This window comes from Natrix helvetica, assembly GCF_964273705.1.
Source record: "Natrix helvetica genome assembly, chromosome: 1".
In the NCBI taxonomy this organism is placed as follows: Eukaryota; Metazoa; Chordata; class Lepidosauria; order Squamata; family Natricidae; genus Natrix; species Natrix helvetica.
Window position 1 is genome coordinate 300,070,269 of NC_138548.1, and position 113,061 is coordinate 300,183,329.

The 113,061-nt window shown below is 39.8% G+C and overlaps 3 protein-coding genes across 6 annotated transcripts; 1 reads left to right on the forward strand and 2 right to left on the reverse strand.

Moving 5' to 3' along the window:
- Positions 1 to 20,823: 20,823 nt before the first annotated feature.
- On the reverse strand, positions 20,824 to 50,224 carry GLYCTK (glycerate kinase). Of its 3 annotated transcripts, none has more exons than XM_081949386.1 (5): positions 50,113 to 50,224; positions 34,393 to 34,806; positions 33,849 to 34,000; positions 24,742 to 24,917; positions 20,824 to 22,129 (listed from the first exon to the last, which is right to left on the reverse strand). In XM_081949386.1, exons 2-5 carry the CDS (start codon positions 34,767 to 34,769, stop codon positions 21,224 to 21,226), a joined length of 1,611 nt encoding a protein of 536 aa, XP_081805512.1. In that variant the 5' UTR covers positions 34,770 to 34,806; positions 50,113 to 50,224; the 3' UTR covers positions 20,824 to 21,223. The 3 variants fall into 3 exon arrangements, with proteins under 3 accessions (XP_081805512.1, XP_081805513.1, XP_081805514.1); XM_081949387.1 differs by having other exon boundaries at positions 50,109 to 50,163; XM_081949388.1 differs by lacking the exon at positions 50,113 to 50,224 and adding an exon at positions 34,920 to 34,938.
- Positions 50,225 to 50,362: 138 nt separating this feature from the next.
- Positions 50,363 to 69,113, forward strand: WDR82 (WD repeat domain 82). Of its 2 annotated transcripts, none has more exons than XM_081949428.1 (9): positions 50,363 to 50,655; positions 55,958 to 56,055; positions 60,013 to 60,079; positions 60,605 to 60,704; positions 62,099 to 62,215; positions 62,510 to 62,695; positions 64,178 to 64,247; positions 64,454 to 64,596; positions 66,899 to 69,113. In XM_081949428.1, the coding sequence occupies exons 1-9, from the start codon at positions 50,495 to 50,497 to the stop codon at positions 66,926 to 66,928; spliced, it is 972 nt and encodes a 323-aa protein (XP_081805554.1). In that variant the 5' UTR covers positions 50,363 to 50,494; the 3' UTR covers positions 66,929 to 69,113. The 2 variants fall into 2 exon arrangements, with proteins under 2 accessions (XP_081805554.1, XP_081805555.1); XM_081949429.1 differs by having other exon boundaries at positions 62,510 to 62,665.
- PPM1M (protein phosphatase, Mg2+/Mn2+ dependent 1M) lies at positions 67,269 to 94,322 on the reverse strand. Its single transcript, XM_081949418.1, has 10 exons — positions 93,953 to 94,322; positions 85,448 to 85,577; positions 82,583 to 82,837; positions 81,850 to 81,962; positions 81,090 to 81,174; positions 80,449 to 80,567; positions 79,567 to 79,630; positions 76,730 to 76,837; positions 75,329 to 75,477; positions 67,269 to 73,656 (listed from the first exon to the last, which is right to left on the reverse strand). The coding sequence occupies exons 1-10, from the start codon at positions 94,204 to 94,206 to the stop codon at positions 73,512 to 73,514; spliced, it is 1,422 nt and encodes a 473-aa protein (XP_081805544.1). The 5' UTR covers positions 94,207 to 94,322; the 3' UTR covers positions 67,269 to 73,511.
- Between the last annotated feature and the right edge of the window lie 18,739 nt (positions 94,323 to 113,061).

Here is a 113,061-nt window from a genome sequence, read left to right on the forward strand (position 1 = left end):
GATTTTTATATTGGATCCTTCAAATTATACTCTTGTTATTTAAGTACTATAGAAAGACTTGCTTATATCATCTTTCTTTTCTTGAATGCAATAAGCGCATGTCTTCTTAACATTAGTAATGTGGCACATTTCCCAAGATCGTAATTGCAGAACTGATAGAACTTATTTTCACTTTTTAAAAAATGGTTTTTCTACTCCTGGGTCATTCATAGAAAAGATTAAAGCCAGGCCTAAACAAGCAATTGAATGCGGAAGAAAGCTGATGCAGCAAACTGAATTTGGAGATGTCATTTTTCAGTGCTTCCTGTGTAATATGTAATATGGATGGATCTGTTCTGTGCAAGAACAAATTAGTATAAATTAAGTAATTTTTACTCATCTCAGTGATTGTACCAAAAAGATATGGCTGATTAATGGTTCTAAATTAGAATATCAAAGTTCTGAGGAGTTTATTTCTTTTTTTTAAAAAAAAAGTGTGGCCTCAGAGAGTACTTTTGAAGGATTCCTTCATGTCCTCAATATCTTCTTTTGAAAATTTGTCTTAAAGAGAGTCTCCCTTCATGATTTGTTTTTGAATTACACGGCCAAGTAACCCTTCACACACACACACCATTGCCAGGTGATCATATTTTTGGCACTTGGCAAGTAGCTGATCTTTATTGACATTTGCAGTATCCCGCAGTCATATGACCTTGATTCACGATGGTTTTTGTCAGTTTCCATGTTTACTTCTGGTTTCTGTCAAAAAACACCCATTAGGGAAATGGACTCCCTTAACAACCATAGAATTTGCTTAACGGCTATTACGTTCACTTAACAACTGTCATAAAATGGACATGACTTCAAGTCCAATCCCAGAATGTCAGGGTTCCCTGTCCAATGACTTAGGACCATAATTTCAGGCTCAATTACAATCATAAGTCAAAGGCTACCTGTAATCTTTAGAGATGCCGCTATCTACATGAGGAAACTATTCTATTCCAACAGACATTTTAAATGCATTTATGATAGGTCAGTGTGAAAGAATAATGCATTATTTGCCTTATTGCCCAGTGACACCCTTGGGAACTCAAAAATGGCATTTGAGAACTCCAGACTAGTGATCTTGGGAACAACTCTGAACTTTGTGATCATCAAGATAACCATAGGGCTCAAAACTATCAATTTAATGCATGAGGGAGATCATACTTAGTACTGAAATCTTTACCTTAGTGTTTCTTTCTCTCTCTCCCTCTCCCTCTCCCTCTCCCTCTCCCTCTCCCTCTGCTGTTGAAGCCAGAATGTCCCCTTGGCTTTTGGAGCATCTTATGATGCTAAAATAGTCTGTCAAATGGCATACTTTAAAGATGAAGGCCACTGAGCATAAGTGAGAGCACTAGCTGTGCCTATTATGGAGCTGTGGAAGAGGCAAAATAATTTATTTTATCTTTTTTATTGCATTCTTGAGGTCTATCCATCAGAATCATTTTAATTGGTTAAGGGACTCCTGGGCGATGGGCCAGTAATGATAGCTCCTGAACATTTAGACATTCATTGTTTTTAACGTGCTAAGTGCATTGGATGAAACCAGGCATGTCTGCAGGGAGATTTTTTTTAAAAAAAGTCGAGGTGGTAACTGCAACTGCTAAATCAAAGCCCCATCCCTCTTTTTTTTTACATGCATGCAAAGTGTGCCCTTCATAATAAAAAGGAGCAGTTTTTACCCAACCACCTATAAGCCCCCCCCCCCGGGCGAAACTGCTTTTATCTAAGTGGATCTTCACATCATAATTGCAACAATAACTGGGGAGATCATTCTTTGGGATTTATTGTTAGTTTCTTTGGATATAGACAGTTGCGTCTCTTCAACTGTAGTATTGATCCTAGCCCTGCTTGGAAATTAACGTATAGCTAGTCCTCAGTTAGTGACTCCAGTTTGGACTGGCAACTTGATCATTATGCAAAGCTGTCATTAAGTGAAACCCTGACGGTGCTTATGATCTTCCTTCAGCTTTACGTGGCTTTACAAATCTGCAACGCTCATACTTTTGAGGGATCGGTTGCAAAATTACTTTTTCATCAATGGTATAAACTGAAGAATTATTGCTAAACGAGGCAGTCGCTAAATTAGAACTGCCTGTATAATAGGAGAAAGTAATAGAGCAGAATCAGGGAATTGTTTATGCCTAATTAAATCAATATGCTCTGCTTTTGCGCCTCTTAGTAAAGAGGACATCCCTGAAAAACAGTTTCTCTGTTATAAAGAACACCTTTGGAGGAACGGTACTTAAAAGATTTCTAATTCCTCAGCTTTGGGTGCTTTAAGAAATTGCAAATTATCTGTGTCTTCCATTTGAATGTCAAGTCTGGTTGCTTGACAGTTCTCCCGTCTTTCCCCTAAGGCAGCTCAAATACACTCCTGTTGATCTTCCTAGAGTCCTCAGCAACTGTCAATAATGCACATCTGCTTTATGAACTATTCTGTTACTGGAAAAGGAGGCAATGGGCTTCTCCCTCAACACCAGAGAATGGATTTAGGTATTTTTTGTTAGCCGGTAGCCTGCCAGGCAGTGTGGGTTCCCACAAGGATCCATTCTGTTTCCCTTGGTTTTTAACCTCTATCTGAAGCCACCGAGTGATGGGATGGGAGAATCCAACCAGCATGCAGATTAAATTAACTATATATTTCTTCCGGTGGGCTCCAAAAATTTCAGCAACGGGTTCTCTGCCTGGTTGCTGGGTGGGCCTGGCCATGGTGGGTGTGGCCTAGTCAGTCTCTTGCACCTTGGCGGGGGGAGCGTTTTCACCTTCCCCAGGTTCTCAACGCTTTCCTCAAGCCTCTGGGAGGGTGAAAACTGCCTCGCTGGGCTACGGCAGGCCCATTTTTCCCCTCCCCAAGCCTCTGTGCAGGCTCAGTATTTACCTTGCATCCAAAACAGGCCGCATAGAGACTCCTGGGAGGGGAGAGGCGGGGTGGGCGGGGCCAACCAGGAGTGGATTTGGAGGTTCTCCAAACCGGCCATAATATTAGCTACGGGTTCTCCTCAACTCAGGCAAACTCTTAGCAGCCGACCCCTGCACTTGTTGTCCTTCATATAAGATGAGGTGGTACAGAAATTAAATCAGAGTTTGAATGCTGTAAAGGACTGAGGGCGATTCGCAACTCATAGGTCCAGAAATTAATCCTGAAAAAGTTGAGGTCCTGGGTGACCTGAAACGCATTCTGCCCACTGTCCCTGATGTACCAGCTGCAACTATTATTGGTTAAGGATGGCCAGGTGATAGTAGTCTATACTGTGGTAAAATCCCACTTGGATTAATGTAGTGCACACTATGTAGTCTGCCCTTGAATATGACCAAGAGGAAACTATCGTCACTAAAGTTTAATTTAGACCAGCATATTAGTAATTTCTTTGGAAGTTAGGATTATACTAGACAGTATAGCTGAAGTGACAGATACTGGAATGAAACCAAATTTTCAGAAGAAGTTTGTATGAAGGTGTTGAAAGATATGTGTAAATATAGGTGCCACTTGCACTTTATGGATTGATTTTTCTACCTAAAAGGCAGTGGTGAAATTCAGCCGGTTCTAACTGGTTCGGGTGAACTGGTAGGCTCTACCCACCCTGTCCGGACATCATTACATCCCATTTTTGACACTCTGCATAAGCACAGAAGTCCTGTGCATGTGCGGAGGTGGCATGTGCGCTCACATTTGCAAACCGGTAGCGAAGGTACGTTGATTTCACCCCTGCTTAAACGGTGGACTATCCCCACACAGCAACTTGCTTCCCTACTACTGACTGGAGAGTAAGACTGGAGAGACGTGGCAAAAGAAAAGACAAGACAAGACAATCCATGCTTGTCAGCATTTGCATTCAGGCAGACGGGGAGAGATGAGCACTAGCCTGTACAAATCAAGCTGGGTAAATTTGCAAAATGAGCAACAGCAGGCTTACGGAACAGCTCGCCTTTCAAAGAGGCCAACACAAAGCTATGAATGCCTAAGAAAGAAAAAAGACCAACTTATGATGTCTCTGCTAAGGAAAGAAGGCCCATCGCATGTTTTCAGACTGCATGGGACCACCTGCCCTTGGGCACGTATGCATGGATTTCTGCATGACACATCCGTGCTTTTACGCAAGCTTCTCCTTCTCAAAATAAGCAGTCCTGCAAGTAGTCATCAAACAAAGGCTAACAGAGCGATAGATCCCATATTTCATTCCTCCCACACTCCTTCTTAACAGAATATCTCTGTTCGCTCCGTTGTCTGGCTTCCTGTCAAGATATCCTGCAGTCAGCCTAGAGCAGCCTCTAATGGGCTGCCAGGGGATTTAGTCTGTTAGGCGTGTAGACCAGGTGCTGACAGCTTGCTGGAACAGCTCGCTCTACTTGCCTGATTGGAAATTGGTCTCTCATTTTCACTCTGTCATAGTGGTAGATAGCAGACGGAAGGAAGGGATGCTCTCTTTCTGCAGTCTTTCACTGCTGCAAGAGGTGGGGCACCGACAGCTTTTTCTGCCTGAAGATGCCTGGCTGGAGCCTGTTTTCACACCACCTTCACTCTTGTTATATAATGGCCAGGCTCCGGTTAGCGTTATCAGCGAGCACCACATGAAGTGGTGCCCCTTTGGCAGCAGATCCACTTGTCTTGCAGGTGCTATTTCCCCCCCATCCATTGTCTGTCCCTGTCACTAAAAAAAAATAAAGGAGGCGGGGGGAGTTCCTTTGTATGCACAAGTGTGATTTCCACATATCTGGGTATGGAGAAGAACAGCAGGAGACGGACTATAAAATTAAAACATGACTGAGAAACATTTGCATCGGCTTCTAAGTGGTCAGTAGAAGAATAAAATTTTCACAAACTTTTTGACCCAGACTAATTTATTGTTTTATTTTATTTGCCTATTTTAATATATTCATTGCATTTCTATATTTTTCAACGGAACAGAGCTGTTCTCTGGTTGGTTTACAATTTAAAATGTTAGCATAATGAAAAATAAATCCTAAAAGTGATGTGGAATAAATTTTACAGCAACCTAAAAACACAAGCACTTTTTAAAAACATGGAAGGACTTTTTTTTTTAAAGCCTCACAGGGAAGGGAAAAAATGTTTCTCCAGCCTCCAAAGACTATCTAATTGATACCAGGCATATTTTTTTCCCTATGGAGGGCATTCTATGACTGCTGGACAAACTTTCCCTTTAATAGCCTCTTGCCCCAACTCATTTTGGCCAGGGCACTCAAGGGACAGCTTTGGAAGATGATTTTCAAATCCAAGCAGGGCAGTATAATATACAGAATCTTTCGGACAATCTCACCCCAATCTCTTGAGGTTTTTAAAGTTTCACACTATTTCTTTTATTTGGGTCCTGAAAAGCAGTGCAGATTACAAAGGAACAATATGATAAGATTTATTGACATATCACTGTTCACAATCTTTCAGCTCTGTTTTTTTTTTAAATTAAAGTCCTAAAACAATTTAAAGGCTGCCCCACACCAGGCAAAAGCAATTCAAACAACAAGCTATCAAACGTGAATAACTAACTTGCCTACCTCTATCCAGATACAACACTAATTGTAACAGATTGATTGATAAGAACTTCTCCATATCTCAGAGCTCACTCATCTGCTCAGTTCCAGTAATTCGTTTAAGAACAAGCCTGGAATATAAACTTGATTCTTAGAGTACAATCTTCTCATAAGCAGATTGAATAATACTCAGTTAGTAGGTAAACCACTGTATCTCATCTGAGTTTCCATTTTTGTCGCTCAGTGCATTGCACCTGCTGCCTTCTTTGTGTTTAATGGAAAGAAGAGAAAGAATTAAATGCATTCGCTTCTTATTGGTAGCACCCTGACCTTTTTAAGATAGGCTCATCTGACCTATGGATATCAATGGTATGATTGCCAAGAACAAAGCAGTTATACTATAGCACCACCTCCTGGTATCAAACACCCAACCAGAACTGGACTTGTACAATACAGTCCTTCAACACCAAGTCCCCCAATCCAGATAGCAAAAAAGGTTTTTGTAGGCTATAAAGAGGAAGCCTCCTGCAAATGCCTTCAGTCAAGGAATGGTTGGGTCCAGAAGAAGAGACGTCTCTGCTGTGACTCCTGTCCTTTGGAACATTTTGCCTCTCCTCCCCCCACTCCCCAAAGTGAAATCTGCTCCCACCCTCCTGACCTTCTCTAAGGACCTAAAAACATGGCTTGGGGCTCCAATGAGGGAGTGCCACCCTGGGGATGGATGATGGACTAATAGCAGATCCTACCTCAACCCCTATACACCTTGTTCTCTCCATCTTTTTATCATAACTTATGTATTTACGTACACACACATACACATATATGTGTGTGTGTGTGTGTGTATGTACACATATATAGATATATGTGTGTGTGTGTGTGTGTTGTATTTGTGCTGATAAATAAATAAAGGGAGACTTTATTTGGGCATACCAGGGGTTGTAGCATACATACATACATACATACATACATACATACATACATACATACATCTTTATCAGCTATATATTAGCTGATAAAGGAGGAGAGCCTGTGGCTTAGTGGCTAATACATCTGCCTAATATGTAATACAGCCCAGGTTCGATTCCCAGTAAGGGTATGGCTAGCTGATGAGAGCTAAATAGCTTGAAATAGATCTATACTAGTCTCCCTTTATTTATTTATCAGCACAAATGCAACACAAATGTAACAAAGGCAAAGCTCATACCAGGGGTTGTGACACAATACACACACACACACACACACACACACACACACACACACAAAATAATAACAAGGTTATATATAACCTTATTATTAATCTTTTAAGCCATCCAGAATCACCTTGTGACTAGATGGGCAGCAAATAAATTTAATAAATTGATAAAAATATATAAAATAAATAAATTGTAGTTAAAATCACAGATGGTCCCAAGAGAATCAAAAGGCTCATGACCATTCAGTTCCTGCTTGCAAAGGGTCCTCCTATGGCTACTGTGTCTTGTGTCCTGCATCTGGTTTCCTAACATTCATTTTGCTACCCTCACAACATGTTGTGGAGGACAGACCCAAAATGCTTTTATTAGGGGATAGGGGTTCAAAGAGTGAACTGGGTATCTGGAGTCAGAGCCATACTTGAGGCATACCTTTTGCTTCCTAAACCTATTAAACTTAATTTCAAATCGGCCAAAATAATATAATATAGGGTTTCCTGCTTGAGCAGGGGGTTGGCCTAGAAGACCTCCAAGATCCCTTCCAACTCTATTATTCTGTTAATCCCTTATATCAGGGGTGTCAAACTGGCAGCCCGCAGGCCAGATGCGCCATGCACAGGCCACGCCCACCCCAACTCTGTGAAGGGGGAAAACATTATGAAACATCACATGATGGCAACATGATGCAGTGAGTTTGACAGCTGTGTCTTATATGGTGTCGTCATAATCAGTCATGCCCCTGTGGTTTTTGAAAGCCAAAATAATGATCAAGGAGGTTGCCTCAGGTGTAAAATATCAGCTGCTGAACTAGCTTATTATCTTGTGCTTGTAGTTACTTTCTTGGTAAGATATTTTTAACCTCTAGTACCAGCAAGACTCCTTCTCCATATTAGCTGTAATACACAATGTAGCATGAACATCATAGATGGACTACAGGTAGTCCTCAATCTACAGTCATTCATTTAGAGACTTTTTAAAGTTACAACAGCATTGAAAACATGACTTGTGACTGATTTTCACCCAACCGTTGCGGCATCCCCATGGTCATGTTATCAAAATTCAGACACTTGGCAAGTGACTCATATTAATGACAGTTGCAGTGTCCTGGGGTCATGTAATCACCTTTTGTATCTTTGACAATCAACGTTAATGGGGAAGCCTGATTCACTTAACAACCATGTTACTAAATTAATATCCGTAATGATTCACTTAACAAATGTGGCAAGAAAGGTCTTGAAATGGGGCAAGATTCACTTAACCAATGTCTTACTTAACAACAGCAATTTTGGTCTCAGTTGTGGTCATTCATCGAGACTAACTGTACTAAATTATTCCTTGTCGAAGCCTGCATCCTTGAGACTTTAACGGTCCAAAGTAGTGTAATAAAACTAGAGTCGTCTACATTTTTCCTATTTCTGCTCATAGATTTATGGATTGGTTTATATGATTTATAGAACTCTCATTTCACACAAGTGACTTTGGGGCAGCTTATAAGGACAGAAAAACACAGAAAAATATACAACACATAACCCCGAGCACCCAAGAACAAAGTATAACTCTACTCACAGGGGAAAATAAGAAAAACAACCATAGTTGTGTAGAATGTATCCAACTGTTTGATTGAAATGCCTTTGGAAACAACTATGCTTTCAATACATATCAGCTTTATCAGGTAGAGAAGACTTAGAAAATGACATCATGCAGATGTAAGAGTACTTTTGTTAGTACAGGTATAGAAACAGTTTCTTGCACATTTGAATGTGCTACCTTCTTGTATCTTCATGAGAATTGGAGTGTGTGTGGGATATATGAGGTGGTTTAAAAAATAGTTTTCTTAGCTGGGCTCAAGTTCTGTTTAGCTGGTTGTTGCTGTCTTGGGCCTTGGATCTTCAGGCTTGTCACATTTAGTACTGTGGGAAACTGGGAGGGGAGATTGCGTGAAGCTGGGGAGATACGTAGTCAAAATAACATTCCTTTCTATGAGAGGCAAGGCCACTCTTCCCTGCACCTTGAGGGGTGTGACTGGGGAGTATCTTCAATTAAGATCTCCAGTTATCTCCAGTGCATTAATTGGACCATGTGATGGACCTGTGGGTGTTGGGGCAGGGACCCGGACTTTCTTTTGGGTGGGGAAAACCTGGAAGCTTTCAGATTTGGGTTTTCCCAGGTGTGCCAATATGACATCTCTAATAAAATGGATCTTTGAAGAACTTCAAGACTCTGAGTCTTCTTTTGTTGGGGGGTGTTACTTGGAACCCTGATAGTTGCCTTGGTAGCAGATCTTCCCTCTGACCTTCAAGGCCATCTTGTTTACTTATTACATTGGGACCATCCAAATCTTGGGTGGATGCATGAGTGAGAATGCTATTCCATAGGACAGGTGCTGCCACTGAGAAGGCAAGATTTGGGGATCTGACAGGATGTCATTGTTTAACAGAAATTGCCTTGATCTGGTGTGATGAGCAGAAACAGTCTGCATTAATTGTGGAGCCCAAATCATAGGGTGACAATATATTTAAAACATTTCACAAATTTGTTACAGCCATCTACCAAGACATTTAAAAAAAGAATCAGATTGCAGCAGATCCAAACTGCTAGAAATCGAGAAGATGGAATAATAATGAAAAATAAAGCTCTTTCTGCTGGCATCATGATTAAAGAGCTTAATAATTAATTGAAACAGGCCAGTTTTGATGCAATTTTTTCACCAGTGTCTTTCCTCTCGCTCCATTGCCCCAGGATCAGGTATATTTTAAAAACCTGCCTGAATTCTGTTCAGAGGAAACAGGTTTTTGAGCATGATAATATTAACTGTCTGAGAATTCAGAATTGTACATTGACATTCAGTTAGTATCCATTGGTCATTTCATACCAAACCATAGTCATGAACAGCCTTCTAAGGTTCAATTCAGCAGGAACAATAATAATAACAACAATAACAAACAAAATAGTTCTGCAAATTCAGTTTTCTGTAGATGTAAATATATCACATATTGCTTACATGTACTGGAAATGAGATAACCAAGTGTGTGAGTGCACACACGTATACACTGCTCGCCTTTGGTAAAACTGCAGCAAAAAATATGCCTTTTTCATTGTCAATAATTCTGAATAAAATGGTAGAGTAGATCATAGACAAAGCTTATGAATTCCATATCCCTGAAATTAAAATATTTTCAGGATGGGAAGGTCCCACAAAAATGAATTTGAATGTGTTTGCTCTAATGTCTTCTAGAATACCTCTGAAGGACACAAAAATATTCTTTGATTTAAAAACATCGTTGCTAAGTTTTTTCCTCTAAGTATATTTAGCATTAAGAGTTGTTACTCCAGACTGTTGTCAGCACAAGATTTTATAGCTAAGTTTAAAGATGGCTCAAATAAAACTGCATAAATTTACACAGCAGTATATGGTGGTATGAGTGAGAGAGAGTGAGAAATAATGGATAAAGATCTTATAAATAATTGGGTCTTTATTGGTATACTAATGCCTGCTTATTTTTCAAAAAAAACAAGGAACTAACTCCTGCACCTTGTAATAGAGAACAGAGAAAAAAAATTTTTTATCAGATAATAAGGTCTTGCTTTCATTTGGCAAGCCAATTTATACTGAATGATTAGTTCTTTTCAGATGATAAGAGATTTGGAATTACAATTCCAAGATGGTATGTAACGTATGTGTTTCTTATCAGGTCTTGCTGAGGTGTTTACTCATCAAACCATTTTTATATCTTTGCAATTTCTCATAGCTTCGTGAATACTGTCAACAAGCTCCAGAGGGTAACGAACAGTGGTGCAACAGACAGGTGAGCATTTTTAAATGAACTCTTTGCCAATTTGAAAGTGTTAGTTAGATTATATTTTGTATAATTCCCAACTAATGTTTTTTGTATAACTCCCAACTACTATTGACTTGATTATAGCCCAGTGAAATTAATATTGTAATGTATTAATGTGCTAACGTGTAGCAGATTAAGGAAGGAAGGAAGTATTGGCATCAATGTTTGCAAAGACTCCACTTGGTCTGGAAACACAGCATGATTAGGGTTCTCATCTCTATTAGCATTCTACTCATATTCTAGAATATATCAGTCGTAGCTCCCATTGATGTTTGTAATTCATGCTGGCAAGATCAGAAATTAAGAGACCAATGCCAATGTTCATAAGAGCATCAGGGGTGAGATGTAGACACTCTTTGCAAAAACACCACTTTCGTCTGCTTTGTACAGATTTAATAACTATGACACACGAAAGACAAAGTAAAGCTTTGCACCAGTTTAGTAACTAAAGTATGTTTAACAACATACATTTATCTGTAATAGACCAAACATAGTATATATTTTTGTCCCAGAAATTTAGGTATATAGTATATCAAAACAGTTATTTGAAATACTATTTTGATATAGTATATCAAAATCCACAATTATTTCATAAGTTTATACGAGTGATTCCAAGGGCCATGAAAACACTGCCTGGACTATATTTTTGAAAGAATGCTTTTCCCAAAGGTGGTTGTATAACCTCCAAAAGAATGACCAAAGAACAATGAAAATATAAAGATTAATGGCATAAATAAATATCCATAGCTTGCTGGCAGGAATAAAAACACAGAAACAAGTTTGTTTCCATTTTCATGTCTTATTCACTTCTTTTCCACTTCTTCTTTATCCAAGCTCAACATAACACATTTCCCTCCTTGTCTTTCTCTTCTTTAACGCAACTCGTCACTCGTCCTAGGACACTTAATGACCGGTTCAGCCTAAACCTTGGGCTGTTTTTTTAAAACTCTGAACAACGAAGGCTGTGGCCTGAAAATGCATTTGGGGAAAAGAAGAATAGAGAGAGGCAGTGCAGAAGAATTTACAACAAATTTGCTAAGCAGGATATATGGATACACCATTATCCCATTGTCTTCTATGGCTTTTTATTCCTATGTGATTATATTGCTAATTTCATATAGGGATTGAAGCCATGCAATACATTGGGGACTTGCAACAGAGGATGTCTTTAAATGCCTTGTTCAGTGGAGAGAACTCAGTTCTTCATAAACGGGAAAGAATTGTCTCCATTAATCTTTATCAAGTGTGGTTGCTACATCCAGCTTTTATCTGCTCTGCTACATCAGTGACCATTTTTCCTTCTCTTTCCCCACTGCAAGCAAAGCCTCCTGCTAAACAAGGATATTGGCAGGATGGGTTTTTTTTTTTAGCAATCTGACTCTTCACGTAACATGCAGAATTGACTGGATGTCATTGCATATGGCTGGCTTCTTTTCTGTTGTGGGGTTATGTGGAAACCATGCACCACAGAGTACAGATTTGTAAACTATGAGAGACTCAGGGACGTGCGGTCAGGGGAGGCAGTGGAGGCAGAGCCTCACCGCTCTCATCATGAAAAGAAAAAAAAGGGAAAAGGGAAAAGGCACACGTAGTCCGATTCCCTGCCTTCCTGAGTCAACATGAAGGGGACCGTGCAGCGCGTTCTGCGGTCCCGCGGCTCGCGCTCCACGGTCCCCTTCATGTTGACTCAGGAAGGCGGAGAATGGGATCACGTGTGCAGGAGGCTGAGGCTGCCTCAGCCTCCTGCACACGTGGTCCCATTCCCCGCCTTCCTGATGACGTCACCAGCCTCACCAGCCATAAACCTCACCGCACGTCACTGGAGAGACTGAACTTATTTTAAGGGGTATTGCTTGCTCTTACCAGGCTGTTCAGATCCTGGCAAAGGAGGCTCAGTTGGGAGGGAATGGGGAACGCCAAGCACATTGGTTGCTCCTAGGGAAAGATGGGAAGGAAGTACTGGGAAACCTGAACATGCTAATGGGAGGTGATACACAGACAGGCTGGCTTCTCCTGTTGGGGACATTGTAGAAGGAGAAGGGCAGAGCCAGGGGCTACAGCTGAACAGAAGGAGGGAAAGGAAAAAGCTGAGAAAATTGGGGGTGGCTAGGCAGAGTGAGATGCTGCACTGTGTCAGCAGCTGGAAGGGCAGTGGAGGAGAAGATGGGACCAGTTGGAGAGTAAGGGGGGGCAGACTGATGCAACATGTTATGTTGCATTGGCAGCTGGAAATGGGGTGATATATTAGAGCTTTGCTGACTTCCTGCCAGATTTTGTTTCTGCGTCTGATTGAAATACAGAAGTACAGAAACACGGGAGTTTCTACTGACTTTAAAGGGTGTTGTGCTCACCTCTGCTACTTAGATATATGATATATGGCAGTAAAATAAGAATGTCATCAATCTGAACTGAGCTTTTAGTATGTCCTTCAGAAGAAAAGTTGAGGCGTTTCTGTTGTAGCAGTTTAAAAACAAAGAAAAAAACCGATGTTGATGAAAATGTTTTTCAGATTGAGATCTTTAAATACATGGATGTAAGAATTATTTCTCAGTAAATTACTTGCCCTGTCATTTTAAGACCAAGAAGAAACCAGATACCACTAATAATTATCCAGATCTGATGGGTACATGGGATCTTTTGCTATGTGTTAGCCCTTCCTTCCTTCCTTCCTTCCTTCCTTCCTTCCTTCCTTCCTTCCTTCCTTCCTTCCTTCCTTCCTTCCTTCCTTCCTTCCTTCCCCAAACTCTATTTTATCCAGGGATTCTCATGTGTGACCATCTACAGTGGTATCTTATGCAGTTCATCCTTAACTACAGAAAACATGCCTAGAGCAGTATTTTCAAGCACCTGCATCTAAGCAGCTTTCTGAAGTGGTTCTCCACCATCATTTGAAGAGAAGCACAAACAATGGAAGAAATACTTTCAAGAGTCTGTTTTATTTATATATATATGTATGCATTTATACGTGTTTAAAATGTGTATGCCACTTCCTGTGTTAAAATATCTCAGAGCTGTTTGCAGCTACAGTACATCTGGAGAAGAATGATTATGCTTTTTCACTCCACCCTTTCGTGTCTGCTTGTGTTCAACAGTGAGCCAAGTTGCTTTTCCTCTGAAAAGCTGAGCCCAAAGCGCTCCTTCTGAAGGGGGACTCTTCCCTTTATCACAGGGTGAAGACACATCCTGCCACTGATCCTGCCTGGTTAAGATGTGATGGACAAATATTTTTTTATCTGCAGCCAAGAGGCACCCTTGGCTTTTTGTGAGTTCAGGAAGTGGAAATCTGAAAACGATGCTGTGGCAGAAGTATTACCGCAGTTATATAATTTGTCCAAAACTTTCTGAGGCATCATCAGGGGCTTTTATAAAGAATGTGTTAAATCTGTCACATTAGTGAAAATGGCAAAATTAGTTTGTGAAAGAGATTATTGGAGGACTCCTTCTGCTCACTTCATAAAGCACCCATTAACACCTTGTGAAACATTAGCCATTAATCAGAATCTGGGCAGAATAAACTACCCACACATATCATTATCTGATCCTTAATGAAGCGATAATAAGAATGCTGGGGAGAAGGGATATTAATGTCTCCTAAGAGTCCAGAGCAGCGGAAAGGCTAGAAGCCAAGGTTTTTAATTTAGTGCCAAAAGCTTCCACTGTTAATAAGGTAGTTACTTATCCTCAGCCATTAGCACTGTTTGGCCACAAGTGTTCCACTTACGTAAATGAGCTCAGCCCTGAGAAAGTGCCAGCTGTTGGGCTGTTGATCCTCTTCCCATCTGCCTCTACTCTGCCTGGTGGAATCGGTGTCTAATTCATCCTACCCAACTGACGGTGCCATTCAAGCCATGGTTTTGTTTTCTTGATTGGTCATGATGGCGGTATAGGATCCATCCTTCCAAAGAGGGAATACTTTGAGAACATAAACTGTCAGCCTCGGTGCCACACTTGACTTGACCTGTTTCACCTAACAACTATCAAAGTCTAGCAAAAATACAGTAGTCTTTAACCGTTTTTCTTTTAAAAAAAACACCCATTCCATATTTTGAAAGGATACAATCAACTTTAGAAGAGTGTTCTTCCTCCTAGGGCATTTTTAACAGCGTGAAGATTTTGGTCAAAGACTGAAGGACCACAAGTGTTTCCCCGAAAATAAGATATGGTCTTATTTTCTTTTGACACACACACACACACACCGAAATAGGCACTTGGCCTTATTTTCAGGGAGGTCTTATTATTTTTGAGGTGTAGCAAGGCTGTTGCTGTGTTGCAATATTTTTGGGGAGGGCTTATTATCTGGGGAGGTATTATTTTTGGGGAAACAGTGTAGAAGGGAGTAATGCAATTGTTCTCCAGTCAAAATATTTTTGCAGATTTTGGAACTTTTACAAAGCACAGCCTGAATGACATGTGAAATAGACTTACATATAAAAAAACTTCCTACAATGGACCCAGAATCCTGGAAATTCTGTCAATATATCTATGGAACATAGTTGGCAGCAATAGAGGCACGACTGGCACAGCTTTCTTCCTAAATGTTTTCTCAGCTTGCTCAGTCTTGCTCTGGGCATTTCTACCAAACACTAAGCAGGTGCCATTCTGCTTTGGGATCAATCAATGACAGGTAAACATAGATCTATCAAAGTGATTCTCAGCCTGAGGCTCTCTAGATGCACCAGATTTCAATTAATAGAATACCCACCTGGGTTTAGGAAGATGCTACATCACATTGCTCCCATTTCTGGGAAAAAATGGGGAAATGTTGCAAGAATATTTTAGAATGCCAAACACCAGAACCATCTAAGATATGCCACTCTTTTACTATTTTCCTTCTTTCCTTTTATTTTTCTTTCTTGTAGAAACTGACCCAAGAGACTTGCCTATCCTTCCTCTACCTTGGCTATTTTAGAACAAGGTAGATTTTAATGTGTAGACCTATTTATGGACGTATATCCTATTTAGATGAAGAAACGCTCATAGGGTCATTGACACAAAAGAAGGTACATAAATAATAGAATCTTCTGGTACTCTATTTTTCTTTCTCCGACACTTGCCTTCCTTACTATTTTTCTAAGTCGCTACTACTGCAGATGGTAAATAAAAATTAAACCGCTAACACTTTACTATTGGATTAGTATTTATAGAGTTCCTGTGGTGCTGGCAGAACCAGTTTCTAGCAAAGCCATTAGTACCAAAATGAAAGGAAATGATTAATTCACATGTCTCCTTCTTCTTTTCACATAGAGCAAAATCACCAGGTACCAACGAGTATTCTGTTGGATATGACAATGACTTATGTGCCTTCAGTACAATAATTAAACTAATGACTTCCCATGACTTCACTCCCAGCCAGAAACTACCGAATGATGATATATGGTGTTGTGAATTCAAAAAAATATGAAACTTGGCATGGGTGTTAGTAGAGCAGACTTTCACTTTCATTGTGCAAATATCATAGTTCATAAATTGCATTTGTAAGTCTCCCCCTTTGGTCACTTTTATTTGCAAAGGAACCCATAGAAGATATGATAGAAAACTTACATGGAAACTTTTAATCAGCGGCATCAGAAGAATGGAAAGGATTAGTGGTGGAGTCTAGCTTTATCCCCCTGCCATCCCTCTTACACACAGCCCTTCCTATGACTCTTCTACCATAGAAACAAGAGAATACCCGGATTTGCTTACATCCTGTATGTTTTTCTTTCTCTATCTACAATAACAATAAGGATTGCAAAACATGTACATCACGTTTCGAAAATGCATTCTTATAGTTTTGTTGTCCTTGACCAACTTTCCCCATTTTCCAGAGCAAGGGACAGGAGGCTCCAGTGGATGGTATTAAACACGCCCAATTGGCCACGAGACTGGGATGAAGCTAAAGCCACGCTTCTGTGCTCCACCCTTTCCTTTCCAGTTCATCTCAGTCTGGCCAAAGAACGAGACATAATTTTTTTTTCTCCTGATCATTATCATCTACTGGTGCCTCTTGACTCTGCAGTCTCTGGATAGAAGCTCCCTCCTCTTACCAATGAGTATCTCTGCGTGGTTCCTATTTCGGGCCACCAGAGAGATTGCTTTTAACTGCTGGGGACAGGAGAGCCCGGTCGCTGCGGCGGCAGCCATCTGGCTCCACTGAACACATGGCGGTGGTCCCCAGGGTGATCGGAAAACTTGCGGGCTCAGGATTTCCAGCCCCACAGCCTCCCATTGCTCTACCTTGCTGGCTGGAGTCTTCAGCAGCTGGATTTGAGCCATGGTGATCCCAGAGCACTTGCAAGTGTGCAAAGGGGCTTTTGGAAGCTGCGAGCACCCCGCGGAGCGGCAAGAGGACACATGGGTGTCCAGAGCCGAGGCAAACCTCAGAAGCAGCCCCCAGGTACGCCGTTCTTGGCGTTGATGCAGGGGCTGCCTAGAGGGGGAAGAAACCAATTTTCTATTTGATGCAGCTGATGCGGCTTTTGGGTGCAGGGTGCTACAGTAGGTCATTGCAGATCATTAGTTCCCCGCCCATGGGACTTAGCTTTGATAGGTCCCATCCACTGAAGCCTCCTGTCCCTCGCTCTGGAAAATGGCAGTTGGTCTTACCTGAACTGCTATTTTCAGGGCTGGGACAGGAGGCTCCAGTTCCCGCCCTAGGCAGTAGTCTAGCTGGGGTGGTGGGAGTTCTCCTTTGTGCCTTGTTTTCAGGTCTCGGGGGAGCTCACTTCGATGAACTAGAAAGGAAAGGGTGGAGCACAGAGGCATGGCTTCAGCTTCATCCCAGTCTCCTGGCCAATTGGGCGTGTTAATACCATCCACTGGAGCCTCCTGTCCCAGCCCTGAAAATAGCAGTTCAGGTAAGACCAACTGCCATTTCTAGTTTCACCTCATTAAAGGAAAGGAGAGTGGGAAATAAAGATATTCAGAGAGGAGAAAAGCCAAGAGAACGCAGCTGTGAAGTGTGCTTCAAGCAACAACGTCCTTTCATCTGTTTTCATCAGCTTTTCCTTTTTGAAAAAGGTATTTAGTTTAATAATCAGTGAAATGTTCATTTTAAACACACACATACCCACAACTTTAAGAGCAATGGGATTACCCTGAAGAAGTAGCTGCTGCCAAGGCTTTGCGAATGAGCCTGAAATCACGCATGAACAGCATCTCCAAGGATTAACAAAGAACTCTGCTGATGTAAAGAAACTGTTTAGGTGTGGGGGTTTGTTTTTTTAAAAAAAAAAGCTCTCCTGAAGCTGTTGCTGTGAGGGATACAGAAAACACGAGGACACAAAATTGGTTCAAACCAGTGCAGGAAAGCAGAAATAAGTAGGCTTTCACCCTTGAGTAGTTTTAGCAATACAAGCCTTAATTCCTGGTCCTCTAACACAAAGATTTTCACTGAAACTTTGGCAAAAAAAGCATCTCATTTGCCATTAACCCTTCAGATGCCATTAAGTGCTTGAAGTGCACTATATTCATTGGACGCAAAATGCAGTACAGTAATATAAAAAACAAGGGAAGCTGCTTTGTAGTGCTGCAAATGTAGCAAGTACCTGTTAGGAATACTCTGTGTTGTATTAGGTAACCTGATGAGAGACCAAGTAACAAATACTCAGCATCCCACATACCCTAAGCCTCCGCATCCAATTGAAAAGAGTTTGCTTATCTACCCTAACCTTCTAATGATATAGTTTTAGCATTATCTTGTAAATAACAAGTTAGAAGTTGATGCTTTAATCTTACATCTCTTGGTCAAAATGCAAACATGCAATATTTAGAGAAGATATAACAATTAACCCTCAGACTATTTCTAGACTGTCTTTAAAGACCAAAATGTCCAAAGGAATATGTTTCATTTTTAATTGGTTTTCTACATCTTGTTGGATTTTAAATTACATAATTTAATTGTGGAGGGTGATTTACTCTTAAGAACGAGACGGATCAGCTTTCAAATGTTGCCAGCTAGATGGAAGATATTTGCTCATGAACAGCTCTCAAATATTTGGGAAATGATTTTAGCCACCAACTCGTGAGCAAAGCCTGATTACGTGGATCTATTTCCCAAATGGCTGCTTTCTAAGCTAAGCAGCCTCTAGTCTCAGATGCATGGTTTCCATTATAGCTAAATGATCAGCTAAAGGGCATTTGAGTCATGCAATAATCACTGCAATCTCTAATTTATTTACTACAGCTTTTTTTTAAAAATGGTCCTAATAGGTGTTTCAGCAGGAGATAGCAGGCAAACATTTGCAGAATTGTTTTTATTTTAACTTCTCTGCCTTTGCCCCCAGCCTTTGGAGCATTCTGCTCCCCAAAGGTGAGGAAGGCCTCCACAATTTTGGCCTTCTGGAAATGTCTGAATGATGCCCAGAGACACATATGCAGCCATGGGGCTGGTGACTGCCTTGAAGGCCCGCCACACTTTTAAATTTAATTTTGGATTTTAATGAGCCTGTTCTTGTTTAAACTGCCGCCTATTATAATATTTATATATAGCTTTTAGGGTTTTATGTCTCATTTGCACATTGTCCAGAGTCATTCTGTGAGGGAGATTTTTTAAATGTGATATATAAATACAGTAAATGCTGAAGGAGAAAAGCTTAGGTTTTTTTCCTAAGCATTTCACATTGTGCACTCAATTTCAGTGAAAGAAAAAGATCTGCTGGCAGCAGATTTCCAAACACTTAATATACCAGGAAAAAGGACTGCATCCAGCTACATGGAATAAATCTTCGGCTTGTCTAAATGTTATTGATGGAAATCTGATGGAGACCTGGGGAGACTTAGGGTCCAGCAAATCTTTGAATATTTTCCAAGTTTAGGGATTTTGATTACGGAAGACACCAATGTAGAGTCAGTGGGAGAATTGAACCAAATATAAATGTCCCCCTTTTTATTTAAATGGGGGCAGATTTGAGTTCCCAAGGACCATAAGATTGCGCTCTGTGTGTATGTTAAAAAAGAGGGTACCAGACGGACACCATTTTAGTTTGTTGCAAAGTAAGGGTAGAATATTGTAGTAACAAAAACTAAGTTGTAGTTAATTTATGGAATATTCAATTTACTATTCTCATTAAAGTAGCACAAGCCTCATTGGTATTCTAATTCAGCCATTTTGCTGAACGGAATCAGCAAATATTCAAATGAATCACAATGGGTGACTTTCGTGAAAGTCAATTACGTTACACGTATGATCAAAAACTGATGTTTTGTTCAGCTTATCCAAGTGACCAGATGAACTTGGTGATGTTACTCCAATAATCGACTGCATTGTGCAATGCAGCAATTTGGCAACAGTTGCCTGTGTGGGTCTTTCTTGTCTTTGTTCTCTGGGATTAGAGGAGTTAATCAAAGCGACAGTGACTTCGGGCTTGATATAGTTAGAAAGGTCACAAACCTGAGGCTCCATTGTTTCCCAGTCAATGGTAAACTGATACATAAAATGCTCGCAGCTTCCATTCTGCACAATGCATTCCCCCATGAAATTATCAATCAGCAAGAAAAAGCCATTATGAAAGTTGTGAGCAAGGTCAAGGTTACATTAGTTTCAGCACATCTAGCCCATTTTTCAAACTCTTCTTCCAATAACAGGTAGTAATACTGAAATGGAGCAGGTGTTAAAACATGCATATCCTGCCTGGATTTGATGGAAATTTGATTCTCAGTTCCAACCTCATTTGATGTGGACTCTCCAGCTGAACAAAGGAAACTTGGAGCTCTCAGTTTCCACCAGGATGAGTTAACATACAATGACAAGCTGATTTTTCATGTTGGGAAACCATAAGTACAGAGCTAATGCGAACCTGAGATCACGGATCTGAAGCTTTTTCTGTTATTACTTTTCAGTTATGGTGGGGAAATTGTTTCATATATGAATTTAGGCTGCATGTCCCACGGCAGGGGATAATAAACAATTCTTGAAGAAAAGGCTTTATTTTGCAGTGATACACAAAAGGTTCAGTGACACTGTATTAGCTTCAGAAACTGCTTCAGCAAATCCACGGGGGAAAGCGTTAGTACAGTATTGCTTCCATATGAAGCCATTCCTCCCAATGTCATGTGGCTCTGTCTACACATCTACAAGTCTGAATGGCAGGAAATTGTCCCACGTGCATGCATGAAGAATCCCAAGTGAGCAAGCATCTTAGTGACCAAGTACCTTGGTCACTATCTCGGTTCCTGCTTGCGTGGGTGAACAAGGCTACACAAGCAAACCCTCCCCACTATCTACATACATGCACCGTGTACTTCTAGATGGCTGGAAAAAAATATCGCATGCATGAAAGCTGGGGGGAGGAAAGCAAGCTCCATACGAGACAAACTCCTGTTTAATATCTGAGAAGGCTAGAGTTATAAAATACTGTGAGCCAACCTTAGACGAAAAAAGATTTACAAAACTAAGGTGCCCTCTGGATGCCATCCTCATGACTAAATAGAGTTTTGTTAGCTCCTCTTTTTCGGCCTGCCCCATTCAGAATGACCAGAAGAATTCTTCATACTACTGAATAAAGTTGCTATAAAAATCTAATTGTGATTTAAAAGTTTCAAGCAGCTGTTTCCATGATCTAATTAGAACAACAAAGTGTCCCTCACTTGTTTATCAATATCCGTCCATTAGGTCCTTGTTATTAACAGCCTGTACAGAGACATTCCACTTGGGTTGACCACAGATTCCTTCATAATCAAAACAACTCAGTGTCTGTGACATCACTAAGTTCTTCGGGTTCTGATTAAAACAGTATGAATGTCCATGACATTTGTGCCTGTCAGGCCTGTCATCAAAAGGTGGTGTCCATTTTGGAACTTGGTGAAAAATGTGTATGAATCATTATTGCTCAATGTGCTTCCCACGTCAAAGCCTTTCTGCTCGGCCTCCTCCACCAGATCCTGGCTGCAGAAGGCCCCAGCAGCCTCTGTTGGCCCATCTTGTCCATCAGTTCCACCACTCAAAAACATGACTTCGTATTTATTAAGACAGCTTCCCTCCATAGTGGATTTAGCTCTGTGCAGTTCCAAGGCCACTCGCAGAGCCAGTTCCTGGTTCCTTCCACCCTTCCCACTTCCCTGAACCTGCACGGTGGTTTCTCCACCTGCCAGAAGACATATGGGGTTTTCTGCATGAGTTTCTTTCATTGTTGTTAGATGGTCTATCAAGCTCGAGACTGGAATCTCCAGCTGTTCTGCAACGACCGTAAGCATCTCTTTCACAGAGTCTCTTAAAGGTCTATTTCCAGCATCTTTTAGAATGCTCAAGCACACAAACTGAATCAATAGGCTATAGAAATGGGCAACAGTGCTGACCTCCCCACCCACAGCATCACTCAAAAGAATAGTCCGGTAACCCAACTGTTCTGCCTGGCATTTGGCTCCCTCCAAAGCTAGCCTGTTGGATCCAATCACAACATTGTAGACGTGGGAATAGTCCTGCTGGGTGCTGTGCTTTGTGACAGAGCTAGAGAGGACTGTCAACACAGACTTTGGCAAAGCATTCAATACATTGTATTTGGCCAGTATCTGAAAGCAGTCCTGCATGCTGTGAGAACTGGCAACGGTCGGGCCACTTGCTATAATGTCCAATGGGTCTCCAATGACATCAGAGAGGATGAGGCTCAAAACCTGAAATAAATAAGCAATAGTGAAACATTTTTCATGTTGTATTGGAATTTGGTCTTATTTTAAACTATGCCTACCCTGAATTTTTTGAAAAAAATATATATGTGAATTTTAATATGCTGATAATACTTAAAATAAATTGCTTTCGGGTATGACTTATACAACAAATGACATTCTACCATTCCTTATAAAACAACATTTCTATACTTTGGATTGTTACAGAATGGATTTTTATCAGATACTTTTCAGAAACCAGATCTCATCTTTCCATCTATCCTTTGAAATATTATCCCAATAATTCCATTGTTTAACAATGACTGTGTGTGTAGGCAAATAAAGAACTGAACTCTGGCTGAATTGCTCTTCATTATTCTTGGGTTTAACCTGACAAAAACTAACTTGAAGGCAACCCCCCCCCCCAAAAAAAAGCTCACCCTACCACAAATCCTGTCTGGAAACAATAGATTGCAATTGGAGGCATTTTAGAAGCTCAGTTATAAACCTACGCCAATTTTATCATAAGATTGATAGACTAAAATAAAATAATTACATTAATGCTGTAAGAGGCTTTAGTTGATTAACTACTTGGAATCGTACACGAAATAACATATATATATATATTTGAATCTGCACTGAAAGGGATTTGGAGAAATCCTACATAAGTGAAATGGAAAGGAAAGAGAGCCTCCTTCACATTTCCTGCCTGCTGAAAAACTGATGTAGCTAATCGATGTCTTTATATACTGTATGATTCCTGCTCTAAAAAAGAACAGCCTCAATGTATTACTAAATAGACAGAACTGTGTTTGACATATAAAGTATGAATCATTCTTCAATTTCTTCCCTACTGCTCTGACAAAATTATTTATTGTCTTTCGCTTTTATGAAAAATAGGGTCACATTTCATAGCTTATACAGGCAGTACTAGACTTATGACCACAATCGGGACCAGAATTTCTGTCATACATTGTTGCGCTTGTTGAATTTAATTTTATGATTATTTTTTACAAGAGTTGTTAAGTGAATCACTCTAGTCATTAAGCGAATCCACAATCTTCCCAATCGGCAGATTTTTGCTGGAAACTGGCAAAATAAGTTACAAATCATGAGCATGTGGACATGTGACCATGGTGGTGATGTAACAGTTGTAAGTGGGCATAAATGTGAGGACCAGGCCTTTTTTTTTCCCCAGCACCATTGTAACTTCAAACATGTTAAACAATTAGTTGTAAGTCAAAGGCTGCCTGTACATTTGACAATTAAGTTCTTAATTGTTAAATGAACATGCAATATCTGCAAAACAGAAAAGGTTTTTTACAAGTCAAATCCCTCAACCCAAATTATTTACAAATTGTGTAAAAGAAAAAATAAGCAACAAGGCACTGTTTTTACTTACGCTGATTCATAGTCTTCATTACAGCTGAACAATCAGACTTTTCGATGGCATGCTTTGGCAGTTTTAGCACAGAACTTTAGGCCCACTGCTCAAATATTCTATTCACTCAAAGAGTAGAATTGATCACATTTAATTAAAAAAACAACAACCCTGAGCCCTTATGATCATGCAAAGGAAATAAAAGTATGCAAGGACTTCTGGAAGGGCTTTAGATGAAAAGGGTCTTCCAGATTTGTAGCAAATTAGCCTGTGTTGCAATGATTTTTACAAACAAACCACTGTTATTGCATATTTCACTCTGGGGGCATGAATTTGCATTTACTGCATTGTTCTGTATGCACATTCTCTAGCTCAGCCTAGCTCACACATGCCACAGGTGGCATGCAGAGCCCTCTTTGCGGGCGGGCACACTGTCGCCAGCTGCTCTTCTGGGTTTCGGTGCTCTGGCGCGCTCCAGTTTCGGCACTCAGTGCCAAAAAGGTTAACTATCACTGGTTAGAGCTAGAGCTAAAAGATTTCTTCAAGAATACTAAAAATATGTTTAGAACCAATCACAACCACTTCCCTACATTCCAAATGTTTTCTCCAAATGTTTAAGCATCAGAGCTAATGATATAACAATAATGAGGCAATAATAATAATAATAATAATAATAATAATAATAATAATAATAATAATAATAATAATAATAATAATAATAATAATAATAATAATATAATGTCCCTGATATTGATGAGGATTAAAATTATCCTGACCTTTGGCACCAAACTATCCATCTCTCAACCACAGTTTAGAGCAGTGATGGTGAACCTTTTCAGCACCGAGTGCCAAAAAGGGAGCATGAATGCTCCTCGGGGCCGCAACCCAGAAGAGGAGCTGCCCAGGGGGCATGCACACGCTGGAAAATGAACTTCTGGTTTCCGGTGCGGATGCGTGCACGGCGATCAGCTGGGGGGCACACATGCTCACACCAGAAGATAGAATACCAGCTCTTCTAGCTTCCGGCACTGCTGCACACACGGCCAGCTGATCATTGCGTGCACATATGCGCCAGAAACCCGGAAGAGGAATGGACAATGCTGCACGTGCCAGGCGATATGGCTCAATGTGCCACTTCGGGCACCTGTTGCCTTAGGTTTACCATCACAGGTCTAGCATCTACAACTGGCTTTAAAAAAAAAAAGAGTAATTGGGCCAAGACAGCTTTCAATGGCCTTACCTGTGCAGGATGAGCCACCCGGGCCAGCCCCCCACCTTTTGACAAAGAGAGAGCCTTTCGAACGGTATTCAGCTCTTGAATGGTGGCTCCTTTTGAAGCAAGTAACCTGGTGATGGTGGCCTTGTCTTCGAGGGTGGCAGGAGGGATAGGCGCAGGCAAAAGGGCAGATCCACCTCCTAAAAGGCAGAAAAGTATGCTTTTAGGCAACATGAGCCACAGTGGCGCAGTGGTTACAGTGCAGTACTGCAGGCTACTTCTGCTGATGACCGGCTGCCAGCAGTTTGGCAGATGGAATCTCACCAGACTCAAGGTTGACTCAGCCTTCCATCCTTCCGAGGTGGGTAAAATGAGGACCCAGATTGTTGGGGGAAATAGGCTGACTCTGTAAACTGCTTAGAGAGGGCTGTAAACTTGGGTTGTAAACCATGAAGCGGTATATAAGTCTAAGTGCTAAGGCTCCTTTCTTGCCAAAGTTAGCCTCTATCAGAAGACAACAGACACACACACACACACACACACCCAAAGAAGGGCCTATCAAGGCAGTATTTTCCTCTTTCCATCCTTTGCAAATTTTCTCCTCCTGCTTTTCAGTGATTATTTTACAGAATGACAACCGGGGTTACTTTCCTATCAAGTGATTAAAACAGAGATTCATATATAAACTCCTTCTAAAAGGGTAAGGTAGCTTTCCTCACATGTCTATTAATGCGAGCCAATTTGGTGCAGTGGTTAAGGCATCAGACTAAAAACCAGAGACCTTGAGTTCTAATCCTGCCTTAAGGCATTAAGACATCCAGGTGACCTTGGGCAGTCACTCCCAGCCCCAGGAAGAAGTAAAGGACAAACCTCTTCTGAAATACCTTGCCAAGAAAACTACAGGTGGGCTGTGTTAATATCCTACAAAATTCATCTTTGCAAGTACAAGATAGAAAATCTGGAAACGATGATGATGATGTGACAGCAATGGCAGCGCAGGAAGGTTAACTACATATCATTGTGTATGATGGATTGTGTTTATGAAGGGGGTTGGACTGCAGTGAAGGGGCACTATCTCAGAAAGAAGAAAGAATATTCCAAGGAGGGGAGCAAGACAAGAGGCACCACAACCCGAAGGTGGATCAAGAAGAAAGCTAGGATAGCCACTCCCTAGAATCTAGTTAGGGTGAGAGTAGTATAGGTTTAGTCTGGCAAGATTCTGTCTATATGATGTGAGCAACTAAATAACTGAATGTTGGCTGTATTGTTTTATCTCATTCTTAGGCTGGACGTGACCATGAGATATAATAGGGATCATTCACTTCCTAAACACTCCTCCCCACCCCAAATCTACAATATTGAGAAATGCCTCTGAACTCACATGATTGCAACCTATCTCTGCTAGCGATTAAAGCTCCCCGCCTGAAAAAAAGATGGTTATGGTTTAAGGAATCTACAGATTTAAGTTAACGTGTCTCTTCAAACAGTGGCATTTTTTTTCATATAAAGAAAGGTGAACGAATAGCTGAGAAGGATTGAGCTCACACAAAATCCAACACACTTCTTAAGAATTATTTTCAGAACACACAGCTCTCAAAATTAGACACCCAATAATCCAGTGAATTGAAAGTTTCATCCTGAAATCCATTCAGGTGTACTTATGTAAAGAATGCCATAGATGCACAGGGTGGAATCACATGTACAGATGATAATACATCTTACAGTGCTTGTTATTTCTGCATAAAAAGAACTCTAAATACAAGGCCAGTTTAAGAAAAATAGAGAAGGGAAATGAACTGCAACTGAACATTTCAGCTGGGTGTCAGGGATGGATGGATTAGAGGGAGACAATCCATTAAAAAGCAGTATCTTAAGCACCAGACAGACCACCTGAGCAATGGGTGCACAATCACAACTAACAGAAAGTCCATGGAAATAGACCAAGAAAGTAGCCTCAAGGTCAACTCTATGTCAATGTCAGTTCAAAAGCTGCCATGAAATACAAAATAGGCTGAAGTTTGAGGCACAATATCTTGCAAAATAATACCCCTGAAAAAACATTATATAGGGATTTTTAACCAACTGTTAGAAATGTACTCATGGCAACATTAACCAGAAAGGGAATTCTTCTCATATGAGAGCAGTGGCTTCCAAAAACCTAAGGACAGCAGGCAGTGGCATATGATAAGGATGTCTTTTCAAAGAATTGCCTGTATAAATATGAGTAGACTTTCCTTCAAACAGCAGTATCATACTGATCACTCTTCCTGGGATGGTAGATTCTCTTTGTATTTATCTCATTAAGTTCATCTATCTTCTATCTCATTGCCAGCAGATCTTTACTCAAATTGTAGGAAATGTCTCCACCCTAGATTCAAGAATAATTACTCTCATTCATATGTCAGAATCAGATCCCGCTATGTCTCCTTGTGTTTTGATGTGACAGATGAGGTTCTATTCATACAGCAGGTTATTAACAACTTCTTTAGTAGATTAAGACAAACTATACGTACCCTTGACCCTTGTCTTCTCTATCTGAGGAAACCAAGGAAGTTCCAGTCAGCTAGATGACCAATCCTTCATTGAACATCCAGCCTTGGGGGGGGGGGGCGCTAGTATGAAACATCTAATTAAAAAGGTCCTTTCTAGTTCCCTATCCTGTTAGATAATTTTCCAATTTGCTATTCTTGAACAAGGTGGTTAACCATAGAATGGCACCTAAGATTCAGGAGTTCCTGGATGAAACAAGTTGCTTAGACTCATTTTAGCTTGAGAACTGGGAATGAGGCTGGAAAAAACTTTGGTTGCCTTGGTAAATAATCCACCGTGAAATCAAGACAGGGGGATGGTGTCCCTGTCATTCTGCAGGACCTCTCAGTGGCATGTAGCTCCACTTCTCTTTTTTCTCTACTGCTAGGGATTGTGTGGGTTCTAAATTGGGTTCTAGTAATACCAATAGGTGAGGCAAATGGGTTAGATGTCTGAAGGCACTATATACCCCAGTCCTATAACAATTGCAAACAATTACCTATTTATTTTGGGGCACAATTCAAAGCACTGAGAGTAATTTTGAAAATCATTACAGGCTTAGGGTCCAAGATACCTCAGGTACTGCCTTCTTAATACCGTATCTTTTGGAGTATAAGATGCACCGGAGTATAAGACACATCAAGATTTTGAAGAGGCAATTTTTTTTAAAAAAAGTGTTTGCACTCTGCAGACCTCCCCAAAACAGCCTGTTTTTTTGCGAAAACGGGCTGGATTTTTTTTTCAAAGAAAGAGCATGAATAGCCTTTAGGAGGCTTGTAGAGTGCTTCTGGGGGGGGCAAAAATAAGCAAAAAACAGCCCATTTTTCATGAAAACTGGCCCGTTTTTTGGTCCAAAAAAAGGGCATGCATAGCCTTTAGGAGGCTTATAGAGTGCTCCTGGGGGCGGGGGGGGGGGGCAAAAGTTTCTGCCCTCCCCAGCCCCAGCACTTTGGAAGCCTCATAAAGGCTATACACCACCATTTTGGTGAAGGGGGCAGAGTTTCGGGAGGCACAAAATACTGTATTCAGTGTATAAGATGCACCCAGATCTTCAGCCTCTTTTTTGAGGGGAAAAGTTATATCTTATATTCCAAAAAATACGGTAGCTTTCAAAGCCTGGAATCATCTTCTTGGGAGTCTAGACGTCGCCCTATTGGATAATGTTTTGCAAATAGGCAAAGCCTTTCTATTTTAGGAAGGCATTCAATATCCAGTTCAGTTTTAGAAGACATGATTATTCCTATTAGATGTCTTTGTACGCTTTTCCAAATGGTGCCAAAATTTAAATCTTGCACTTATTTCAAGTGTTTTAAGGTGCCCCGTGTGATGCATATGCATTAAAGGTCAGAAGCACAGTGTGCATATACATATAAAAATAAAATCAGTAGCCATGCTGATTAATTTCTGCCTCCCTGATCTGGAATTCCTTCTTCCCGCAGCCTATGTTTTTACGTTTTAAAAATGTAAATGTAACACATCTAAAATGCAAGACCTAAAAAAGGATTGATTGTGGCCAGTGGTGGAGGATAAGTGAGGAGTAAGCGTGAATGTATTTTTAAAAGATCTGCCTGAAAGTTCCCACATAGCCGATATTGCCCCTGAATAAAGAACATGCTACCCAAGCTTGCAGAATTGTGCCAATTTAAGCGGAAAGGCATTGTGAGTGAAACACAAGCAAGCTGACCCCTGCTCCAGACTTCTTTTGTCTCAGCTTCATCCCTGATCCAACCATGTCCATACCATGAATCAGTTTTGCATGACGGTTATCTTACAACCGAGTAAATAGCAATGCTTCTGGAAATGACGCCAGGATCGTAGGCTTTTGTGTCCTACAGTGACACACACTGTAGCTTGATACGCCCAATAATCCATGCATGTTTTAACATTCTTTAATATGCAAAAAAGAGACAAAATGGGTGAAATTAAAAAAAAAACATATAGAGATAAAAAGGGGGAAAAAATAAATCACAGAACATATCAAACCAATATTTAAATTCATCTTTGCATCTTGACAACACTAATTAATATTGACCCATCTTTCCATTACATCAAGAGAGATCCCATTCATAAACAGAAAGAAAATACATATCGGTAATCTCCAAATTATAAACCTGGGACCATACCATCATTCCACCATTGAAGGATAATCTTCGTACAGAGATTACCGTATTTTTCAGAGTATAAAACGCACGTTCCCCCATAATTTAAGTGTGTCTTATAGACCAAATACAGGTGTTTTTGGCCTCCCAAACCCTCCATGCATCGTGTTTTCACTCTTCCCGGCCCCCAAAAGCGCTCAGCAGTGCTCAGCATGTCCCGTTTTCATCAAAAACAGACCCATTTTTGGGTTCCCAAGCCCTCCATGTGTCCCATTTTTGCCCACCCAGGCCCCCCAGAAGCACGATGAAGACTAGTTTTTGGCAAAAACAAGCCAGGTTTTTTTTTGCAAAAACAGGCCCATTTTTGGTGAAAACTGGCTGTGTCAACTCAAGGCTCAGAAGTTAATTAGGGCATTTTTCAGAAACCTGACATGGAGTGCTTCTGTGGATCTGGGAGGGTGAAAACAGGATGCACAGAGGGCTTGGGAGGCCCACAGTGGGCCTGTTTTTTGCTAAAACGGGCCATGCAAAGCACTGCAGAGTGCTTCTGGGAGCCCAGGAGGGCGAAAACACGACACAGGGAGACTAAAAGCTATTTTTTTCTTGTTTTCCTCCTGTAAATTTAGGTGTGTCTTATAGAAAGTGTGTCTTATAGTCCAAAAAATATGGTATTTCCAATTTGTGTGATGGTGGTAGTGGTCAATAATTAAAAGTACATTCACATCTTTAAATTGTATTAAAGTTTGTAGTACCACACTAATACGTTTATGAGTATAAAACCATTAACTGGGTAATGTGGATCAAGTCACATAAAAGAACACATAAGTGTTCCTTCATCCTTTTTATACATGCTACAGGTGACTGACATCCAAGCATTTTAAAATATTATTTGGTGTGTTTAGCATATGTTAAAAGTGCTTTTATTAAATTAATGTCATATTAAAATCAGAAGAAACATACTACTCTTAGAAACTTTTAACCATTCATTTTTAATGAAATGCTTCAATTCTTTATTCAATTCTTCTTCCAAATAACAGACCTCCACAGACTTGCTTTGATGAGCACGGGGCAACTGACGGTAGTTTGCATAGTTTGAGGTGAAGTCGCCAAAGCCCCCGTCGCCACCGGAATAACTGCTGCTGCCTCCTCCTCCAACAGCACTGCTGGATTGCCGGAGCCCTGGCAAAGGTGAAGTGGCGAGGAGGAACCTGATGGTGCCGCCATCGCGGAGCCAGTAGGAAGGGGGCGGAGGGGGCGGGAGCAGGAAAAATAAGGCTTCATGGCTCCTCAAACGCACAGTGGCGGAGGAGGAGGCGGCAGGGATAACGTGGGGCCTAGCTCAGGTGCTCCGAGCGGAGGGGGAGGCACTGCCACTGCTGCCACAGGCGGGCGTGCCGGCGGGAGCTTTAGCGGCTTCACCGCAGCTGCAGCGCCAGGCAGCAAATGCGGTGGTGCTGTTGGTGGAGGAGGCGGCAGCAGTTATTCTGGTGGCGGCGGGGGCTCGTCGGCATCTTCAGCAGCGGCCCTGGCCCCGGTGAAAAAACCGAAGATGGAGCAGATCCAAGCTGATGACGTCGCCACAGCTGCCAGGTCTGGACGGAGGTAGCCAGAGCGGCGCCGAGGCGAAAGAGCAACATGACTAGAGGAGGAATTCTGGGAGTTGTAGTCCACAAGTCTTAAAAGCTGTCAAGTTTGAACACCCCTGGAGTTTTTTTTTCTAATGGGTTAGGGGTGCAAAGGTCTTGTAACTTGACAGCTTTAAGACTTGCGCACTTCAAATGGCAGAGTTTCTGAGCCAACATTTTGGTTGCTAAGCAGGAGCATTGTTAAGTGATACTGATATTATATAATACTTTTAATTAAGCAGGTACTTTGAATAAACATAACTTTGAGTTTCAAATAATACTGATTTTGTTGTTGTCTTAGGTGACATCTGTGAAAAAAATCAGGTGCTCAGGCATGAAAATGTGCCGCTCAAATACTACACTTTTCTGCTCACACTGAAAAAAAATTAGAGGGAACATTGGTGGTATCTGTTACTTCTTAGATAAAAGCAGCTTGATCATGGGTAATCTTCAGAAGAGCTATATTATGAATAAGATCTTAATTTTTCTTTACTTATGTTTGGCTTAGCATTACACAACTGAAACTAACATTTTAAAATTGCTTCACTTACTCAAAATAATTATGTATATATATTTACCCTATCATACTGTGCAATTACTAGCTGGCTCAGTATCTTTGTTTCATATAATTCAATGAATATTCTGTTTCAAGCTAATAAAGGGAATTAAGTTCCTGTTTAAGAACTCCCCATAACATTTTCATGTAGGCTGCTCAAGAGTTTCTTAAATTTATTAAAGATGTTTTATGTATTTGTTTATTCATTCATTCATTCAATTTCTACAGCTGCCCATCTCAGTCAATGACTCTGGGCTGCTTACAATTCAAATATATTTACAAGTAAAGTTTTTTCTTCTTTTAAAGAGAGATTCTGCAAATATTTGGGTTTCCTAGACTGCCTTTAGGGCATACTGATGTAGTCATACGATTGTTTATGCCTCGAACAAAAAGAAAAACTATATTTTTCGGAGTATAAGATGCACTTTTCCCCCTTAAAAGAGGGTGGAAATTTGGGTGCATCTTACCCACGAATGTAGTCCCGCCCACCCATCGGCCCCCACCCTTTGGCCTCTGCCTCCCAGAAATTTGTCTCCTTGCAGCAAACAGCCTGTTTCAGCTTCAGCACAGCTTGATTAGCACAAACAGCTGATTGTCAGCTGGATTGGCCTCCCGACCATCAGCTGTGCCCCCATTTTCTGCCCATTCTGATCCCCGCCTCCCAGAACAGACGGAAAATGGGGAGCGCAGAGGCCAAAAACTGGGCGTGGAGGCTAAAAACGGGTTGCGCGGAGGCGGCAATAGGCTATGGCAATCCCTGCAGCCAGAAACAGCTGATCATCAGGAGGCCGATCCAACCGACAATCAGCTGCTTGTGCTAATCAGGCTATGCTGAAATTGAAACACACTGTTTGCTGCAAAGAAGCAAATTACTGGGAGGCAGATGCAGATTTCCCCCCCCCCCCCTTGTGCTAATCAGGCTTTAAACTGAAACTGAAACAGGCTGTTTGCTGTTTGCTACAAGGAGACAAATTGCTTGGAGACAGAGACAGATTTTTTTTTCTTGTTTTCCTCCCCAAAAGCTAGGTGTGTCTTATACTTTGGAGCATCTTATACTCCAAAAGATACGGTAGTTGACAGTTAAGAAAATAGTGGAAAGAGCAATCTGTGCAATAATAGCACCAACATAACTGATACCAAGAGCATCAAGATGAAATGAATGCTATGATGTATACCTCTAACACATGACTACTTAGAATGTCCTATTCAGTTCTTCCTAGCCCTTCAGACCAAACAAATTTGTCAACTCTTTGGCACACTTGACTCTTCCATGGACAACAGGGTCAACCTATTCTCTAAAGCACCTGGGGATGGGACAAGGAGTAATGGGTAAAAGATTATTAAAGAGAGATGCAACCTAGTATTAAGGAGAAATTTCCTTAAATGAGAACAATTAGTCAGTGAAACAGCTTGCCTTCAGAAGCTGTGCGTGTTCCAACAGTGGAAGTTTTCAAGAAGAGACCGGACAACCATTTGTCTAAAATGGTTTAGGGTCTCCTGCTCAAGCAGGGGGTTGGACTTGAAGACCTCCAAGGTCCCTTCCAACTCTGTTATTCTATATTCTATGTTCATGCTACTTCTCAGCTTACTGTATTTTTCAATATTACATGGTATATTCTGATTCTGGACTGCCACCTCCTGGACAAAAAAAAACCTAGCAGTGTTGAAATTTCTAAGCAAGAAAAACTAGAGGTTGCATTGGACTGGAAAGCTCAATAGAACAACAGAATCTGTTTTAGAGATTAGTTGCAAATTAAGAGCCAGAGCATACATACATCTTATTTTTCAGTAAAGCTGAATTAGATGGAGAAAGAGAAAAAAATATGCATCAGGCAGACACAGAACGCCTCTGTGTGAATCATGGAAACTATATACAACTGACTCATATGAAATTACCACATTTATTTTAGCAAGCTACAAAAAAAAACACCATTTATGCAAAACTATTAGTATTAGATTTCCTTCCATTGCAGAAGATCCCACTTTCCCTGTGGTGGAACAGCAGCAAAAGCTAAGGGCAGGTTATGGAGGCGGCTACCAGGGCCAGCAAGAATATGATTTCCAAAGCCCACTGACACAAGAAAGAACAAGAGTGCTTCAAGGGCCAGTCAGCATCACCCAGGGTAAAGTCATATTGAAAACCACCCCGAGTCACCTCCCCATGCCATCTGCTTTTCTTCTTTGTCACAGCAGACAACTCTATCTAGTTGCCAACCTCACTTGCAGAACATGCAAAAATATAACAAGGTTAGAAAATGGGAATTTCAAAAGCATCTGGAGGTGACAAAAGCCTCTCTGCCCTTTTGGGCTCTTAAGCCTCACCTGAAATCAGTACCAGGAGAAGGTCATCTGCTGTGAGACTCTTGGCTAATTCTAAGATGGCCCTGGCCGCCTCCAAAGCTTCTTTATCAGGAAGGTTGTTTCTCGCTCCTTCCAGGACTTGGATTCGGCTGTGCGGCTTCAGCAACATTTCCCTGCAGCATTTTTTTTTTTTTTGGCAAAAAAGAGTCATTTATTAGCTGAGCTTTGTACTGCTGAAACCCATGATATTCAAAACTTCTTAAACAGATAGCCAGCCAGGATAATTAATGTGATAATGAAAGGAAAACAACAGAATATTGATCACCTAAAATTCTAAGGAGCAACTCAAAACATGAGGCTTCTTTTTTTCCCCCCTCAGGGTAAGTAAAAATAGGAAGTATCTCCATAAACCTGTCCAAGTAGCTAGTACTTGAAGTAGGAAAGCAGATCACAACTGAGATTTAAGATACACCAAGCCAAGAAGGACTCAAGATAGGATTCGTGAAGCTGGCTTCCAAGACAGATTTTGTATGTCATCTCCATAAAATATGGCCGTCTTCCTTACCTCATTCCTGCATGTCGCAGAGTTTCTTGGATGCCTCGAGGAACACTGATTATTCCCTGAGTGAGGTAGCCTCCGAGGACGTCCTCAGCCACTGCTGCCATGCCCAGAACAGCCTTTCCAAAGCCAACCAGGTAGAGATTTCTCCTCAGTTCAAAAGGACGGCCATGTAGCAAAAGTCTGGGGCACCCACCTGGTTCCAGCACCAAGGCCCTTTTCAGCATCGGCCCCGGCAGGACTGTATCCACAGCACTGCGGAAGAAATGTAGCCCATGGTCCTTGAGAGTCATTTTGAGAGAGGATTTCTCACTGGTGAAACTAAAATTGGGCCTCCAACAGATTTTACCAGTGATTGGCAAGCTTTTGAAAAGAGAAACCATGCCCTGAATCCACCAGGAATAAGCGATGATTAATATCCTGAAAAAAGTGGATAAGTTAGTGATTAAGGATATCTGGCGAGTTGCTTTTCACTCCCAGAATATAAGTTTTATAGAAACTTTGCTTGCAATAAGCCTTCTCTTTTTCCTCACTTTCCTGTGTTTTTGTTCTCTTGGGAAGGTCCAAAGGCCTTTTTATACACCCAATTTGTTAGATCAAATGGGAAAGTTAATAATTTCCCAGCAAGTATTTCTTTAAAACAATCTATCTGGCATTTAGGGAATGGGGAAAAAAAACCCTGTGTGAGTTAAGCAACATAATTTGAAAAAGAAACATATACGACATATTTTCTTTTCCTCCCTCCCCAAAAACGTACAATACAAATAAATTACTGATTATAAAACAATAAAATTTCAAGCATGGGTATTTGTGAAGCTAAGGTAACAAAATTAGTGTCAGCGAAAAAGTTTGCTAACTTGGGAGAGGGGGAAGGAGAGGCAGGGAGAGGGAGAGGAAGGGAGGGAGGAAGGGGAAGGGAGGGAGGGAGGGAGAGAGGGAGAGAGAGAGAGAGAGAGATTGCTCTATTGCTTAACAGAGGATAAAAACCAGGAGACTGAGAGTTCTAGTCCTGTCTTTTACATGAAAGCCATCTGGGTGACTTTAGGCAGTCACTTTCCCTCAGCCTAACTCACCTCGCAGGGGTGTATTGTGTGCGAGTTATATATATATATATATATATATATATATATATATATATATATATATATATATATATATATATATATATATATATATATATATATATATATATATATATATATATATATATATATATATATATATATATATATATATATATATATATACACATACATACATACATACATACATACATACATACATACATACATATATATATATATATATATATATATATATATATATATATATAAGATGGAATATAAATAAATAAGAGAATGAATTTTTCTCTCTCCATTTGTGAATTACCTCACCCGTAAGGACTTTCTATGGAGTCATGCAATAGTGTCAATAAGAACATCAGATAGTGAGAAAGGTCTTAACCCAAAAGTGAGAGATATTGATGGTGATGAAACAATGAATGTACTAATTTCTCATTACATATTAAACATGAAAGAAAAATCTCCAACTCTTAAGAATCAACCTAATAATCAAGAAAGAAATTCAGCCTCATGACTCATTATCTGATCACTGACTCAGAAGACAAAACATTGGGAGATATTACTTTGCATTCAAGTCTTGTAGCATATGGAATCCAAATTTCTAGACTGTCCTTCAAATGAGTGTCAAGTTTAAGACATCCTGAATTCTGTGGTATTTGGAACCATCTCATTGGCTTCCCAGGGGCCCTAATAAGACTCCCAAGAGTCTTTGCAAAACGGATCTTCCAACCACACATATGTGTGTGTGCATGAACACTGAGACTCTGAAAAGTGCAGAGAAGAGCAACTAAGATGATTAGGGGGCCGGAAGCTAAAACATATGAAGAACAGTTGCAGGAACTGGGTATGTCTAGTCTAGTAAAAAAAGGGGGGCTAGGGGACATATGATACGAGGCTGTCGAAGTGATGTCCCGGTGTTTGGAAGCCGTCGGGGTCTGGATGGGGGACAACAGACTCAAACTCAACCCCTCCAAGACTGAGTGGCTGTGGCTACCGGCACCTCGGTTCAGCCAGCTGACTCCATCGCTGGCCATAGGGGAGGAGCAATTGCCCCCTGTGGAACGGGCGCGCAATTTGGGCGTCCTCCTAGATGCCCGGCTGTCAATGGATGACCATGTGGCAGCCGTGGCAAGGGGGGCGTTCCACCAGGTTCGCCTGGTGCGCCAATTGCGCCCCCTACTGGACCGGGATGCCCTACGCACAGTCACTCATGCGCTGGTGACGTCTCGCCTAGACTACTGTAACGCTCTCTACATGGGGCTTCCCTTGGGACGCGCCCGGAGACTGCAGCTAGTCCAGAACGCAGCCGCGCGGGTTGTCATGGGGAGTTCCAGATACTCCCACGTAACACCACTCCTGCGCGAGCTGCACTGGCTGCCTGTGGTTTTTCGGGTGCGTTTCAAGGTTCTGATTACCATCTTTAAAGCGCTCCATGGCATAAGACCTAGTTACTTGCGGGATCGCATCCTCCCACATACATCCCTGCGGCCAATCCGCTCTCACAGGGAGGGGCTTCTCCAGGTGCCGTCCACTAGGCAATGCCAGCGGGCGGCGCCAAGGAATAGGGCCTTCTCTGTGATGGGCCCAACCCTCTGGAATGACCTCCCCCCCGATATTAGAACCACCACAGACTTCCGCTCCTTCCGACAAAAATTGAAGACTCACCTGTTTCGATTAGCTGGCCTGGCATAATTATAACTGTTACAACTGTTACCTCCTGGAAATATATTCTCAACTGGTATTTTAAGGGTATTGTTTTAAATCTAATTGATTTTAGGGCTTTTAGAGCCATATTCATATTCTTCTGTACAGTTCTTTTAATTTTTAACCTCCTCCATATGTATATTTATATTTATATCTATATTTGTATTTATTATCTGTTATTTGCTGTGTGGACTGTACACCGCCCCGAGTCCTTTTTGGGAGAGGGGGCGGTCTAGAAGTGCGAAGAATAAATAAATGATAACAGTGTTCCAGTATTCGAGGGGCAGCCACAAAGATGGGGGTGGGGGGAACTATTTTCCAAAGCACCAGCAGACAAGACAAAAACCAATGGATGGAAACTAATCAAGGAGAAAAACAAGCTAGAACCAAGGAGAAATTTCCTAACAGTGAGAACAATGAACCAGTGGAATGACTTGCCTTCAGTAGTTGTGAATGCCCCATCACTGGAGGCATTCAAGAAACTGAACATCCATTTGTCTAAAACAGTTTAGACTTTCCTGTTTGAGCAGGGGGTTGGAGTAGATGACCTCCAAGGTCCCTTCCAACTCTGTTGTTCTATTAATTGGTTATTATATTATTATATTCTCACATCAAGCAATGTGCTGGGATTATTTTTTTTACTGTCAAAGGAGACACTTCAATTGAAATTTTATAGACTTCTGATTTTAGGATTAGATTTCTAGTTTTATGTAACAATTTTATTAAACATTATGTCCCTTCGGGGAGAGGGGGCAGTCTAGAAATCAAATCAAATAAATAAAATAATGTTAATCAGAATGTTAATAACTGATTTGAGAATTGGTCTGATGATGTAGATTCTTATGTTGAAATGACAGAAATAAAAGGCTGGCCTCAGCAGGCCTCCAGCAGGCCTCCAGCCTCATGAAGATCTTGTGAAAGCATCATGAAAACTTTGTAAAAGAAACTACAGAGCTTGATAATGAGCACGTCAGGATGTGTGTGAATTTCTTGTCTTATCTACTATGAGTTGTTTCCTGCTTATGTAACCAAATAAAACTAAGAAATCTATATAAACTTGCACTTGAGGTTCATTCAGTCTTAGGGGGGGACCCACCTTCCTCCAGGCCAGAATAAATATGTGACAGAAAGAGAATTTGGATTCTACTTCTTAGTTCGTGTCAAGCCACACCTGATTCCCTGCATAACAATTATAGTTAAAAAGATAAAATCTAACCTAAACTAAAGAAAAAAGAAAAAAACAAAGTACAGGGGGAAAAACAATAGAAAAAGCATAACAATATAGTAAAGAAAATAGAAGAAATATATAAAGCAGTGGCTTCTCCCTTCACCACAAGTATAAACAATTTTCATAACTTCTCTTAAAATATAACAAATGATCTACTTTCCCATATCTTATCTCTTATCTATAAACAAAACCTTGTCATCCAATTCTGGTCAGCAAGTTACCAGAGATAACAATCTATTTTAACTTTGACCAAAAAAACCAAGTTTATATTCCTTCCTTTTTCTTTTAACAATCTTTAATCCCTTCAAATACTGGGCAAAAACTTGATTTGTTCCCTTATTTCTCATTGTCCCTTCTTACAAAAATTTTCAAACTTTAAGAAATTTGTTTTGTAAAACTAATATAGGAAAGTTATACAGGTCACTCTTTTGATTTGTTATTTGTATATCCCTTTTAATTATTAAGACACCAGCTGGTTTATTTGTATATCCAGTGGAGCATCTTTCTCCATATCATTCTGTTGCAAAGGTTGGTAATAGCTAAAAAGTAATTAAGAAGCAATTTCTGAAAGTGATTAAGAAATGACTCTCAGCAACCTTATGTCCATATAGGCCGCATTACAGCAGTGAGCTTGAGTGAAATCCCTCAAACCCAGCCGTTCAACTCATGAACTGAGAACCAAAATCTCAATTCCTCAGTCTTCTCACAACGAGCAGCTACCCAGAGTACAAGTAAACAAATTTCATGATTTCTCCTTTTTCTAGAGAGACTTCACTGGCCAGAATTCACATCTCTGTTTAACACTATTCCTGGTCCTTTAGGGATGTTTAGTTTGCCATAAATCCTCATCAGAAATCCCATTTTAGGACTAGATTGTATACACTGTGGGTAAGCTGTATTTGAGTTTGTTTGGTTTGATTTAGCAAATTGTGTGAAGCAAGCCATTCCAGTCTGCAGAGCATGTGAACCTTGCCAAATGTTCAAGGATTTAAACAAAGATAATCTACCAATTTCATGAAGCAGATATACAGTATTTCTCTTTCTCTGAAAATTATTCTGCTTCAAAAGTGGACATTTTTAGATAACCTATTATTGAACAATTGATATGCAAAGATATGGTAAATTGCTCTTATGGGGAAAAAGCTGCTGATAAAACTTGAATAGTGACTTCTCAGAGGGATAACATTTGCATTAGAACTGGGAAAATCTGATGCTAACAATAATAATTTTTCTTTTAAATTTATTGGTATAAGTATGGTGAAATTTTGAGATACATTGTTCTGTGCAGTTTTCTTGCATTCTTGTCTCTTGACTTACAAAGTACAGATAATCCTCAACCTACAACCACAATTGAGCCCAACATTTCTGTTGTTAAATGAGCAGTGACGTGCGGTCACTAGAGGCAGGGGAGGCAGGGCCTCACCTCTCTTCATGGAATAATAGTATATAATATTATATACTATATATAATATTATATACATCCGTCCGGCCGCGCCCGGGAGACGCGGAGGGAGCAATGTTGTCGGCGCCTCCGGATGACGAACCAGTCGCTTGCTTTCGTCATCGGGAGGCCGACAACATTTCTGCCTCCACGTCTCCCGGGCGCCGAAGCAGTCCGGCGACCGAGCGAGCGAGGCAGCGAGATCTTCGGTCACTCGTCCACCGGACTGCTTCCGCATCTCCCGGGCGCGGATGGACGAAGGGAGCCAGAATGGCGCCGAAGCAGTCCGGCGAGTGAGGCAGCGAGATCTTCGGTCACTCGTCCACCGGACTGTCTTGGCGCCATTCTGGCTACCTTCGTCCATCCGCGCCCGGGAGATGCGGAAGCAGTCCGGTGGACGAGTGACCGAAGATCTCGCTGCCTCGCTCGCTCGCTCGCCGGACTGCTTCGGCGCCATTCTGGCTCCCTTCGTCCATCCGCGCCCGGGAGATGCGGAAGCAGTCCGGTGGACGAGTGACCGAAGATCTCGCTGCCTCGCTCGCTCGCTCGCCGGACTGCTTCGGCGCCATTCTGGCTCCCTTCGTCCATCCGCGCCCGGGAGATGCGGAAGCAGTCCGGTGGACGAGTGACCGAAGATCTCGCTGCCTCGCTCGCTCGCTCGCCGGACTGCTTCGGCGCCATTCTGGCTCCCTTCGTCCATCCGCGCCCGGGAGATGCGGAAGCAGTCCGGTGGACGAGTGACCGAAGATCTCGCTGCCTCGCTCGCTCGCCGGACTGCTTCGGCGCCATTCTGGCTCCCTTCGTCCATCCGCGCCCGGGAGATGCGGAAGCAGTCCGGTGGACGAGTGACCGAAGATCTCGCTGCCTCGCTCGCTCGCTCGCCGGACTGCTTCGGCGCCATTCTGGCTCCCTTCGTCCATCCGCGCCCGGGAGACATGGAGGCAGAAATGTTATCGGCCTCCCGATGACGAAAGCAAGCAACTGGTTCGTCATCTGGAGGCGCCGACAACATTTCTCCCTCCGCGTCTCCCGGGCGCGGATGGACGAAGGGAGCCAGAATGGCGCCGAAGCAGTCCGGCGAGCGAGCAAGTGAGGCAGCGAGCGAGGCAGCGAGCGAGGCAGCGAGCGAGGCAGCGAGATCTTCGGTCACTCGTCCACCGGACTGCTTCCGCATCTCCCGGGTGCGGATGGACGAAGGTAGCCAGAATGGCGCCGAAGCAGTCCGGCGAGCGAGCGAGCGACGCAGCCTGATCTTCGGTTGCTTCCAGAGCCGGAGCGGGATGGAGCAGCCATCGCCTTGGAAGTGAGTCGCGCGGACGGAGCTTTGGGGCTGAGGAGAGAGGCAGGGACGGAGGGAGTGGGGGGAGAGGAGCCGCCCCCCTCAACCCCCAGGCAATGGGGAAAGCTTTCCCGAAATGGGGGGAGGTGTCACGGGAAATAAAAAGGGCGCACGCTGGGGGGGGACGAAGGAGGCTTTGGCGTGCCTTAGAGGCGGGCGGGCAAGCAACGAAAGGAGCAGTGAGGGCGGGCGGTGGCTGCAGGCGGCAAGGCTTGAGCGGGGTGAAAGGGACTGGTGCCGGTAGAGGAAGTAATGCTACGCCGCGGTCCCCTTAATGTTCACTCAGGAAGGCGGAGAACGAGACCACGTGGTCTGCACACGTGGTCCCATTCCCCGCCTTCCTGATGACGTCACCAGCCTCCCCAGCCATAACCCTCACCGCACGTCACTGTAAATGAGATATTTATTAAGTGAGTTTTACGACCTGTTTTGCCACAGTTGTTAAGTGAATCACTGCAATTGATAAGTTAGTAACCCAGTTGTTAAGTGAATTTGAGTTACCCATTGACTTGCTTGCCAGAAGGTCACAAAAGGTGATCACATGACCTTAGGAGATAGCAGTGGTCATAAGTATGAGTCAGTTGCCAAGCATCTAAATTTTGTCCAAAGGACCATGAGGATGCTACAAAGGTTGTAAGTGTGAAAAATTATTATTATTATTATTATTATTATTATTATTAGTAGTAGTAGTAGTAGTAGTAGTAGTAGTAGTAGTAGTAGTAGTAGTAATCCAATTTATAGGCCGCTCCCTCTCCACCAAGGGACTCGGGGCGGCGTACAATTCATTACACAACAAATAAATAAATAAATGGTCACAAGTCACGTTTTTCAGTGCCGTTGTAACTTTGAATGGTCACTAAATGAATTGCTGTAAGTCAAGGACTATCTGTATTAAGAGTGAAAAATAAAATAAAATCCTAAAATCATTTAATTTCTACATAATGTCTTCTCATAAATGTGGCTAACCTGGGGTAATAAATCTCCTTTTCTACTCTTTTCTGCTATTACTGATCAAGGGCTGGCGATAGTACAATAATCAAATGCCATCCAGCTATATATGCAGCTGAAGAAAATAAATCCTCCGCTCCGCTTAAAAGTTTTGTCTATGTTCTTGAGTTGTTTTGTCTACTTTAATCTGCCGCATTTTGGCCAAGAGCCTGATGTTTTCATTCCCACTGACAAGCAAGGTCACAAGCGTATCAGGGATGGCACTAAGATCTCAGAGCCACAACAGCTTCCCTGCCGCCTTCTCACTTCTGAACAACAGAACAGACCAAAAGGGGAATAATTTATTCTCTACACTGAAATTGGGACTTTGAGGCAAGAGTTATGGCTAGCTAGATCGAAATGAAATTTCTTTTTCTTGTTCTTTTTTTTTTTTCACTTGATCGTAGCAGCTGCTCAGAAAGTGATCCAGAAGCCATCATTAATCTTGGCAGATCAGCTGAGAATTGCATCTTCTATGACAGCATTGCTCTGGGACTGCGAAGAGCTTAGATTAATCTCTTTTAAATGAAAACTTCATAAGATGTCATTAATGAAAACTGGTCCTAATCTGCATATTAATTTGAATAAATCATCCCAACATGTTCCTCTGATGGTTCCTTGTGACTTCTTGTTTAGTTTCACTATATAAAAATGGAAGTAACTTTTAATTTCTTATTAATTCCACAGAGTGATATACCAAAAACATTCTAAAATAAATAACTGAATCAGAGAATAAATAATAACATATACTATACTTGAAATAGATATAACATTACAAGAATAAAATTTTTAAAAATGAATTAATCAAGGTGGTCTACAAAATCACTGAATAATGACATCATTTAATACCAACCTCTACAAAGAAAGGCGATTAAGGCGGGAGTTGGGGCAGGGGAGAGGAGAGAGAATAACTATATGAAATCAGGCAGTTGTGAGTCATAACCAAACAACAATGGGAACAACAGCAACACACTCTAGCAACCTAGGAAATATGGATTTTTAGAAGCAACCTAGAACTAAGGAGAAATTTCCTGACAGAAAAATTAGTCAGTGGAACAACTTGCCTCCAGAAATTGTGAATGCTCCAACACTGGAAGTTTTTAAGAAGATGTTGGCTAACCATTTGTCTGAAGTAGTGTAGGGTTTCCTGCCTAAGCAGGGGGTTGGACTAGAAGACCTTCCAACTCTGTTATTCTATTCTATTCTAGACATTTTACATCCCTTTGGATAGTCATGCGTGATCTTTTGGTTGTTATAAATAATACATTGTAATTAGAAAACAAAAAACTAAGAGCACCCATTGTTATGCATATGCCTGATCAATTGCTTCCTAATATCTTTTCACAACGACATACACTGTGGCCTTGTATGCCCCTCAATCCAGGCACTGAAGCTGCACTTCTTCTTTGCTCTTCTCATTACCTAGTTTGGGTAATGAAACATTTGTGATAAAACAACCAAGACCCCTTGTAGTTTGTCCTGTTGGAAATCATCACTTTCTGGCACATAAGCTCATTACAGGCAGTTCCTGACACTCAACTCATCAGGCAGTGGAGAGAGAGAAAAGGAAAGGAAGAGGAGAAAGCTTGGCAACTACTTTGAAATGGTGCTTCCTGAAGAAGAAGCAACCACTTCCCCCTATGTCAGTGCTTCTCAAATAGTGGGGCGGGCCCCCCAGGGGGGGCGCGAGGCTCCGTAAAGGGGGGCTCAGCTCAAATTATTTTATATATTTTTGTTTTGCAGGTTAAAGTTTTTTTTAATATTGTGTTCCTTTAAATCCTGTGCTCCTTTAAATCTTTTCTGCTACAGTTAATAAAGCTATTCTTTGTTGTAAATTGATCCACATTTCTTTCTTTTTTTATTCTCTTATACATTAATACGGATACAGTGTTATGCAGAGGTGTACTTATAACAATTTTATAGACAAATGATACTATTTACAGTCGCGCGGGGGGCGCGAAATGTTTTCTTCTTCCTAGGGGGGGCATGACAGAAAATAATTGAGAAGCACTGCCCTATGTGAAGGATTACCCTGGCTTTGGAAGGGTAAGTGTATAGACACAGGTAGTGCAATTATGGGCATAAACTGTGGGTTTACAAATAGAGGAGGGGTGTATAAAATATCCATGCAAGAAGACTTCATGTCAACAGTGGAACTCTCCCCCTCATCCTCTGTTGGCCTTCAACAAATGAGCCTCAAGCTAATTAAGGCACCCAAATATTCCTTGTTGTCCTTGCATCAACTCAGACATCAGCTGCTGCCATTTTGGGGCAAACCATGATTAAGCACACAGATTCCTCAGCTCCCATTGACATTTGTCCATTAATAATCTGAATCTGAAGAAATACACTTCCACTAAACAGCATTGAATTGTGTTGGATTTTTTCCTTATTAACAAAATAATAATATACAGTTCTAAAAACCACTGTAGTTCCAGTTAGCTGTTCTCAGGTAAGGCAAACACTGAGATGCATTGTGCAGACTGCTGATTACATTTCTTGCTTAAACTTCAACTCTTAATTTGGCTTCACCGAGAAATAATTTAGGACAAATGCATAGAGACATGCGACCTAACACAACTGAAACCTCATTAATTTGTTATTGGAAGTTGTGACCATGCATTATTCCAGTATTTACAACTAAGATCAAGATCAAGACAATTTTAGAATTTATCAGTTTCATTCTTTTGGAATCAATACATGAATTCCTTAGTAGCTGCATGTTTTTAAATGTTGTGATGTAATTCTCTGAGAAAAAGAGCATATGCAGGTATATTTGGATTAATGAACAGGAATGCATAAAGTAGAACAAAATAGTAATATCTCGACATAAAATGTATTAGATCGGGTAATGGAAAGGCACACTCAGGCTAAAGGCAACAGCAGCTCTTTATTGTAACAGAACAAGTATGTACAATCCAGTGAAGGTTCAGTCTGACAGTAGCCCTTTTATAGGGAGCTGTCAGACCCTTCGACCAATGGGATTAAACCTCTGTTCCCGCCGGAACAGAGGACCTTGGTGGAAACCATTATGACAGTTGCTAGTATCTAACAGAATGTATATTCCAATATCCCTGGAAGGCACCCATTTTTAAAAGGCTGGATTAAATATTCAATGAAAAAACAGTCAAATGCAATACCAGTTAGGAACAGATTTTCTTGGACGCCTGCAACACAGACCAATCAGAGATCAGTTTGCCAGGTTGAAAAAAACCCACAAGAGTCCAGTCAGCCTAGTTCAGTTGCTTGTGAGTTGCTGAAAACTACACCATAAAGCAGCTCACTCTCTCTGAAGATGCCAGCTGAAAACACCAGATGCTGGCCAGACAAAAGAAATCTGGACTACAGCAATTCAGCTCAGACGTTCATTGATACCAGCCATTGAAGTTTACATCAGTATATTAAACACAATTTCTCTTCAGGAACAGGTTATTCTGTTAACTCACCACTACACTAAAAAAATCCTTACAATGTTCCAGCTGTCAGAATAAGATACATAAAAAGGAGATTTTGCAAATTATACATAAGAGAAAAATGAGTTTAAGTTCAGAAATGGAAGCACTGAGACCTTTCCCGGGGTTTGTTCACCTGCCCGTAACCTTTCCAACCTATCATTTAAAATCAAGAGAGGCAATATTTTCCTAGCTGCACCTTATTTGATTGTATTTTTAAGTAATTTTCCCATCTATTTTGGAACTTTTAATACAGACAGGGTAAGAGAAAAGATCTTAGAGGGAGAAAAACAACACAAAGAACCGGACTGGAGCAGGGTAAAAAATTAAACATCTCTTCTATCAATTTAGAGTCAGCTTGTAGAGATGGACAGCATAGAAATTAAACAAGCAAATAAATTTATGCCAACATTACTCTGCTTCCGAAAATGACCCCCCCACTCCCTGAAAACTCATGGCAGTTTCCTATTGTTTTGTAAAATATAATTGTCATATAAACCTTAGAAAAAGAATGATTTAAGTCATGCTCGATTCTTGCTGGCTACATGAACAAATCTGTGGCAGCAATACAGAAGTGATTTGTCACTTGCCTGGGATTTCATTTTTGCTTTTCAGTCTACTAGCCTACAGCCCTAGTATTCTCTGGAGGTCTGCCATCTAAGTAGTAATTCAGGCCAAATATTTTCTTTTCTGAGATCAAGCAAGACTGACAAAGTGCTGTCGTCTGCTGTAGGCACCAAATAAGGACATTAAAAAAAAACACTTCTGGACAAAGACAGAGGAAAGAAAGAAAGAAAAAGCTTCAGCCACAGTGCAGGTGTGTAGCTATCAGTTACCAAATATTTTTGCTTTCTCCCTCCTTGTTATATACCAGTCTTTCCAAGTCTCCTCTACTTCTAGTAGTGAGAAGTGAATAATCCCTATTATTCAACTCCAACATTTCATTATCAGCATCCCTATTATGGAGATTTATGGTGGATAAATGAAGGAAGGCAAGACAATGGAAAGAAGAAGGGAAGGCAGTGGGCCAGCCGAAAATACAACACTAGGACTTATTCTAGCTTAGAAGCCTTTCAAATAGTAAAAAAAAGAAAAAAGAAATCTACAAAGGTTAAATTATCGCAAATTACAGGTAGAACAACTGTTCATTTGGTGACCGTTCAAAGTTACAACAGCACTGAAACAGGTGACTTATGACAGTTCTTCATACTTAGGATTGTTGCAGCATCTTCATGAGTATGTGATCAAAATTTGGATGCTTGCCAACTGATTCATATTTATAATGGTTGCAGTGTCCCAGGGTCATGTGATCACCTTTTGTGATCACCTTCTGAAAAGCAAAGTCCATGGGAAAGCCAGATTCACTTTACGACCATGTTGCTAACTTAACTGTAGTGATTCACTTAGCAACTGTGACAAGAAAGGTTATAAAATGGGGCAAAGTCACTTAATAACTGTCTTGCTTAGCAACAGAATTTTGGGGCTCAATTGTGATCATTAAGCCAAGGACTACCATTATTAGCCACATCTAAAAAGAAAACTTAGATGGACACTGAATGGCATTGTTGAGGGGATCAGAGTCAAAAAAGGCTACTGCAATTATGTTCCGCTTTCCAGCAATTCAATATTTGTTTAATTACTATGAAAACTAGCACCACTGTTCTGACAGCTGTAGCAACTGGACCTGGAAATGGAAGATAAACATTTTGTGATATTATTACTTGAAAAGAGAACAATTCATTTATGGAACCATGCCAGATTGAGACTAGATCTAAAAACAGTCCCAAACTACAAATTAGGTCCTCCAAAAGAAGACAAATGACACATCGGAGCAGATGGACTGACCAGATAATTTACCAACAGCAAGTGAAAAAAAATGCTTTTGTGCACAATGCTCAGTGCACAACAATGAATTTCTTACTATTTCTTACAAAGTACACTTCAGAACTGGAAAGTCATAGCCTAGTATTGTGAAAACTAGGAGTAATCTCAAGCCTCTCCTTTAGAAGATAGGTAATGTAATTTGAAGCATTTTAATTTAGGAAAAAAATGACCATGGGGAATTCCATTAAAGTTTAGGTTTAGGTTTATTGGAATTATATGCCGCCCTTCTCCCAAAGGACTCAGGGCGGCGTACAACATAAAAACACATATTACAAAAGTTAAAAGAAAGATTAAATAGAATATCCAAAAAACCCAATAGACATTTACAATGAGATTTAGACATTAAATTAAAATTAACAATTAAAATTAATAATTTATTTTATTCAGGCCAGGCCAGCTTTCTGGAAAAGCCAACTTTTTAGGGTGCGCCAGAAGGACCGGAGGTTGGGAATTATGCGAAGCTCCGGGGGCAGCTCAAAGTGACGCATGCAAAAGAGTCATTTGACTATTATGGGGTATGTTTCATAAATAAACAAAATATAGTCAGATGCTATATTTACTCTTCTAATATTAGAATCTGTGGATCATCCAAGGAGGTTTAGAAAGTAGAACCACAGAACTTTTGATAACTTAAGATTTTCATTGCCTATGAACGATGGGTTTCAGGAGACTCAACTGAGGCATTCCCATACTGGTTAGTCTAAATCAGCGCCCCCCCCCCCACCTTTTGGGCACCAGGGATTGGTTCTGTGGAGAGGTTTTTTTCCTGCAAACCTAGGGGACGTACTTTTGCGTACTCCTGCATCCCTCGGGAGGAGTTTTACTTGTTTGCACAGACCAGTTTCTGGAATGCCGCAGCCTAGTGCCAGTACAAGGACCGGAGGTAAGAGCTACTTGTACTTAACCCTTAGAAAATTGTTGTATGCATAGACTTTGCTTAACTGTGTTTAATATTTACTATTTATGACCTTCCATTCACTAAACAGAGTGTTAACATTGGGAATTTAAGATTTTTTTTAAAGGCAACATTTTTGCATGGTATACAAAGCTTTTTATAGTTTTAAATATTTTTAACAATTACATAGTGGTTTTATATAACTATTTTATATTTATTTTAGTGGACTGTATACTGCCCAGAGCAATTTTCCATGAGATGGGCGGTCATAAATATTTGATAAATTGATTTTTGTGTACAGCCCAATTCTACACATAAGGTTAGTATCAATGTTCAACGTACAAAAGCAGTCGGAATCTTCTCTCCATATAGCGCTTGGAAAGGCATACCTTCTCTAGTGTTTATCAAATTTGACAAACTTTCTTGATCAGGGTAAAAGAAAAGAGTGCAAAGGTTGTCTTGAAACTCAGCCTTTAAAAACTAAGATCATGGCATCTAGCCCCATCACTCCCTGCCAAATAGAAGGGGAAGAAATGGAAACAGTAACAGATTTTATTTTCTTGGCTTCCAAGATCTCTGCGGCCATGATACCTCTAGCTATGAAATTAAAGCACACTTGCTCCTTGGGAGGAAAGCTATAGCAAACCTAGACAGCATAATAAAAAGCAGACACACCACCTTGCCAATAAATGTCCATAGAGTCAAAGTTATGGTTTTCCCAGATGTAGTGAGAGTTGAACCATAAGGAAAGCTGAGCACCAAAAGAACTGACACTTTTGAATTGTGGTGCTTAGACTTCAAGAAGATCAAAATCAGTCAATGTTAAAAGAAACCAACCAATTGTCCTTTGGAAGGACAAATACATAAGTTGTAGCTCAAATACTTTGGCCATCAGATGAGAAGAGAGAACTCATTGGAAAAAGACCCCAACGTTAAGGAAGATTGAAAGCAAAAGGAGAAGACAGCAGAGGATGAGATGGCTTAGACCAGGGGTGTCCAAACTTGGGAACTTTAAGACTTGTGGACTTCAATTCTCAGAATTCCCCAGCCAGCCGCTGGCTGGGGAATTCTGGGAGTTGAAGTCCACAAGTCTTAAAGTTCCCAAGTTTGGACACCCCTGGCTTAGACAGTGTCACGGACTCAACGAACATGAATTTGGGGAAACTTTGAATTTGGGGAAAAATTGGGAACCCTGAAAACATGAATTTGGGAAGACAGTGGAGGACAGGGAGGCCTTGTATGCTGTGGTCCATGGGGTCACGATGAGTTGGATACAACATCGAGTGAAGGTGGGTGTGCCGACTTCAACACCCAGCCAGTTTTTCAAATCCAAACATCTTTAAAAATTGCCAAATTTGAGGGACATGGCAACGCATAGCAGGCCTTGCAGAGACTCAATCTCTCCAAAACGAGAAGAGCGGGACAAGGTTTCCAACCCTATATGGGGATGGGCGGCAATCACCACAACAATAGTCCCGCCTAGTAGTAGTAGCAGTAGTAGCAGCAGCGGTCCCCAAACTTGGCAACTTTAAGACTAGCTGGCTGGAGAATTCTGGGAGTTGAAGTCCACAAGTCTTAAAGTTGCTAAGTTTGAAGACCTCTGTAGTAGTGGGTCGTTAGACCCCATAATCGGTTGCGCGCGCTTTCAGCCTCCCCACACCCCCCACCCTTGCGCGCGCTAAAACACTCCTCGCGGGCCGCGGGCCTCACTCGCCTATCCCAGCATGCACCAGACCGGTAGCGTCTCCGTTGCTGCTCCTTTTCGTCGCTTCTATTTCCTCCGGTGGCCCACAATCCCACGCGGTCCGCCACCGCCGCCGCCACCCACCCCCCTCTCCCCGCCGCCCCAAAGCCGCAAAATGGCGGACACAATGAGCCAGAATTGCCACCGCCTCCTTCCCGCCGCCTGAGGTGAAATCCCGCCCGAGGACACAATCGCTTCGGTCCTTCGCCGGCCCGGCTTTCTCCTCCCGCCTTTCCCCTTCTCCTCCCGCCCGTAGGCTTAGTATAGCCCTGCCCGACTCCGCTTTCCGTCACTTTGGCAGGCCCCGCCGGCTCCCTTTCCCCGCGGAGGAGGAGGCGGCGGCGGCGGCGGCATGAAGCTGACGGACAACGTGCTGCGGAGCTTCCGCGTGGCCAAAGTGTTCCGCGAGAACTCGGACAAGATCAACTGCTTCGACTTCAGTCCGAATGGCGAGACCGTCATCTCCAGCAGCGACGACGACTCCATCGTGCTCTACGACTGCCAGGAGGGAAAGTGAGTGGCGATGTGGGGGGTGCGAGGAGTTTTTCGCGGGAAAAAGAGGCCCTTCATACCAGGCCTTTCTCTGGTTAGGGAAGGCGGGATAAGGACCCGAAGGAAGGAAGCGGCTTTTCTTTTCATCCAAAGAACGGCTCTTTTGAGCTTTTTTTAGTTTTATTTTAAAAGCTTTATTAAATAGATTTCAACATTAAACATATAGTTCCAATCATTACAGAGTTTCTGTATCAGTGTCACTCGCACTAACATAGTTGCTAACTATATAAATTACTATACTATGTATTATATATGCAATTAAATTATAGCTATATTTACATACATATACGTTTCTCTTTCTTTTTGATATATATCTTACATATTCTTTGTGCATTAGCTTTATGGCTGTCTTCCAACCAAATGTACCGTATATTCGAGATTTTGTAGAATCCCGGTTCTTCTCTCTCCTTTAACTCCATGGTTAACCTATCCGTCTGCACATTCAAGTACCTTTCTTATTATCATTTGCTCGGGGGGGGGGGGGGCTCTTTTGAGCTTTTAAATGGTTGGGGGGGGAGATGTTGCTTTTTTAGGTGGATGCTCAGGTGCATCTCTGAGTCTGCGTTGTAGGAACAACGTCTGAAAGTAGAAGAAACCAGGGACATTTTTTATCTCACTCTGGAAAAAGGTGTGTGATAAGCCTGTCAGGGGTTGGCGATCTTAAACACTCAAAGAGCCATTTGGACCTATTTCCCACAGAAAAGAAAACACCAGGAGCCACAAAATCCTTCCCGTGCCTGACTTTTTTCTGAGCGGCCACAAAACTAGTATATGTAGTTGAATTAAACATTCTGTTTTCTTCTAAAACCTTTCTTTTCTTGGATTTAAGCATGGTTGGCCTATTGGGGGTTGAAAAGCTCAATAAATCATGTGCCAGCGGGTATCACACATTGGTGGTTGTGAAGCATATTTTGAGTAACGGGGAGCCACAGCAGAGGGATGAAAGAGCCACATCAGGGTTGCTGACCCTTGGCCTAAATTAAATATATGCTTTTAAAACTTTGTTCGTGTTCGTATTCCGCTAAACTATGATTCTAACAATTCCCATTCTAACCCAGAATGTATATTTTTAAATATATGAAAGGCACCTCTGTTTAAAGCTCCTGTCACAAACTGTAGAATAGAATAGAATGAATGAGCTGGAAGGGACCTTGGAAGTCTTCTAGTCCAGCCCCCTGCTCAAGAAGGAGAACTATTGTTAAGTCAAGGACTACAACATAAGAAATAAGTTTTAAAAGCCACAATATTATGGGTAGAGGTGGGATCTTCTTCCTAGTTCACTAACCATCTCCAACATGGGATACCTCCATCTTCACCATTCATAATTTTAAAAATGGTCAAGGATAGAGGCTACCCCATAACATTAACGTGATACCAGAAAGGTGATATGTAATCATGTAAATAATGCAATGATGTCATGGCTGCCAAATGTTTTGTTCACCATCCTATATGTTATCTTTAAAGTCCATAAATATGTAATTTGAGTCTAGGGGCCATCGGAAAGCAGAAATGGGGGGGGGGGGAGAAATGAGATCTATTTGCAGGGGCTTTTATCGAGTCTTTCGGTTGTGTAGACTTGTAAATAAATAAAACGCTATAAAGTATCAATAAGTCTCCTGTGGCAGTAGTCCAAAATCTCAAATCTAGGTTAGTACTGTACTCTTAAATTTCACACCATTTCAAGAAGTGCTATTTATTCTGTATTTGTTTGTAAACTGCCTACTTAGTATAATGGACAGTGTACACATTTCATCATCAAATGTAGGCTGTGTCGGACAGTATTATACTGGAGGAGAACTCAGGTAACAGTTTGCAAGAATATTTGTGGGTTTAGTGTGAATAGTTTGAGACATTATTCAATAATCTATTTACTTTAGGATTAAAAGTAAAATATGAAGTAGGCTTAACTATGAGAGATGCTTGGTGCTCTCTGAGCTTGGTTGTTTTCTTACAGAAATTTCATTACCCAAAGTAAGTAAAATCATCGGTGCTAATAAGGAATGAGGTTTGCTCTGAATTTATATTCTAGTGCCTTGCCTTGTCAGTGTTACTGGGAATGATCTTGGTGATTCTTTGTTTGGGATGTTTATTGTTAGCTTTTTGATAGTTCCTTGATTGGAGTATTGTTTACTTGATTGGAGGTCTGGTATTAAACTTGGTATTAATCTATGCTCATGTGGGTGTTGGTTACTGGTGAGGTTCTGTTCTGGTCTTTATGTTTCCTTTTTGGCTTGTCTCTTTTGAACAGTTTGTAGATATTGTTTATTTTTATGTGCCTGTTGATGGCCAATTTGTCAAAAAGGCAGGCTTCCAGGAACACTCTGGCTTTTTTGACTTGGGATGGTTTAGGTCCTAAACTTTAGGACCTGAAATGTCTCTTGATTTAAATCATATTGTAAAAAGCACCCAAAGAAGAAGAAAGGGCAACATCAGTAAAAAAAAAAAAAACCCACCCACCCCTCACCTGTTTTTGGAAATGGTTCAAGAGGGAACACACACACACACAAAAGAGAGAGAGAGAGAGCGCAAAGATGAGAGAGATGAGATAAAAAGAGATAGAGAGGGAGAGAGATGAAAGAAAGAGAAACTGAGACAGAGGGAAAGAGAGAGTGGGAGAGAGAGATACCAGTTTTCCCACAGAAAAGAAAACCCCAGGAGCCACAAAACCTGGGTAGGCATGGCTGGAGGGGTCATGTGACTGGGTGGGAGTGAATGACATGGAGATGGCCAAACCCACCCAGGTTTTGTGGCTCCCATTGTTTTCTATGGGAAATTGGTCCAAATGGCTCTTTGAGTGTTTAAGGTTCTAGGCACCTGGTCTAGGATGGTCGCAGTTGAAACTGTGGTTTTCCAGTTGAACCTGTGGTTAAGTCTGTTCATAGGTTGTAAAATGATGGAGTTCTCATTATATCTTCTGACAGCTAATGGGTGTTCATGGATACGTTCTGCTAGTCTTTTGGTATCCTAGTTTGGGTAAGGAAATGTCTGCAAAAAAACAGCCAAACTCAGAAGCACCAAGAACTCATTTCAACTCTGAGCTACAAATATCCTTTATGACCTTACCTAATTTAGTAATCACACCAGGCAATTACTTATTTGCTAAGTGACCATACTTTCACTACTGTGAACCAATAGAAATGAAATTGTAGTTGTGCATACTTCAAGAACTGTCCTGTATTTATTTTTCTGTATAGTTGGAACTCAATGATTTGGGGATCATTATTGCAAATGCAGTTTCATATCAGTGGATTTCAATGAAGTGGGTAGTGAAGTTGGAGATAGATATTGTCTGTTGTTGTTTTTTTGTAATTAGGCATGCCGTTTATATGTAAACTATCAGTGTTATGTTGTCTCAAATCCAAAAGTTTATCTGTCAGTAAAGTATTTGACCTTCACACTTGCCAAGCATTCTTTAATTTTTAAGCATGAGGCTGACCTTCTCAGTTCCTTAAGTAACTATAAGCAAATTTGTTAAATCTTCAAACTGGTAATGAATTGCTAATTCTTATTTAGATAGGTACTGTATGTCTCAAGTTATTGTCAATTACTGTAGTTTGAATGCAGTTTAACATATAAAACAAAAAGGAGACCGATATCAGGGAAAATATCCAGAAATCTTTTATTGGTTAACTTTCAAGATTTCATGACCCTTTTACTAACTTAGATGACTTAAAATCTAAAACAGTGGGAATGGTGGGATGTGAGCGTTGTTTTTGCTGCACCAGCTTATACTCTTAAATGGGGTTTTGGATAGCTTGCAGAGAAACGATGTGTTTTTCACTTTTCAGCCAAGAAAAATAGCTTTACTTCAGCTACTTTTCTGGTAACAGGAACAAATATTTCTTGCCAGGCACTAACATCCACACAGTTCCTATCACTTTGATCTTCCAAAAAGCTTTAAAGAACTGGCTTTTCTCCCAAGCATTGGGATGGGATAAGGCTGGAGCCCAGTGATTCTGACTGTTTATGTATTAGGGAGTGTTGCTTAGAGCGCCAGGAGTTGTTTTGTGGGGGCTGGTTTTCATTGCTTCTTTTTATTGCTGTTGGAATGAGTTGCCCACAGTTATTGCTGTTGGGAGAAGCAGGCATACGCCTCATAAATACATAAATATCATCTTAGAACTGAAACCTTGTGCACAACAGTATCAATACTAACCACATTGTTATTACTCTCCATTGTCACTGTTAAAATTGCAACATAGGTTATAATTCCATAATAGCACTACCAATATGTTTAGAAATAAAATACAATTAGTCCTGGATTTTATTTCAAATTTAAAAGTTTACTTAAATGTTATCATTAAGGTGGCCAGCATTTTCCAAGTTAGACTATATCAAAGAGCTTGTTATAGTCCCCTAAATATTTGGATTAAAAGAGGGCTCTTCTTCTAATATGCTGAAAGCTAATCATAAAAAACAACAGACTATTTTCATTTTGTTTCTGTAACACCTCCATTCCTTGCAAGGTATTACATCTAGACTTAGAGATTTTGACATGAAAGAACTACATTTAAATTTTAAAAAATGTTAACAGTCATCTTGCAAAATTACAATACTGCTATTAACTGAAGTCTTGTTCAAACTGACTAAAGAATGCACATATATTTATATATTTGGTAATGTATGATTTGACTTGGTCTCCTAATGTTTTAATGGTTTTCTTTTTATATCTATATTAACCAAAAAGTAGTCTTGCTGTGGAAACTAAATATCACTAAATGTAAACATATCTTAGTTGTACATAGTAGAAATATAATGAAAATTCTGGTTGTCAACACACACACACACACACATACATTGATTATAATTATTCTGTCTTATGAGTTAACATTGTGTACAAGTAGTCCTTCACTTACAATCATTTGCTTAATGATCGACTATTTGAAGTTACAATAGCACTGAAGAAATGACCATATTTCTCATTTATAACTATCACAGCATCCCCACTGTCACATGATCAAAATTCAGACGCTTAGCAACTAGCATGTATTTATGACTGCTGTTCAGTCCTGTGGTCACCATTTGTAACCTTCCCAGCCAAGTTCCAACAACAAAGTCAGTGGGGAAAGCCAGATTAATTTAATGACCACATGCTTCACTTCAAAACTGCACTAACAAAAAAAGCCATAAATAGGGCAAAATTCATTTAACAACTGCCTTGATTAGCAATGGAAATTTGGGGCTCAATTATGGTCACTAAGTCAAGAACTATCTGTATGGCAAAACGGAATTTCTCTATAATATTTTTTTTTCTCCTTGGCAGGCCCAAGAGAACACTTTATAGTAAAAAATATGGAGTTGATCTCATCAGATACACTCATGCTGCCAACACGGTTGTATACAGTTCCAATAAAATAGATGGTAAGTGACCCATTCTTCCTGATAGTTGCCTATGCATATTGGATGCTTAACAATACTTTAATAAGTATTGAAGATTTGAGAAGACTGATTTTGACTGAAAATAATAGTGTATTCGTTGAAGCTGTTAATTGATAATGTAATTTTTCTTCATTTTAAATCCTAATTTTAAAGCACTTGTTTTAAGGTAGTTTCCTGATCTGCTTTGAGTCAGAAATAAATCAGAATGAAGTGCAAGCATACAGTAGCAATTTAATATCAGTTTTTAAGAAGTTTCTCTGTTTGAACAATTAACAAAGTTTTTGTCAAGGAATAACTTGTACATTTAATGGGATGGCTTTTATTGTTTTAACTTGCAAACAAGAGAAACGGGCTACTTCTCTTTCCCGCTTCCTCCATTAGATGACAGTAAATTTTATACTTTATTGGAACAGTGCACATCAGTAAAAATGCAAATCATTGTCCTTTATCAAAGCAATAAAATATCCTGTTAAACATATCAATCCCCATAGACCCTCTTATCCATTTAAGCAACAGTTTTTCACTTACTTTTATCCTTTCAAAGTTTCCCTTAAAAAGGTTTGGGTTTCTGCAAGTTATTTTGCCTAATTCAGAAATGTCCTAAATGAGACTCTGGAGACTGTGTATGCCTTTCTTAGCAACCATAAACAACATACAAATGTCACTAAGGCCTAAAATCTGTTACCTGTTCCTATAAAGTCTGAAATCGCACAAAGTAAAAATTTTAACTTGAAAATCTCTGCATTTTGAAAATTTACATCTAGTTGGCATGTCTTTTTCTTCCAGGGCCTCCTTTTCATACGTTTCCTCTTGATTCTTTGATAACAACCAGTTTTCCATGTCTTTTGTTTTTTCTAATTCTTTCAGAGACAGCAGTTTTTACCTCTGGTTTATTGCTATCCTTAACTAATAAAATATTTGTTGGATTATTATTATTGAACCAATTTGTATCCTGCTACAGTCATAAAACTGAGTGGCTTACAAAATACAGGGAGTTATAAAATAAACATAGGCCAATTGAACCCAGACCTAATTCATAATTCAGAGGGCCCAAAGACCCTCTGTTAAAAAAAACTTCATTTTTTTGGAAGATGGAAAAAGCTCTATATAGAGGTCTTTTCAGAGGGCCAGTCCTCTGGAAAAACAAAGCTTCTGGGTTTCTTTCCCTAACTTAGGCGAGAGAAACAGCTGCTTCTGGCATGATTGGAAGTGCTGAGACCACCTGCAAGTCCTGCAAGTAACTAGATGTCAATGGATAAATGGCTTTATAGGTTCAAACTAACACTTTAAATTGTACCTGATAGCTAATTGGAAACCAGTTAGAGACCTAAAAAAACAGGTATAAGTGGTCTACTCCTGTAGGCACCTAAGTCACTTTATTATGCATCAGTTGAAGCTTCCAAATTATCTGCAAAGGCGGCCCTATGTAGGATGCAATGCAGCAGTCTAATAAGAGCGGTAATGAGATCCTGTGCTGTTGTAATCAGGTCTTTCTGTGCCATGTAAAGTCACAACTGCTGTACCAGCCAAAGATGGGCAAAGATCCTCTTGGCTGCAGTTTCCACCTGTGGATTAAACAAAAGAAAACAAATCCAGGAAGATCTCTTGCAGGGGCAATGCAACTCCATCCAGAGACAAAGAGTGTGGGTTGGAGTCCTAGAATATAAATAATATTGTAGCTCCATCTTGCTAGCATTTATTTAAATCTGTTCTCACTCATGTAGACCTACCCCCGCTTCCAGGCACTGGAACAGAACTTTAACAATGTCTCCAGCCTGTCTCAGGATTGTGATGTATGCAAGTAGACATCATTGGTGTATTCTCGTGTCAGAAATGCAGGAATTAGAAAAGGAAATTATTTAATGTTTTAAAAATTAAAAACTTTAATAATTATATAGTTCTAGCCCAGTAACCAGGCCATGTTAATGACAGAGAAATTTCTGACCAGCAAGTCGGTCCCAGCAGACACTGTAGAAGATGTATCATATCCAATGTATCACATTAACAGTGAATGTGTATTGAAGATGCCATATGGATTGGGTGGAGCATTTTAATGCATTTTTGTATGTAACTCATTATTGTGCTTAATCTACATGGAGCAGTTTAATGGAGCATTTTAATGCATTTTTGTATGTAACTCATTATTGTGCTTAATCTACATTATTTACTCTATGTTACTATTAGTTTCCTGTTTGTATCACAAATTTGTGAGATTGAGATCCAATCTGGGTCGGTCCTGAGACCAGAGGTTTTGTCTTCTGAGCTTTTGGACCTGTGCTGGAGCCCATCTTGAGGAAACCTCTCTCTAGCTAGAGAGAGGTTTCCTGAAGATGGGCTCCAGCACAGCTTCGGAAGATTAAAATTCTGGTACTGGTGACCTACCAAAACTGGATCCTGCAACGTTATACCAGGACACGTATATTCACCTTCATTCCCTGAGAATCAATTTCATATGCTGCAAGATAATACAGGTGGAATAATCCTGATCAAATTCTTTCTTTGCTTTCCAAATTTTTGATGTTAAAAAAAGTATTTTAGAAGAACACCGTTATGTATGGTATGGTGTGGTGTGGTATGTGTGATATGGTATGGTATGTTACTGTATTTAATACATAGTAATGGAAGACACAGATAAATTAATTTTCTTTTTTTCCTGCTAGAAATTAGTGTGTCTGATTTATATCTTGAATGTGAACTATTCATATCATCCTGTATGAAGAATTCTTGATTTTTTAGCTTTTCTTCTGCTTACTGCACATTGCCTGGTTCCAGGCTGAGGTAGTAGTTTGTACAGTTTGAGGGTCTATGATACCACCCGGTACAGGAGATAACTGTACAGGCCACTGCCTTGCCTGGGGCAGAGCTTGACGACTACAAGAAGAGATTTACTGCCCATGTTTGTTTGGTGCCAGGTAACCGTTGTTCTCTGGAAAGCACCAGCTTGTCTCAAATGCTTGCATATGTTGCGGATTTCCTTGTAGCTCTTTTGTTTAGTGGAGAGTCAGCTCTTCAAACTTTTAGGTCTAATCTTGTTCATTCATGTTTCTCTGTAAAAACTATGCCTTGGAATAAATGCTTGCTGGTTCATCAGAAAATCCTGGAGCGGATTATTTCCACAAAATAGAAAAACTGCAGAAATATGATCTTGCAGGCATAAATTGATATCATTTAGTTTATCTCTGAAGAATGGAAAACTGACTTATTATCGTGTAGGAAACATATACTTAACCTGTTGTACCAGCTGACTTACATATACTTTGAGACTTGATTACCTACAGGTAAATTATTTTTTAAGAAAGTCCTATAATTTACCAACCTTCCAATGCATTCAACCTGTATTTAACAATTATCTACATTTAAATTAGTTAAGAAATGCTGCAATAAAATATTACACAATTCTCTTGATTTCAAAGTCATGGTTTATATATGCTACTAAAGTATCTCCTTTTACGTGGTTTATCTGCTTTATAATATAAGGTGTAATCAGTACATCAATACACATTTTTTAGCCATTACTGAGCTAGAGATGGATTCTGGTTCTATATCTGTGACTATAGAAATACTGTATCTTTTTGAGCCAGATTCTTACAAAATGTTACACTGACCGTATTGTTTACACCCACAATAGCTGATTGGATTTACATATTTTGTTATGCCATGGTTTATTTTCACTGTGATTTTAATTGTGTTTAGTTCATATAAAATACCAAACCATATGCCTGAATTCATACACAGCACTAAATCTTTGTATGTGTGGATGAACTAGGAACTGTGGTTCATGGCTGAATGTGCGTGAACTTAAAACGGTAGTTAATTCCATTATTAAAATGTGAGATGTGCAAGTCGGCTAATATTATTAACAAAAGTCTTACTCTAATAAGCAAGCTGCATTAGAGAGTACTTTTATATAATGTTTGCCTTGTTGATGTTTCCATACAGATACTATCAGATACCTTTCTCTTCATGACAATAAATACATTAGATACTTTCCAGGACATAGCAAGAGGTAAGATGAGTTGAGTATAGCTTGTAATGTTATATTGCTTTGACTCAGTGATGGGTTGCAGGCAGTACGCCCCGGTATGGGCGTACTGGAGCCTGCCCAGAGCACTGGGTACCATTCCGGTACGGTGCTCCGGAGAGCCCGCCCGCCCGTGCTCCTTACCTGTCTTTAAACTCTTCGGCGCTTACATGCACAGCGCATACAGCACCTGTGTGATGCTCTGCCAAGCAACTGGAGCGTCACGGAGGCATCACTGGACAGTAACACGCATGCGCTGCCCGCGTTCATGTGGAGGATGCCGGGCCCCGTTGCAACCGTACCGGTTGCAAAGGGATCCGGAACCCACCACTGCTTTGACTATAGGAAGAATTAAACACCTAAGAGTCATTATAACTAATCCACAATAGATTTTGTTCTGTTTTTACTTATGTTGCCTAAATTTTCACCTTTTTTTGAAAAATAAAATATATATGGCATATATGATGCAGACTGCTTTGGCTGTATTTTTCTTTTTCCTCTTCATTTCAGAGTTGTTGCTTTATCTATGTCTCCAGTGGATGATACCTTTATATCTGGCTCACTTGATAAGACTATCAGACTTTGGGATCTTCGGTCACCAAATTGTCAGGTAAACTTCTAAAGTCCACATGAAGTATGTTAATTTATTTCAAGTGTTGTGTAGATTATAGACTTTGTTTCCAGTGTAGTAGTAGATATGAACAATGCACACACATTCACAGAACCTCAAGCCTAACCCTGGCATGTTAAAAAGTGCACTTTCTCTTAGGTGATTCTTAAGAAAAATAAACAGTTTTGAATAATAATAGTAATAACAAAAATTAAAAGGATTCAAACCAATGGCCAAAGTAAAGTGCAACAAGTAACAATTAATGGCTAGAGGAAAAAGGGAGGGCCTACCAAAATATCAATTGATCTATTCCTTTTAATTGATTTTTGAAATTTCATTGACTAAGCATATGTGTATTTATGTTTATACTTTTGAATTTTTTTGCCTGAATTTTTTAATTACCTAATAAAAAGAAACCCAAACATTTCAGTACATTTCTAGATCACATCCTTTTCAACAAAAAGCCGTATTTCAGAAATGATTGTTTTGCATTTCTGTTTGAGATGCTATCACTTTATTTAAATAGATCACTGTGTTTTGATAAAAAGCAGTTGAATGTATTAATTCAGCCTGAGATTTATTTTAATTGCATGGGTGTTGACTTTTCAATCGTGAAAATGAACACGTAAGCAAAAGACTTCTTTTTCAACATTGGAAATACAAACATATGGCTCTAACTATTTTAGCAGTTTGGAGAATTAATATACTGTAGATCCACCATGGATGCTTCTAACAAATCATGACTTTAATTAATCATTGTTATTATTTAAATTCGCACCCTGCCCAACTCCCAATGACTGGGCAGCCCACAAGTACAACTATTCAAAACACAAAATACAGCCAGAGACAAGAATAAAAGATGACAAGGATGACAAGCACCCAAAAGAAATGAAAGTGACACAGACCTATACAACTCAAAGGCTCAGATGTACAGCACAGTCTTCAAATTCCTTTGAAACACATTTCATTTCATCATTCATTTTCATTTATTCGCTTTATAAACCGCCCCCTCTCCCCGAGGGGACTTATATTGAAACACCAATAGGTGGGATCAGATTTTAGTGGGAAACTCATTCCAGAGGACATGTGCTGCAGCTGAGAAATGCTGCTCCCAGAGTCCCAGTAGCTCATATTGCTTAATAGTCAACGGAACCTGGAGATTGAATAAGCCAAGTAAATAACTATAGAAGACAGACAGTAAGGTAATTTGGCCCAACACCAAAAAGAGCTTTATAGATCAGTGCCTTGAAGTAAACAGGCAACTAGTGCAGCCAGAAAGGTATGTGTATGCGTGTGTTGTGTGTGTGTGTATGTGTTACAACATTTATATAGCTGCTTATCTTATATTGAATTCTGGATGGCTATATATGTATGTGTATGTATTCAAAATCTAGGGTCTGATGCATCCACAAGGAAAACCTGTATGCTCATTTGATCCAGAGGGGCTGATTTTTGCAGCTGGGGTCAATTCTGAAATGGTGAAACTTTATGATCTTCGCTCCTTTGATAAAGTAAGTAGTATGTAATGTTTAAGTGCATTCTAAATATGGTATCTTTTCTGAGATGAAATTCCTAGTATCGTAGAGTTAATATTCAGACATATAAAAGCAAAACATTAAACTTGGGATTTCTAGGAATTGAAGCATAAATGATTTTTAGGTATACTTGGCAAGTTTTGTGGCCTAAGAAATTGAAATTCCTTCCCAAGTCAGACACGGTCTGCCTGGTAAGGTATTTTTTGAAAAATGTTCTGAACATCTGGAATAATTTTGCTGCATGCCAACACCTGTCTTTCTTTTTTGAAGGGTCCATTTGCTACCTTTAAGATGCAATATGACCGAACCTGTGAGTGGACTGGCCTGAAGTTCAGCAATGATGGAAAACTTGTTCTTCTTTCAACTAATGGAGGGATCATACGACTCATTGATGCCTTTAAAGGAGCGGTTCTTCATACATTTACAGTGAGGGCCATTTCTATATCTCCACATAGGGTATTTGTTTGGGATGTTCTTTAGAATTAAGACATGATTTATGGAATATTGAGTTAGCATTGCAGTAGAAGACACTTTTATAGCTGAAAATAAGGATATTTAATTCATCAGGTTATTTTTGCCAAACCCCTTTTTATTAAGTGAAAATTGAAGTTTGATGGTGCATCCCTTATGTAAAACTGAGCCATTAAGCTGGAATATCTGAGAGTAACTTCTTTACTGAAAGAGACTACTGGAATAAAGAGTTGAAAAGATAACTGATAAAGGAAAAAGCACTTTATAAGATCACACGTTAGATTATGACAGCATCCTCTTATACTCTTTTCAGTCCATGGAGTTAAAAAATATATTATTCTAAATTTCACAATCATTCATAGCTACAAGTATACTCATTTAATCATGACAAGAAGAAAAATCTCCTGTTCTGTGGTCCATTCTGGATTTTTAAATAGTCCAGAGATGGTAATAATTTTTCAGCTCTTCGATTTTTATATTTTCCTGGGGGAAATTATAGATTTCCCCCAGGAAACTAAACTAAACTAAACTATAGATGGTGTCCTTGTAATGCTATTCAGATTTTTTCCATCATTAAAGACTTAATTTGAGAGATAGTTTGGCATAGTAGTTAAGGCACTTGGCCTAGAAACCAATAGAATATGAGTTCTAGGCCTCCCTTAGACATGAAAGCCAGCTGTATGACTTTGGACCAGTCATTGTCTCTCCCATCCAGCCCACCTCACAGGACTGTTGCTGTGGGAAAAATAGGAGGCAAGAGTATTATGAATGCTTGCTGCCTTCAGTTGATCAGTACAGAAAAATGGGCAATATAAAATGGTGGTGATGAGCTCCTGAGTGATGCCTTTTTCATTCTGTTGTCAGCCCTAACCTCTTACACAAAGTTTCCATAGAGCCAGATCTTTCCAAGACTAATCGTAAATTTAGATTAACGGGATAGCAATTGATTTTAAATAAATGTGCTTGATATTGTATACCGCCTTTGTGAGGAAGATGGGCAGTTAAGAAATATTTTGTGACTGTTTTGTGCTAAGGCTGTTGAAGAATTAAATCTTCTAGAATAGGATAACCTTGTGATAGCATGGTTGCGTGTAGTATTTTAAGGAAAAGTTTGGTTGATGGGCTCCATTATTGAATGGGCAGAGCGTGGTTTTCTCCTTCACTGGTGGTGAGCATTTTCCTTGGAGTAAACCTTTTTAAAAGCTTTCAGCAGACTTTTTATCTGCTTCTCTCCTGAAATGGCAAGGACAATGGCTGGAAAGGGCTTGGGCACGCTGACATTGCAAACCATTTTTTGTTTGAATTACCTTAACTTTTGTGTTATAGTTTATGGTCACACTGTTTTATATTATTGTTGTTCAGACGCTAAATTGTGTCCGACTCTATGCTAGAGCCCCCCCCCCCCCCCAATCCTCTACTGTCTTTCAGAGTTTGCTCAAATTTATGTTCATCTTATTCTTTTTACAGGGATATAATAATAGCAAAGCTGTTACATTGGAAGCTTCCTTCACTCCAGATTCTCAGTTTATAATGATTGGTAAGAGTTTTATTTCTTATGTATATATCAATGCAGCACCAATTACATAAAATAATTTCTGGGACACTTCCATAAAGCATCCAAGTGGTTTGTATCTTTTGAGAAGGATTTTTTATACGGTGCTTCATTTTTGCTACAATGTATTATTTATTGCTATTTACTTGAGTTGCTTGATGAATCAGTCCTGATTCTGGTTGAAACTGCAGGATCAGAGGATGGGAAGATTCATATCTGGAACGGAGAGACTGGAATGAAGGTAGCAGTGCTTGATGGGAAACACACAGGACCCATTACCTGTTTGCAATTCAATCCCAAGTTTATGACATTTGCCAGTGCATGCTCCAATATGGTAAGGAAACTTAAGTTGATTCACATGTCTAAGCAAATCAAGTCCTCCTGGATTGAGGGGACCTTGGTGTTTTCTGAGCTTTGACTGTTTTCTTGCAGATGTTTCATTACCCCACATCTGCAAGGAAACAACCAAGCTCAGAGAGCACCAAGGATCCCTCCTTTTAGACTTGACCTACAATTATTCTCTTTTATTGGTACCGTCAGGAATGATTGTACTTAACTTAAAAAGATAAAGAGATTATTATCAATAATATATCACTACTTTTGTAATTCTTGTTAATTTTCTACATTATCTTGAAATTTTGAGATCATATTATTAATGATCTCACAAAATGGCTACCATGGAGAGCTTGTCTGTTTGTAAAAAAAAGCTTCCAAATTAAAAACAATGAAACAACAGCTTCCAGAGCAGGTATGGTTATTTCCAAAATATCTTTTTACCAGGAAGCAATCAGTTTTCCAGTAGTCTGTACACTCTTTAGCATGAGGCATCTAAGAGACAAGATAGTAATCATCAAATATCTGAAATAATGCTGAGGAAGGAATGGGTTAATTCTATATTGACCCAGAAGGAAGGACCAGATCCAACAGGTTAAAACTAAAAGAAAGAACTGTGTGTAAGCTAAATGACAGGAAGGACTTTCTGATTGCACATGGTAGCCAGTGAAACAGGCAAACACATAATATGGTGAGATCTCCTTTGCTCAAGGTTTTCTGTACAAAGTTTGTCAGGGAACCTCTAACAGATCTGTGCTGGACAGGGGTTGGAATAGATGATCTCTGTTGTCACATACAACCATATAATTCCATGGGTTATAATGGTATGGGCAACCATGAGATAGTGGAAAAGTGTAGAAAACTATGGAGTCAGCATCCATTTTTGAAAGCCCAGATACACTGCCCGTATTCCACTTAATAGCCCTAATCTTTTTTCTAGGCAGACATTTTCAAACAAAGCCACTAGGCCGCAGTCATTTTTATTTTCTGAAAATTCCTGTTAGGCATACGTGCTGGTTGAAGTCATTACTGCAACTAGAAGTGGATCTGGAGAAGTGGCAAAATGGTGCTCATGGGATATCATTCTGCTACTTAGTTTTACATATGTTACCAAAATGCTGTTTCTCCAATATTTAAAAAAGAAGCAATACTATAGCTCCATATTTCTATCACAAATGAATGTGTTATTTCTGTAAGGAAGACACACACCCACACCCAAGTCATACCCAGGTCAGGCAATAGAAAATTATTTCTGTATACTTGGATGACTCTCTGGGTAGGCAGAAAAATATTTATTTTTGTATTTAAGTAAATATTTTTAAAGAGTGGTAAAACATACTTCAGATGATGACTATTCAGAGGCACAGTCTTCCTTTAGTGCTATTTAAAAGCCCTGGTTATATCGAAGGGTATCATTTTAAGAATCCCATTGGCCTATGCCAGTCAGGTAATGTGGATTGGAATAATGTTTGGCACTCAGATTGATTTAAATAAACACCTTGCATTTTATCCTACATATATGCATTCCGGTTTCTGTATTATACAAATTGGTATACTGAATTTGATTTTGTGTTGATCTTCTCCCAACACTTATTTAATAAAAACCAAAATAATTTATTTTAAAATATATTTCAGTTATATTAATGGATCACTTACATTCATAGTGGTGTTAATGATAAAGACACTGTTTTTTATATATATGCATAACATTCTTCTAGCCTGTTTTTCCTCTGCCAAAAAGTTGCTTACAAATATACATTTACGAATATTCTGCGTTACAGTAGTAGTAGTAGTAGTAGTAGTAGTAGTAGTAGTAGTAGTAGTAGTAGCAGCAGCAGCAGCAGCTGAAAAATGTGTAGTGCATTGTTTTAATCTTGTAGCATCACATTAAATCAATCACATTGTAGTATCAGAAATGTCAAAGTGTTAAAGACAGTCAGTGTTACTTGGGAACATATGAAGGTTCTGACAAAGTAAAAACTGAGTATCACAGTTTAGAAACTGAATTTCTAAAGGGCAATGAATGCTGGTTGCCCACCGCTGTACACTCCTACAGCCTTGCCTGCAGGAAGTACTAGCAACTTGGGTTAGCTCTCTGATGCTACTTCCCTATTACTAGTCGAGTAGAAAAATATTGTCTCTGCATAGCTGCTGCATAATCATTTGGATAACTGTTAAATAAAGGGCATAGGTGGCCATCACAATATAGCCAGGATTGCCTGCTGATGCAGTATGTCAGTTTTTGGCATTGTTTTAAGACAAACCTTCTTGAACATTAATATTATCCTCTGTTTTTTATTCAGGCCTTTTGGTTGCCAACTATAGATGACTAATCTGAATTCATCACTTCCAGCGGACAGTTTCCATACTGTATTGAAAGCAATGCAGTATTTATAAAGACAACAGTGAAAGTATTGGAATTGGGTCAGTTGGAGATGAATATTCCCACCAAGCACATTCTCCCTGTATCTCCTTTTGTCAAGCTCTTTCCTGCACCTCCTACAAAGGATTTCTTCACATGGCTATGCAGTTCCTTTTCTGACCATCTCTTCCAACATCAAATTGAAGCAGAACTATTACAGCTGAAATCAACTAGCAGCTTTGCTTCGGAAAGAATTTTGCCAGTCCTTTCATCTTTGTAGCTGACAGGATTTTGGACTTGGTTAAAAGTATACTTTCTAACATATTCTGTCCCGTTTGAAATGTCAGCAGTATCCATGCTGTGTGCTCTTGTGCTATATAAATACCTTTGTGCCATACATACATACACACACAAATTTATACAGAGAGAGACAGATCAATATCAATTGCTAGGAGGACATTGTTTTACGATGTTTAGCCTTAAGTGCTCCAACAGGTTCTGAATCTTTAGGAAACTATACTGATCCTCTTTGTCATGGGCAGCTTCTAACATGAACAGGTAATTGGGGTATTTGGGTAGAAAGCCAAGCAATACAGAAGTCTCTGCTGGGCTGGATGGAAATGCACTTCCTGTATCTCTTTTTTCAGATTTTTATAAATAACAGGGAAGGGTAAGGAGAATGTGAAAGGGTCACTATTGTTTTTTTACTAGCAGGTATTAAAAAAATAGTAATATTGGACCAACACAGTATTCTGGAATGAGTGTTAGTGTACTTGTCTTTCTGAGAGCATTCCAAGTTTCTATTCTTCCAAGTACATACTTACATTCCACTCTTCACAATGCAAGTAGTACAACTCCTCCCTCCGCCTACACAGGGGATCTCCATTCATTAAGCACTGGGATATTCTGTACATGGAAATTAGTATTTTTCATTAGTGGGTTGGATAAAATTGTATAATTACCAGCTGATCTCATTTTTATTTCTGCTGGTAATTATACAATTTCATCTAAGCCCATTTTTTTACCCCTGCAGTAGAATGAAGGGGCCCGTTTTAACTTTCTCTAAGCATCCTTTCCAAGGCAGCAGGAAATTTAAATTCATGTTCTTTTAACTTCCTATGATTTTGATTTTATAATATTGAATCCCATACATGTTAATGGTGCTGTATCAGCTACCATAAACTTCAGCACCCGATAACAATCTGTACACTTTAAAAACTGCATTTCATAGAAGCATAATTTCAATGCTTCATGCTCTAGTTTTCTTAATATTAAGATGCTGCCGTCTTTTCCATCCATCAGAACATTTGGATAATATTAGCACCCTTCTTTAGTACATTTGGCTTTGTTCAGAAGTGTTCCTATTCTATGGAGATGTTTGCATTATTGGTATTGTACTAAACCCTCCATGGAGTTGAGAGGCATGAGTCAGCCTGAGCAATATAATCAGGGAAGTTTGTTTTGGTGAATAACAGAAGGGAATAACAGAATAACAGAAGACTTAATCTCCTACCTGACATTAAGTTGACACTTGGATTCAAATTTAAACTGGGGTTTGTGTTTATGCTCAACACCTTATATCCCACAGTAAGATTTTTTCCTTAGCTAGCATCTAATAATACAGATAACACCAGTTAAGGGAATTACTGTAGATACATCAATGTTCTACCTCTTGGCTTCTTTGTGAAAGATTTTGCAGGCCAATGAGCAGCAATTTTGGGACACAGGGCAGGATTGTTGTTCACAGTGCCCTTTATGACAATTAATTGCACAATACACTATAAATTATATGTTCTTTTTTATGGCCAGTTTTTACTAGATATCATTTAATCAACTTTAGACCTGTTCATAATTTAGCATCGTTTCTTCAGTAACACAAATCAATAGAAACGCCTTTTTAAGAAATGAATACACTTTTGAATACACTGCCCTTGACCTTGAACTGTTTTTTTTAACTGAGTAAAAGTTAATTTTTTACTGGGAATTGACTGTGGGATCATTCTTTTTTCTTTAGAAATATTATCATTTGCAATGTATTCTGATTTCTTACATTATGCCTTCTAATAACATACTGCATTTTTACATCTGTATTTGCAGCTTGAATATTTTTTATAAATATTTTCACTCAAGAATAAATTACAGTATTAGGTACAAGACAGGATTGCTCTCCTGTATAAATTGGGTTTTTAATTCCTTTTTAATTTCATCTCTAAGCACATCCTTATGTCAAAATACATTGGTTGGCTATTTTATTACTATTTTAAAAGCATAAATAAAATCTGAAGCAGCTCAAGATAGTAAGATAAATATGTAATTGCATCCAACCCATTTTCATATAATTGTAAACCATTTGGATGTTGAAAATGCAGTGTCATATTTTGACTAGCTTACATATTTCCTTCTGTCTTAAATGTTTTTGGACAAAGTACCACTTTGGATTTTTTTAGATGTCAATTTAGTATTAAGGAATTTAGCTAATATACTTCCCAATTCCTCATATATTCCCTGAAGTAAGTCTAGTGTAATTCTCTCTGCAGATTGCTCTAGTGATCCTCTCCTCCCTCTGCTGTTTTGCCACTTTTCTGGTGGCTGTAATTGTAATATACTGTGTCTCCATTGCAAGGGAGAAAGTAAAAGAAAAGCTGATCTCTTTTTTTCTTTTATCCTCCAATGCCCTTCCCAATTTGTTCAAAAGCATTTTCACAAAATAATCAAATAGCTTATCTTAAATTTACTTACATTAGTTCTGTTGTTTTTTACAAAAAGTTTTTAAAAACTTTTCCCTTTTGTAATTCAATACAATTGATTCACCAAGTCGAATTCTCTTATCCTGCTGCTCCAAAAATCTCTAACTGTAAATTAATTACATCCAAAAGTGTTTAAGAAATTCATCCCAGTTCCTTCAAGGATAGTTAGTCTGTCATGAATTTCTCATAGCAAGAAGCATCAAGTCACCAAAATGGACTTTGTGCAAATGACCAAATTAAAGGAATTAGCATTGCAAGTAAAAATTATTGAATGTATTTGTCAATGACGACTATAATTTCCAATGCAACAAGAGTCTTCAGCTTAGCAGTTAATTTCAAAAAGTCCACCATAGTTTGCATTTATACACTCCATAGACAAAAATATTTCCGATTTCTTAGATGTTCCCCTTCAAATCTTAGGTAATTAGGAATTAGCATATCAAATAATTGAAGCTATTCCATAATGATTATAGCCCTATTTGGAGTTTTAAAAGAAGACAAGATTTATGTAAACATTTTGAGTCACACAGCAGCAGTAAAGTAGTGGCGCCCAAAATTTATTTCAAACCCTCTTAAAAAAATAAAATGTTGACAAAATTCTAATTGGCAGAAACAAGCTTTATTCTGTTTTAAATCAACATATACCACCATAAAAACATGCTGCCAAAAAATGGGACATCTCTTTATAATATAGTAAACAGCCCAGCTGGCATGAACCATTCCTTAAATTCCACCAAACAATGGTCTGAAAATGCTCAATTCTGGAATAAGTCTTTTCTCCCCAATAGATTGAATTAAGAATTTCAATAATTACCCAAATAATATGCTGAATTTGGAGGATGAATTTATTTCAAAATTTATTCTCTACACATTTCCGTTCTTAACACTGTTGAGAGCCAATTTAGTCTAATGATTAAGGCACCAGGCTAGAGAAAGCATGAGACCATGAATTCAAATCCCCTCCACTGCCATAGCTGGGGGACCTGGGTGCAGTCACTCACTCTCTTAGCCCAACTCACCACCTAGGGTTGCTGTTGTGGGGAAAATGGGAGGAAGATGATATGTTGGATATGTTCGCTGCCTTGAGTTATTGGTAAAAATAATGAAGATGGGCTACAAAAAAACATACTTGAAATGTATTGTGACAAGTCTGCCACAGGACTAAAAGAAACCGGAACTTAAGAGAAAAGGGAACAATTGGGTGTTTAGTTATTTAAAAATAAATATTAAAATTAAAGATATTTGCCAATCCCTATGACAGCATCAAGGATTTTTATCAGTATTAATAAAGGAATTATATCTTCAACTTCTACATCAGTGGAATCAAGCTCCTTTATACAGTAACTTATCAACATTCTGAGATGCTGAAGAAACTGACAGTCAAAGGGAACATTCTTTCATCTTTAGTGGGAATGCAATAAATTATTGGCATTTTGGAAGACTGTTTAAAGAAATATGTAACTACGCAAAAGATTCTATTGCTATGCATATTTGATGGCCAGATTAAGAAACCACAGAGTAAAAACCATTACATTGCATTTTTACCTATAGCAAATTGGTTAGATAAACATTGGGAATACCTAGAAAATATTTCGATGGAAAGATGAAAAGATAATATCTGATCTATACCTTTATTTGAAAAAGTATTTGACAAAATCATTTTTGTGACAAGCCAAAGTAATGAAACATTTTATAATGAATCATGGAATGTCACTATTTACATAAAACAATCATTTTGAAAATAGCATAGATCAAACACTCGGTATATTAAAATGTACCAGTACTGTGTAATATTTTAAAACTGCACTTAAAGCTAATAAAATAAAAAATAAATATGAAATGACGTTGCTATTTCAAATAAATGAGACAAATTCTGCTGGTACGAATTTTATTGAAAATAAAGTTATTTTAAAATATTAAATATATATTCTTTATGTTTGATATTAAATCCATGCTTATACTATTACAATTTAATATGCAGGTAAGTTTTATGTATAAATACAGTCACACATATAAAATACAAAGATAACCTGAGCTACAATAAAAATCGTTCTCAAAAGCCCAAATCAGTGTGCTGTCTTGACAGATTCAGCCTGAAGTCATAACAATGAAGGTAGTAACAACAATAATATTTAATAGGAAATTAATCCTTCATTTCCTTTAGTTCAAATTTTTGAGCAACTTTAAGAGATCTTTGCTAATGGCTTTGTATAGCAGTATGTTTTACTACTATTTTTAATATATTTTGTATTGCTAAGAAACACTGGATCTTGCATAAAGTTTTAGGCCGCAATATAAAAATTGTCTCTTACAAAATAGATGTTACGTTCCTATTAAATTCTTCATCTTAATAAAAATATTAAATTAGCATTTATAGTAAGTTAGCAACTTGTAAAACCAAGGAAAATATAAGATTAGTGTGAAACAAAGTCAATGATCTTTTCTGAGTTAGCATCACCACCAGATGGGATTCATAACTGGCTGATCAACCACACCCAATATGTAGTCCACAATGGAACTGCATCTACATGGGGGAAGTATGCAGTGGGGTACCCCAAGGCCCTGTCTTAGGCCCAGTACTCTTCAATATCTTCTTCAATGATTCAGATGAGGGCATACAAGGGGTACTCATCAAATTTGCAGAGGACGCCAAGCTAGCAGAAATAGCCAACGCTCCAGAAGGTGGGCTCAAGATACAGAAGGATCTCAACATCTTTTGACATCCTATCTAACATAATAAAATTCATTGTTGAGAAAAGTAAGGTTCTACACTTAGGCAAGAAAAACCAAATGCCCATGTATATAATAAATGGTACCTGGTTCAATAGTAGTAACTGCAAGAGGGATCTTAGAGTCACTTAAATATGAGCCAGCAGTGTGCTGCAACTGCCAAAAAAACCAACACGGTCCTAGGCTGCATTAACAGAAAGATAAAGTCAAGACCACATGAGTGCTAATAGTACTTTATAATGCCTTGGTAATACCACACTTGGAATATTGCATTCAGTTATAAATAAGATATTGAGACTCTAGAAAGTGCAGAGAAAGATGATTAGGTTCAGAGGCAAAAACATGAATAACAGGAATTGGGTATGTCTAGTTAATGAAAAGAAAGACAAAGGGTGACATGAGAGCAGGGTTCCAAAATCTCACTCTTCACAAAGAAGAGTGAATCAACCTATTCTCCAAGCACCTGAAGGCAGGACAAGTACCAATGGATGGAAACTTATCAAGGAGAAAACCAACCTAGAAGTAAGGAGAAATTTCCTGACAGAACAATCAATGGAACAACTGCCCTTCAGAAGTTGTGGGTGCTACAACACTGGGAAGTTTTTAAAAAGAGATTGGACAATCATTTGTCTGGCTTTCCTGCTTGAGTTGGGGGTTGGACTAGAACAGTGATGGCTAACCTTTTCTGGACTGAGTGCCCAAAGCATACACCCGAACCCCCAAAATACAATGCGCAGGGGGGCGTGCATGCACCCCCCATGCATGTGTTCCTGCCCCCCCTCGCCCTCCATGCATGCGCGGCAGAGACCTGAAGACCAGCTGGGCGGTGGGAGGTGCACGCACATGTGGCGGAGCTGAACTGGGGCGACAGCTTGCATGCCCACAGAGGGCGCTGCGTGCCGCTTCTGGCAAGTGTGCCATAGGTTCACCGTCACAGGACTAGAAGTCTCCAAGGTCCCTTTCAATTCTGTTATTCTGCTTTCAAAGTCTGCATTTGCATTTCTCAGCAACTGTATGTTTTGATACAGTTCCATTACCATCTGAAGAGCAGTTGTGCCTCCTTTAGCAGCATATTGTTTAGTATTCATTCTTGTTATACAATGGAATTGCAAATACAGAAATGTCATCATAAGAAGCAGGCTCTTTACTGTCCTTGATCCAGTAATAGCCATCCTCCTTCCCTCTTGCTTTCTGCACAAGCAGTTTGGCCAATTCTGAAAACCTGTGAATAATAATAATGGATTTTATGCAGTGCAGTTATAAATAATCCTAAAGCAACAGCTAAAAATGAAGTGGCAAAATATCCATGAATGGTATAAATATTGTACAATATATTCTACAAACTAACCATTTTGACTGAAATTCAGAAAACGAATTCAGGTTTGAGACAAAAACATTCTAAATGCTGTGACTGGCTTTTCTTAACATACATACATTCTATTTCTCTTGGAACAGACAAGGTAAGTAGGAAAGTGAAAGTGAAACTACAGCTATTTACAAGGGGCCTTAAGCTTAGTGAGCAACCATTTTTGTCTTTCACAAAGGGGGACAGCAGGCTGTGTGAATTATCCAAGTGTCCAGAAATGCTTTTGAAGCTCTGCTCTATATTTAGATACGAAAATTGGGCTGATTACTTCAGCTTTAATGTGTGTTCTTTGTGCATGTGCTTGGTAATAAATGTTCAGGTTGCCTTATGAATGGAAAAAATATATAGTTTTCTAAACACTGTGGTCTTACAGCTGCCAATACAAAAATATGCATCATACTTATGCATTGCGACTACTTAACCCAAACACCTGAAAACACATTTTTGCTGTTATATTATTGATGGATTGTACTAAGCTGTGTTGTTCTTTACTAACAAAGACTGAAAATAATGTGTAACCAACCACACAAAAATGAGCCATGGCAGCAGTAATCCCCACTGCCTAGAACAGCTGATCGGCAGTATTCTAGGAGGCAAATCCAATTGCCAATTAGCTGCTCAGCTCCAGTGCTCCCCAGCAGTGGCAGCACCTCAGGGGAGTTGACCGGTGGAGGGCGCAACGGAGCGGAGCCCTGACAAACCACGTGCTGGGGCTGCGATAACGTGCTGAGGTTGACCAGACTGTTTGCTATTTGCTGCAAGGATACTAGCCAGATAAATATTGAATGGATGCTGGGAGGCAGAGGCAGATTTTTTTTTCTTCTTTTCCTCCTTCCTACAGCTAATGTGCACCTTATAGTTTGGAAAATATGGTAGTATTTATTGTAGCAGCAAAGAAGGGCAAAATATTGTTTAAACCTGAACAAGTTAAAATAACAAAAAACAAAACAAAACACCCCAACACTTTTACTAATTGTTTTTTCTCATCTTTATAAAAAGTAGTTTAGGGATAAAAAAAAAATTAAAGATCTCTTTATTAAGAAATGGATTAAACTTTATCTCCCTACATCCTAGCCAATTTAGGGAGGTATTTTGCCAGCTGTAAAGAATTATAAAGAGAAAAAAATCATATATCATGTTGGGATAGAAGATACAGTTGTCTAAAAGCTAAAGAGGTAAATTAAAAAGCGAAGATCAAATGTCTTCCAGAATAAATTCTCAAGCTATCACATATGAAACATTCATCCAAAGGTGGGGTTTTTTACCTCTATACCGTATTTTTCGGAGTATAAGACACACTGGAGTATAAGACACACCAAGGTTTTGAAGAGGCAAATTAAAAAAAAGTTTTTACACTCTGCAAACCTCCCCAAAAGGGCCTATTTTTCATGAATAGCCCTTAGGAGTCTTGTAGAGTATTCCGGGGAGGGGGGGGGGCAAAAATGAGCAAAAAACGCCTGTTCTATAAAGTTCCACGGAGAGAGAATAACCTTGATATTCCCATAGTTTTTGCAACCTCTAATTATACCTGTAAGGATCTGTTGTATTGTTCTGGAGAAAATTTCTGACAATTTGAGCTACATCTTCATTGGACAAAACATCCCAAAGGCCATCTGTTGCCATGATGAGGACATCATCTTCATTAACATTTTCTGACGTTAAGTCAAACACTTCCACCTAGTCAAAAATAATGAAATGATAAAAACTTTTTCAGTTGAGATTTCTAAATGTCTCGGTGCAAAAATTTTATAAACCTGTGCACTGAAAAGCTGCACCCTATATACAACCCATTCAATATATTTTTCTGTTTTAGAAGCACTGAAGATTGCGCTACCAAAATATAAATCAAAAATTGAAGGTGCAATTTGTAATCAATTTTTGAAGGAAAAAAAAAATCTAAATTTTGTATAGGTTTGCAATTATGTGATAGCAATAGCAATAGCAATAGCGCTTAGACTTATATACTCTTTCATAGTGCTTTACAGCCCTCTCTGAGTGGTTTACAGAGTCAGCCTATTGCCCCCAACAATCTGGGTCCTCATTTTACCGACCTTGTAAGGATGGGAGGCTGAGTCAACCTTGAGCCTGGTGAGATTCGATCTGCCAGAGGACAGCCGGTGATCAGCAGAAATAGCCTGCAGTATTGCACTGTAACCACTGCACCACCGTGACTCAAATCCCTGGCAGTACTTAGTTACTATGGCATATGGTCACTGAAAAAAATCTGAATTAAAAAGTGCATTTTCTGGTACCAAGAATCTTGGTTCTGCATTTAGGAAGACTCATCGAGTTACATTAATTACACTGCTCAATTAGTTGAATTCCCAGTTTCAAGATTCCTTCTACAGGATACATGGGCTGGGTATATACAATACTTAATCTAAATCATAGTTATCCACTTGGATGAGTAAATCATGCCCTTACAACTTTAGGAGTGTAGCAAATCTCTATGAAGGCATTTGAGTTGATTAAAATATAGGAACACTTGTAAGGAAGTGGGCTATGTACATCAACAGTCTTGCCCTCAACATCTTATATGCCACTTCATTTCTCAAATCTTCATGTTAAGGTGAAAAATCTGCAAGCGGAGACTACTTGAAAATCAGAAGAACCTTTCCTGTGATTTGGGACCTCATTATCTTGAGGCTTCTCATGTTTAATTTAACCAATGCAAAAGATTGTGGCAGACTTCCCTACAGTATTCAATCCAGGAAGATCTTGGCAATGCTATCTATTTTTTATATAAATATAAACACCCACACAGTACTTACGTACACAGCCTATCCAGACATAACACTTGTAACATTGTTGTAGTTTCTTTGAAATAAAGCCACTGCTCTAGGCAAAAGAATGACTAGGCTGAATATAGAGAATGGGAAGTATCTGAAATAGAGGCTGCTACTATCAATGTAACATAGTACTTTCTTACCTTAGGGATGCAGGAGAGGAAAGGCTTAATTTCAATATTCGTTTCAAATACTTTTAACTGATGATCTCCCAGGCCTCGAGATACAGCCAGGATGCCTAGTAAACGAGCCTGAAAGAGATGAGAATAGATTCCATAACTTAAGGCATGGGAGAAAATGTCACCAAGAGTTAAACTATGCAGTAATATATAAGTAATTAACAGTCTATTTATATCCAAATATTTATTTTGCACATCAGCATAGTCAACAGTATAATTATCATGTAAAACGTAGCATTTTCTCACAGCATAAGGAGCATGCCATAAGAGGACAAGATTGTTCCTACCTAGAAATTAAGAATCAAAATGGGGATGGAATAGCATGGGGCAGAGTTTTAATCTCTTAGTAACTGTGCTTTTAGCCAACAGTTCTACCCTGTTTCCCTGAAAATAAGACCTCCCCAGATAATAAGCCCAATCGTGCTTTTGCGCGCGTGCACTAAAATAAGTCCTACCCTGGAAATAAGCCCTCCCTTAAAATATTGCGACACAGCAGCAGCCATAAGGTGACCACGCTCGCTGCCTCCTGCACCTCAAAAATAATAAGACCTCCCTGAAAATAAGGCCAAGCGCTTATTTCGTGAGTCAAAAAGAAATAAGACCCTGTCTTATTTTCGGGAAAACACGGTACTTTAGAAGCAAGGAGGACCCAGTATCCAATAAGATAATCAATAAACTGGTTGCTTTGATTTTTTTTAAATATCCAGAAGAGTAAACTAGTCTTCTCCCATCTGGTGTCCTCCAGATTGTGTTGAAATTGCAACTTCCAACCCACATAGCTGACAACTTTTTATGCTAGAATTCTAAACTTAACACAACCACGGAACATATGAGTATTGAAGGTTATTTAGGTTTTAACATACACATTACATTCTCACAATTAAGTTTCTCTGAATTACTTCTCCTGAAATAGTTCATTTACTTCCTAGTACACGATCATAAAAAAATAGCCAAAAATATTGAAAATGTTGAAACATGCACCCACACAGCAGCCAGAGAAGCTCCTCCTTTTGGTCTAACCTGCTCTGGAGAGCACTCATGACAAAACATGTCCCTTAGCTTTTCAAGTGGCAAGGCTTTATAGCAGTGTTTCTCAAACTTGGTGACTTTAAGTCCTGTGGACTTCAACTCCCAGAATTCCCCAGCCAGCTATGCTGGCTGGGGGATTCTGGGAGTTGAAGTCCACAGGACTTAAAGTCGCCAAGTTTGAGAAACACTGCTTTATAGCTATATTTTTTCTTCTACACTTTGTTTCTTTAATCAGTGTACTGTGATTGTTAGAATCAGAGGATTCATGGCCAAAAAAACCACAGACAGCAGCTTCCTGTCTGTGGACATGTCAGAGGATTTCTCTGACTGTTGGGGCCAAATAAGAAAGCTGTCCCTGGTGCTGTTGCCATGAACACCAATAAAGTGCTACCAACACCCCAACTGCATTTGTCATCACATCTCAGGTGAGCCGGGATAGCTGGGATAGCAAAGGACAGAAGTTGACAGGGCTAGATGTCCTATTCCCTCACTTCTGTTCACCTAAGAATTTGTAGCAGTGGAATAACTTTCCATCCACAAAGTCCCTGCATTCCACTCATCAGAGCTCCCAGGGTGACCACGGGATCCTCAGTTGTCCCATTGTCAAAACAGCCCTCTCCATTGACTGTGCCATATGAGAGAAGAGAAGCAAAGAGAGGGATAGAAAAAATGGTGCCAATTCTCTTCCTCCGTCCTCCTCTTCCTCAGGTTTCCTGTCTAATTCCCAATGACCCAGTGAAGACTAGGCTAACACCAGAATGAAGGGATAGGCTATTCAACAAGTGAGACATGCCCTAATTCATTAGTTTATGTGACATAGATGCGTCCCCTCAGGACTTCTCAGATGGAGAGGAATAGGGAATTGTCCCTAGATGACAAAGAGGAGTAACAGCCAGGTCTCAAATCTACCAGATTTTTCTAGGAAATAAAATAAAATTTCCACAAACCACAAGTCTCAAGGCCTGCAAGTACCACACTCTTGGTCAGAGGTAGTTCCCTCAGTTACTAAGTGTAGGTTTTCTGTTTCCCAAAATAGTTCCAAAAATGCTTTTTCAAGAGGCAACTGGGCTTTCTTTTTTTACTTTCTTTTTGAAAGAAAAACCAGAAAGTCCAGTTGCCTCTTGAAAAAGCACCTTTGCGATAACCATGACCTGGATAACTGAAAATCTACATAGATGTTTCCCAAGATAGTTAATAATTACACTCAATTATTAATATAAAGCTCAGGTTAGTGAAGGTGTCCTTGATTGTCATACTTCTTTCTTCAGCCAGTGTTAGATCACCTTGTGACCTCTTCCCCCAGTGTGCATTCTGTGGTAGCTCTTACCTTGAACTCTTTGTTAACATAGTGGAAGCATAAATCATCCAGAGGACAGGCAGAAGGAAATTTTATACCTCAGGGCTCATGAGGCTACATCCAGATTTACCTCATAAATGCTAGCCTATCGAGCTTTGTGTTCCAGGTAAAAGCATGGAAGCCAACATGGCCAAAATCCAAATTTATTCCTCATACTGACCACATTCAAGAATGACAAACTATTTGGAAAAGGCCTGAGATTAAGGTCAAAAAGAAAGACTCTTAAAAAATGAAAAAGGGAAGGCAACAGGACATGATAATGACTTTTCCAATGAGACCACAAAATGATCTGCCCATATCCCAAAAGCCATTTAGAGAAGAATTGGTCATCAAATTCTACAAGAACAGAACAAAAGAATTCACAGTTTCAGTACAATCCAAGCTATGAAAGTGGGATGCCCGAGAGACATCATACCTGTTTCCCATGTCCATGAATCAGAGGGTATTTGAGATCCTCTTTCATTACTGTCTTGTATCCCCTGAAACAAACCAGACAAGTGAGTCGTCATTTTATTTGTCATTACATTGCAGTGTCTACAAGTTAACATGGATGTTTGAACCACCTAATCTTAATGGATGCTTAATTCTGTGTTGAAATTTTTAGAATGCCCTATACAGAAAAATTGTGTTCTTTTCTCTAAATGATTGAGAAACACTAATTGAAAAATACAAATCTAAATGATTTGCGAAGAGGTCAACATCTGAATGACACCATACATGAATACATTGCATGAAATGCAATAGAAGCAGCAGTTCAAAAGCAATTTCAGTGAACTGGCCTGTAGAAGTCCACTTTAACAAATGTCAAAATATGTTTTATTAGCAAACCTATTTCATTCTCCCCCATCAGTTATTGTTCACCATTATTAATACTAAATTTAAGAAATTTGATCCCGAGGACTCTTAATTTTCATTTCCACTTTTAAGGAAAGTAAGTAACAATTAAAGATCATTGGAGCACGGCATATTTATCAGGATATAGAAAGAAATAAAAAATTCCCTTTATGTTTTACAAACATTCCCTCCTTCTGTAGATCAGAATCCATTCCAATATGGCTGTAGGCAAACTGACCCCTGCAATGCTACTTGGGATTCTCTTAGCCTAAGTGGTTTAATTTGGAGCAACAATTACAAACATGAAGAGAGGAAAGAACAAAAGAAGGTGGGACAAACGGATGCAAACCATAACCAAGACGAGGTTGTTAAGAAGCAACCTAAGGAAAAAAGGAAGGAAACAGAAAGCCCTAAAAGATTACTCATACAAAACACCTAAAACCAGGCCATTCAAGAAACTCACCAGCCTTCCATTGAGTAATCTCTGTAGAGGACCTTCTGGCCTACATCATCTCCTTTCAATCTCCTTGGAAACTCAAACCGTGTGAACTCATCTGCTAGGAGTTTTGGATAGAGGAAAGCCTGGGGGGGGGGATGAAAATGGGGAACAATATTGTTCTCAGAATACAATGAGCCTTAAGAAGTAGAAGCTGAAGATAAGAACTGGCCCTTATATTTACAGATTTTAGGGAAGTCACTCAATTTTCCCCATGAGGATTTTTTTACAGGTATTTTTCCTCATAAAAAAAGATAAAAGGTTTGGATTTCTTCACTGGGCAAATTTGTTATTCTAATTGATAAGAGCATCAATTTAATGTACTCTTTGTCTAGTTATATGCAAATGCCAGAAATCTGCAACCAGCATGGCAGATGGGCTAAAAATGTAGAGAGCTGAAGTTATCGGAAAGGTATCAAATTGGGGAAGACTGTACTAAGCACAGCTCAGTGTAATACTGAAAATATTACAGAAGAGATACAACCTGCAGTGTTCAGAAAAATCATAACATTTCTTTACTCTGGACCATTCTGGAAACAAGCTTACCAGACACAAGTAAAATGTTTTGGCTCTTTTAAAAAAAAATATTAGAAAAAGATTACTCTTACCAGGTGCTGGATTCTCTTCCTGTCTGTTTCAGGGGTAGATTCAGTACTCAAGGGAACGATGCTCTGTTTTCGAACAAGAAGTACCCTGAAAAACAGTATTTTTTCTTTCAAAGAGAGTTTTGCCACTTTTAATGGTTGTCTCTCGTTTCATGTTTAAGATGGAAGAATAATTACATGCCAAGGGAAGATTCTTTTTTGGTTAGTCCAAGAGCTCAATTCCTTCAATTTAAGCCTATTTTCTTTTGTATAAGGCACCTTACTATGTAGCTTGCAATTAAAACACCCATTTTCAACAACTTAGCAGCAGTTGGGAATGGGATTTTCGGAGGGAAACCAACATCGGTAGGATTAAAATGAGGCCATCTTTCTTGAACATCCAACCTGGAAAAATATCTTCTGGTAGGGTTTTGAAAGATTGTGTTTGCTCCACATACCACATTCCAAATCAGGGCCATATGAAGCTGTATTGTTTTTTTAAATACCCACTTTAACTACCTTGTTTAAAAATAAAAGATTATGATATAACTCTGTTAGAAGGGGGGGGGGAAACTCTGACATAGTAATTTCTAAGGGCTTTTGCTTTGCAAGTATGTGTGTTGTTATTCTTTCAAAATACTCAATATTAGGCTTAATAAAATGTAGATACTTAGATTACTGTAGAAATTTATTTAGATAAAATAAAATGCTAAACGTCTTCCATATCCATATTAAAGGAACATGTTGGATCTTATCCAGTGATGTTCCAGGGTTTTGAACTCACCTGCTATCACCTGCATTTGCTACATAGAGCCTTCCTTGCAGATAAAAAGCAGCCAGTGCAGTGCAGCCTGCTGATTGGTTGCTTGCTTTCAACTCTTGACCTATCATTTTATCCTGTTGGTAAAAACAATATTTAATGATGTAAGACAGATATCAGATTTCCCAGCACTGAAGCCTAATTTCATCACCATTGTTCCCCACTGGTGGTGGATGAAAACAGGTAATTGCCAGTTAATGTTTCAAGTATGCTTAATTGCAAATAAACTGTAAGTAGAAACGTTTATTGTATTCTTGTGCACATGATATATATTCTTTATTGGTTTAAGAATTGATAGCACAATATAAAACAAACAAGTATCCAGAAAAGATGTAGGCGAAAGATAGGCAATCAAAAAGTATTCACAATTCCTTACCATCAGCCATACTGGCGTGATGGTTGAGAACTGAAATACAAGCCACCAGGGAAACATAGTTTGCTTTATCCTTATCTAGCAGCTGTCCTTCCAGAATTGGAAACAGTAAAATTAACTCCATCAGCCATCTACAAAATATGACTGATACAAACTGCAATGACACAAACAAACTGCATTCTCTCATAGCTATGTCCAAACGTTGGTTGCAAATATGTTTATGTTACAACATCATTTGCATTCCAAGTTTTGTTCCTTTCCCACAGTGCACAACATAATTCAATTCTTGGGACAATAAAAAAAAAAGAAAGTAGGATCACTCACACATTCCTGAAAGGCGCTCTCCAAAGCTCCAATGATCACATTTTCCTGATGAATTTTCTTTTCTTCCACAAACAGTGGATCATTCTGGCAAATGCATTGCCCACTGAGGTGCATCGGAGGATTATCTTCAGTGATGCCTTCTATCACATCCTCTAGTTTCTGCTTGATGCAACAGTGTAGGTAATTGGAGGCCATAATTGAAGCTTCTGAACCACCATGGCCATCAAACAGTGCCCAGTAATAGCCTGTCAGATACTGAAAACCAAACTACTGTGAGGATCATCATATGGGACTTGCCTTCATGTTATAGCGAGGACATTTGTGAGACAGAATGTTTGATGTGGACATGGGAGACCCAGATTAAATTATCTGCTTGGGCATGAATCTCAATGAGAAGTCTTGACAAGTCAACAAGGTTTCAGCTTTAACTTCATCATAGTAAGAGATGTGCTTCATACAAGTATGGATGTCTGCAAGCTATTATTAGTTATCATCAAGTCCCATCCCTTTAAAAATATCATCTCATGAAACCCAGGCAACAGGATTTCTTGGCTGCTGTGCCTATCTCATGGAATAGCACTTCCCCAAGATCTGGATGTCTCCAACCCTGCCTGGTTTTTGTAAAGCTGTGAAGACCTGCTTTTCCCCCCCGAGGAGTTTGATCCCATTCAATAGAACTGTGTGTTTTTTGAATTGCCTTGACAAAATTGTAGGGTTAATTTTATCCTATGTTGTATTTCATTATATCTTCTTTTTATTTTCCTTTTTAACTGTAAACTGCCCTATTGTTTTAAGTGTGTGGCTATGCGTGTGTGTGCATAGTGTGTTTGTGTGTGTGTGTGCACGCGCGCGCGCACACACACACACAAATGCATTGGATTTATTAGGTAGAAAATGTAAAGGTAGTTGTAATTGAAAGTAGTTGTAATTGGAAAGGCAAGAAGTGAAAAAGGATAAGAGAATGATACTAATCAACCCTGCCTGCTAATCTCAGAAACGGGAGCCTCAGAAAAATGAGGCTCATGCAGTAATTAAAATTTATTTAAAACTTTACTTTTTCCAATTTCTCAAGGATTTTGTTACAATTTTATTAGCGAACCCTAACTAGGAACTGCCTATTTTTGCTATCTTAGTTTCAAATGCTAATGCCAATTCACTTCTTGCAAATAAACTTAATGACAAATCAAGTGGGTACATGCTTGTCCATTCTACTCCTGCTTCATACAACTGACAAACCATCTCACATGAGCACTCGTTACATACATGGTGCATAATTTAGAGGTGGCAAATCAAGCTTGTGAAAACAAAGCACCTTCTGTGCAAGAGATCCTCCCCACCCCACCCAATCCAAGTTTTATTCTTCCCAAAATACCTGAATAAAATTAAAGACAAAATGGCTGATAGCCACAACTTGGAGGGAAAGCAGCTATTTCTTTGTACAGGAATATGAAAGAGCTCACACTTGCTTCTTAGGCAATTCACACCACGAGGATGGCAATCTCTTGTTTACTGTAAGACAGGGGTGTCCAAATTTGGGAACTTTAAGACTTGTGGACTTCAACTCCCAGAATTCCCCAGCCAGCATGAGTGGTTGGGGAATTCTGGGAGTTGAAGTCCACAAGTCTTAAAGTTCCCAAATTTGGACACCCCTGCTGTACAATGTCAAAATAATCAAGAGGAAGCCGCAGAATCTAAAGCAGGGGTTTGGTTTGCTTCATAAGGACCTCGGCTGCCCACCTTGGAAAGTATGAACCTCCTTCTACTTCAGACTTTATTCCGGACATAATTATTTTGATTTAGATTTAATTAGAAAACTGTAAAGCTTATTAATTCAAAGCTCATGCCTTTTGCAGGGGGTTCATAATGGTTTACTAAGAACCAAACAAGTCATTCATAATTGCCAGCATGAAGCTGCTATACAAATACTCTAATTGTTTGCAGAACAATGCATTCTATATTAGCAAGGGGTTTTTTTCCCTTCCCACACAATTACCAAACTGAAATGAACAGCCCATTGAAAAAAAATCTGGCAGTGACAAACAGGCGGTTCCAGTTCCACAAGATAAATATTGAAAGGTTCTTAAAGAAAATCTTGGAACGGATCATGGCAGCTGGTAATTGCAATTCTATCTGGTTCTTTTCTCTGACCTTAAAGAAGATCAAATTCCAGAATAAGACATACCCAGGTGTCCAACATTATCATTCAGTTTCTTCCTCCTTATCCTAAAACAGTGGACTATCTTGTTGTGGCCTGCCAGCAGCCAGCAGAGCTGGCAACAGATTCAGACAGTAAGGAGGTTGGGGAGGAACACAGGCCACTCCTGGAGTCTGAGGAAGGCTCTGATGAGGGCTCTGTGTTGGAGGCAGAGAGGGGGCCAGAGCCGTATGCCAGTTATCAGCTGCCTTCAGGGTCAGACATCAGTGAGACAGATGAACAGCTGGAGCCTGTTCCGAGTGTGAACATGCACAGTTGCCAGACGAAAAGACAAGCTAAGGAACAGGGGTCGACTTGGGAGGAAGGCCACAGGTGGACGATGAATGGCCCCTACCAGAGGAAATAAAAGAGGAGCGAAAGGGGAGTGGAGTTTGCAGGAGAAAATTAGATCACTTGATTGATTCGTGACTCTCCAAGACTCCTTGCCAAGTTTTGCAGATATCGGCCTGTCAGTTCTCCAACCCAGATAAAGTCTGTGACTGTAAATCCTCCTTTGAAAGACTTTGCTGGATGTGAAAGAGCAGAATTCACAGTAAATTAATAAAAGGGTTTTTTGTCAGGACAAGGAGTTTGCTTCATGCTCTTGGGAAGCCTAGGTCAGAATATATCTTAATGAAAACAGCATGTTTAGTTTTGATATCTGAACTCACCTCAGTAGAACACAAAATTAGCCATTCCTGATCCTCCTCTTCGCCACGCCCAAATGGTCTCTTCCTGATAGAAATCTGGCAACATGTTGCTTGGTCTTCATTAAATTCTGATTTTTCTGCATTGACAGTTCTGATGAAACAAATGATGATTGTTCAAAACAGTTCGGCTAACTGAAGCATGTCTCAGCTAAAAATAAGCTCAATTAATTTCTGTATAGGAACTGAATGGGGCCTAATATATCATTAGTATATCTTTACACTGTAGTCCTATATTTACTTCCACATCCAATAAACCTGGTTGGATTTGCTTTAGGTAGAGATGCTAATAATTATTTCAAATGACAAATATGGAAGCACAGTACAAAAGCTTGGTCTGCAATGTAAAAAAAAGTATCAGTGGAATTGGGGTCCTAAATATTTCTGCTTAATATTCATACTGTCTTCCTGAGCTTCAGACAGGAGGTGATTTTTATTCCATTTTTCTTTTTCCTTTATTCATTATCAGATTCTCTGTGCCCCTTAAGAACTGCATGAAAATCCTCTTCAGTGATTTATCCCACTGATATTAAAACACCTGTGCAATTCTGCAAGAATCTTATCCATTTCCTAACTCCTCTCTTCAGGGAGTGGCTGTTTCTGTCTAAAATAGTGCTCCTATTCTTGAACAATTCCAGTCACTAGGCTAGGGCCTTCTTCAAGTTTTATCTATTTGCCACCCATTTTTAATTGGATGACAATGTCAGACTCCTAGCAATGGGTTCTAGATTTACTGTTATGTAACAAGAAATAATAATAGGTGTATAAGAAGAGCCACGAGAATTGTCAACTTTGTTATCTTTGGAATCTGTCTTTTTCTGGTCCTTTCATTTATGCCTCATTATATAATTAGCTATTCACTTACTTCACACAATATAATTCATGCAAGTCAGCTGCCTGGTTTAAAGCTTCCACCTCTATACAGGATATGAAACAATTTTCTGATCTCACAGCTTCTCTAGCTGTTGTAAGCTTAACTGCTTTGATATTACAAGATTTTGTAAGCTAAAGTAAGGCTAAAATAAAATAAGCTGATTAAGTCGAATAACGTGTGAATCCTAGATCTACAAGACGTCCCTTAGTTCAACTAATACATCATCAAGTTTCAGACAATGCCAATGCATTAAGCAGTCTTACATCTTAACAGAGAAATACAATCACAATTTTTCAGGCCCCAAATCTGATAGGGGAGGGGCACATTTAAATCTCCACTACTGGGCATGAACTTAAGTCCAATTTACAGACTCTCATAACATGTGATTATGTGAATACAACCAACATATATTATCAATGACATGGAAAGTCTGCCTCTGAATGTATGCAAGAATATCAGAGTACAACCTTTATGTTTCTTGGTACAGTGGGACCTCAGGTGCTGACCGTAATCCGTTCCAGGGCTTCAGTTGGCACCCGATTTGGTCATGACCAGAAGCAAGACAAACTGTGCATGTGCACACAGACAAAAACAAATTGGCGTGGAAGGGGAAATCACCGCGGCAGGGAAAATTGCTGCGGCTGTGTTTATTCGACACTCGAGGAATGTGTTCGTGACGTGAGTGAAACATTTAGATTTTTCAGTCGGCACCTGAATTGTTCGTCGTCTGAGCCTTTTGGGACCTGAGGTCCCTCAACCAAGTATTAAACAGGCTTAATCTTTCTTAGCTTCTGAAATCAGATAAGGTAGCAATGAAACAAGGTAACAGAGACTTCTCAGGAATAATCAAAACGTGAACCAATTGGCTTCCTATATATCTCATTGTACATATATCTCATTGTACATATGCAATACCTTTCAGATGCATTCAAACTACAAGACCAGAACATCCACCCACCTCTAGATATACTGACAATTCTGGGAGTTATAACCTAAACCTCATGAGGTGAAGGGAGGGTAGAGTCTTTCCTCACCTTTGTGTCCCTTTAAATGACCTCACATAGGAGATTTTTCCTCCAATATGAACTAGCCATAAATCTCCAACAAATCATATACCCAACCTGGGATAGTCATCCTCTTCCACCTGGCAAGCAGCATCATCAAACATGCATGGAGCAATGAAGGAGGAAGGGGACACCTGCCTACTCAACCAGATCAGCCAAATCAACCCTGGCAATCAGTGGGGTGACAGATGTGTTGCAGCCCAATCGCCCTCACATCCATCCAACTTCCTATAAATCAGTTTCACTGCGCTAAAGTTTCATAAACACAGGAAGTAGCTGACATGCGAAATGTCCTTTTCTTCCTAATCAGCACGCACGCACAGTGTACTCTATTTCAAAAGACAGACATCTGCTATATTTTTGATTCAATGTTTATGTCATGACAAAACTGGTGATGTGAATCCTTGGTCATAAAAGTGTAGCAACTCTAGCTAGAGAGGAAGATAGTCATGCGGGAAAGAAATATAAAAGCACAGACGTGAAGGATGAACAATACGACAATTTCTTAAGAAATCTCTCCCTGCCAGTAACACAAAGTGATGTGATGGATTAGATCATTGATTTTCAAACACAAACAGAAAGGAACTAGTGTTGTTTCTTTCTTTCAAGGTTATCAGCAAAGATGAATCTCAAATCAACTTTGTCCAAGAAAGAATATTTTATCTTCAACCAGGAGTGGGTTATCTGGCAGGCACTACTGCCGGTTTGCTCGTGGGGGCGCTGCGCGCATGCTTTGTGCACGTGCTTGATGCGCGCTGTGTGTACTTGCAGGGTCATAAAAATTGTTCTGCACATGCACAGAACCGAAAAACAAGATGGCGGCGCCTATGACACCACCTGGAGAACCAGTTCGGCCAAACCAGTCTGAATCGGTAGGAACCCACCACTGTCTTCAACATTTTAGTTAGATAGGTTCGACTTGATATGGTTCAACTAAGTAATTATATGGCCAAATGGTCTCCCATTTCACTTGACTGCAGCAACAATCTACAGCTCCTCTTGGGATGCCCAAGGTGTTTTTTTCCAAAGGCAACTGGCCTTTCTTGGGTTTTTTTCTGGAATTTGAAAACGTTTTGCTTCTCATCCAAGAGGCTTCTTCAGTTCTTCAGCTTCTTGGATGAAAAGTAAAACGTTTTCAAAGAAAAGATCAAGAAAGTTTAGTTGCCTTTTGGGGAAAAAGCACCTTTGGGACAACCATGACTTGTATAACCCCCTCCCCACCCAAGACAGCAGAGTTGCCAACGAAGTAGCAATCTTGAAACAGGCATCAGAGGAGATATGTGCTTTGGAAGCTAACCACCCCCCCCCCCAAAAAAAAAGCAGTTGAATAAAAGAAGCATTTTCCTTCAAAGGGAATGGATGGTCCAAAGGAAGGGGAGGAAAGGCAAAGCAAAGCATCATGTAGAAAGGTGCAAGTGCTCTATTATGCGGGCCCATTAATAGAGAAAGAAAGACAAAACGGAAGAAATTCCAAAGAGAGGAATTAAAACAGGAGGGAGAACAAGATTTGCAAGAAGAAAACATTGCTACATAATAGTACTATTATAGAGTGTAGTTTAGTAATAGTAAGAGGAAATGTTGTAATAACAATAGAACTGTTATACTCTAAGGTACAGTATAGAGGGAATATAATAGTAATTGAATAGTACAATAGAGTATTTTGTTATAGTAATAATAATTAGCATAGTAATATAGAAATAATACTAATAGAATACAGGATAGAGACAATAGAAAACACTCACATAGAGATTTCTAAGTTTCGTATTTCATCTTTATGTCTTGTTTTTTTTTTCTTCAGCAGAACTTAGATGAGAAGAAAAAAGTCTTCAAAAATCAGAAAGTCCAGTTGCCTCTTGAAAAAAAGCACCTTCAGGACATTCATACAGTAAGTTAAGATTTTAATGTAATTACTTGCATTATAATGTTGTTTCTTTTTTACATTGGCATATCACCTACTGGATTATATTTATGAGAAAAGTAGAAAAAAAAGTACCCAACTTTGTTACTGATGCTGGGTCAAGCACCCTTTGTATATTAGTAGAATTCACATGAAGTTCTGATAACAACCATGGGCAAAGTGAGATAAATGTTCAGTGGCAAAGAAATGCAAAAGTTCAGAAAACCTAAAAAGGAGGAAAAATTTCACAGAACTAAACTACCAAAAGGAAATCTTTACTGTAATTATTGTTGTCAATATCCTTCATTATCACATCTTAATTTATAATCAAATATTGCATCTCCCTTGCATTCACCTGACTTTTCAAGCATACTACTCAATATACTTCTATTTTCTTGGGCTCAATCTTCCATTTTCATTTACTTGCCATAAACTTTGAATTGTCATGTTTAGTTGTTAAACTAGAGTTGAGGTCAATCATGTATCTACTCAAACTTTACCTTTAATAACTTAGAGGGCAATTAAATTTGGACTTATAAATAGCAGCATCTTCTAACAGGATGGTTCCAGATAATTTTAAGAGGCAAGAGTTACATCATTTTTAGGAGGAACTCTACCTTAGTTCTACTGTACTACATAATTTCTGACTGATCTTAAATTTTCCATTCTTGTTCCTCAATGGCCTACAGTGGAAAGTGAACAGAGTGATTTATTTATCACCTTTAGAGACCACTCATCTTCTCCACAGAGCTACTCTGGGCAAATTATGTCACCGTTGGGTTTAAAAGCTTTCAACACTGTCAAGTATGATATTTTTTTATTATCCTCCCTAAATGGGATTTCGAAGAGCACAACACAGTGTTTTTATCACTTTCTGGAATGAGTTGGAGTGTGCTCAATCTTGATAATATCTCAGTAAAATCCTATGGAAGCTACCATGCGGGATTTGGAGGCAAAACTATAATTTTTATTTAATTTTAGTAGGTCTATTAAATCCTGAATAATGTGAGATAGTATGGACTAGATGAGGCACAAAACTGAAAGTAATATTCAACTAGTTTGTCATTACAGCAATTGCAACCTGGATGCATATTCCTTTTTACTGTGTGTGTGTGTTTGTGTGTGTGTATTAAATTACATATGATAAATACACACAGACATGTGTGTGTATCGAGAATCTGCAATCTTCTACAGCAAGTTTTCTCATTCTCACAGGAATCAACAGAAATGCTTAACAGAAATTATAACCAATCATTGCCCACGTTGAATGGGGCTTCTGGGAATTACAGTTTGTAATTTCTAGCGGGAAGATTGTTCTAAGGAATCTTAAATGTTTATATCTTGTTTTGTTGCCTTACGAAATGAATCTTGGTTAAGGCTGTAGGAGAGCCTTTCTCAATCCTTTATTATTTTAGATTTTTCCTATGCATTGTACGCATCTCAAAACAGAAATGAATCTTCAACTAATATTCAGATCCAGTTCAGGAGGAAAGAGTAGGGCAAAAAACCCATTTCTACAAACACACAAGGCTCAACTCAAATTACTGAAAATTCGGCTTTTGACTATCATGCATGCATGTCATTTTTCTCACATTGAAATGATCCTCTGGACTTGTTTTCAGGTTTAGTTAACCCACTGAATACAGTTTATCTAAAGGCATTATCTCAAGGAAAGGTTAAGTTTTAGTGCAAAATTTTCAGTCCAAGGTGGAGAGAAAAAGGGTCCCAGATTTTCCATGTTAGACAGAAATTTAGTTTAGCTTTTCTAGTTGCAAAATATCATGCTCTCTGCTGAAAATAATGGTTTTATAAGAATATAAAATGTGATAATATTTCAGTCTATCATCCTATCAAAGTGATGCATTCTCCTATCAACATGGTTACCAACAGTTACCTTGCTTATTATGTATGGCTTTTTGTATTTTACCTTTCTATTCACTTAAATGCTTGAGACATTAGTAGTTAAAATATAAAATACAATAGAGATGACATCATGGCAATGAGCCACAGAAACCCTGCTTGAATAAATACTTAGATGAAGATATTCAAGATAATTGTATACCTTATTTTAAATGGCAATGAAGATCTATTTAATCATACAGAAATGCAGCATATTTGTGTCACTATGGATTGCTGCACTTTAGATCAAAGTCACTCGCTTGTTGGAACAGAGAAAATCTGTTTCGTGGAAGCAATGTATTATTTTCCCCCTTTAAAATGTAGTTTTCAAGGTAAGCGTTCAATTTATTGCAGTATACTTGCCAATTCATGTTTTAAAGGCATGAACAACCTAAAGGCACGCATCCACTTCTTCACCACTTTATTCTTTTTAAATCTAATTCCTTTGTAATTGTTTGTTGTCCTCTGCAATGATGAAATAGCTGAAGCAACAAAAAATGTCCTTACTCTTTGAAAACCCTTCCTCATCTTTTGCCCTGGGAAAGAGTAATATTTTCAGTCCCTTACGCTAACTGATTGGCAGATTTACATATTGGGTCCAGCAGTTTTACTGGCAATGAATATAGCAGTGTGACTTCCCACCTCACGTAACTATTGAATAGCAGCAATTAGCTAGTTGCAATATCCAACCCATCTTCAAGAGTAACTCCATGGAGAATAGGGGTCTATCTGTAATGATGCTGTAAGTATTGCATGGACAGGAAAACAGAATATAAATTTAGCTGGAATCATATATGTTGGAATCATCCCACTGAGAAGTTTCAAAGGTCGAGATACTGAGGTCATAGTGGTTCAAAGAAGGTAGCAGATGGCACACCAGGCAAAGCTGAACATAACACTGCCTCTAAAACTCCAGAAAGAGGTTTAAATTATGGTCTAAGAATAAGATTTCAAATGCAACTAATGAAGTTATTGACAATACAAATGGGGAAGTCGAAACTCCTGTTTTGTTTCTTGTCTCCCCTACCAGTGGTCATAAAATATCCTTGCAGAAAAGGAACTCACAACAAACCTAGACTAACGCCATTAATTTAACAACTGACAACTGTGTAATAAAGCAAATGTAGTTCCAGGGAAGCAGTAACACACATTTTCTTTAGGCAAATGCAAGATAGGAATTTTCACTAGTACAAATACAACTGGTGAAATTACGAGTTAATTTCATAAAAAGTTATTGCAAAACTCTCATACAACTGGAAATTCTCCTCATGCTAATTTTCTGCACATAAGACCCCAGATATTCTATGGACTGTCACTGCGTTAAATTGTTTGCTAGCCTGAACTGAATAGCTGAACTGAAAGAGTTACTGCGCAGGTCATAAGGTCTTATCAGCAATGATGTACTGCGCCTGCTCTTCACACATTCCAGAGACTTCTTTCCTTTTGATCTTTTGTCCGTCTGCCAGGAAGCTGGTAGACAAACTGTTTCTGCCAAAATGTAACAATTAGATAGATTTGTTTTATTTTCTATTTCTTATTTTTGTATTAAAAGTTTTGTTTCTCATTAGAATATGGTTTCCGGGATTTTATTTTCATTCTTCGCACCTTAAAGAAAATGCTGTTTGGAAAAGCCGCGATCTAAAGCCTCATCTAGTTCAGGGTGAAATATCTTCCCCTGACATGGACACTATGGCATAATATCATTGGGAATAACTATTATGTGCATGTATGTCTTTGTATATGTGTGTATTTGGATGTTTATGTGTTTGCACATATGTTTTATGTTTTATATGTTTTATTGTACGCCGCTCCGAGTCCTGTGTGGAGAGGGAGCGGCTAATAAATTCAAATTTATTATTATTATTATTATTATTATTATTATTATTATTATTATTATTATTATTATTATTATTATTATTATTATGTTTTGCCAATGCCTACCTGATTACTGTATAAAAGATGCTATCATAATGCAGTTTTGGTTTTGAATTGCTCCTAAATACAAATACTCCTTGGCAGCAGTTACTGATAGATATTAATATGATCCCAGGTACTGTAGTGCTTTCTGTCCCTAGTTTTAACATTAATATATTTTAGAATTTCAAGGTAATGTCTAAGTTCTAAAGTTGCGAAAAACTAAGGCTGAGGAAGTCTATGTTAACCAAAGCTTGTTAGCCCATTCCAATATAAACTAACTTTGATAATTTTCCAGACTCGTGATTAGGAAAATTGCTGAAAAACAATGAGACATTTTCCTTTCCCACCTTGGCACTATTCATATATGGATGTTTTTTAGCTCTATGTTCATACCCCAAAGCCAACATTTGTTTGTTTTTGTCTTATTCTTGTCTTACTTTTATTTGTTCTTATTTTCAACACAGTTGCTGAAAGCTACAAAAAGTTACTAAAAACATCCCGGGTACAGACTGGAACGTTGTAATAACAGACTTATTAAACTGAAATATTTTATAGGACTTTCCACCACTTTAACAAGTTTGCTTTTCAGCAGAACACCAGCAAGGGCACGTTTCAAAGTGCCATAAGATGCATTGCTGCTTTTTGCGCAGTCCTACACACACACCATTTAGTTTATAGCCTTCCCAAAGAAAACTTGGCACCCGAGAGAGGCCACCAAGCCCAGAGGCAGCCTTCTCACGGGGGCACCTCCTCATCCCCCGCCTTAACTGTTTCTGTCAAGCAGCCTTCTTCTACCTTAGGGTGCCCGGGATACTCACTCGGCATAGCCCGTGTTCCACTGGAGAGGCCTGTCCCGGGAGGGGCAAAAGATGGCTCGCTTCCTAGGCAACTTCTCCGCGCAAACAGCTCCACGCAGGAATTTGGGCCGCCTGTATTGCAAAGGAGCTGGCGGCGGCTTCGGCTGCTGCGAGCCTCCCACCTCTGCTGGTTGTTGCTGCTGCTGATCAGCAGCGCCTTTTCCGCGCTTCGTCTCGCCGTTCAAGAAGCACTTCTTAAACCAGCTTGAAGACATTAAATGAAGTGAGCGATCCGATCCCCTGTCGTCTTCTTCTTCTTCCACTTCTTCCTACGAACTGAGCGGATTGCTAACTAAGGCAGCGCCCAACCGCGAGCGAGCAACAGCAGGGGCGGAGAAGAGGCGTTCTTGCAACCAATGACTTCAGCGGCGGGATAGGAGTTCAAAAGGGCTGAACGTCTGTCGGTCCTGGGTGGGCGTGGACCGACCAGAGGTCCCTTTTAAAATAAATGGGGTATCGGTGCAATAACTTTCCCCCCATTGATCCACATCAGTAACTGGAATTTTGAGATACTCTCCTTCTCCTCTATGAATTTATCTAACTTTCCTCCATTTTGTACACCAGTGGTTTAAGTGTCCAAAACCCCAATGGCAACTGCACCTGTGCTAGCTTTAGTTGCACGCAACAACCTTGCCTTACCTGAATTTTGGCTTGCATTAAACATGGCCTGGTATTTATAGTTCGCGCTAAATCAGATACTCCACTATTGAACTTGTAGTAACTGTGACCTAACATAGCAATTCTTAGATGAGAAGCGAAACGTCTTCAAAGGAAAACCAGAAAGTCCAGTTGCCTCTTGAAAAAAAGCATCTTTGGGACATTCATACAGTAAGTTAAGATTTGACTGTAATTACTTACATTATATTGTCATTTCTTTTTTACATTGGCATATTATTTATTGGATTATATTTATGAGAAAAATGAAAAAGTACCTAACTTTGTTATTGTTGGATCAAGCATCCAGATAAAATGCAATGCATCAGTCACTGCATATTTTTGTTCCTGTATACAGTTGCTAATTGTCCCAAACTTAGATTTTGGCACTGTCATGACAATTGTTAAGTGAAATGATTGCTGTGCAAATATGTAACTGAAAGAGAGGCTGTGAAGATTGCTGATTGCTGTCATCGCATCCTAATACGTTAGAAACATAGAACTGTATCTGACTCATTCCTTCCCCATTTTGTTCCTTTTCAGGATGGAGACATTTGCATAAATAAGGTATTTCTGAGCTATTTTTCTCAGCAGCACCAAGCATCTCTAAAAAGTGCTAATCACAAGTTAACAAATTCACCTCTGGCCTTAATTAGTTGATATGAACCCTCCCTGAACTGCCTGAAACTGACCAGACCATAATCAGTTTCACACGTAAACTTTTATAGCTGTAAATGTGCACACTGGTGGGAAATTACTTTAAAGATTTTATTTATTTAATCAATTTATAATTGATTGTCGACTCAACACAATTCAGACTGGTCTACATCAAATTTCATAAACTACATAATAGAAAAGCATATATATATAATAAACAAATGAGCATGAAAACATGAAGACATGAAATACTGGGGGGGGGGGACATCTTTTGATATTTTAAGCAGTCCAACTCTTTGGCTCCCTTGCTGTTTCTTGTTTTGCTGTTTCTGCTGTACATAGCTTTTTAAAATGGTTTTAATGGTTTGTTACTTTTCAGATTCATGTCTGCATCCTTTATAATCTGCTTTGCATTTGTTTTGCCCAAGTACATGTTTCTTTTTATAGTCTCATGAGTAAGTAGTGCTTCTCTTTTCTGAAGAAACCTTTCCTTCCTCTTACATCTTCTTTGATTCAGCTTCTTATTCGTATTATTTCTCTGCTTGGGTGAGTTCATACCAATCCCGAGTTGCAATAGGCCAGTGATGACTAACCTTTTTGTTGTTGCGTGGTGAAGGCACATGCATGCGTGTGCGACAGCCTGCCCGTGCGCCCACACCCATAATGCAATGTGCGCGCAACACCACCCCAGGCCCCCGCGCATGCATGCATGACCCCCCCGCCCCCGTTTTGGGCCTAGTAGGTCTCCTTGCAGCCTCCCGGGAACCAAAAATGGGCCACGGTGGGGGGGGCTGCACCCCCGTGCTCCACCCCTGCACATGTGACAACCCCACACATGCACGCATGTCTTTTGCCTGTATGTTGCCTCCCGCATATGAAAATCAGCTGGCCGGTGGGAAGCATGAACACATGCATGGTGGAGCAGAGCTGGGGCAATGGCTCATGTGCCCACAGAGAGGGCTCTGCATACCCCCTGTGGCAAGCATGCCATAGGTGCACCATCACGGCAATAGACATTCCAGATAAGCTTTGATTATTTCCTTAATTAGCTTCAAAAGAGTCTAGAATTCTAAAATTGGTCCTCTTAGAAAATATGCATGAATGTATGTATGTATGTATCCATGTGTGCGCACATACTCCATATTTCCATTTTCCTATCAGATCAATAATCCCTATACTTCTGATGACCAAATGGAACGATGCTGTATGTAGCCACCCATTGCTGCTGAGAATCAGATGGCATACAAGCTTAGTAAATTATTATTATTCAAACCAGATTTTCTTTTAGAGACAGGATACCATTCTAAATAGACTTTGGCTTGATTACTAATCCTTGAATACGTAAAAAATTAGTTCCTTGTTTTGATTTCTATATCGAGTTCAAAATACTGGTTTTTACTTTTAACAACAATAATGTAGAAAGAAGATATTTATAGGAAATGATATCTTTGCTTAGTCATAGTCATGCCTCCTCACCATTTGAAGGCTATAAGTAGTTCTGCAGTGCATTATGGAGTCTAATTATAAAATATTTGCTGGTTAATTTGACAATTAGCACCACTTCCTTGCTGGCAGAAGGGCTGGATTTAGATATAGAGAGGCTCTAATTGATCAATGCTAACAAAGAAGACAGGGTAACCCACTGAATTGGAGTAGAATGCCACCAAAATGCCCAACAATCCTGTGATGGTGTAAGAAAGGGCCTGCTCTGAACAGAGGATGTGAAGGCAGGCAAAATAAAGCATATCTTAATTAATGTGGCTCATGTGAGACATATAGGAAGGTTTAATTGATGGAAATGTAATTCATGTAAGAAGTTACAATAAAACTGTAGCTCAAAAACCACTGGAAGTTTGAAATGCCCCCTTCCTTTTGTGAGGCTGTAAATTATACAGTATTTGCTTAGCTTATATCTAAATTTGGCTCTGGGTGATAGTTCAGACAAAAAGTTAACATGCCCATGTTTTTGAAACTATTTAGTGCCCTTGATCATCTTATGGGCTAGGCCAGTGGTGGGCAACCTTTTTTTTCAACTGAGCCAAATCTCGCCAAAACCACAATTGAAATTTATTTTGAGAGCCACATTTTTAAAACCTAAAATACATAGGATGGTACACTGTTTTTAGTTTCAATAAGTTTCAATAAGTGAACTGTGTGGATGACTTTAAAGTACTTATATTGTAGTTAAGATTTTAATTCTAAAAAATTTCTAAACTCCATACTACTTGCAAATTAAATAGATTGTTAAAATGGCTCTACCATAACAAATAAGAGGAAAAAAAACACCTTCCTTTTGTTTATAAAGTAGTGATTTTAATTTGCTCCAAATGATTTAACATTACAACGTGGGTGGGACTGGAATTTTTATTAGTCAGAAATGTGGTCACAAAGCATGATGTCATGTCATGTGACCGGGCTCTCCAGGGATCTGCAAAATTGGCTCTTAAGACTGGTGGACTTCAACTCCCAGAATTCTGAGAATTGAAGTCCACCAGTCTTAAAACAGCCAACTTTGCAGACCTCTGTGTTAGCCCAAAGCCTGGCGCTGGGCGGGCCTTGCTCCCCCATTGGTGGAGCCCAAGAAGCGAGGAGGGAGAAAAAGAGACGGAGGCCAAGGAGCTTCTCCCCCCCCCCCCGCAAAAATCTTATCAGGGAACCGGCGGGCAGTAGCAAATTAGCTGATCACGCGGCATACACGGAAAGCGAGGTTTGACCGGCTGGGGCTGTTGTGTCCCGGGATTGGCTCCTGCATCCGTGCCGGCTCGAGGGGATCGAACCAATTACGCAGACGAATAACGGGGTCCGCAGCTGACACAATACAAGACACAGTTACCAGGGGAGTTCAAGTTCCGTTACCAGTTGATGAGTTACCTGTTAGAGAAGAACCCGAGTTGCATGGACAAGTATCTGTATTGTTAGCACCACCGGCACGGGGGCTGGAGAGAGGCAATGTTCTGTGCCCTGGGGCTCCTGATGCTGGTTTGCGCAGATCTCAGAGAAGACGGAGGAGACCAACATATTTGCAGGACTATGCATGTGCCGTCCGGGGGGAAGGAGTGTTGTGTCCCGGGATTGGCTCCTGCGTCCGTGCAGGCTCGAGGGGATCGTTAAACAAGCTGATTGGTTAACTGTCTGTCAGCTCAGCTATAAAAGGGCTGTCAGACGGAGAGCCGTTAAGTTCATTACTTTGTATCTTGAGCAGAATAAACCATTACTGTTAACTCGGCTCCTCAGTTACTGTTTCAGTAAAAGAGAAACATAAAAGGGGCAATGAAACTCCAGGGCTAATTCCCCATGAGAACTATTGCCTCTGAAGCGATATTTTGCTCCAATATTTTGAAACTTTAAGCGCCCCTTTCCCTTTTTTCTTTTCAACCCACAATGATTAGGGAGGATCCTGAAGTCGGGCGGGGCTGAGAAGCGAGGAGGCAGAAAAAGAAACGGAGGCCAAGGAGCTTCCCCCCCGCCCCCTCCCAGCAAAAATCTAACCGGGGAGCCGGGCGGGCAGTAGCAAATTAGCCGATCACGCCGCGTGGGCAGTAGCAAATTAACCGATCATACGGCGTGATCGGCTAATTTGCTACTGCCCGCCCGGCTCCCCGGTTAGATTTTTGCTGGGAGGGGGCGGGGGGGAAGCTCCTTGGCCTCCGTTTCTTTTTCTGCCTCCTCGCTTCTCAGCCCCGCCCGACTTCAGGATCCTCCCTAATCATTGTGGGTTGAAAAGAAAAAAGGGAAAGGGGCGCTTGTTTTGAAGTGCCCCTTTCCCTTTTTTATTTTTGACCTACCTACACTGATTAAGGAGAATCCTGAAGTCACAAGTCAGGCGGCAATGAACTGCGTTTAGCTGGAGCTGGCTGGAGACCGCGTGTCCACACCAAATACGCGACGCTAGCGCTGCGCAGCAGTTAGAAATTAGTGTGCGGCGTACTCTAGGTTGTTAAATTATTTGAATCCCACCACTAATTGGTAGCCTTCTTTTATATGTCATCTGTTCATCTTTCATAGGCTGAGAATGTTACCAGAGGGGAAAGGCAAACTTTTTATCCCCCAGGACGACAATGATTGCCTTATCTAGAAGTAGCAACTCACAAATAAACATACATCACCGTGTAAGCCCAACAAATCACCGAGTCCCCCATTAACTACCAGAATCAAGCAACTTGATCATTATCAGCTCTTTGACGTGCAGGAAAAGCAGAAGCTATTTCCCTCATGAGCAGGTTGATTACACAGATGAGGTAATTGCTAGGAAATGTATGCATATGAAACCTATGGGAAGTCTTTGGGTCATTATGGCCTTAGCTGTGCTATGATTTGTAGTTCTTCAACCTCAAGTTTACCCAAACCTCTTTAATTTGTTAGAATAACTGACTTCAAAGGCACATTCATATTCAGTAATAAGCTGATACTAAAACAATAACTCATAGTGAAAATGAAGTAAACAGAATTTCTTAGAAAACAACAAAAATAAAGATACATTACTAATAAATTAACAAGCGAAATCTTGTGGTTGGCAAACAGAAGTCTAATGTTCTAACAAAAACAATACATTGGTGCCGCACCACCCACAGAATAAATGAAGTAGCCAGGATTTCCTTGACGGATATAACAAAAATACAGTTAGTAATAAATGAAGAAGTGAAAAGAGAGCAGTATTCTAATCAAAACAATTAAATAGCTTAAGGATTAAGTAGCTTAGTTTCTAAACAAACAATACAGCAAAAAAAATCAAAATAGTAAATAAGGGATACAGGAGTAGAAAACTACTAGAATTTTGTAAACACAAACCCTTCCTCCAGAATTTCTCCACTGATACAACTTCATTTTTGATTTATATCTAATGTTTACACATATTTCAATTATCTGCAAATAAGCTATCTCTCAAATAAAATACGAAATGAAAGGGATACCATGCAACAGTAGTGGGTTTCAAAAAATTTTAGAACCTATTCTGTGGGTGTGCCTATTTTGTGGGCATGGCTTCGCAGTCATGTGACCGGGCGGGTATGGCCAACTTGACATTACTCATGCACACTCAGTCACATGACCACACCCACCCACCCCAAGCCATGTGGCAAAAAATTTTGGGACTCCTATGAAGTGGAGAGGGGGAAGAGAGGGGAAAACCTCCCAAAAATAGACAACTGGAGGATTAAGGACCAAAATTAGGGAGATCGGAGAAGGCAGGACACAGAGGAATCCAGTAGAAAGCTATCACACACTGGGGAAAGAACCTTGGGAGATCAGAGGCGGCAGGACAGAGGGGAATCCAGTAGAAAGCTATTGCACGCTGGGGAAAGAACCTTGGGAGGTCATAGGAGGCAAGACATAGGGGAATCCAGTAGAAAGCTATTGCACGCTGGGGAAAGAACCTTGGGAGGTCGGAGGAGGCAAGACAGAGGGGAATCCAGTAGAAAGCTATCGCACGCTGGGGAAAGAACCTTGGGAGGTCGGAGGAGGCAGGACAGAGGGGAATCCAGTAGAAATAATAATAATAATAATAATTTAATTTGTTAGCCGCTCCCTCTCCGCAAGGGACTCGGGGCGGCGTACAATAAAAACATACATACATACATATAAACATACAGATACACACATATACATACATATACATACACGGAGGAGGTAATAATTAAATATACATCACATTAATAATAATAAAAATTAGCCATTAAAAATACCCCATAGTAATAATACAATACAATTTAAAAGGACTGTCAGGAGGAATAGGATAAACTACGGTTGAGCCAGGCCAGATAATTGAAAAAGGTGGGTCTTGAGCTTTACACGGAAGGAGCGGAGATCGGAAGTAATCCTGATGTCAAGGGGGAGGTCATTCCACAGGGCTGGGCCCATCACAGAGAAGGCCCTGCTCCTGGGTGTCGCCCCCCGACACTGTTTAGTGGACGGCACCTGGAGAAGTCCCTCTCTGTGTGAGCGGATTGGTCGTAGGGATGTATGGGGCAGGATGCGATCCCGCAAGTAACTAGGTCCTGTGCCATGGAGCGCTTTAAAGATCGTAATCAAAACCTTGAAACGCACCCGATAGACCACAGGAAGCCAGTGCAGCTCACGCAGGAGAGGTGTTACATGGGAGTACCTAGTCCTCCCCATAATCACCCACGCGGCCGCATTCTGGACCAACTGTAGTCTCCGAGTGCATCTCAAGGGAAGCCCCATGTAGAGAGCATTGCAGTAGTCCAGGCGAGACGTCACCAGCGCATGGGTGACTGTGCGTAAGGCATCCCGGTCCAATAAGGGGCGCAATTGGCGCACCAAGCAGACCTGGTGGAACGCCCCCCTTGCCACGGCTGTTACATGGTCATCCATGGACAGCCGGGCATCCAGGAGGAGGCCCAAATTGCGCACCCGTTCCATGGGGGCCAGTTGCTCGCCCCCGATGGCCAGAGATGGAAGCAACTGGTTGAACCGGGGGGCCGGAAGCCACAGCCACTCCATCTTGGAGGGGTTGAGTTTGAGTCGGTTGTCATCCAGAAAGCTATCACACCCTGGGGAAAGAACCTTGGGAGGTTGGAGGAGGCAGGACAGAGGGGAATCCAGTAGAAAGCTATCGCACGCTGGGGAAAGAACTTTGGGAGATCAGAGGAGGCAGGACATAGGGGAATCCAGGAGAAAACTCCTGAGCTTGACATTGCTGTCTGGTGGATTGTGCCACTGGACCTCTCCATGCTTCTCAGTTCACCACCTCCACTCCCAGGTATTGGATTTGACACTGAATTGGGCTAGGATAGTGCGGACGGGCGGGGGGGAGCGAGCGACAGTGTCAGGGCAGGCGTTCCAGAAGTTATTTCTGGGTCCACCGGTCAAACCTCCTCTCACCGGAACGGTAACTTTCACCATCCGGTTCTCCCAAGCCGGTACGAAACGGCAGAAACCCACCACTAGCATGCAACAATCAAGAATAGTACAGGCTATGCTTGTTCATGCAGAATTCAGTCCCCACTTGCTCGGTCCCTAGTGTATGGAGAGCAGAACGTCTACCATATATTGCTGAATTTATCAGGTGCAAGCAACTACTAGACCCACACTTGCAGAGTTCAAGCTAACTCCTTCATTGTGTTCTGCCTATAACATAGGAATCTCACCAGTCTGGCGACCTACATCTGGGAACAACTAGATAAGGCTGCAAGAAACTTGGGGAGGGGAGGGGTCAATCCTAGCCCTTTTGCAGTTGTACAGTGACTCCAAGCTAGCTCCATGTTTGATCCCTTCTCCCTGCAAGGCTGGGTGCTTCCCATCAGAATTATGGTACACCTTTGGGAAATCCCGGTCACCAGCCAAGAATGGAAAATTCCAGCAGTTGTAGCTCAAGAATATCTTCATCACTGCACTCATATGTCTTGCAGGGTGGACACATGGAAAACTAAGAAGGACAGCTAATATGTTTTGCTACTTGGTTGCTCCTTATTACTGGCCTCCATAGCTCTTCATGGCTTTGTCGTGGTTGCCACTGGACGAGAGGGTTTCTCTATTGTACCTACAGTTCTTTTTCATTTTAAATAATGTTCGCCATAGAGAGTTGCTAGAAACAGACACAATAGAATTCACATCTTCTGCGTTGCACATGCTGACTCATTTCAGATGACATCAGTGCCAATGCTGCCACTAATTTCATAATTGAGCATCATCTGGATAGATTTCAACATTAGCAACTTTTTGAAGCCTCTATATTTCCTGTCCAATTTCTTTCTGGTGCTTAGCCTTGTACAACACTTACCAAAGGTTTCGTGATATCACGGTTTGTTTGAAGTAATGAGAAACAGCCAAGGTTCTACTAAATCATAGAGCTCATTCAATGTCACGACCCACACACGATCTGTAATACTAGTCTGGAATAAAGACAAAATCTTGGAAATTGTTATAGGGATTTCCCACCTTTGTTTATAGTGAGTTAATTAAGGCAGAGCTTTTCTCGGGGCTTTGAAATGCTTTTTTTCCAGATAGCTCTTCACCTAAGTTAAATTGCTCTTTATGAGATAAACTGCCATTCACTTAACTCTCTGGATTATCCATCCATCATCTCTTCATATAAAGGGTGTCAACATAGACCTAGGACAGAAAAAGGGATGAAAAAGAAATTCAAGATAAAGTGAAGCACACGTGAAGCGAAGCGGTACCGACCGGTACAGGAACCCATCCCTGATTCAATGCTATCTGTAACTTCAATCACTTGGGTTTTGGATCCTACCCTCAGATCAGAATCAATATTATTTTAAGTTGGTGAAGGCTGCATTTAATATTTTGGATAGTCTGAAGGTTGAATAGTGAATGAGGCCACATCTTATTGGGATAAGATAGAACTTAAGGGGAAAAGTTGTCTAGCTGTCCTTTATTTTGTAATTGCGATATGCATATTTTCAGGATTGTCTTTATCTGTTTTTCATCCTGAAATGGCAGGAAATTCAGTTTCCCGCAATCCTAGTCAGAGAAGGCAGCAAAGGAGGCAAATAAGGAGATTGCACGGATACATGAGCCACCAGCATTTGTTCACCCTGGCCAGAATGCATGGTTTACAAACAACAAAACCTGCCTTCCCAGTACGTATAAAGAAAAAAATTCAAATCATATATATGGTACATGAATGATAATTTCACAGGTTTTCATGACTGAGGATAAAATGAGAGACCACCTTTATTTATAGGTGTTCCTCGCTTAAAGACCACTTGTTCAGTAACTGTTGAAACTTATGATGGCACTGAACAGGTGGAACAGTCCTCATTCTTACAACCATCACAGAGTCCCTGCAGTCACATGATTTGTAGCCTCTTCCAGCCTCCTACAAGCAAGGAATGAAGAAACCAGCAGGCGGTTACAAATGGTAACCTCCTGATTCTCCGCGTAATAGTGCCAGCCGGAAGTGATAGAATTTCCATCACTAAGCTAAAGTGATGTTACGCTTTCTGACAGCATTCAAGAGTGGTGGAAATTATGGTCCCAATCTCTATTGTTAAGGTAAGTGAGGACTACTTGTGCATTACCTGAGACTTTGATGGGGGAAAAACAAGGTATAAAATTACTAATAATTAGACTAAAGATGTACAGAATGTTTAAAAATATTTCTGGAAAAGTTGCAGCCTCTTTTAAGCTTGAAACATTTAAAGATCAAACCTTTTGCATCTTATAAAATATGACATTCTTTTTGTTAATCCATATATTGACACTTAGTTTAGACTTGCAGGAGAAATACCAAAGGAGGAAAACACCAAGAGAGATGCCTCTATGGTCATAAATCTTGGAAAGAATTTAAAAAATTGCCCCTAAATAATTAAAGGTCAGGAGGATATGACTGCAAACAATCCAATGAGCCCTAATGGCAAGGAAGGTTCATGTTCTGGGTCTTGCCTCAAGAAAGGTGGAGAAAAAAGAGGTAAACCTTATAGCCCCCTTTTTCCCCTCACTCCTGTGCTCTTTGTAAACTTCACCCAGCTTTTGGGATAATTAGTATGAGAAAATTAATGTTTACATTTACCTGTACTGAAGAGGAGATTACAAATGATTAAGCAAGCACATAATGGGGAATACACAATGAAAAGAATGCCTTAAGAATGCCCCTCGCACATACGTTCCCGACCCTAGGGGGCGGTGCTCATCTCCGTTTCAAAGCCGAAGAGCCAGTGCTGTCTGAACACATCTCCGTGGTCATGTGGCTGGCATGACTAAACACGGAAGGCGCATGGAACGCTGTTACCTTCCAACCAAAGGTGGTTTCTGTTTTTTCTACTTGGATTTTTACATGCTTTCGAACTGCTAGGTTGGCAGAAGCTGGGACAAGTAACGGGAGCTCACTCCGTTACGCGGCACTAGGGATTCAAACCACCAAACTGCTGACCTTCTTAGCCACTGAGCCATTGCGTCCCTTCAAGAATGCCTTAGCAACAGCTATTTGCTTAATGTGGTCCTAGTTCAGAGGTAGTATTCTGCCAGTTCACCCCGGTTCAGACAAACTGGTAGCGGCGGTGGTGACAGGAGGCTCCGCCCACCCACCCAGACTTCATCACGGATGCTCTGCGCATGCGCAGAAGCACTGTGTGTGCTCCCAGTTCCAAACCAGTAGCGAAGATAAGAGAAAACCATTACTGTCCTGGTTCCTGATGAAATAAAATTTCAAAAGATGGTAATGGCAAACAGTGCTACACTACTATCAAGAATACAGTATCTATGAGCATGGAAGTACCTGGAATCAAGATGGATTGGAAGTTGGGTTTGCTTATTTTATTTTTCTGCAAGGGAAGATGCAAATAATCTAGACTGAATTCCCATCCCAACCTCCTACAAGGTTCATAACTGGGGGGTACATCCTTCTGCAGCATTCTGGAATTGTTCCCGGGTAACAGGAAGATGAAAAAGGACTCACATTTGCATAAAAGTTTTCAACTTTTGCAATACTATTTTCTATTATTTTAATCCTATTTTGGAACACTGTTTTGAACTATAATAGATGAGGCAAAGTGACTTTAAACTTTTATGCACTCTAGACTTTTCTGAAGTTGTGCTTTTCCTGCAGGATGCGAATTGGAGTTTAACAATGTGTCCTACAATGCTGAAATGTTATCTTGTAGTTTTCTAATGCCAAATCATCCGGATACACAGTCCCAATGTCTACTTGTAAAAAGAGGACTGTAAAGGTCTGTTTGAACAGACCTCGTACTTTCTCAGAGCAATTGCCCTGATGCATGCAGTTCTACCAGGTATTGATTGGATTCACATATCAATCTAAGCATAAAGTGGTTTATTCCAATTTGTTTATTTCACATACTTCGATGAGGCTTATTCCAAAGTAGACCTACATGCATCAACATTTATCATGCCAAACCAATTGATTACAATTCATGATCTCTTCAGTTGCTTTAACCTTTCCAGTTAAATATCTTTAGAACTGAGTTACATCATTTGCCCAGCATTTCTATAGATGTGAGGATTGCTATTGTCTAAGATTGATCTGTTCATTGTATTGTATAGCCAGTCCATTGTCATTTCAGTGAAACTACCAGAGCCATGGTGGCGCAGAGGTTAGAATACAGTATTGTAGGGCTAACTCACTGCTCACTCCAGGAGTTTGATTCTGAGCAGCTCCAGGTTGACTCAGTCTTCAATCCTTCCGAGGTAGGTAAAATGAGGACCCAGGCTGTTGGGGGCAATATTATGCTGATTCTAAACTGCTCTGAGAGGGCTGTAAAGCACTGTGAAGCAGTATATAAGTCTAAGACTCTAAGTGCTATTGCTACATCATTACATGCTTTATTTCATTTATGTATATATTTGGCTGCCCAACTTGCATATATATGGCTGCCCAGTCACAAACCATGTGACAGGGCAATGTACACAAAGAAAAAGAAAGCCATAATTAATACAAAATAACTCATTAAAGCATACTAAACAATACCATGGTAAATTATGGCATATATCTGTTGACAAAGCCATGTATTTCTTTTCTTGTGATATGTTAAGCATCTACCATTTCCTGGGTTTTTGGGGTAGTTTTCAACTTGTATATCACATTTGCATTTAACATCCATGTCAGCCCAGATAATATACACCAAGTAAATAATTTTGTCTTTAAGTAGGTTAGTATGATGCTTTTGTAATGCAACATTAAGTTGTCCAAACATTCTCTAATTCCATTTCAGTTCAGAATTTCTTTCAGAATACCTCTCATGATATCTTTTGTTTGAGGTGGAATTTTTCATTAATCAAATTTACATGGCCATCCATCTAATAAAAACTGACTTTAAATGGCATATAATCAGTGGATCCAGCTGTTGACCTTCACAATTCATGATGTTCAATTTTTGGAATAATTGTTATACATGACTTGTTTCCTAATAATAACCTAATAATTCACTGATGTTAGAAATAACATCAGTGAATTATTAGGCTATTATTATTAATTATATTACTATTATTTGTCTTTTAAGATCATATTAAAAATGACAAAATATAGGTGGTTAAGGTTATTTATTGTTAATCCTACTTCTTTGGATCACTTCAGACAATTGAGACAATTACTTCTAGACTTTGCTGAGAATAGTTTCAGTGAAATTGGATCACTTTGTTGATCTTTGCAGATCGATGATGGTAGTTGTGCCATTTCTGTATACAATATTGATGTGTGGTCCTTCTACACCTTTCTCTCTAGCCTATTGCCAAGACATAAGCAAGACCTGTTGCTTTTATAAATCTGAAATTTTGAAGTCAGATGGAATCTTGCCACCTTTGAATTTTGGAATTTCTTCAGAACTTATTTCATTTGCACCCTTCTGCAAAAAGGAGGTAGCTTATATCTATTGCAATTTTTTAAAAAGCCAAATCTGAAAATCCACTAGATGGCAATAGAACATTAAAGGAAAACTAGATAGTGTGCAAAAAAATAAATTAATAAATCAGGAAGTGCCTTTGAAAAGATTTGGTATCATCATATTGTCTATTTAAAAGTGTCAGAAATCTGGATTATTAATATGAGCCTAATTTTTAATAAACTATAATAAATATCATTCCTATTATTTACACTTAGCATTTATTTTCAGTATACTTTCCAATATATACAGTTTCTATAATACCTAAAGGTTTTAAGCTTGATTTAGTGAACTAACTGCTATTACTGGATTCATACAATGTTCTAGTGGTCTTTATATAGAAGCTGGTCTTTTCAGAGAGGCTGTATAGATCATTATCAGAGATGTTTTAGTGCAACAGTTCTCAAGTATTTCTTGATTTTAACTTCCAGTACAATCAATATAGATAGAGGAGAGCCCATTTGGTATAGTGGTTTTAAGACATCAGGTTGGAAACTTGAAGAACATGAGTTCTATTTCTACCTTAGGCACGAAGAAAACTGGCTGATCTTGGGCTAGTCACTGTCTCTAAGAAGCAGGCAATTGCAAACTGCTTTGGAAATCTTGAAATGATCTTGTTAGGAGTCAACTCTGATTCAACAGGGTGGATGGACGGCTGGATAGATCTCACATAAAGTAAAGCTCTTTAGGGTCCTCAATCATATTTAAGATTGTAAAGGGATCACAAGACCAAACCTTTTCTGAACTGGTGCTCTAATGGATCCCACACTGAACAGGGGATTGGACAAGAGGACCGCTATAATCATTTCCAATTCTGATTCCATGAAAACTCACCTAAATTATATTATGACTTAAACCAGGATTTAGAAAATCTAAAGAAGTGTTTTGAGGATCAAATTACACTGATGTTATAATAGAATGAAAATAAGACTATCAATCAGCAAGATACTGAACTAAACCTTTAGAGATTGGAGAACAGGAAAATAACTCTGAATAAACACTGAACATGCCATCATTTTTGCAAAATTTCCTAACTAAAGAAACAGAAGAAATATTAAAGCATTTTTCAAGCTAAGAAGAAACAATCCAGTTATATTGTTGGAAGAAATGTACATCTGGGTTCAGTTGGAAGAAAGACACTGGAAACATGGAAGATGCTTGGAAAGATGGTTTAACGGTGGACAGGACCACATGGTTTGAGGTCCTGGGCAAAAAAGAGCACATGAGTGAGAGAGGGAGAGAGATTTATACCCTCTCTTGGGCCGGGCCTTGCAGCTTCCTGTTCCTGTGTAAGAAATATATTCTGATTGGTTGTCAGACTCCCGTGGCACCATGCAGGGGCAACTTTGTAGTGTCTTGAGTCCCAAGATTGGTTGAATCTTGCTGGGTGATGTAATCTCCCCAGGTGCCATGTGGTGAGTTCTATAGCTAGATGGATAGAGGGCTAATCCTACCTTTGTTGGATCTTGGGTGAGGGCATTTGCTTATGAATAGACCTAGCTATCTCTTTCTCTTTTAAGTGCTGACATCTGCTGTGGGCTATTGGAGAAGGGTGTGGGCTATTAAGAGTGAGTCTGCTTCCCGCCTAAAAAACATGTTTCTCCATTTCTCAACCAGGGAAATATAATATTCTGCCTTTTTAATATTTCCTAGAATATTTCATTCTTCTAGGAGAGGGGTGGGTGCTAACTTCCTACAATCTGTTACCAGAACAAAACAGATTCTTCCTCTAGGTCTAGGACAGGGGTCAGCAACCCATGGCTCTGGAGCCACATGCGGTTCTTTCGTCCCTCTGCTGCAGCTCCCTGTCATTCAAAATATGCATCACAACCGCCAATGTGCGAAACCCGCCAGCACATGATTTATTCTGCTTTTTGACCCCCAGTAGGCCGACCATAGATAAATCCAAGAAGCGAAAAGTTTCAGAAGAAAACAGAAGCTTTTCATTCAAATACATGCGCTAGTTTTGTGGGCGCTCAGGGAATAGTCAGGCACCGGAAGGAGTTTTGTGGCTGCCGGTGTTTTCTTTTCTGTGGGAAACGGGTCCAAATGGCTCTTTGAGTGTTTAAGGTTGCCGACCCCTGGTCTAGGAGATTATTCATACAGAAGAAACTGACAGCTAAACGATTCCCATGGAAAAACTACTGAACCCTCAGTGAAACCCTTTTGCAAGATGGAGCCATGATTTTTAATTCAGCCTTGTGTGCCCTGGCTTTCTGCATCTATAATCTCCTGCCAGTTAGAGGCAATAAACACCCGAAGCATTAGTAAAAGGAATGGGCTTCTGTATCCTTTTTATCTAAAGGACTTAAATTGCAGATCTTCTTAACATGGCTTCTATTGATTAGACTCTCGGGCTTTCATCACTTGTCTCTTCTTTCAGCTCATCTTTTTTCCCCCCCTTTGGATGGACTTTGCAGTTTCAGCAGTCACTTGAGGGGAACTCTTTCCCTACTAAAGAGCACCTGACAGGCTCTTAGCTATAGAGATTTAAATAGCCCTCTTATCACTTATCACTCTGTATTTCTTACACGGGTTTTATTTTTATTTTCTTTCACCAATTCTGGAATACTTCCTTACAAAAGTTATACTCCTAACTTTAGAATAACTTTATATGCCCTTTTTCTGTTGAATAAATACCTTTTCTGGAAAAAAACATGAGATATCAAACTACTGAGAGATAGAAAGCATTAAGGTATGAGTTCTAAAGCACTATTGCTGAAAAGAAAAAACCATATATAATTGGGCTGTCTGGAAACTTACAATCCACCCAAAGTACATTCTATTTTTATTCCATGTAATTTTATTCCACTGTTCTGTAATCTTCAACCTGTAATCTCAATGCATGTTTCTTTTTGAGTTACCCAGACTCTCAAACTATAAATGCAGATAGACATATATAACTGAAGCATGGTTATCCACTCATTTATTATTACAGCAATATCATTCCAATAAAGTTGTTACTGAATACTGTGGGGAGGGTGAGAAAATAAGGCTAGCAGAGTGACAGAGTTTTTAAGTGTCTCTTGGAAAACATTTCTTAAATAAATCTTTACCTCACTGTTTTAGATATCTTTCTTCCAAAAACTTACCTAATTTACGTAAATTATGAATATACATTATCTACCACTATTTATCAGTGACTACAACAGAGAATCTGAAAACAAAAAACTGGCAGGTATTGCAAATATTATCCTGTCTTTACAGCCCACCCTCCCTAATGCTTGTTACTCTCCCTTTGCAACATAGCTGCGATTAACATTGAGTTTATCTTGTTAAGTAATTAAGCTCCCCGTTAGGAGAGCGAGTGCGCAGAGAAGCTAATGAGAGTGGTATGCAAGAACACACACAAACCAGCATACAGGGACACTGAATAATATAAAAATATAGTAGTTTACTATGTGGAAATATAGAGGTATTCAGAGTTGAGTTTACAGTCCAAGTCATACACGGTTCAGTCAGTCAGTTATCAAATAATCAGTCTAGCACACAAAGTAGCTAACAGTAGCAAAACACAGTACCTCACAATACACCAATCAGCATCTAACAAACAGAGAGCTAACAGTCATTCTGGCTCCCTCTTATGACTGCTTGAGGTCATAAGCAACCCAATCACATCTCTCTAGCATTTAAAGTAACAGATACATTTGTTACAATCATGGCTTATATTGTATATTGCCAAGCCAAGACTAGGGTTACATCCCTAACATATCTGAGAAGGTAACATGGGCTGGCTGCCTTGCTAGTTGTTACTGTGATGCTTTGGAAGAAAATAATCAGGAGAAAAAGAACAAACCCAGTGAGAAGCAGACATTGGGAGTCTTTGGAAGATGGGGAACATTGGGGGTGGGGTGGGGGTAGGGGAAATATAGAGACCGTAGGAAAATCTTTGCCAACACATATTGCTATGGTAGGTGCCTTATTACCTTATTTTCCAAATTGGGCATCTTAAACTATGTTTTATATCCCACAGCCTACATGTATTTATTGCAGGGCAATATTGCAGCACTATAAGCAAAGCAGCTGTTTTTCAAACACATGATCTACTAAACTTTTAATGGAAGAGCATATCCCAACTGATCTTCCAATTTCATCCAAACCGTTAAATCTGAAAAAGAGGCTTGTTTTTCATCTTAGATTTATTTTATTTTATTTTTTACATCCCACCTTTATTGTCTCAAAGGTGCTTTTTCAAAAGGCAATTGGACTTTGTTTTTCCTTGAAGATGTTTTGCTTCTTATCTAAGAAGCTTCTTCAGTTCTGACTGAATGGTGGAAGATATCCACCACCATTCAGTCAGAACCATCCCACCTTTATTTTTACAAATCAATATGACAAACCTATCAAGTTCACTCTTCTACTCCTATTTTCCCCACAGCCACCACCTTGTGAAGTGGGTTAGGCTACTGACTTATAAAGTCACCCAGCTGGCTTTCATAGCTAATCAGAACTCATGCTCTCCCAGTTTTTAGCCTGGTGTCTTAACTATTAGATCTAATTGGCTCTGGAAATTATTTCTGAATGCTTTGGGCTGTTTCCTGCAACCTCACATACAGGCTGCACAATAGGCCATTGTTAATTGAACCACCACTTCTTCAATTCCATGTCTAGGTTCAAAGGAAACAGTATATCTTAAACCAGAGGTTTTCAAACTTGGCAACTTTAAGACTTGTGGACTTCAACTCCCAGTATTATGCTGGAAAACTATGCTGGAGAATTCTGGGAATTGAAGTCCACAAGTCTTAAAGTTGCCAAGTTTGGGGGCCCCTGTCTTAAACTAACCTTCATTCCCACAACCATCTACCCTAAGATGTGATTGGTTAATTTGTTACTCACTGTAGGATCTCTCCCTCCCTCCCAAGTCTGCAACTCCACAGTCGTATATGAGAAATTCAATGAAATGTGATTCTTCTGAAAGGCAGGCAGGCAGTGGGTAGGTGGGTATATATATACACCTTCAAGTCTGGCTCCTGGTGACTGCCTGGACAAGTCCTTGCAGCTTTCTTGGACAGATTTCAGAAGTGGTTTGCTATTTCTTCCTTCCTAGGGCTAGGACTAAGAGAAAGCCCAAGGTTATCCACCTGGCTTTGTGCATAAGATTCCAGGTCTTCCAGTTTCTAACCTGCTACTACGCCAAACTGACTCTCTTCATCAAGCAGAATATAAAGATATATTTTAAAAATTTTAATGTTATGAAATTCTCAACACAGGGCACTAATAGGAACCCACTTTGAGATGTAGAACCACCCCAAGCTGGATTTCTCCTGCCTGGCTTTTCCAAACTGTTCCTCTTGAATAGAATAGAATAGAATAGAATAGAATAGAATAGAATAGAATAAATAGAATAGAACAGAACAGAACACAATAGGTCTGTTGGTCCTGGGTGGGCGTGGAGGGGCGGCAGTGGGGGCTCGGTCTTGACGTCCCTTTTTGGTCCCTTTTTGG

Coding starts and splice junctions, on each gene's coding strand:
- WDR82 (XM_081949428.1), top strand. CDS start 50,495: ATGAAGCTGACGGACAACGTGCTGCGGAGCTTCCGCGTGGCCAAAGTG. Junction 60,080..60,604: donor TTTCCAGGACATAGCAAGAG/GTAAGATGAGTT, acceptor TCTTCATTTCAG/AGTTGTTGCTTTATCTATGT. Junction 64,248..64,453: donor TTCTCAGTTTATAATGATTG/GTAAGAGTTTTA, acceptor TTGAAACTGCAG/GATCAGAGGATGGGAAGATT.
- PPM1M (XM_081949418.1), bottom strand. CDS start 94,206: ATGTCTTCAAGCTGGTTTAAGAAGTGCTTCTTGAACGGCGAGACGAAG. Junction 80,568..81,089: donor GGAAGAGAATCCAGCACCTG/GTAAGAGTAATC, acceptor CCCCCCCCCCAG/GCTTTCCTCTATCCAAAACT. Junction 75,478..76,729: donor TCCTCTCCTGCATCCCTAAG/GTAAGAAAGTAC, acceptor ATTTTTGACTAG/GTGGAAGTGTTTGACTTAAC.
- GLYCTK (XM_081949386.1), bottom strand. CDS start 34,769: ATGGTTTCTCTTTTCAAAAGCTTGCCAATCACTGGTAAAATCTGTTGG. Junction 34,001..34,392: donor CTGCGACATGCAGGAATGAG/GTAAGGAAGACG, acceptor AAAATGCTGCAG/GGAAATGTTGCTGAAGCCGC. Junction 22,130..24,741: donor GGGTGGCTCATCCTGCACAG/GTAAGGCCATTG, acceptor TATTTATTTCAG/GTTTTGAGCCTCATCCTCTC.